General features: G+C 51.3%; 4 protein-coding genes and 1 pseudogene across 8 annotated transcripts in view; 3 read left to right on the forward strand and 2 right to left on the reverse strand.

Moving 5' to 3' along the window:
- Nucleotides 1-10,346: 10,346 nt before the first annotated feature.
- On the reverse strand, nt 10,347-60,726 carry ZDHHC3 (zinc finger DHHC-type palmitoyltransferase 3). 5 transcript variants are annotated; one of them, XM_058678802.1, is made up of 7 exons: nt 60,496-60,726; nt 43,449-43,778; nt 33,434-33,558; nt 26,631-26,727; nt 25,965-26,046; nt 20,935-21,065; nt 10,347-10,685 (listed from the first exon to the last, which is right to left on the reverse strand). In XM_058678802.1, exons 2-7 carry the CDS (start codon nt 43,752-43,754, stop codon nt 10,422-10,424), a joined length of 1,005 nt encoding a protein of 334 aa, XP_058534785.1. In that variant the 5' UTR covers nt 43,755-43,778; nt 60,496-60,726; the 3' UTR covers nt 10,347-10,421. The 5 variants fall into 5 exon arrangements, with proteins under 5 accessions (XP_058534785.1, XP_012781351.1, XP_058534787.1 ...); XM_012925897.2 differs by lacking the exon at nt 60,496-60,726 and adding an exon at nt 54,498-54,764; XM_004581402.2 differs by lacking the exon at nt 10,347-10,685 and adding an exon at nt 18,711-19,107 and having other exon boundaries at nt 60,496-60,724.
- On the forward strand, nt 27,528-27,938 carry LOC105941601 (dynein light chain 1, cytoplasmic-like; annotated as a pseudogene).
- A 42-nt stretch (nt 60,727-60,768) lies between the features above and the next one.
- EXOSC7 (exosome component 7) lies at nt 60,769-79,153 on the forward strand. Its single transcript, XM_004581401.3, has 8 exons — nt 60,769-60,867; nt 65,214-65,315; nt 65,593-65,687; nt 71,637-71,799; nt 72,858-72,928; nt 76,629-76,752; nt 77,669-77,824; nt 78,931-79,153. The coding sequence occupies exons 1-8, from the start codon at nt 60,811-60,813 to the stop codon at nt 79,033-79,035; spliced, it is 873 nt and encodes a 290-aa protein (XP_004581458.1). The 5' UTR covers nt 60,769-60,810; the 3' UTR covers nt 79,036-79,153.
- A 7,291-nt stretch (nt 79,154-86,444) lies between these two features.
- On the forward strand, nt 86,445-88,902 carry CLEC3B (C-type lectin domain family 3 member B). The gene is made up of 3 exons (XM_004581400.2): nt 86,445-86,686; nt 87,966-88,064; nt 88,354-88,902. Exons 1-3 carry the CDS (start codon nt 86,560-86,562, stop codon nt 88,752-88,754), a joined length of 627 nt encoding a protein of 208 aa, XP_004581457.2. The 5' UTR covers nt 86,445-86,559; the 3' UTR covers nt 88,755-88,902.
- A 17,954-nt stretch (nt 88,903-106,856) lies between these two features.
- CDCP1 (CUB domain containing protein 1) overlaps nt 106,857-141,241 on the reverse strand; it is a 50,185-nt gene continuing 15,800 nt past the window's right edge. The window contains exons 2-9 of the mRNA XM_004581723.2: nt 126,257-126,466; nt 123,007-123,369; nt 121,444-121,812; nt 113,743-113,958; nt 113,186-113,566; nt 111,230-111,595; nt 109,033-109,120; nt 106,857-107,611 (exon numbers count right to left, since the gene is read on the reverse strand). Of these exons, the coding sequence (XP_004581780.2) occupies nt 107,167-107,611; nt 109,033-109,120; nt 111,230-111,595; nt 113,186-113,566; nt 113,743-113,958; nt 121,444-121,812; nt 123,007-123,369; nt 126,257-126,466 (2,438 nt within the window). The 3' untranslated portion in view covers nt 106,857-107,166. The remainder of the gene's footprint in view (nt 107,612-109,032; nt 109,121-111,229; nt 111,596-113,185; nt 113,567-113,742; nt 113,959-121,443; nt 121,813-123,006; nt 123,370-126,256; nt 126,467-141,241) is intronic.

Consider the following 141,241-nt stretch of genomic DNA (forward strand, 5'->3'; position numbering starts at 1 on the left):
TGTGCTGCAGCCCTGGACTGGGCCCTGGGTCGGAATGAGGACAGAAGTCGGGAGAGGCTCAGTGAGACAGCCTGGCGCAGCAGGTCCCAGTTCTGCCTGCGCAGGCACCCTTGGAGCCCACGCTGCTCCTCTGCTCCCAAGCCCTGTGGCTCTGGACAAGCCTGGGGGCCCTTCTGGGCGCCTGTCGGCAGTCCTTTGGGTTCTGCGGAGAACTCCATAGCACAAGACGACTGCCCAGCACACATGTTACATGCTCGTTTGTTGCATGTTTCCCTGGCATCCCTATGAGTTCAAGTTAAGGAGGCAGTGAGCCAAGGGGTGGTGCAGAGAAGGGGCGGTCAGCTTGACCCAGCTTTCAACCAGTAGGTTGAGCGTCTGGCAGAGGTTGACAGACACAGGCTCGCCGCAGGTGAGGAAGTGCGAGGTGGAGGTGATCAGGCACTTGGGGTCTCTGGCTGAGTGGCTGGTACCAGGGAGTGGCACCTGTGTGTCAGTGATGCAACCGTGCTTGGGCTGGGTCTTCTGGCTTTATACTCCCTGAGACTGTGGGCATCTGGGGCCTCCCTGGGGGAGGAGCCAGTGTGAGGTTCAGCGGTCAGTGTGGGCACCTCAGGGCCGCTCCACGTGGGGCCTCACTGCAGGGCACCTGGCAGCCTGGCCTCTACCACGGTCACACCTGGCGCCTGGCGAGAGAGACATGCTTCATTCCACGGCAGGACAGAGCCCGGTGCGATTTTGAGTTCCTTGGAGCTCAGCGCTGCTCAACCACCTGCTGGAGGTGGCCTAGGTACCGCTGGCACTGACAGGCTGCAGCCACTAGAGGGAGCAGGAGGCAACGTGCGGCTTCCAGCAGAGCCGGACTTTGCCGTGCCGTGTGTGCACCTGCATAGGCCACGCCCCTTTCCCTGTCTCCCATCTGCCTCCCAGCCACTTGGCGGGGGGTGGGCTGGCTTTTACTCCTTCTGACTCAGTGAAAAGGCTCAGGCAGCCACTTGGCTGGCAGGATACTTAGATGCCTGGGTCGCCTGACTTTGGGGGGAGGAGGTGCCCTGTAAATTGGACTCAACTGAAAGCAGGATTTAAAAAATGTTGCATCACGTGACAGTTTCAGTTCAGCTGTTGAATGCCCTAGGAAACAAATGCCTTTTTACAAGGCACAGGGAATCTGCAAAGAACACGCAAGGAATGTGCAGGCTGGACAGGGTGGGAGGACCAGGCCACCTCAAAGATCTGACTGTGTCATCATCTCTGGGGATTTCAGAGGAGTCCTCGGCACTTGCTGGTTAGGAGTGTGGATTTTGAAGATCTGGTTTAAAGGGTTACAGAGAGGGAGAGACAGATTTGTCTACTGATTCATTCCCCAAATGCCCACAGTGTTTGGGACTGAGCCAGGCTGAACCCAGGAGCCTGGAAATAAATATGGGGCTTTGGGTCCAGTGGTGCCGTGGTATAGTAGGCTGTGCTTCTACCTGCAGTGCTGGTATTCCATATGAGCACCAGTTCATGTCCCGCTGCTCCACTTCCCATTCAGCTGCCTACTTATGGCCTAGGAAAGCAGCAGAAGACGACCCAAGTCCTGAGGCCTTTGAACAGACTTTAGAAGTCAGGTAGGGAGCCCGGCGTGGTAGGCCAGTGGCTGAAGTCCTCGCTTTGCATGCACCAGGATCCCATATGGTGCCAGGCATGCATGTGGTGCAGGTTCCCAAACACTTGGGCCATCCTTCACTGCTTTATTCGGCCACAAGCAGAGAGCTGGAAGGGAAGTGGGGTAGCTGGGACACTAGCCAGCACCCATACGGGATGCTGGCGCTTGCAGGCAGAGGATTAGCTAATTGAGCCAGTGTACTAGCCCTAAGGGTTAGGAATCTGCTATTTTAGCTCTGCTTCAAGAACTGAGTTCCATCCTGCTGCTTGGAGAAATCTGTCAGTTCGTCCCCATGGCAGCACAACGTATGCGCTCTCCTCTGCCATCCACTCCGGAGTGTATAGGCCACGTACAAGCCCAGGAGGGAAAGGGGAGGAGTAGAAGTTATGGGGGTGTGGGAGAGCAAAAGGCAGGGTGTGGCTGTCCACAGCTGGGCATCCAGGCAGCAGGGCTGACGCTTAGAGCTTTACCTTCAAACCTGACTCTGGTTCTAGCACAGTGAAGGTGTGGGTGGATTCCAACCTGTCGGGAAGGAAGCCCTGGGACTGTGAGGTTTACAGTGATGAAATTCTAGAAAGCCAAGAGAAGCAACTGAGGAAGGGTTAACATCAGAGTTCAGTGGCTGTGACATCCCTAATCAACAGTCCAGTCGCAGGGTGGCCGTCTGCAGCCCAGCAGTGGGCTGTGATGAGTCATTTGGCAGCAGTAAGTGTGCGCTATTCTTCCTGCTCCCCGCAGCCAGCAAGTCACAGACCCGCCTCACCTCGAGGGCACCGCGTGCAGGCATGGTCAGGGGCTCCCCACCTCCCACTCACTCACACCTCATGCCCCGTGTGACTTTCCAGGCAGGGCAGCTAGGACTAGGGACAGCCACTCCCTTGCCAGCACTGACAAAGGTTCCACTGTGGACGGAGGCCAGGATGGCACGAGGAGATGGCTTGCCATCAGGAGCTGAGCCAGGGTGAGTGGAGCTGGCGGGCAGGCAGGTGCATTGCATCTGGGCTGCACTCTTGGCCTGGCCCTGTGCATTTTTCAGCCAAGCAGGCATGAACGGTTTTAATAAATGTTTCCCCAAACCAAAAGGCAGGCCCTTGCGTTCCCACCATCTCTGGACTGATCCGAAGCCAGGAGCCCAGAGCCTCTTCCAGATCTCCCACGTGGGTGCAGGGTCCCAAGGCTTTGGGCTGTTCTCCACTGCTTTCCTAGGATACTGGCAGGGAGCTGGATGGGAAGTGGTGCTGCTGGGATTAGAACCGGCGCCCATATGGGATCCTGGCATATGCAAGGCAAGGACTTTAGCCGCTAGGCTACCGTGCCGGGCCCTATTACTGTGCTCTTAACTCTGAGATTTGGCTTGGCCGTCCTCAACTGCTTTCCGAGGCCAAACGCAGGGAGCTGGGTGGGAACCAGTGCCCACGTGGGATCCCAGCGTGTGCAGGGGGACTGTGCCGGGTTCCTGTTTGACTCTATCAAGGATGAACTGTCCTCTCTTTGTTTCCTCAGGGAGCCGTAGCCCGCCCTCTAACACACTCAGAGCCGCTCGCTGCAGGCCTGTCCGCTGTGGCCAAGCCCCAGGCCTCGCCAGGGACGGGTGTCTGCAGGCTGCTCTCTCCTCTCTAGGGGACACAGTTCGTCTTTTGTTGTTGAAAATTGGACTATTGAGCCAATGTCACGTGGTGGCTGTGGCGGCTGGATCCTGACCCTACCCAGATGAGTTGGTGTGGTTGTCTGTGACTTCTGAGGGGCCATGGACAGTCAGTACTGCCCATGCATGGCTGCAGCATATGGTCAGCTAGCAGTTAAGGTTTCTTATGCCTCAGACCACCAAGTCTCAGAGCTGCTGAGGGGGGCTATGTGAACTGGGGTGCACCTCCCGCTCTCTGGCTGCCAGCTGACGTCATGGCCTGAGTCTTCACTCCGAGGTCTCGAGGATGCGCTCAGAGCCTTCTAGGTACCCAGAGACTGCGCCTCTCACTCCTCAGATTGCTTTTACTCAACTAATAGCATTCAATGACTGCTGCTTCAAAAAAAAAAAAAAAAAAAAAAAAAAAAAGAGTTTCTGTATTTGAAAGACAGTGCGGACTGTCCTCCTGGTCCTCGGGTCTTCTCCCGTTGCCTTCCCAGGTGCCGTGGCAGGGAGCTGGAGGGGAAGTGAACCAGAACTGCCGGGCACGTGGTGCTACTCCATCCCACCCCAGGACAAAGGAGTTTGAGTTCTGTGAATGGGGGTTGTTGCAGAGTGGGGGTGGGTGGTGAAAATGGTGATTTTCTGCTTGTGCTTTGGGGGGGCACCAGGCCTGGTGTGCCCCCTGGGTGGCTGCTGAATTGCACTGTGACTGTGGCATTGTTTTCCCATGACACAAAGCTGTTTTACGTGAACAAACGTTCCTTGGATTACTGTAAGCCTCAGTTGCTTTCAAGAATGCTCAAGTCCTTTTTTAAGATTTATTTTTATTGGAAAGGCGGAGAGACAGAGAGGAAGATCTTCCATCTGATGATTCACTCCCCAAGTGACCGCAAAGGCCAGCGCTGCGTCAATCAGGAGCCAGGAACTTCCTCCTGGAGGCCTGGTCAGACGAGGCCTCTGGCCTTTCCAGTAATACCTGTAGAAACAGCCCCTTTGTCTTCCCCAGGCTCCTTGAGAAGGTGGCCCTGAACCTGGTGGGTCCTCCCTGGATTATGCGCATGGGCCCTGGTTACCAGAGAGGAAGACTCTTCAATCAGTCACCAGGATCCCATCCACCGGACCAGCACCCTGCAGGTTGTCAACATCTCCAAAGCCCGGGAAGGTACCAGAGCCAGGAGTGGGAGAGGCCAGGGTCCCTCTCTTCCTTGCCAGCTACTTCTGTAAATGAGTAGGTTGTGCATTTTCTGATGCGATTTCACTGCAAACAGCCACACCCACAGACAGGCTGTGCATGCCCACAGTGTAGTGCCAAGGGTGAGTGGACAGCCTGGCCGCATTAACTGTTCGGGTCTGTCCTGGACTCAGGGTAGAAGCCTGGAGAGCGTGGCCACTTGTTCAGCAGAAGTTGGCTTTATTTTTGATTTGTAAAGAACACATGGAACATGCCAACATCACCTGGTTGAGCCTGTCCAGCAGAGTTAATGTAACTGCGCTTGGTGACAACGTCTGTTAGAGGCTGTGGTAAGTGGCCACTGCCCTCCCTGCTGGACTTGCTCTCAGTCTTAACATGCCTCAGAAAAATGGCCCCTCACTTCTCCAGACACATCATTATAGAGAAGTGACGGGCCAAGTGTTTCTCTTTAGATTTTGGGCAGCTCAATTGAAAGGCTAGGACAGGTACAAGGTTCCTTCCTCCCTTCCTACCCACACCCTGTGACAGGTGCCTGCCTGCCTGGCTGGCCTGCTGCTTCCAGGTTCCATATGTAAACGAAGGTTTTAGCTCATGAGTCTGTATTTCCAGTGGGATGGCAACACCCAGGACGTGAGTGGTTAGACCTGCCCAGGGAGAGCCATGCATCCAGGTGGAACTTATAACTTGGAATCAGGCCTGAGGTGCAGCCTGGGCAGGTGGCAGGGGTGGGGGTCTCGACAGACCAGTAGTGGAGTTCACTGGGACTGCACTGTGTGGCGGGAGTCAAGTACAGGTGTTGACCTTGTTTCAAGGTTTCCTAGGGGAAGGTCCGTGTGTTCCCACGTCCTGCTGGAGGGGGTCTCAGAGCCACAGGCTCGAGTACAGGAAGGTCCTTATCCTGATCAGAAACTCTGGAACTTAAGGCTGTATGACTGTGTGCCATGGCTGACAGTGCCTGAGGTCCAGAGAGCAGCATGCCTCCCTCTCTCCTTCCAGGCTCCTTGAGAACGTGGCCCCAGCAGTGTGGCCACTGCCTGCCAGCCTGGCGTCCCCTGGACATCCGTCAGCGTCGCTGGAGAGCCTGTGCACTCTCTCTCAGCAGTCTCAGCAAGGTGAGTCGGCCCAAGCTGTTCTGACCAGCCAGAATGTGCAGCCTTCGGCACCCCGTGTTCTGGTCGGGATGAGCCAGGGACAGCCCGCCCTGCCAAGCGGCTTCCAGCGAACTGCCCTCATCAGCGCTCCCCCACAGAGCTCCCGGATCTTGCCACTCTCACGGGGACGCGGCCTTGTTTAAACACACCTCTGTCGCAGCAGTTTTCTGGCCTATTCAGCCCCTGTGAACTGTGCAGTCACACCTCTGGCTTTTCTGCAGTCTTTTTTTTCATACTCACCTCTATACACTCCAGTTTCAAATACCAAGATGTTTTGACCCTTAGTATTGGTCTAGTTTCTTTTGTGGGGGCTGACCTTCAGCTCAGCCCCCAGTCTCCCGAGCTTTTTCATGTGGAAGGCAGTTTTTGGCACAGGGAGTGACAGAGCTGCAACTGTCACTTTCTTGCCACCCTTTGTTACGTAAACAGACACAGTGTTCCGGGGAGTGGATCTGTGTGGCTGCAACATCTCTCTCAAAAACACCAACCTGGCGTTTTAGCCACACAGGACTCCCCACCTGCTCCCCACAGCCAGGGTCAGGCGAGCCTCCGAGTGGGTGGCAGGAACCCAGGGAGGTGGGCCATTGCCTTTGCCTCCAACTACTGGTTTCCTCCCCAAGCTGCTGCAGTAGCCAACAAGGGCCAGGCACTTCTGGATCTCTCACAGTGGTGGTAAGAGACCAAGTAACTGGACCACCAACTGCTGCCTTCCAAGGTACATTAGCAGAGGAGCAGCTCTGGACTTGAGCAGGCATTCTGACATGGGATGCCATAATACACCAGCCCCTAGCTACCTTTGAGAATTAGCTTAATTGAAAACCCTTGGAGGAGCCAGTGCTGGAGAAAGCTTAAGTGTCTGCGTGCAGCACCAGCGTCCTAAATAGGCACTATTCAAGCCCTAGCCACTCCACTCCTGATCTAGCTCTCTAACGGCCTGGGAGAGCAGCAGAGAATGGCTCAAATACTTGGGCCCTTACACCCAAAGTGGGAGGTCTGGAAGAAGCTCCTGGCTCCCAGCTTCAGAGTAGCTCAGGCATCTTGGTGTTTGGAGAGTGAACTTGCAGATGGAAGTTCTCTCTCCCTCTCTGTAACTCTTTCAAATAAATACGTTTAAAAAGAGACGAGTAAGATTTTCCGTCCACTGATTCACTCTCCAAGTGGCCACAATAGCCAGAGCTGAGCCAATCCAAAGCCAGGAGCTTCTCCTGGATCTCCCACGCGGGTGCAGGGTCCCTGCTTTCCCAGGCCATAGCAGGGAGCTGGATGGGAAGTGGGGCTGCTGGGACACAAACTGGTACCCATGTGGGATCCTGGTATGCGCAAGGTAAGGACTTTAGCCATTAGGCAGTCATGCCAGGCCCCTCCCAAAATAAATCTTTTGAAAATCATTGGAGTTTAGTTACTGCGTTCAATCTGTATAACTGTGTCAATGCTATTCTTCCTGTGTAGGCAAAAGGATGATTCCCTACAACCAGACTTCACACATCACCAGTTGGATTCACTCTGTCTACTATAACTTTGGGTTTTCTGTTGGCTGCTCTGCATGGAAACAAATTCGATTTTGCTGTTATTTCTAGCTACCGACTTGCCTGGACTCTCTCCTGTAACCAGTTTCTTGACCCTCAGCTGGCACCCAGGTACCTGGGGCCTGTGGTTGAAGTGCAGACTCTGCTGGCATTGGGGCGGGGCCTCAGACCATGGTTTTTTTTTTTTTTTAAAGATTTGTTTATTACAAAGTCAGATAGACAGAGAGGAGGAGAGACAGAAGGAGGATCCTCCGTCCGATGATTCACTCCCCAAGTGAGCCACAACGGCCGGTGCTGCGCCCATCCGAAGCGGGGAACCAGGAACCAATTCCAGGTCTCCCACGCGGGTGCAGGGTCCCAAAGCATTGGGGCCGTCCTCGACTGCTTTCCCAGGCCACAAGCAGGGAACTGGATGGGAAGTGGAGCTTCTGGGGATTAGAACTGGCACCCATATGGGATCCCGGGGCGTTGAAGGCGAGGACTTTAGCCGCTAGGCCACGCCGCCGGGCCCAGGAGCTGGATGGGAGGGAACCAGCGCCCATAAGGGATCCCAGGAGCTGGATGGGAAGTGGAGCTGCTGGGATTAGAACCCGCGCCCATATGGGATCCCGGGGCATTCAAGGCGAGGACTTTAGCTGCTAGGCCACGCCGCCGGGCCCAGACCGTATGTTTCTAAGGAATTCCCTGGTGCTCAGGAATGGCTGGTCCCAGGACCACACGCTCAGCAGTGAAGCACCAGACACTTCTCCAGGGTGGTTTCTTCCTTAGCTGGATGTTCCTCCTGGCTCCCAGAGAGGAGACAACTGTTGCTGACATTGCAAAGCAAGAACAGCTAGAAACTTGGGGGGCGGGGAATGAAGCCTGGGGCACTGGTGCTGTGCCCTGGGCTGACCAGGCGTCGCCACTCCCTCTGCCCCAGCAGCCCTGGCTGACTCCGTGTCCCTGTGCCTTTTCCAAGGATATTACAGCCCGACAGGACCCCCCAGCTCCACCACGATGACAACTGGACTTTGGAGGGGAACTTCATGATGAGGGTCAGGCAGGTGAGACGCCCAGGGTGAGCCAACTGTCAGCCTTTGCGTGATGATGTGGCTGCAGGCCGGGGCCCCAGCACAGCCGGCACAGTGCCCAGCCTCAAATGCCTGTGTGGCAGCAGGGTTTACTCTGAGGAGTTCCCTTTACAGTAGTGTTCGGGACCTACCTGCTCTTCATTAAACTGATAGCTTCAACACGATCATGTAGTCCAGAGTGGCTTTTCTTTGTGCTGGCAAACTGACAAGGTTGCGTCACATCTCTTGAACGCCCAGGGGTTCCTATCTCTGAGGAGTTGGTTTGTTTCACCCAGGCCCCCTAACTGGCCACATCCGGTACAGGGCACGCGTATGAGTGGAAAGAGGGTTACCTGGTGTTTAAGGCACAGCCGCTGACACTGAGCAGGGCCTTTTATTCAAAGAGAGGGGCTAGGTTTGCAGCTGGCGTCCTCCCTGTATGACCTCGCCGAGGTGTGCTGCGTTGTTTCAGGCTAAGCACAAGCACATACGACCACTAAGGCAAGGTTCCAGACTGGAGGGAAACACCCTCTCTGCCCAGCGGTCCTTCTGAGGGCAGAGCCAGCTTCAGGGCACGGCCCCCCCGAGCCAGGGTTCCAGCCTGTGAGCACAGGCACAGTGCCCTGTGCAGCCCTGACCTCCAGCCTCAAGCCAGCAGTGACCAGTGAGCCCTCTTACCTCGTTCTAACCGCTGCCTCCTCAGGGAGACCCAGGGGCCTGGCCCAGCTTTCCTCCGTGGCCTGAGGTCTCCTCAGCACACATTGCCCCAGACAGGCGGGCCTGGGGATGCTTCCTCTTAGGGCAGCCAGTAGGAACCCCTGTTTCTGAAGCCGGAGTGCTGAGGCCCTACCGGGGCACACGTGCACCAACCTGAGAGCCAACTGAGCCCCTTCCACCACCAATGAGAATTAAAGCTCAGAAGGAGCCCCAGAAACAGGCCTGCAGCCCCGTCCCTGCGCCCCTTGGTAGGGCATGACGGAGCTTAGAGCAGCCTGCCTCCTCACACACCCCAAGACTGGCATATGCTGTGGCCTTGGGGTCTCTGACGGGGCCACTCCCTTCATGAAGCACCCAAGGGTCCCATTCAACAGACTCCTTCCTTGACTGTACTTTTGTATCCTCACCACAGCGTCCCTTGCTCTGGTCCCTGGGGTTGTACCTCCAGCTGACTGCAGGCCCCTCTGGGCTGGGACTCATGTCCTTTGCGTGGAGCTGGGAAGAGACCAAGTGTGAGCAGACCCTATCTGGCATGGGGCCCCCAACCTGCATGGCTGCCAGCTAGGAAACAGGCCAGAGAACAAAGGCCGCCATGAGGGGGCCTCTGTGACCAATGCCTGGGCACAGGAGCAAAAGAGCCTCTGTTCAGACCTTCAGGAAATGCATGGATCTCAAATGGGGTGACCAGCCATAAGCTGGCCAAGTGCGTTCCTGGGCCATTGCCTATCCTTGCAGGAAAATTAAATGGGGGGAGGGTCTTGGCAGAGCAGTCAAGCAGCCTGCTGCCACCCATCTGGGGAGGCAGTCAGTGAGGGCTCAAGTGCTTGGGTCTCTGCCACCCACCGGATGGAGTTGGGGGTACCAGATTAGGTGCTGGGGTCCTGGCTTCAGCCTGGTCCAGCCCTGGCAGCTACAAGTCTTCAGAGGAACTGGCAGGCCGGCTCCAAGCTGTCAGATTAAGGAAGATTCCAGGGTCTCCGGAAGGGTGGTTACTGTCACAACACGGGCTCTCCGCCAATGTGGGGCGTGTCTTGCCCTGCCCCGTGTGCGCCCAGGGATCCCCACTAAGTGGCCTGACCTTTCTAAGCTCAATGTGGCAGCCAGGCATGGGGTGGGGGAGTGGGGAGCCCTTCCCCAGGATGTGTGGGGGTCTCTGCTGCTGTCATGGTCCCACGCTGTCCATCCTTCCTGACCTCACGACTTTGCTTCTTACGGCAGGGAGCCATGACCCCAGCAGCCCTGCGTGACCTCTCTGCCCAGAGGCTTTGAAGCCATCAGGGTGGGGACAGTGGTCCCCAACCACCCTGCTCACATAGGCTCTTCTTAGAGGAACTCTGAGCCTGAGTCTCCTCACTGCCTCTGCTGTCCCCACCTCTCACCCAGGGGACAGTGAAGCCCAGTAGCCAGCCCGAGGAAGGCACCAGAAGGGAACGCGTCACTCCTGTGAACTCCTTTAGCCAGAACCCAGAATGAAGGCTGGGGCCGCCCCAGTGTTTGGCTCACCACGGCCACCTCTATTCATCTATGACCTCAACAGAGTCCTCATCCTTGGTCGTCTCCAACGGCTCCTCCGTCGTCGTCACGTCGGTGATGTCTGTGTCGGACAGTGATGGCACCTGCCGCACCAAGTCCTTGTCACTGGGGGTCTCCGGCTGACACGGTGTGGAGAAGGGGTTGAACCAGTTCAGGGAGAAGTCCTCGCCAAAGGTCTCCTTGCAGTGCTTCCAGCTGCACCTGCGCTCCCGGGGTTGATCCTTCCGTTTGAGGCGCTCGATGCCCTGGAGGGAGAAGAGGAGGACGTGGTCGGCACGGCACAGAGCTCTGCACCTTGCACACCGGTCCTGGCACCGGTGCCGCAGGGGACCATCCCAGGTGCAGATGATGGAGGCTGGGCGGGCATCCAGGGTATGACTGGGGAATGGTATGGAGGGGCAAGCACGGCCTGCACAGGGTGCTGGCCTGTCTCCTGGCTGCTCCCTCCCCTTCCTTCCACAGATGCAAAGCTGGCTGCAGGACAGGGACTAGGCTGTTTGATGGCCTAGAACCCAGCAGTCCTGATCAGGGACCCTAGGGCACAGGTCACTGAAAACCCAAACGTACCCCTTGGCAGGAGCAGCAAGCTTAACACGAACAAGGTCAGCAGGATGAAGGGAGGGCATGATACAACATGCGAGGGGAAGGAGTAGGCCCGATAACCGCTAGCACTAACAGGCATGCAGTGGCCGCAGCAGCAGGTCTGCTCATGCAGTGTGCACCCCTGCGGCCTGCCCAGGCTGCCCACTCACCTGCCTCTGCTGTCGACTGCGGCTTGGCCGTCAGGCCGCAGGAGGAGGGGGTTGGATAGGGAAACCCAAAGGAGTTAATGACACAACCAGGCCAAGTCTTTGCCCACACCACCTTCCACTGAGGCTCTGGAGCCCAACCCCTCCCATGGACCTCTGCTTTTTCCATCTCTCTGGGAGCTGAGAGGGTATGTTGGACAAGAGTGCCACAGATGGACATGACTCAAGACCACTTTGGGGGGGCCCGGCGGCATAGCCTAGCAGCTAAAGTCCTCGCCTTGAATGTGCTGGGATCCCATATGGGCGCAGGTTCTAATCCCGGCAGCTCCACTTCCCATCCAGCTCCCTGCTTTGTGGCCTGGGAAAGCAGTCGAGGACGGCCCCAAGATTTGGGACCCTGCACCCACGTGGGAGACCTGGAAGAGGTTGCTGGTTCCTTGCTCCTGATTGACGCAGCACCGGCCGTTGCGCTCACTTGGGGAGTGAATCATCGGACGGAAGATCTTCCTCTCTGTCTCTCCTCCTCTCTGTATATCTGACTTTGTAATAAAAATAAATAAATCTTTAAAAAAAAAAAAACAACACTTTGTGAAGAATGATGTCTCAGGCCCAGCGCAATAGCCTAGCGGCTAAAGTCTTTGCTTTGAATACACCGGGATCCATATGGGTGCCAATTCTAATCCTGGCAGTCCCGCTTCCCATCCAGCTCCCTGCTTGTGGCCTGGGAAAGCAGCCAAGGATGGCCCAAAGCCAAGGGACCCTGTGCCCGCGTGGGATACTTGGAAGATACTCCTGGCTTTGGATCAGATTGGCTCAGCTTCAGCCATTGCAGCTGCTTGGGGAGTTAATCAATGGATGGAAGAGCTTCCTCTCTGTCTCTCCTCCTCTCTGTACATCTGCCTTTCCAATAAAAATAAGTAAATCTAAAAAAAGATAAGAATGATGTCTCGGAGACCAACAGTCATGGCATAGCAGTGTCAAGCTGCTGCCTACCTGGTTCGGGTCCTGATCACTCCCTCTCTAATCTCACTGCCTGCTAACGGCCTAAGTGCTTGGGGCCCGCACCCAAGTGGGAGACCTGGAAGAAGCTCCTGGCTGTGGCCTAGCCCCAGCCATCTGACCATCTGGGGAGTAAACCTGTGCGCACACACACACATCTGTGATCCCAGGACCACAACTACACCAGTTCCTCCTCTCCGTTCATTCTTCCCATGTCACCTCAGACTTCTGTTTTTTGACCTTTGAAAATAACGGGAAGTTTAATAAAATAATAAAAAAGAAAATAATGGAAGTTGAAAAATCTCAGTTCAAAGACATTGGGTAATGATAAAGGAAAATGTGGTGACGCTGGGACGCGGAGCTTGAGGCGCTAGGCTCCCCGAGGGCTCCAATGCCACTGTAGTGAGTCACTCCCTCCTCCTGTGCCTCCAGCACAGTGCCCAGCTCGCTGCTTCACTTCCCGTGTTCCCACCCCTAATGCAAACCCTTGATTTCACCAGAAAACCTCTAATAAACGCAAACCAAAGGCTCTTCCACAAACCTCCTGGCCACTTGTCGACAAAAACATCCAAGTTTGATGGGAAAAAAAAACCTGTCTTGGAGACGGATCCAAGTGGGGGTCACAGAGCACTGTGAATGCACCAAGTGTCACAGAATCGTACCCTTCAACATGGTGAACAGCACACGAGGCTCAGCTCAACTCTTCAAGAGAGACTAGCCGGGCGTGATAGTGTAGCAGTAAAAGTCCTCGCCCTGAACGCGCCGGGATCCCATATGGGCACCGGTTCTAATCCCGGCAGCTCCACTTCCCATCCAGCTTCCTGCCTGTGGACTGGGAAAGCAGTTGAGGACGGCCCAATGTATTGGGACCCTGCACCCGTGTGGGAGACCCGGAAGAGGCTCCTGGCTTCGGATTGGCTCAGCTCCAGCATGAGGCCACTTGGGGAGTGAACCATCAGACAGAAGATCTTCCTCTCTGTCTCTCCTCTCTGTACATCTGCCTTTCCAATAAAAATAAATAAATCTTGTTTAAAAAAAAAAAGAGACAAGGTCATAAAAGACAAGACAGAGACTGTCACAAACTGGAGAAGACAAGGAGCCATGAGGAACAGTGCGATGCTGGAATGTGGGCCAGCAAAGGGCTTCGGGGCCAGCTGGAGAAGCTGCAGTAATACAGGTGCTTAGTGGTGTTGCACCAGGAAATGTCTAGGTTTTTATATTTGAATTACAGCTGCATTAAGGTTTATCTTAGGTGAGAGTGATCAAGGGCTTATGGGAGAATGCTTTATACTGTGCCACTTCTTGGTAATTCTGAAGTCATTCCACAAGTTAAATATAATAACCTGATACCCCAAGATGTATGTATTATAAAAGCCTTAACACTGAATTAGGATGGTGATGAGCTGAAAACAAGCAGAATCGTCTACACAGCTAGACACACTGGTGTTACGGCGCCATGAAACCTAGAGTTATGAATGGCCGTGAGACTTCAGATGACCTATATTTCTGCAGACTCTCATGTGTTCCACATTTTCACCAATGAGCATTTACTTTTACCATCAGAACAAATGTGCTACTAGGAAATGGACACTGTTCTCACAAGCCCCGAGGGAAGCGCAAATGGGTTGTGAGCACACAGCCCAGCCGCCCCTGTTGGAGCGAAAGGACAGCCTGGGTTGTGAGCACACAGCCCAGCTGCCCCTGCTGGCGCCTGGCCTCCCATGGCAGCAGCAACAAGGGCCAGCAAGGGCAGTGTGCTTTGGGACCCTGTATGCCCCCCCCCCCCCCCAGTGATCATCTGCAGCACATCAAGGAAGACGCTTTAACTTGGTGGCAAAGGAGACACTCAGAAAGGACCACCTGGCTGTGTCCATGCAAGGTTGGATCCATTCAAAGCTGAAGTTTAGGGGTCCATAAACCACTCTGCGAGGAAGTGGCATTGGTCATGACACCGGATGGGTGGGGAAATGGGCATTCTGAGAGGCCATGGCAGTGCCCAAGCTCATGCCTCAGGACTAGGGTTCTGTGCCCAACAGACTCCACCACTACAAGTCCCCACTGTGCCCGTGCGAACCTCCAGGTGTGGAGAACCAAGAGTCCAAGCATGCGAACCCGCAACCTCGTCAACCAGTTCCAAAAAGAATTCTGGCCCGGAGCTGGCTTGTCTGTGATGCCCCCTCCACAGTGACGTGGAGGAACGTTTGTGGAGTGTCAGTCTGAGTTGCTGTGCTGCATTCCAAGGACCGAGGGCAACTTCTCCCTGGTAGGACTCGGTCCTGAAGCTGCCCTGCAGCCAGGCCCCTTAGCTTGCAGCTTACAGAGGAGCACTAACACCCACGTCCTGGGAAAGCGGGCAGTGGCCAACATCATGGTCTCCTGGACCTCTGGACCCAGGTTCATTGGAACCAAAAGGCGACAAGAACTATGTGATCTGTGCAGAAACATCTCAGGATCATGCCTGGCCTAGGCCTTCTACACAGGCTCTGCTGGGGGCGACCTGTCTCCTGGCTGTCTCCATCACCCCAAGAACAAAGCCAGAGCTGCCTTCTGCAGCAGCCCGGGCAGGTGCTCCTCTCAGCAGCTGGCCCACATGTACATCCTCCCTAACATTTCATGAAATGTAACCTACAGGGCCCAGCCGATGGCTCAGCAGCTAAATCCTCGCCTTGCACACACTGGGATCTCATATGGGTGCTGGTTCATATCCCAGCTGTTCCACTTCCCATCCAGCTTCCTGCTTGTGGCCTGGGGAAGCTCCTGGCTCCTGGCTTCAGACTGGCTCAGCTCCAGCCGTGTGGCCATCTGGGGAGTGAACCAGCAGATGGAAGATCTTTCAGTCTCTCCTTTCTGTAAATCTGCCTTTCCAACAACAACAAAAAAATTTTTAAAGGTATCACAATAAGCACTGCATTAGAAAATTTTTTTTAAGGTGTGCTGGTTGCAAACTAATGAATTCATATCCTAAATCATGAACAGCTGTGACCAGGATTTGAAAAGCACTTCACAGTTAACCTTTACTGCTGCCACCCACATGCCAGCCATTGTACCTATCAACACATCACTGAAAGGATCACGCCCATTTTTCAGAGATGCAAACAGAGGCTTACCGAAATTTCTGCTAAGGTCACACCTTGGTGGTATGATGAGGCAGGAAGCTTGGCGATGCTTGGCGACCAGACGACTCACCTCTGGCACAGACGTTCAGGGCAGGGTCGGGTTGGAGAAGGAGAGCAACTTACAACCTGTTAGCCTGATGACACAGTGCACTCCGAACACCACAGGAGGGGCTTCCACAGGTTACCTCCTCACAGGCGTGTAGTGAGCACTGCAGGGCAGGATAAGCAGCCACTTGGGATGCCCTGGTTCCCTATCAGACTGCCAGTTCAAGTCCCAGCTCCTTCACCTCCTTTCTGGTCCTGCATCCTAGGAGGCAGATGATGGGGTCAAGTGCTTGCCCCCTGCGACACATGTAGGAGACTCAGATGGAGTTCCTGGCTCCTGGCCTTGGTATGTGGCTCACCCCTGGCTGTTGCAGGCATTTGGGGAAAGATTCTTTCTTGCTCTGCTTTTTGAGTACATGAAAGTAAACATTTCTTTTTTTCTTTTAAGACTTATTTAATTTGAAAGGCTGAGTTAGATTTTCCATCCACTGATTCATTCCACAATGGCCAACTACCTGCACTGGGCCAATCCAAAGCCAAGAGCTTTCCTTCTAGTCTCTCATATGGGCGCAGGAGTCCAAGCACTTGGGCCATCCTCCTCTGCTTTACCAGGCCATTAGCAGGGAGCTGGATCAGAAGTGCGGCAGACAAGATTTGAACCAATGCCAAGATGGGATGCCAGTGTTGCACACAGAAGTTTAACGTGCTATGCCATAGCACCAGCCCTGAAAATAAACATTAAAATCTATTATCCTGATAATACAGAAACGACCTAAGCAGTCTGGCCTGAATGAATAAAAGTTGGCAAAACTTCAGGCTCCCATACGGAGAAGTCTTATAACAAAGATCACCAGGAGACGTAATGCATGCATTTCTTCCTAAATGTACTCTGGTAGGTAGTGTCACCATGTCCCTGCAAACATGCGTGGATTGGGCCTGAGCCTTTGCATGTTCACTCTGGTGGCTACCAACACAAACCTGAAGCTGGCAGATGGACAGGAACCCAGGGGTCACCAGATCCAACACTCCACGTCTTCCTCACTGCCATCTGCTGGGGACCACACGTTCTCAAGGACGGTGGCTCCTTCTGCTTCACTTCTGGACAGAGGTGCTCCATCTGGTAGGCTTGGGGCATGCTCGTCCTGAGGGGGCCAGGCTGGCAACCTGTCAGGGAGCTGCCAGCGACGGCCGTGTTCCTCAGTCATGGGTCTACTCTCTCCCACAGGCAGCCCTGCCCCGAGGCTTGAGAGCTGGGAGACGTCCTTTCTCTCCAGTCAAGGGGCTCGCACAAACTCCACATGAGCAACCTAAAGGGACCTTCCTCTCTGGCAAAAGCTGCACAGAGCATGCTCCATTTCAAGTGCGTTTCTATTTTCAGGACTTCAAGTCAGAAAAACAAAAAGAAAAATAACACACCTGCGGTAGCATCGATGGCACTCCTCAGAAACTCCACAGGCAAGAGCAGCAACTGGGCCCCTGAGGCCAGAGGCATCGGGAACCTCAACACTTCAAAGATGGACCGGCAGCCTGTCTGTGTCCGTGCTGTGTGCAGGGGCGCCATCCTGGGAGCTCGCCCCAGGGCCAGCTTCCCTGCAGCCGCTCACTTCACACAGTCAGGCTTCCTGCAGGCAGCTAAAGAAACTGCAAAAGTAACTTACATGGCGGCGAAGTGGGGAGAACAAGCTACAAGCAGGAACCCAGATCAGCACTAAAGAGACCTGCCAAGCACGCCTGGGATCGCAGGCAGAGCAGCTGTAGAGGCAGGCTGGTGTGCCCTGTGCCCGTGGGACGTGCTCTGCTGGCGTGAGGCTTGGAGCAACTTTCTTGGGTTGGACCTGGCTTCCTGTGGGAGCAAACAGACCCCCAACTCCAGTAACAAACTTTTTCTACAGCAACCAAGAGGATGCAATTCCAGCTATAGAAGCCAAAGGAGAGAGAATGGGGTGAGAGGGGGCAGGGAAGGGCTGTGCACACGCTGTAAACTGAACACCACACCACCACCACCCCTACGCCAGCACCACCTTCATTTAGGAGAGGGAGCCCAAACGCACACCTGGCCAGGGAATGCTCCGAGCACCCAAGGCACAACTGCCCTCTACGCACAACACGGAGAAACAGGAGGGAGAAATCAGAACAGGTTTTGGAAAAGTTTTATTGCATTTTGTCTCCATGTGGAAGCACTGACAATTGAAAAGAGGCAGCATGTTCCACAGACTTGTCTGAAAAAAAAAAAAAAAAATCTCATGGCTGGATCGTGTTTCCCTACTCAGCGCTGGATTGAATAAACTTCCCCTACCCTCACCCCAAGCAAAAGCTAAAATGGGAGCTCTGTGTGACTGCTTAGACACATGAACATGTCTGTTCACACACGGCCAGTGTTTGGACGCAACTGCTGGGGTGGGGTGCCCGCGGCTTCTGCACTGCCCCTCCTGTCCAGCGCTCACGGCCTCTGAGACGAGACTGACTGGACTGCGCCCTTCTCCAGCAGGAAAGCTGCTCAGCACCACAGGGTCAGGGCATCTGCTGATGACAGATACCAGGACGCTCCTCTCCTCCTGTCCCCATCTTCTTCAGAGGCCAGGGGCTGTAATGTTGGCCCAGCATTACGGCCAGCCTGAGGCAGGACAACAGCCTCCCGGGTCAGGGTACAGGTAAAACATGGCTATGGGCATACTTCCGGTCTGAAGTGCCCAAGTGTGAACCCACTTTAGAGATCTACAGAGCAAAAAGGGGTTGAGGAAAGGATTTCTGTGTGTCTCACTGGGAATTAACACTGCTTAGTTGATACCTGGCTAAGAGGGCTGTGAGGAGGGGGAGGGGGTGAGTGGGAGTGAATGCCACAAAGGAAGCTGTACCTTGACTGAAATCATTTTTTTTTCTGATTGTATAAGGCATTTTGAACTGGAAAACCTTCTTTGCTTCACCCTCTTCCCAATCATCAAAGGGAGTATAAATGCCGACACAGGATAGAATATGACCCATTCGTTGCCTTTCTCTCCCTACCCTCCCCAAAATCATTCTCCCCAGCCCGAGCCCAGAGTACAAGCAGACGAGTGTCACTGCAGAGGCGGCGGCACCGATAGACCCCATAAGCTATGGGAGGGGCCCGCTGCCCTGGGACCCCTCCCAAGACGTCCACCCTGCACCTGTCCTGCTCAGGCCTCCTCAGCTCAGCAGCCGTCCGGGGTAAGGTTCCGAGTCCCACGGGGGCTCCTGCCCCTTACTCTCCAACTGAACCGTTCCATCCACACACAGCGTCACGGGTCGCTCGATTAGTAGAAGTGGGCATGGCCAGGAGACAGCACCCTCCACGTTAGTCACGCCAGACAGAACGCAGAGAGGAAACCAGAGGCCAGAGAAGTGATTTCAAAAGGAAAAAAGAGCAGCTTCAATCACCAAAAAAGAAAAAAAAAAATCAAATGATGTTTTTTCAAAAATAAAAGGTTTTTTTTTTTTCTCTGCAATGCTCAGCCATTTTGAGACATTAAAAAAAAGTTTTAAGTGTAGTTGTTTTGCTTTTCAGTTTTAACATTCATGAGAGCGGGTCGGACGGTAGTGCTGTGATGTGGCTGTCTGGGTGCCAGCCAGCTCGGGGTCCTTCAGACCACATACTGGTACGGGTCTGCCTTCCCGTGGTCTGGCGTGGCAAAGGGGCTGGCCCAGCCTAGGGAGAAGGGGTGGCCGAACACAGCTTTCATGTTCATCCACTTTGTTTTTTTAGCCCATCTTCTCTCTTCCTTTTTCAATTGTTCTATTCCCTGGAAATAAGAACAGACTTTCAGTCACGCTTTACTGCTGTGGCCTCTGGGGAGGCCGCTCCCTCGGCTTGAGGGACTGCAGTCAGTGCTGCTTGGCATGGCAGAAAGCTATCCACCGAGCATGCGTGTCCTCCCTCTCTCCCCTAGGGAGTGTCAGCACAGAGCACTGCACCTGCTTGGCTGGGCATGTGGTTAGGAGCCCACCCAGAAGGGAGGGACGAGCTCCCTCAGTACAGGCCCCGAGCCACTGATCCTGACCGGGCCTGACCGGGCCCTCCTGGGGTCGTGATGTTATGGAGCGAGTCTACAGCACGCTGCTTCTAAGGAGCCATGAGCCAGGCCGCATGTGGGAGTGCCAGGAAGGGCTTGGGTTGGAGGAACACTTGAATGGGCTGGGGGCTCAAAATCATGAGAACCAATGGTGGCTGTGGATTTGCAGTTAGATTTACAGGAATTTGAAGTTGCTATGACCTCTTTGCAGACAAAAAAAAAAAAAAAGAACAAATCAGATGACTGCTCTGGGACTGAGTTGTGCCAGCTTGAGGAGGTCAAGAGGTACCCAGCTTAGCAGGCTAGTGAGACCCAAACTGAGAAGGTCAGACAGTAGTGAGAGACCAGGGTGAGGGCAGAAGCCACCACAGAGGAGGAAGGAGAAAGGATTGGCACAGTTAGGGGGACACGGCCAGGTCAGCCAGCTGTAGTCAGGGCACAGGGAGGACCTCCACCCGGGGAAGCACTGTGCAGCCGCTGTTGTATAGCCTGCACCTTGTCCTCTGCTGGGCCTCCCAAGGAAGGGCAGCGAAGGAGAAAGCGGCATTCTCCCAACCTGTCTGCTTGGCCTGGGATCCCAGCAAGGTCCCACACTGAGGAGGGATGTCACTCAATTCTTTCCTGTCCCTTCAGACACATTCCCTTTAGAGACAGTCTTGACAGAAAAGAACAAATGGGCTGCGGACCAACGATTTCCCCTCTCAGCGCCAGGCCCTGGCCAGACCCATGGCTGCCACATTACAGACACACGGTTGCCGTGACAGTATTTCTCCGACTGGGGAAGACACTGCTGAGAGCTGCTTGAGCTGGTAGATCACGGGGCAACACCCCAGGCAGGCAGCACCAAACCTACCATCCTCCGAATGCCGCTCTGCCAGGCTATAGCCGGGAAGGCCCTCACCTTCCTGTGAGCCTCCTGGGACCGCACACACAGCTGCTGGGCCCAAAGCCCTGAGTCGCTACCCCAGCACCGGCAGCTGCGCCTGGGTAAGCTCAGGAAGCCAGGGACATACCAGGATGGGCTCACAACCTCAGTTCGTTATATCCCAAACCCTCACAGCTGGAAAATCAACCACCTGGGAGCGTTGGGCAGCCTTAAGAAGGTCAAGAGGCGGCAGCAGAGGCACCAGAGAAGAGGGCTCCAATCTGGCATGGCCAGCAGCTTCCAACTCCCAGAAGGGAGGCTAGGCTTGAGGAGAAGGATATGGACAGAGGGCAGAGCTGACTCTCCTCCCTGGAAAGAGGACCAGGCCTATGCCAGCAACAATGTTCCTGCCACACCTGCAGCCTCCAGCTGATCAGGGTGTTTCTGCTGCCTAGAGTAGTGCCAAGCCCGGCACCGTCAAAGCTATGGTGGACTCAGCAAGTGGCAGCACCCAGATGTATTCTGGGGTGTTCTGCTGTTCCCACCCTGGAGTTGAGGGCTGTGTGCATCAGGAAGAGCCAAGTACCACTGCCCACTAAGGACCTGGACCCTGCACAGCCTGGCTCCTGGACACCAGCAGTGTTCCAAGCATGGCTGTGTGCATGGGGGTGGCAGACAGGGCTAGCGCTTACCGTCTCATCCGTACAGATGGAGTGCACCTGGGTTCCAAACATCACTGACGTGAAAATGAGGAAGAGCAGTGCCTCAAAGCACAAGAGGATGAGGAGGATCACCGTGGTGGGCGGCGAAAAGGAACTGCACTCTGCAAGAGAAGCAACTTGTGAGCCTGGACAGACGCCTGCTGCCCAGCTCACACTCTGTCTCCTGGGCTTGGTGGAACATTCTGCCCTAACCCTAGCTGGCTACAGCTCATCCCCCGGAGAAGCCAGGCTCCAGTCCCTTCTTACTCACTGGCCATGGTGCTGAGCACAGGGCCTGGCACCCGAAGGACCCGGAATTCCAGCTCAACCACAGAAGCCTTCCTCTCCTCAGAGCATAATACAAGGATATGGCCGGAGAGGTCTGTCCAGTGCAGGTTTGGCCAGGGCCTTCTAGGTAGCCCTGCACGAGGTGCTGCCCTCTTCTGGGCCTTCAGCAGCTCACAGGTGGGAGGAAAGCGCAAGTCTGGAAGGCTGCTTTTGTGGCTTCGTATGCACAGTTTCTAACAGGGCAGTCTAACTGCGGGGCTCAGCCCCAGGAATGCTCTGCTTGGGAAGTAACACGCCCTGGTTGGCACTCATTACTCAAGGACTCCTGCCCCTGTAGGGCAGACCCCTGTGCAGTCAAGCAAGGGTTGCTCCCCGCTCAGGCCTGCTTCCCTGGCTGCAGAGATCAGATCCCACGGCCAAGCTGGCTCTAGGGACCCAGTAAGTGTTCCTTCAGCCCCAGGCTGCTGGCCGCCTCACAACTACGGTGAAAGGGGCAAGGGAGGGCCAATGTGGCATGGGGCTTGGCACAACAGTAAGCACCACGTGAGCAGAGGGCAAAGGGCATCTCAGCCCAATGCTTTCACCCTTCCCTGGGAGCCGGATGTCCCAAGACAATTCCCTTTTTGGTTCCTTGCTGGGCAAGGCTTGGTCAGACTGGTCCTGGGTGGCTACAAGTAAAGCAGCTGCCTGGCTAGGCCTGGCAGCATAGCTAGGAGGAACTAAGGCTGTCAACCCTGCCCCAAATCCTGATCACCAACTCTTCTGCGATGCCTCACAAACATTCTTTTCTTTCCCATATCTTGCGCTATGGGGTTAACTGTTTCTAAGAGGTCATAAAGTCCAACAGCTCTAGCTAGGGCTGGGCAGCAAGGCCACTAGCTGCCAAGCACGGACTATGCTCATGCTTCCACTTTGGGGACCATTCTGTACCCTCCACTCATCAAGAACCTGAGCCAGGGGCCAGCATGGCGGCTCACAGACTAATCCTCTGCCTGCAAGCACTGGCATCCCATATGGGCACCAGTTCTACAGTCCTAGCTACTCCACTTCTGTTCTAGCTCTTTATGGCCGAAGAAAGAAGCAGAGGATGGCTCAAGCCCTTGGGTCCCTGCACCCACTGTAGGAAACCCAGAAGAACCCCTGTCTTTAGATCGCCTCAGCTCCAGCCGTTGTGGCCATATGAAGGGAGAACCGACAGATGGAAGATCCCTCTGTCTGATGCCGTGAACTCTTTCAAATAAAAATAAATAAATCTTAAAAAAAAAAAAAAAAAAAAAAAAAAAAAAAAAGACCAACCCAAACTGACTGCCAAGATAGGGCTGGGAAGACCCTGGGTGCTGAAGTCAGGCAAATACTGGTGGGAAAACTTGCATCAGGCCTAGAAAGCTCACAAGACCCCTTCACAGCTGAGTGATCTTGGGAACCTGCTCAACCTCTGAGACCAGCTGTTGTCATCTGCACAGGCAGTGGGCACTGTCCTGTTCCCCTGCAGGCTTGTGGTGCTGCTGAAACCAAGTACTCCCTCCAAGCCCTCCCTACCCCACCTGGCTCCTAGCAGAGTCCCCGCCAGCACCATCCCAAACCCATCACCACCCTGCTCCACCAGCAGTCTGTGGGCAGTGGTGGTGAGGAATGCCTTCCCAGACTTGTCATGTCACTGACGCCCACATCTGCAGCTGGTCTGGCCCCTCAGGACCCTGCCGAATGTGTGCACTCACAGCCGAAGGCTGGGATCTGCCACACCCTCCATTCCCTACCCCGCTCTCTGCTCCCTACGGCCCGAGTGTCTAACTTCCCCCTCTTCCCTTCCACACGTGACACTGGCTACCTAAGCCCAAACGGTTCCCCTAGGTACTGATGAGATGTTAGACCAGTTAAAGGTAACAGAAGAGGGCAACTCCAGTACCCAGGAGGCTGCAAACCACTTGAGCCCTGTTCAGGAGTTGAGCTGTTTTCTATGGTTTATGCTAGTACTGTGGTAAAAATCAGCATGCACTACAGATGGTGATGGACAGGGAGACGCATGGCAGCAGGAAAGGGGCGTGCCCTGCTCAGGCTGCTCCCAGGCACCAACTGTGCTGAGGACTTAGCCCTGGGCCCTCCAGATTTCACAATCCTCTGGCTGTGGTTCCTTCGACAACGTGTGCACACTTAGCTGGGGTTCCCTCTCTTCTAAAATTAGGTAAGGTTCCTTTAAAGCACCAAGAATTTGTCTATAACCTAAAGATCAAATTGGTGATTACCAACACCAGCAATTTAAACACAATTATTGGGGGGCCCAGTACAGTAGCCTAGTGGCTAAAGACCTTGCCTTGTATGCCCAGGATCCATATGGGCATGGTTCATGTCCCGGTGGCCCCGTTTCTCATTCAGCTCCCTTCCTGTGACCTGGGAAAGCAGTGTCAGAGAGCCCAAAGCCTTGGAATCCTGTACCATAGTGGGAGACTGAAAGAAGTTCCTGGCTCCTGGCTTCTGACTGGCTCATCTCTGGCCATTGAGGCTACTTGGGGAGTGAACCAGCGGATGGAAGATTTTCCTCTCTGTCTCTTCTATTTTTTTTTTAAGATTTATTTATTTTATTACAAAGTCAGATATACATAGAGGAGGAGAGACAGAGAGGAAGATCTTCCGTCCGATGATTCACTCCCCAAGTGAGCCACAACAGCCGGTGCTGTGCCGATCCGATGCTGGGAACCAGGAACCTCTTCCAGGTCTCCCACGCGGGTGCAGGGTCCCAAAGCATTGGGCCGTCCTCGACTGCTTTCCCAGGCCACAAACTGGGAGCTGGATGGGAAGTGGAGCTTCTGGGGATTAGAACTGGCACCCATATGGGATCCCGGGGCGTTCAAGGCGAGGACTTTAGCCGCTAGGCCACGCCGCCGGGCCCTCTGTCTCTTCTTTACTCTGTAAATTTGTCTTTGCAATAAAAGTAAATAAACCTTAAAAAAATAATTATTAGAAACAAGCAAAAGGCCCCACACAGTAGCTTTTAGCTAAGGTTTTCGCCTCGCATGCAGCAGGATCCCACATGGACCCCGTTTCCCATCCAGCTTTTTTACAAATAAGTATATGTTGTAAAACGTGAACAGCCACAGGTGCTCTTAGCTAAGGGGGTACTTGGGAGTTTAACATCATTTTGTCACTTTTCTGCGAACTTGAATTCATCCAGGTTCCTGGCTTTGGATCAAGCTCAGCTCCAGCCACTGCAGCCACTTGGGGAGTCAATTATTGAATGGAAGATCTTCCTCTCTGTCTCTCCTCCTCTCTGCATATCTGACTTTCCAAAAAGGAAAAAAAAAAATCACTGGGGACGGTGTGGTCGCTCAGTAGGCTAATCCCTCATCTTGCAGCAGGGGCACCCCATATAGACACTGGCTTGAGTCCTGGCTGCTCCATTTCTGATCCAGCTCTTTACTTATGCATAGCCTGGGAAACTAGATGATGGCTTAAAGCCTTGGGGTCTGCACCCATGTGGGAGTCCAGAAAGAAGCTTCTGGCTCCTGGCTTTGGATCAGTTCAGCTCCAGTCATCGTTGTAATTTGGGGGTTGATTCAGTGGATGGAAGATCTTTCTCTCTCTCCTTCTCTCTGTAAAAATCTGCCTTTCAAATAAAAATAATTTGGGATGATAGACTGGTGCAGCCACTATGGAAGTCAGTATGGAGAGTGCTCAGACAAATGAAAACTGACCTGCCATTTGACCCAGCTAACCCAGCTAACTCCTGAGAATATTCCAAACCAATATAGCAGTACCATCCCCACAATAGCCAAGTCATGGAAACAACTCAGATATCCATTCAAAAGGAACAGATAAAGAAACTGCTACGTATCTACTCCACAGAATACTACTCAGCCATTAAAAAGAATGAAATTCTATCATTTGCAACAAAATGGTTCCAATTGGAGACTATTATGCTGAATAAGCCAGTCCCAAAAGGAGAAATATATATTCTCTCTGATAAAAGCAACCTTCACTCAAAACACACAAAAAAATAGATCTACAGGTGAACAGCTATAGTCCCATAGATTCTCACAGATTAACTGTGTAATGGAGACTAGCGTACCAGGGAGTAAAGATACATTGCAGCATCCCTGTCTACTTTCAAATAAACAGCGAATTCTCAATCAAAGTTAAAATGTTCTTGACAATATGATACTAGATTTTCTGCCTTTGCTTATACCTACAACGCCATTACACACTTAAATAGCAGAATGCTAAAATCTTGTAACTGCTACAAAAAGACTATAGCATAACATAGTGTAGCATAAAGGATTTATAAACGTGGAGGGGAAAATGGGGAGGAAAAAAGAAGGGAGAGGGAGCAATCCCTGTACCTACAAAACTATCGTGGGAAATAATATTAACAATACCAAATATTTTTAATGAAATACGTACATTTCATTAAACACACACACACTTTAATCAGCACAAAAAACCCTCCACATCCTAGCCAAACAGTCAGGCATGGGTTCTGCAACACTGGCGTAAACCACTGATTCAAACCCTCATGTGATGATAGACCCTGAAGCTCCCTCCCCTCCAGCTTCCCATCTCTGGAACAGGCTTCTCAGCCTGCCTGGGGCCCACGTCCTCCCTGCGCATGCTCAGTCAGGAGGCCTGACTCACTACTTTGCATGGGTTCACGGCACAGCCAACAGAACCAAGCTGGTCCCCGTTGTCTCTGCTCACACACCCACCCTGGGGCACAGAGGGAAGCACTGGCATATACTCACTTGTCCAGTCGTCTTCAAAGCAATGCAGGAAGTGGAATCCCACCATGATGAGGGCGTGCAAGGAAATGAGAGCTATGTACATCTGAAACAGGAGAGTAGTGCAGATGCCATGTTGTGAAAACCTCCTGAGCACGCAGGCTACAGGGACGGGGCCTCAGCCTGCCCCTCGGGAACACACTTGGTGGGCTTGAGGCCCCGCGGCATTTGGTCATTCCTAAGGAAGAGCCCTGGTCTCCCCCCCAGGTCCGAGGTGAACGTGGAACCAGAACGGAAGTATGGGCCCTGAGTACGATGAGGCTGCTGGGGCTCCCCCGGCATGCTGCTGCTCCTGAGAGAAGTCAGGGTGCTAACTGCCTGTGCCCCTTCCCGGCCTCATGGTAAGTGTGGTATACCTACCTGCAACTCAGATCTGAGGTCCACACCCCCGGCTAGGCCTGTGAGCCCTGGCTGACAGCTACCCACTTGAATCCACTTCCTAAATGCTCCAAAGAAGGTTTCGGGGACAGACTCCTGTGTGAGCAGGGAGATCCCTGGCAGAAGGGCAATCTACGTGGCCAGGCAGTTTGCTGAGCAGCAGTAAAGAGCACTGTGGATGCGGAGAGATTTCACAGGACCGAGGGGCTCTGAGGCTTGGTGGTGGGCGGGCACAGTCGCAAGCTGACTTACTGTAAACAGGACGAAGTACTTCTGGTTGTTCTCTCCGACACAGTTATTGACCCAGGGGCAGTGGTGGTCCATCTTGCGAATGCACCGCTTACAGACACTGAAACAGCCCATGAGTCACACTGTTAAGGGAGTCCTTACTGGGCTGGGGGACCCCATGGCAGCGGGGAGAGCCCAGCACCCACAGCTGCAGCTCCACTGCTTTCAAATAGCCCCTCAGACACTGCCAAGGGCTCTGCTCAGGATGTGTTGCAAGGGACCGGGAAGGCTAGGTCACCACTCCCAGGGTCACCTTCAAAGCCTCTTATCTTGCTCAATCTATAAACAGGCCGGAACTGGCAGGGATGTCATTTGGTAACACAGAGCTTAGAACTTGGCTTGCTGAAAGGATAAGTAGTTCGCAAACTTGGTTTGGTGAACAACTGCTGCTTATTTCCACATAAGACAAAAAAAAAAAAAAAAAAAAAAAAAAAGAAAAAAAAAAAAAAAGAAAGAAAGAAAGCAAAAAAAAATCCCGGCAAGCTTCAGGGGGAAGGTGCAGCAGCAGTGGCACGTGCTACTGCGGAGCACAGCACCTTCGCCATGGAGGGACCAAGGGAGAAGGCACGGCTGTTACAGAGCAGGGCCAGGGACGCAGGAAGCCCAGCCCAAGAACATCTCAGCGGGAAAGCACGCAACTGTTCCACTGCTCACCACAAAGTCTCATTAACTTGCACAGGTCTGTTACTGGGACAGTTTCTGGACAGGGACCGTTTACCACCTCATCTGATAGCAAACACCACCCCTGCTTGACGTGGGACCACACAAGACTCATGGGCCTTGGGAGAACTGCTTTCCAAAGCTGGAGTGGAGAATCATCTGCCAATAGATGTGCTCATCAAAAACTTGTTATTGGCTTAGATGCACCACAGCTTTGGTAGGATGCATCCTCCCGCCTGAGCTGAACGGAGTCAGCGCCTTCCCCCGTCTGTCTAGTCAGCCAGCCCAGCTCCACGGTAACCACACGCGACCGTAAGGCAGTTATCAACAACGCGGACACATACGAAGAGATGCAACAGGATTCGGTGGAGTGCACTACTCGAGCGCTGGAGAAATACAACAGAGAAGGATGCTGTGGCCCACATCAAAGAGGAGTTTGACGAGAAGTACAACCCCACTGGGCACTGCATCGTGGGGAGAAACTTCGGCAGTTATGTGACACATGAAACCAAACACTTCATCTACTTCTACCTGGGCCAGGTGGCCATTCTTCTGTTCAAATCTAGTTAAAAAGCATGGACTCAGCCACAAATCCAATGATCCACCAAAAAAACTGCAGCCTAAATTCCAAATATCAGAGATTGCCTTGGGAAGGGAACACCTCAGTCTTTGAACCTTCATTGTGTTTTGTGCAGGGCATTCTGTGTACTAGTTGTGGTTATAAAACAATTAGCAACAACCGCTTACATCTGTATTTATTTCATATTTGTCTTCCCCATTTTTTTCTCAGTTCATTCCTTTAAGAATAAATGTTGGAGATGCATTTAAAAAAAAACAAACTTATTACTGGGCCTGGCATGGTAGCCTAGTGGCTAACGTCCTTGCCTTGCATGTGCTGGATCCCTGATGGGTGCTGGTTCTAATCCCAGTGGCCCCGCTTCCCATCCAGCTCCCTGCTTGTAGCCTGGGAAGGCAGTAGAGGATGGCCCAAAGCCTTGGGACCCTGCACTGCGTGGGAGACCCAGAAGAAGAGCCTGGCTCCTGGCTTCAGATTGGCTCAGCTACAGCCGTTGCGGCCGCTTGGGGACTGAACCACCAGACGGAAGATCTTCCTCTCTGTCTCTCCTCCTCTACATATATCTGACTTTCCAATAAAAATAAAATAAATCTTTTAAAAAACTTATTATTTTAATTAAAAAAAAATTTTTCCCCAAAGACAGAGAGATCTATCTTGCATCTGCTGGCTTGCTCCCCAAATGCCCATGACAGTCCAGGGTGGGCCAGGTCAAAAATGGAAGCCTGGATCTCCCCGTCTCCTGGGATGGATGGCAGGGACCCAAGGACTTGAGCCATCATGTGCTGCTTCCCACCTCAGGGTAACACATTAGCACGAAACTAGGTCAGAAGCAGGAGGCTGGCACTGCGGCACTGTGGCACTGTGGCACTGCGGCGAGCTCAGCTGCTGCCTGTGAGGCAGACGTCCCATTTAGAAACACGGGTTTGAATCCTGGCTGCTTTGCTTCTGATCTAGCAGCCTGCTAACAAATCAGGAACTCAGTGGAAAAGTGCTTGGGCCTCTGCCACCTGCCTAGGATACCCAGACGGAGTTCTAGGCTCCTGGCTTCTGCCTGGCCCAGCTTCTGTGGCCCTCCGGGGGGTGAACTAACAATTGGAAGATCTCTTTCTTCAGCTTTCAAATAAATAAAAGTTTTAAAAAGTAATAATAAAAAGAAAAGAAGGGGAAAAAAGCAGCAGCAGAGTCAGGACTCAAACCTAGAGACTCCGACAGGCTGGGTGTCCTGGCAGTGCCTTGACTGCCATGACAAAGGCGCACACCCAAAACTTCTGTTTCCCCATTTCATTAAGGCAGGTTCCCTAACCTTTATCTTGTGGGCATTACTGGTTCAAAGTTGCACACCCCAAAATCTGGAATTCCATAAGTGCAAGCTTAACAATAACATGGGTTTGGTAACCCTAATTTGAAGCTTTTTTTCTGCACACAGATGCGATGCTCAAAAAGCACCACGTGTGAAGCATTTCAGGTTCTAGATCGTTAGCTTAGGGATGTTTATCAGGGGAGTCCACAAATACTCTCAAAAAACTCCACCATCAGAAACACTTTTGGCCCCAAGCACTTGAGACTGGTATCCTCAACAGGCTTAATTTTGTGTGTAAAAGTTCCTTGGTTCACATCAGCTTTTGCTCCCTGTGCTTCCATGACTAACTTTAATTCAAGTTTTTGGCCAAGCACACTGGGGTGGGTGTGTAGCTGCTGTGTCACATTCACACTGGCCTGGAGCTGGAGAGGATCTTGCCCACAAGTTGGAAGGGCAGGGAATGTACAAGAGCAGCGCCTTCTGGCTGCAGAGTCCACGCGCCCAGGACCCTGGGCCATAAGCACATGACCTCACAGAAGGAGGGCCCTGTGGCAGGGCACCTTTCTTTCCTGGGAGCAGGTATGTGCTTCTCAAAGCCTGGCATGAATTATGGTGGAAAGTGGTTAAGTCCAAGCCTTAGGTGTGAACAAGGAACATGTTGGGGTTGGGTAGGGAGGGCTGATGTGGTGGCAGAGTGGGCTAATCTTCCATCAGCATCCCATGTGAGCTCCAGTTTGTGTGCTACCTACTTATCTTCCATGCCGGCTCCCTACTGATGGCCTGGAAAGGCAGAGGGGGATGGCTCATGCCATTGGGTCCCTGCCACCCACAAGGAGACCCAGAAGAAGCTTCTGGCTTCTAGCTTTACACCGGCTCAGCTTGGGCCACTGTGGCCATTTAGGGAGTGAACCAGCAGATGGAAGATTTATGTCTCTATAACTTTTACTTTCACGTGAAAATGAATATTAAAAAAAAAAATAGAAACAACAGGAGGCCAGATCCTCAGATCTGTGGTGGGCTTCAGCGCTCTTCACCCGTGCTCTTCTCCATGTCTCCACAGGGCCTCAGGAACACATGCACATTCCAGAGTGTGTAGCCCGGGAGCCAAGGTGGAGAGCAGGAGGCCTGAAATGGGCACAGCTCAAGAGACGAGGACCAGCACCACCATCACCTTACCTCTGTCTCGTTGTTTCTGTTAGGAATCTTAAAATACACTGTGGGCAGGGGAAAGGAGCATCTGGTATAGCAGTTACAATACAACCTGTGACTTCCATATCCCACGCCAGAGTGTGTGGGTTGAGTCTTGGCTATGCTCCCAATTTCAGCCTCCTACTAATGCAAGCCCTGGGAGGTGGTGATGACCACTCAAGTGTACGAGTCTCTGCCACGCACGTGGGGGACCCGAGTTCTGGGCTCGTCTTTGAGCTGGCCAGGATACTCAAGGAATGAGCCAATGAATGCAAGTTCTGCCTTTGCCTTTCCAATACATTTTTAAAAACTTGTATAAATTACACACTATAACTGGTCATGCTCACTCCTGGGCATCCTGAAAATACAGACAAGTGGACAGCAAAGAGCGAAGACGCTCCCTGTGCCTTAGGCTTCAGGCACCAGGCCGTTGCCCTTTCCCGAGAGGGGCTGCCCCAGGGGTCTCAGTTCTTGCTGGTTCTTCCTGAGTCTTAATTCCCTGGGTCTGGGAAGCCAGCTCCCAAGGGTGGCTGACTTCCTGCTCCAGGCTTCTCAGCAGTGTCCCTCCCAAGTACACTCCATTTTAAAAGGGTTTTAAGTGGCGGCTCCGGAGGCAGTGTTGGCTCGGTGGCAGAGAGGCGCCAAGTGACCTGACATCCCCTGAAAGCTGCCGAGAACTTAAACAAAGCCCTCACAGCAAACACTTGCGTGTGCCCTCCTCCCAGGCTCTTACAAGAGATAAGGCGCAGGCACCAGGAAGCTGGGTTTCACACTGGGCAGCAAATCAGAAAATCACACAGCCTTCAGGTGCAAAGTGAATCCAGCTGCCAAGTGCTGCAAAAACTCCTCCAAGACACAAACTCTGTATTTTATTTTTAAAGATATGAAATGCCAAGGCTGTTTTTCTAATCAATTCACTATTAATTTAAAAAGCATAGTTGAGAAAGAGATATTTTCCATCCACCTGGCTCACATCCCATACAACCCCAACAACCAGGTCCAAACTAGGAACCTGGAATTCCATCTCCACCTCCCATGTGGGTGCAAGGGGCCAAATGCTGGGCCGTCGTCTGCTGCTCTCCCAGACGCATTGACAGCGCTAACCAAAGTGGAGGTCAGGTGATGCCCTGAGCCTGGCCCCATGCTAGCTGTGGCACACAAGAGCCACGTCTGAGGGCTTCTCAGGCGAGAGTCCTTTCTTCTTGTACTCCTTCCTTCCTTCTCTCTCTCAATCTCTCTTTCTTTCTTAAGATTTATTTATTTCCACTAGAAAGGCAGATTTATAGACAGAAAGATTTTTCATCACTGGTTCACACTCCCAAATAGCTGCAACGGAGCTGCCCTGATTTGAAACCAGAAGCCAGGAGCTTTTTCTGGGTCTCCCACGTGGCTGCAGGATCCCAAGGCTTTGAGCCATTCTATGCCCCTTTCTCAGGCCACAAGCAGAGAACTGGAAGGGAAGTGGAGCAGCTGGGATACAAACCGGTATTCATATAGGATCTGGCGCTTGCAAGGTAAGGATTTAGCCACTGAGCCATCGTGCTGTGTCCCAAGGTGATACTTCTTGGGGGACTTCCCAACTAGACTGCTAGACTCAAACCCTGTCCTCAGAGAAAATCACACAATATGTAGTCCCAGCCTGGGGCTCCCAACTCCTGCTCTGCTGTTTCAGGCCAAACCTAGTGGCTGAAGTCCACCTGTGTGGGAAACCCAGAAGCAGCTCCTAGCTCTGGATCAGCAATGCCGCTGTTGCAGCCACTTTGGGAGTGAACCAGCGGATAGAAGATCTGAGCTTCGTGAATACTCCAGCTACCCTTTCCTCTTATTCTGTACCTAACGTGTACCAAGATTTACTTATTTGAAAGAATTACAGAGACAGTTACCATCTGCTGGCTCACTCCACTGATGGATACAATGGCCAGGGTTGAGCTGGACAGAAGCCAGTCCTGGAACCCAGGTACTACATCATCATCTACTGTCTCCAGATGCATTAGCAGGAAACTAAATCAGAAATGGAGGAGTTGGGGCTCAAATCATGTCTCCCATATGGGATGTGGGCCCAGCACAGTAGCCTAGTGGTCAATGTCCTCACCTTACATGTGCCAGAATCTCATATGGGCGCCAATTCTAATCCCGATGGCCCTGCTTCCCATCCAGCTCCCTGCCTGTAGCCTGGGAAAGCAGGCAAGGATGGCCCAAAGCCTTGGGACCCTCCACCCATATGGGAGACCCTGAAGAAGCTCCTGGCTCCTAGTTTCAGATTGGCTCAGCTCTGGCCATTGTGGTCACTTGGGGACTGAATTAATGGACAGATCTTCCTCTCTGCTTCTCCTCCCCCTGTATATCTGACTTTCCAATAGAAATAAATAAATCTTAAAAAAAAAAAAAAAGAAAGAAAGAAAAGAAAAGCTATGCAGTCCGACCTTGAAGCATCAGGACTGGGTCTCCTCAGTTGCTGACACCAGTGGAGAACACAGACACACACAGGGGACATGACAAGCAGCTCATCGAAGCCAACAGAAGGTGTGGAATACCTCATCAAAAGATGCAACTCACAACATGTTAAACAGCTCTTTTAGCACAAAAATGTCCTTGAACAGCAAAGTGCAGTGTTCAACCAGATGAACTGTCATGGAGAAGACTCCAAACAACAAAGGAACCTCCAAGCCAAGAGGGGGGAGTGAGCACAGAGAAGTCAGCGGAGCAGCTCTGCTGCTCCGGTTCTACAACCGTCACCCTCTCCACCAAGGCCTATTTTAGAGGAAGGCCTTCAATCAACAGCAACCCCTTCAAGAATCAGACGTCGTCAAACGATCTTCTGAAGCTTGGTTTCCTGGTCCCCTCATTTTCACATACATCTGAACAAAGATGCAGCCAGGGGCTGCCAGATCCGACATCCAGCAGGATCAACTCCTCGCCCCCCGTATTCCAAACCAAACACCCTTTCCAATCTAGTGGGGGCATGGGACCAGGGGACAGCTGACAGCCCTACTGCTGAACTGGCACTGTGGGGGAGGCAGGCGGGAACCCCAGGGCACGTACCTGCAGTGGTGGGCTCGGTCGGGTTTGATGCTGCAGCATTTGGGACACTTGTACACCACCTGCCCAGGCTTCAGCTGCAAACTCTCGATAAATTCTTTAGTAGCATTTCCTTTGGGCACGGCCCCCTGGAAGAAAGAGGAACGGCGTCAGGGTCAGCCTGCTGCTTCCGGCGACCCCAACACCCTCAGCTGGGATAATCACCTTAACGGAACAATTGCACGTGTGTGTGACCTCTATGTTCAGAATGATGCGGCTGCAGGAATAGGCATTGTGATGACAAAATACTATCAGGCCACGTTAACCCCTTGAAGAGTTTCTGTACTAATTACTCCATTTCTGATGGCTCTGGCTTCCTTCTGCTAGAGGCACTTTCTTTCAGCTTCACGCTTCCCAGGAGCTGACTGACTTCTTTTGGTTCACACTAAACTTCCTGGTAGTAGTGCTGCTCTTTGCCACCTGCCACTGGTGAGTATTCTAACAGCCCAGTTTTCCAAATCCAGCTTGCAGATCCAAATTTGCAGCTCTACTTTTGAACAGGTTCTGTTAAAACTGGAATCAAAATACAGGTGTTATGACATAGCATCTGAAGCTGCTGCTTGGGATAACCTGCATCCCATACGGGAGTGCCAAGCTGAGCCCCTGCTAATGTGCTAAGGAAGCAGCAGATGGAGCTCAAGTCTTCGAGTCCCTGCCACCCACACGGGAGACCTGCACGGAGCCTGGTTCAGCCCTGGTGCTGCGGCCATTCGGGGTGTGAACCAGTGAATGCATAATCACCCCCGTCCTACTTTCTGTCACTCTGCTTTCCAAATAAGTATCTCACACACAAAATTCCTGAGTCAACTTCTGTCTCCTTATTTGAAAGCAGATTTGCTGCTGGTTTATTCCCCAAATGGCCACAATGGCTGGATCTAGGCCATTGAGCTGAAACCAGGAGCCAGGAATTTCCTTGGGTCTCCCACTAGGTGCAAGGACCCAAGGACTAGAGCCGTCCTCTGCTGCTTTTCCAGTCCTTCTCCTGGGAGGAGATTAGAAGTGGAGCAGCTAGGACACGAACTGGTGCCCATGTGGGACAGTGGCACTGCAGGTGGAGAATTGGCATGCTATACTACTACACAGACCCATGTCTATTTGATCCCCACTACTGCCAGGAATAAACTTTGTATCCAGTTCTTGGTGAATCCAACTGCCCAGTCCTGGTCACTGCAGCCATTATGAGAGCAAGTCAGCACACAGAAAAACCTGTTTCTCTTCCTCTCTTTAACTCCTTGCAAGTAATTTGGTTTTTCAAAGAAAGTTTATTTATCTGAAAGACAGTCACAGCGAAAGGAGGAGAGACAGAGAAAGAGCTTGTGTCTGCTGGTTCACATTCCAAAAGGCTCCAGCAGGCAGGCCTGAGCCAGGCTGAAGTCAGGGGATGTAAATTCCATCCGAGAGCCCCAAGGTCAGTGGCAGGGCCCTGGCCTGGCACAGTGAACACACAGCCCAAGCTAAGGCATCTGACAGCTTCCCGCTAATGGGTGAAAAGTGTTGTCAGTAGAATAATAAAGGGAGGGCCCGGCGGCGTGACCTAGCGGCTAAAGTCCTCGCCTTGAACACGCCCCGGGATCCCATATGGGCGCCGGTTCTAATCCCGGCAGCTCCACTTCCCATCCAGCTCCCTGCTTGTGGCCTGGGAAAGCAGTTGAGGACGGCCCAAAGCTTTGGGACCCTGTATCCGTGTGGGAGACCTGGAAGAGGTTCCTGGTTCCCGGCATCGGATTGGCACAGCACCAGCCGTTGCGGCTCACTTGGGGAGTGAAACATCGGACGGAAGATCTTCCTCTCTGTCTCTCCTTCTCTCTGTATATCCGGCTTTCCAATAATAATAAGTAAATCTTTAAAAAAAAAAAAAAAAAGAATAATAAAGGGAGACCAAGGAGACCATCCTGGGGAACTCCATGTGTTCTACTAAGCCCCCAACAGAACTGATACCACGTCAAGCCACGGCTGCAGAGTGAGACCGACATGCTCTCTCCACGGCCCCCACTTGCGCTCTATAGCATAACCAGGCTCTACTTCTCAGTGGGTATCCACAAGGCACCATGACCCAGGAAGTCACCGCACTATCACAACAGCAGAGCATGGGACTTCCTCCAAGTCCAAGAAGGCAGGTGAGGGTGGGCAGTGGCAGGTGCGTTGGCCAGACGAGCCCTGGTCTCCCTACAGTACAGTTAAAAACTCAAATAGGATAAGTGAGGGTCTGCTGCAGAAGAAAGGATGAGGAGCAGTCATCTGAGCCATTTCTTGAAGGAGTTCCGGAAGGGGAAGAACCACTGAAGAGACATCGTTAAATGCCAAGAACACAGAGAAGCTGTTTTTATCTTTTGCTAGGAACATGACTCACAGGGGTTGAAGACTGCATCTGTAGAGAGCAATAAAACAACACCTCTCGGCCGAAAACCTCCACCATGCCAAGCACTGGGGAAGCACAAGGAAAGCGGGGAGGCCGCGGGGCTGAGCACCTGGCAGGCACGGTCATCAGTGCTCAGGAGCTAAGGGGGAGGAAGGAGGGCGTGCAGTGGGATGCTGGCCTCTCCATCCCTCACACTCTCACAAGGGCCTCAACTGTGGAGTTGTCCATTCAGTCTGCTGTCACAGTGCAGCATCCCGTCCTGTATCAGAGTCCCAGTGTTGTGCTCCTGGCCAATTCTTGCTAAGGCACCTGGCCAGGTAGCACAAGGTGGCTTGAGTACTTGGGTCCCTGCCACCCACAGGACAACCAGGATGCCATTCTTGGCTCTCAGCTTCAGTCTGGCGCAGGCCAGCAAATGCAACCATTCAGGGAGTGAGCCAGAATTAACAGGGCTGCCAGAATTAGAACCGGTGCCCATATGGGATCCTGGTCATGCAAGGCGAGTACTTTAACCACTATGCTATCATGCCGGGCCCTCCCTCTGCCTTTCAAATAAATAAATCTTAAACTTTGTTTAAAAGTTCAAAACAGGGCCCGGCGGCGTGGCCTAGCAGCTAAAGTCCTCACCTTGAATGCCCCGGGATCCCATATGGGCGCCGGTTCTAATCCCGGCAGCTCCACTTCTCATCCAGCTCCCTGCTTGTGGCCTGGGAAAGCAGTTGAGGACGGCCCAATGCATTGGGACCCTGCACCTGCGTGGGAGACCTGGAATAGGTTCCTGGTTCCCGGCATCGGATTGGCACAGCACCAGCCCGTTGTGGCTCACTTGGGGAGTGAAACATCGGATGGAAGATCTTCCTCTCTGTCTCTCCTCCTCTGTGTATATCCGGCTTTCCAATAATAATAAAAATCTTAAAAAAAAAAAGTTCAAAACAGTACAAAGTTATTCTGTAAAAAGCACTCAGATGTCAGAAAAACACATGACAGAAATTTTACAAGCAAGAAAAACTTGCTGGGCAAGAATCATATGATATGTAAAACACCATTGAGAATATTATTCTACATATGATACTACATATACCATAGAAAGTGAAATAAGGAACACCAATTACAGATTACACACATACACACAAACTTGCATAGGGAAACAGGCAAGCTACATGCTAACAGTAGCATTAGTTATCTAGGAGGACTGAAGACACATTTTATTTTTTGACTATCTGAAATATTCTATTATCAACATATGGCTTTTGCAATATAAAAGACTCATTAAAAACACAGTAAAACCCAATAAATCCCAAGAAGCAATCACCCAAAGTAGGAATATGACCCTCCTCTTTTCCTGAGGTCTGTAAACATCCTCTAAAGAGTTGGGGTTTGGAAGCCCTTAGAGGCAGGCCAAGAAACAGGGCCCCCCAAAAGCCTCATCTTTCCATCACATGTGTGAAAAGGCAACCGAGTTTCCATACTGTGTGACTTTTTGTGGATCCTGAATCCACAGAAACCTGCCCAGACACCACTGCCATGCGTGTAAGAGGAAAGGTGCAAACGGACAACACTGCCCGGAGAGACCTAGTGACGGAGCTCTGCTTTCCTAAGCCAAGACCCAGCGGCTTGCTTCACACAGGAGCTCTCCTGAGGCCCGATCATAAGCAGGTCCCAGACACTGCAGCTTGGGAGATCCCACGGGAGTGACTGCAGAAAGAACGGGCAATCAGAGCTCCTGCTCATACTCTCACTTTTGCCTGTAATTCTTTATTTTTTAAATATTTACTTTTACTTCCTTGAAAGACACACTCACAGAGAGGATAGAGAGAAGAGATCTGTCATCCGCTAGTTCACTCCCTAAATGGCCACAACTGTTGTAGCAGGGCTGGGTCAGCCTGAAGCCAGCAGCCTGGAACACCAACTGGGTCTCTCACGTGAGTGGCAGGGGACAAGTACCTGGGCCGTCTTCCACTGCCTTCTCAGACTCACTAACAGAGACCCAGATCAGAAGTTTGATTTAGGACTCAAGCCTGTGTTCAATATGGCCTGCCAGGAAGGCAAGCAGCAACTTAATCTACCATGCCACAATGGTAACTCCTCATCTGTTCTCCTAGACGAAGACTAGAAACAGTGAGCAGCTTGGGCTTTCTAACAGCCCGACTCCATGTGCATCAATCTCCCACAAGGTTCATCCCCATCCAGGCCGCTGCACCTGCAGGGCTCTCCTGGGGACACTCATTGCTTTCCTCACTTCCTTCTCCCCTTTCCTGGTCTCATCTTTCCCCCCTGCCTCCCTCCACTTTCTGTTTTTAAAGAGTGTGTTCTGGGCCCGGCAGCGTGGCCTAGCGGCTAAAGTCCTCACCTTGAATGCCCTGGGATCCCATATGGGCGCCGGTTCTAATCCCAGCAGCTCCACTTCCCATCCAGCTCCCTGCTTGTGGCCTGGGAAAGCAGACGAGGACGGCCCAAAGCCTTGGGACCTTGCACTCGCATGGGAGACCTGAAGAAGCTCCTGGTTCCTGGCTTCGGATTGGCTCAGCTCCGGTCGTTGCAGCAGATTGGGGAGTGAACCATCGGATAGAAGATCTTCCTCTCTGTCTCTCCTCCTCTCTGTACATTTGACTTGCAATAAAAATAAACAAAACTTAAAAAAAAAAAACCTGGCTTCAGAGCGATTGTTGAAGTTCTCCTGTCCTGGCTGTTGCCCTCTACCTCACTCTGACCTCAGTGGGATGGAGTGCAGCCACGTGCTGTTTGTGCACGTGTGTGCATGTACATCTGTGTGTGAGTGCTGTGGAGGGGGCCTGGAGTGCCTGCACTCACCATTCCTCTTAGTGGCTAGCCCAAACTCCTGCTACCTTCTTCTCCTACACATTTCCTTTTTGATTTCAGAGAAAACTGCAACTGTTGGTAAGTTCCTGCGAACCCCTCATCCCTTCCCGGACCAGCAGGCCCCACTGTCTTGGAGGACAAGGGGTCCAGCTAGTCCTGGCTCCCAGGGACTCCACACAAACTCTCCAGGCTCTCTCCTGTTCTCAGCAGACTCTGCACTCTGCCCACCTTCCCTGAAAAGTCACCCGCACACAGAGTCGCCCCCTTACTGTTCACCCTGTTGTGCACGGGCACCCATTCCCTCAACACCAAGAACTCTGACCATGTCACTGCACAACTTCCGGTGGCCAAACCCACAGATCAATTCTTGGCCCTCAGCATCCTCAGGGTCTCCTCATTGCCCACTAACTTTTCTTCCCAGAGTGTGGGCCATACCTCTCCCTGGCTCTCATGATCCTACTTGTCCTGGACACTGGGGTTCCTCAGGGACCTTCTTCCTGCCCACTCTGCACGCTCCCCTGGACATTTTGCCTGCAATCCCCAACTTCTGTTACAGAGTTGAATCTTGCTCCAGCATCAACCTCTTTTGCATCTGCAGGGGTCTCTATTCACTTGAACAAAGGCATTGAAACAAAATAAAATCAAACTCCAGAATTCCCTGTGCACAGCCAAACCTCCACCCACTACTCTGTCCTCCTGGAGTCTCCCTTCCCTGGCCCATGGCACATCCATTTGGTTTGTTATTCAGGTGAGAATCTTCGATCCTTCTAACCCTGTATCCCCCAGCCCTGCCCGACTACTCCATGGGGCTGATTCTGCTAGAAGCTATGCTTTGCATGCCACGCCCTCCACACCACCGACAAGGCCTACTTCCAGGCCTACAGGCTCTCCCTCACATTTGCAGCCTCACCTCTGTCCTTCCTCTTGACTCCTCTCCAGCGTAAACTTTCTCTCAGTGTGAGTCTGATCACAGTATTCCTAAAAGTCTGTAATGCTCCCTAGGCACGATGGCTACCCAACCTGCCCTGGGACCAATCAATCAACCCATGTACCCGCCTGCCTCCTTCCCTCCCTCCTTTCCTCCCTCCCTCCCAGTTTCACCCTGCGGACTCCGTGCAGTTCCCCAAAGGCATCGTGCCCTCTGACTTCTCCTTTTCTGCACTCCAACTCCTTACTGGCAGCACCCAAATCCTTCACCCCTTCAGCTGGCCAGGCACCTCCTTGCTTCTTTTTTTCTTTAACATTTGTTTATTTTTATTGGAAAGGCAGAATACACGGAGAGGAGGGGAGAGAGAGAGAGAGGAAGAACTTCCGTTTGCTGATTCACTCCCCAAGAGGCCTCAAGGGCCAGAGCTGTCTGATCTGAAGCCAGGAGCTAGGAACTTCTTCCAGGTCTCCCACGTGGGTACAGGGTCTCAAAGCCTTGGGCTGTGCTCGACTGCTTTCCCAGGCCACAAATAGGGAGCTGGATGGAAAGTGAGGTTGTTGGGACATGAACTGGTGCCATATGGGATCCTGGTGCAAGGCGAGGACCTTAGGCACTAGGCTACCATGCCAGGCCTTGCTTCTTGCACCTACGCCAGCCCCTCCTCTGACCCAGGGATCACCTTCTCTGCCCCTTTTGTGATGCCCCAATCCAAGCCAGACAAATTCCTAATCAGTTCGCAGGCTAACACGCAGGGAACCACACCCCACCCACCCAGAGGAGAAAGACAGCATCTCTCAATTCCAGGCCCAGCAAACCGCCCAGGGTCTGGCAAGCAGCCAGACAGTGGGACAGACGTTTATACAGTGCTTCTATGCTAGCAGGGTTTCAAATGCTGATAGAACCCTATTCTGTCAGCTATTTCTGACCATGAACCCATGAGGTAGACACTATGCTGTCCTCCCTTCTTATCTCAAGTAAACAATGCAGAGCTGTCCCACAACTTCCCAAGGTGATGCTGCCAAGAGGCAGCAGAACGACATTTAGATCTGGGCGATCTGACTCAACAACCCGTAACTTTACACAGAGACATATTTACCAGGTATTACTGGTGTGTGACTTGGGAAAAGGTGTTTTTTAAGATTTACTTTTATTGGAAAGTCAGAATTATAGAGTGAAGAGAGGAAGATTTCCCATCTGCTGGTTCAATCCCCAAGTAGCCAGAATGGCTAGAGCTGAGCGATCCGAAGCCAGGAACTTCTTCCAGGTCTCCCATGCGGGTGCAGGATCCCAAGACTTTGGGCCGTCCTCGGCTGCTTTCCCAGGCCACAAGCAGGGAGCTGGATGGGAAGTGGAGCAGCTGGGACATGGATTGGCGCCCGTATGGGATCCAGCGTGTGCAGGGTGAGGATTTAGCCAATAGGCTACTACACCAGGCCCTGGAAAGGCTTTTTTTTAACAGTTGCCTCAAAGTAACACCACTCTCTTGCCAACGCCATCATCCACTAACACTGAAACACATCCAGGATCACAGTACTTGCTCTAATCAGTACCTAGGATACCGTAACTGTGTGAGAAAGACACCAAGGAAAACAGTGGGGACGGGGCTGAAGAAACCAGCGATTTTCAAGGGCCATCTCAAACAACAATAATCAAGCATGCTGGGGCTGGCAACCAAATGGGTGCCAGTTCACATCTCACTTCAAATCCAGATTGCTGCTTATGCCTGGGAAAGCAGTGAGGACGGTTCTAGGCCTTGAGTTCGTCGACCCACATTCGAGACCTGAAGAAGTTTCTTGCTTCTAGCTTTGGACCAGTCCAGTTTTGGTGATTACAGTCATTTGGGGAGTAAATCAGTGGATGGAAAATCTCTTTCAAGTAAAACAAATCTCCTTTTTAAAAAATATTTATGGTTCTGGCGGCGTGGCCTAGCGGCTAAAGTCCTCGCCTTCAACACCCCGGGATCCCATATGGGTGCTGGTTCTAATCCTGGCTGCTCCACTTCTCATCCAGCTCCCTGCTTGTGGCTTGGGAAAGCAGTCGAGGACCGCCCAAAGCCTTGGGTCCCTGCACTCGTGTGGGAGACCCTGAAGAAGCGCCTGGCTCCTTGCTTCGGATTGGCTCAGCTCTGGCCATTGTGGCTGCTTGGGGAATGAACCATTGGACAGAAGATCTTCCTTTCTGTTTCTCTTCCTCTCTGTATAACTGCCTTTCCAATATGAAAAAAATAAATCTTTTTTTAAGATTTATTTATTTTATTACAAAGTCAGATATACACAGAGGAGGAGAGACAGAGAGGAAGATCCTCCGTCCTATGATTCACTCCCCAAGTGAGCTGCAACGGCTGGTGCTGTGCCAATCCGAAGCGGGGAACCAGGAACCCCTTTCAGGTCTCCCACACAGATGCAGGGTCCCAAAGCTTTGGGCCGTTCTCGACTGCTTTCCCAGACCACAGGCAGGGAGCTGGATGGGAAGCGTGGCTGCCGGGACTAAAACCAGCAACCATGTGGGATTCCAGTGTGTACAATGCAAGGACTTTAGCCACCAGGCTCTAGTGCTAGGCCCAATAAATCTCTTTTAAGAGAAAAATAATATTAAGACGAAATCACGCCAGGATCCATCCTTTCTTCTGCTACAGCCTTTATCACAGGAGGCTACCCTGTCTCCTTGACAAAGAGGCTCCCTGCTGGGTTTAGAAGACATGGGGCCACAAGTAAAAGCTGAACAAAAGGGCATCTTTTATTACTGTATCCCAGCGCAAAGAACATCATAAAAACTTATGAATAAATACTTAACTTGCTTTCAGTATGACCAAGTTGATGCAACTGTAAACTCTAGCCACCAGGCTACCACACTGGGCCCAACATTAAACTCTTTCGGCCTTTCATGTGTGGAAGTACTTACAATCAGACCCACGTACTTGTTTTCCTCAGGCGGGGACTGCTGGGTGAGCCTGTCGGCCAGCAGGCCCCTGCCTGTCCACATGCGCCATCTCAGTGAGACACGCTTATGAACAGGCAGTGGCTCCGTCACATCTAATGGGCCTGGGAAAGCTGCCTCCCTGGAGATGGAGTCACCATCCACCACCTGAGACAGCAGGAAATGAGAAGGGAGCTAGTCCCAGAAGCCTGTGTGGCCAGGGCCAGGGCCAGAGCCACCAGCAGTGCTTTCCTTTGCCTGATTTAAACACACACACTTCCCAGGAGCTGAAATGTGAAGCCACGAAAGGCATTTTTCAAACACCGCAGCCTCTTGCCTTTTGGCACACAAGATGGTGATGAATAGGATGGGGTGTTTTAATACCAGGGGACAAAACCTCCAAGAGCCACCATGTGGCCTGGTATATTCAGCTGGTCATCACATAGAACACTACCACTTCGCCACAGGTACTCATCAAGAGGCTGCTGCTGCGGCCCATGCGGGCTGGCCCAGTGTCTGAGGCAAAAATGAACCTCATCTAAGCCATTTTTGTGTCAGTTCCTGGAACTTAATGTGGCTTTCCTCTCAGATCTGCCTGGCTCTGGTCCTGGAAGCATCATCCTTATCCCACTCTCAGTACAGCTCAGCTGTTGTGACCTTGTTCCAGAGTACAAGGCCAATTCAACTACATCTTTCCGGCCAAGACCCTTCCATGGTACTGACAGTATATTCACCCAAGACAGGCAGGTGTGGTGCTCATGTTGGGCTCTTCCCTAGCTGGATTTCTACAGAACTGTGAACATGGGGGACGGTCCCACCCTCTTCCACCCATTCCCACCCAGCCCTGACCCTCCTGATTTCCACATTCCCATGGTCCAAGGGGTACATGCAGGGTATGCCTACACCAGGGCCAGAGGAGAGTGTGGGCTAGTCAAAACGAGCCCAGACATACTCACGGGGTCCGTCAGCATGGCCCGGCAGTGGGAAGCCAGGGCCAAGAAGGCCAGCACGTTGAAAAGGATCCCATTGATGATGCTGTACACGTAGTCTCTGGATGGAAGCAGCATGACAAAGAGGACCACGAACTCCGCATAGAGGACCAGAAACCAGGTGACAATGGCACAGGCAATGCCACAGCCGTCGCGGATAAACCACATGGTTCCCACAGGACCAGGGTAGGGAGGTGGGATGCACTTCTCTGGCTGGAGGTATACAGGTTTTCGTTCAATGTCTCGGAAGTGGTGGGCGGGGTTGAGCATCATAAGTTATTCTGTCCATACTGGCATCTGAAACACAAGAAAGAATGCAGGAACTTGGAATTGTCTCATCAGCTAGAGGACAGACAAAACCACCTTTCCAAAGTGAACCACAAGTATCCAGTGCAAACTCCTTGCTGAAGGCTGCCTGCACGCCTTTTTTACTCAAAATGTGAGTTGTCTGACAGTTCGCATATTGGCTGCAATTGACTAATCCTCTACTCCAAGTGCCAGCATCCCAAATGGGGGCTGGTTCCTGTCCTGGCTATTTCACTTCCTATCCAGCTCCCAGCCTGTGGCCTGGGAAAACAGCGGAGGATGGCCAAATGCCTTGGGATCCTGCACCTATGCAGGAGACCCAGAAGAAGCTCCTGGCTTCAGATCAGCTCAGATGGCAGCCAGGTGCTTGCTCTATCACGTATAGTAACAGCAGAGCTCAAAGCTATCTTATCCCCAAAAATGAACCATATTGGCCAGGTGGATTTGCAGCTCGGGAGTAAACCAGCAGATGGAAGATCTTTGTCTCTCTGAAAATGTGCCTTTCCTATAAAAATAAATCTTAAAAAAAAAAAAAAAAAAAAAAAAAAAAAAAAGGTGTCTTCTCTGTTCCTTAGTGCCAACAGGACCATCTGGCCCCAAAGATTCACTCACACGCCTGGGCAGGCTGGAGCAGAAGCAGTAGACACAGCTCATCACAGGTGCATAACTAGAATTCGGGCCTCTGGGTTACTGGTGATCTAGGCCGACTGGGCTTTCACAGTCAAGCTTTCACTTGAAGAATCAAGGAAAGGGGAGACACATGTGTACCAACTTCTCTGGGAAATCTGTCACCAGTAACACCCCTGCCTCCACACCAAGGTCAAACCCACAGGTTGCTGTTGAGGCTGCTCGGGGTTAACAGGGAAGTATAGCAGAAAAAAATAGTGATGGCTGAGGACTAGTGTGAAGCTGTAACCATTCCACATTCCAAGTGCACTAGCAACCAATAAAGGCAACACAGTCACTAGGACAGGTACAGTTCTTGAAACAAACCAAATGTTTTAGCCCGAGTGGTCAATATGATTCTTTTCTGGGGACAAGACAACTTTGAGCTGTGCTGTCCCTATCGGTGACGGAACAGGAGTAGAATGTATTGGACAATTAGTGTCAAGTATTCCCAGCACCTGGCCATGCAATTTCACCAGTCTTTGTTTTCTCACTTGTAGAACACCCATATTCCAGCTCTGGCCACCTCCTCCCAGGGAGGAGGTGTCCAAGTCAAGAGAGCTGGTGGAAGCGCTTGTGCAAACACAGCAGACCTCAACAGTTACACATGGACTCTCCAGGAAAGACACCCACTGTTCCCGACAGCTGTCCCCCAGTCTCTGGAGACATCAGTAACACAACTAAGCAGCAACGACCAAAGTCTATCCACATGTATGACAGACATAGGGAGCACATCTGCCCTGCTCTGTTTTCATCTTAACATCTCTGGTTGACTGCATCACCAACCAGGTTTCTCAGAAAATGAGGTGGCTAGGGCTGGCACAATGGCTCAACTGGCTAATCATCTGCCTGCAAGTGCTAGCATCCCATACTGGCACCAGTTTGTGTCCCAACTGTTCCACTTCCGATCAGCTCCCTGCTTGTGGCCTGGGGGGAGAAAAGTGGGGGATGGCCCAAAGCCTTGAGACTCTGCGCCTGCATAGGAGATCTGGCAAAGGCTTCTGGCTTCAGATCAGCTCAGCCCAGCTGTTGTAGCCATTTGGGAAGTGAACCATCAGATGGAAGATCTTTGTCTCTCTGTACATCTATTTCTCCAATAAAAAAACAATGACATCTTAAAAAAAAAAAGAAAAGGAGAAAAAGAAGAGAGGAGAGGAGGGAAGGGAAGAGGGAAGGGAAGAGGGAAAGGAGAGGAGAGCAGGGAAAAGGAGAAGAGGGAAGGATAGGCAGAGAGGAGAGGCTACAAGTGATTCCCTGAATGGCATGGCTCTGAAGGCAAGGTCAGGCTTCCATGGTTGTGCTGGGCTACCCTTATCCCTTCTTCCTGTACTGCCCTCACCCCCAAACAAAAGCATCTGGATTGAAGACAGCATAGTTATGAAAAGTTAGAATGAGTCCAGAAAGGTCCAGACATTCTAGAGCCAAAGGTTGTGTGTTTTCCACCTAGATTCCCACAATCACTAAGCTCTAAACCAATCATGTGTCAATGGCCCACAGCCACAACATTCAATTACACACCGTCTCTGGCTGCTTTTGAACTACAAAGCAAGAAGCAAGCAGCCGTGATGGATTCCACATGACCCACAAGCCAAAGGTATTTACTCTAGAAAAGTCTGATACTTGATCCCAAGCAGCGGTAACCCATCAAATAAATAATACATTCACCACAACTCCTGCCTTTCCAGAACAGCTTGGTGTGGTGGATGGTCAGTTACATTCATAGTCCGAGGGCCAATGTAAAAAAAAAAAATCTTATTCCTTAATCTGCGAGGCCGAGAGATGAAGGGAGAGCTTCTGAGCGCTGGTCTACAGTACTCAGGGCTGAGAACATTCCTGTGCGGGTGGGCAGGACCCCAACCACCCAAGTCCTCACCTGCTGCCCCTGCCTCAACCCACATCAGGAAACTGAATAGAATCTCTCTATATGGGACAAAGGTAGCTTAACTGCGAGGCTAAACCTGCTCCCTGAGGGCCATTCAAATGGTGGAGGTGAATCCTAAAACTGATGCCAACTTTGGAAAAGAAAAAAAGACCTAATGAAGAAAAGAGAACCACTTACTGCTATTCCTGCATTAAGTGACAGCAGCCATCCGTTTCCTCTGGGACGACTGGGGACCATGGCCAGAACAGCCATTACTGGCCTGTGCTAGGTAATGACATCCCCAGGGGCTACCCAGATTCAATGGGTCTCGGTCTTGCAGCAAGCGGCAGTTCAGATTATAATTATAACTCTGGCATCTCCTCTGTGTGGTTCTTTGTCTTCCTCTTCCACTCCTGGCTACTGTCATTTCTGTATCTATAGTCACCAGTTTTCCCAACATACCCTCTATTTACTACTGCTAATTGCCTGTGGGCTAGAAAAGTAAATACAACTAAGTTGTATTAGACCTCTTTATGAAACAGGCAGTCCTGTATAACAAGCCTGCAGGAAAAGCCCGCAGCTCTCCCACCACACACATCCTTGACAGCTTGAAGTCCTGCCTTACATTAACCTGGTGCCTGGCCCTTAGTAGCCATTGCATGTACACATTCATGAGACAAATGCCCGAGCCTTGGGAGCCCAGGGCTCGCTCTCTCAGAGGCTTACTCAGAGGCCTGCGTACTTTCAGGGCTGTGCCCTAACCTGGTTGAAGGAGGGTACACCAAGCAGATATGTGAAACAGGTGAACTGACCCTTAATTCAAGTAAACAGTGTCCCCTCCTTGAACAATGTGGGGTCAAGAAGTGTGCAAAGAAACTACGTTTTCCCAACACCCCCACTAGTGAGTGACAGCCTGTGAGCTGGGAAAAGGTGCAGCCATATTACTTCTCCAGTAAAGATCTGTCCCATAGTCCCAACTCAAAACCTGAGAAATAAGGGGGGGGGGCGGCTCTCCCCGAAACAAACTGCTCATGTTCCCTTCACCTTGCCCCCAACAAGAAAAAGAGAGACTCCTTTCCCTTCTCTGTTTCAGCTGGAGAAACTGCAGTTCTTAGAGTTAAGCAGGAGCTCTCACCAAGGACCCATCTCCCCACACGAGTCCTTGCTGCTGAGGGGCTGGGTCCACAAAGAGAATGGCGGAGCCCAAACCCCAATACGCCTGACACCAGCCAGCTCCTGCCTCCTCCACTCACCCCTACCCGGCCCCAAACCCCATCACCTTGCCCTGCTTGCTCTCGACTGCTTTCCCAGGCCACAAACAGGGAGCTGGATGGGAAGTGGAGCTGCTGGGATTAGAACCGGCGCCCATATGGGATCCCGGGGCTTTCAAGGCGAGGACTTTAGTCGCTAGGCCACGCCGCCGGGCCCCACACTTCCTTGTTTTGAGTGGCAGCTCCCCAGTGTCTGAGTTCAGTGAAGGAGCCTTTAGAGAGCAAGCAGGGGCCCGGTGGCGTGACCTAGTGGCTAAAGTCCTCGCCTTGAAAGCCCCGGGATCCCATATGGGTGCCGGTTCTAATCCCGGAAGCTCCACTTCCCATCCAGCTCCCTGCTTGTGGCCTGGGTAAGCAGTGGAGGACGGCCCAAGGCTTTGGGACCCTGCACCCGCGTGGGAGACCCGGAGGAGGTTCCAGGTTCCCGGCTTCGGATCGGCGCGCACCGGCCCATTGCGGCTCACTTGGGGAGTGAAACAACAGATGCAAGATCTTCCTCTCTGTCTCTCCTCCTCTCTGTATATCCGGCTTTCCAATAATAATAAAAATCTTTAAAAAAAAAAAAACAAGGAAGTGTGCAGGGCCCATGCCTCAGGGACGATGAGGACAACACATGTGCTACCCTGTTCAGGTTCTGCCACTCCCACCTGCCCTTCCCAACCTGGGAAACTCTAGTCATATTTGCTTTTCTCTGCCAACCTGGAGGCCTCATGTTTTTATCTCTGTAACTGGGTATCTGTCCAGACACCCGTACGAGACTGCTGACACTGTGACTGGCAGAACAGCACATCAAAAAAGGCAGACAGTGCTAATACAACCACCAGGAAGTGAGAGGGACTCTTCCCCAGAGAAGACTTGGGAAGCATGGCATCTGGGTGGCTCAGATAAAGGCCAAGGGGCCACCCACGCAGTGGTATGGCGAGGATGCCTGCACGTCCAGCGATGGCTGCACGACTTTGCTGGGAAGTTAGGAGTGGGACCAGGAAGAAGTTTTAAGGGTAGGTTGGTAAGTTTTAGAATCTTGGAACTCCAGAGTTGGGATTTCACCCTGGAGGATTTGGCAAGCCCCTGAAGTTTCTGAGGAAAAGTTGTGCGGGTATCATATCACCACGGTAAACAAGCCACTCTGGTGGTGACTCAGGTGAGGGCTCAGCGTGGAGGCCCACGAGCCCAGGGGTTGATCCTAAGCTTTCTGTTCCTCTAAAGCAGGAGTGGGGAATCTTTTTTGTTAAGGAACAGTTAAATATTTACACCATCATCTGTGGATCACACAAATTTACCAACTTAAAACAGTCTGCTATAGTTTATTGGATCTTGAGTCCCACCTGTGGTTGCTGTGGCAGAGCCAGAACAAATGACTTGTGGGCCCTATGGGACCATTAGACCAGACGTTCTCCACCCCAGTTTTCCAAGCAAAGACCAAGAACCATGATCATTCTGTCATTCATTTTGGTAATCTACACTATACTTTCAGCTAAGAGTTTTTAGCAGTAATAAGAACGAGCTTCTCCATGCTGGTAACCCATGTCTGATGCAATTCTCTAACCTGACAAGAGGCTCAGAAGGGCAAAGGGACCGAACCTTGGTGGGAAGGAAGGATTCTGCAACAGAAGGGTTCTGGAGCTTTCTAGAGCTGGGGAAGATGGGAAGATGCAGGTCAGAGTGACGGCCTGAGCTTGGGGAGGGGACAATGTGCTAAGTCTAAAGTAAAACCTGTAAGTCTTCCTCCCTAGAGTTTCAGAAGCCACAAATCAAGAAATGACTCCGTTAGTACTAATTTACTAAACAGTAACAGCAACAACAAAAAATTGTGGTTCTAGTCCAGTGTATTATCTCTATATCTATATAAAACATGCTATGCTACATCTAAGCATAAATATGTCTTCCCACTAATCCAGACAAATGTCAATGTATTCAGCCTGGGGCCCCATGAGCCTCAAGGGCTACTAGGCAGCTGGGTCAGCTGCAGGCATATCACTTCTCATTCTATTCCCAAGTGGCCTGCCCGTGGCGGGGCAGCTAGTCTGAGAACACTGCTGGCTGCACCATCTCAGCAGGCTCATCCCACTGTGGCCCATCGGCAAGTCAGCTAGCCCAGACTTCTGGCTTGGATGACAGCCAACTGTTAGCAATGGGCAGAATCCAGCTACAGTGTCTAGAGCTAATCATCATTTGGTGAGTGAAGGTGAATCCCTAAAGTCTGTCATATTCTAACAACAACTCACAGGCGATGCCTTGGGGACTGACTCACACATCGAAGTTCTGTACTACATGTATTAAAACCATCAAACACCAGTTTTCAATTGGGTAGGTGCCCCAAGAACCCCTGGTCCTCTGATGGAGAATACTCCATACTTCATCTGCCTTCATGAGACAAGATCCAAAGCTGGTCTTGGAGCAGTTTAGCCAGCTCTAATATAAAATCCATTGAACCATCTCAAAGCACTTAGTAAGGGCTATTTCTCTCTCTTTTTTTAAAGATTTATTTTACTTGAAAGGCACAGAAAGGAAGAGAGCTTCACTCCCCCAAAACAGCCTTAAAGACTGGTCTGAAGCTAGGAGCCAGGATCTTCTTATGGGTCTCCATTGTGTGTGCAGGGAACCCAAGGCTTTAGGCCATCCTACACTACTTTCCCAGCCCATTAGCAGAGAGCTGCAGTCAAAGTGGAACAGCTGGGACATGAACCAGCGCCCATAAAGGATGCAGGCATCATAGGCAAAGGCTTAACCATGGCACCAGCCCTTTAATTGCCTTTTTAAAGATTTATTTAGGGAACTGGCACCATGGTGTATTAGGTGCCTCTTCTTGTGGAACCAGCATCCCTCCAGATCACTGGATGATGGCTCAAGTCCTTAGGCCCTTGCACATATGTGGGAGATCCAGGCTCCAGATTGGCTTAACTCAACTCCAGACCATTGCGGCCATTTAGAGTGGGAGATTTCTCTTTGGTCTCTTCCCTCTGTCAGTCTTTCAAGTAAATAAAACATAAATTTATCCATTCATTTTGAAAGGCAAGAATGAGGGCCAATGCTATGACATAACAGTTTAAGCTGCTGTCTGCAATACTGGGATCCCCTGTAGGTACAGGTTCAAGTTGTGGCTGCTCCACTTTCACTCCAGCTCCCAGCTAATGCACCTACAAAGGCAGTGAAGGATGGCCCAAATACCCACATGGGAGGCCTGGATGGAATTCCAGGCTTCTAGTTTTGGGCTGGAAGATCTGTCTCATCGTAATCAGCTTTCAAATAAATAAAATCTAAAAAATTAAAAAAAAAAAAGGCAAAGTGACAAAGATCTTCCATTAGTTCTTTCACTCCTCTAATGGGAGCTGGTTCAGGCAGAAGCCAGAAGTCAAGAAGTCCATCTAGTCCTCCCATGTGATGGCAGAGGCCCAAATGTATGGACCATCACCTGCTTCCTTCCCAGGAGCATGACTTGACGTGAAGTGAAGCAGCCTGCAGCCAGTACTGTGGCTCAACAGGCTAATCCTACACACAGAGTCACCAGCACCACCATATGGGTGCTGGTTCGTGTCCCAGTTGCTCCACTTTCAATCCAGTTCCCTGTTTAGAGCCTGAGAAAGCAGCAGAAGATAGCCCAAGTCCTTGGGACTCATACTCATAAAGTCAACCCGGGAGAAGCTCCTGTCTCCTGGCTTTGGATGGCTCAGCTCCAGCCCTTGTGAATAGAAGATCTTCTTTCTACCTCTCATTTCTCTGTAAATATACCTTTCATATAAAAATAAATCTTTAAAAAAAAAAAAAAAAGCCAAGCAGCCAAAACTCAAACCGTCCTTCTGATACAGGATCCTGGCTTCACAAGTGGTAACTTAACTCACTGCACCACAGCAGCAGCTCCCAAAATTCAACCTAATCATCTCCTTACCAGATGTCACGGACACCAGCATGCTTGGCAGAAATTCTTAAAGGCTTCAACTGCACATGTAACATTTTAAGAAATTCAGTATTACTGAGCCCGGCACAATGGCTCAGTAGCTGAATCCTTGCCTTGCACACACCAGGATCCCATATGGGTGCTGGTTCATGTCCTGGCTGCTCCACTTCCCATCCAGCCCCCTGCCTGTGGCCTGGGAAGGCAGTCGAGGATGGCCCAAAGCCTTGGGATCCTACACCCACATGGGAGATCCTGAAGAAGCTCTAGATTCCTGGTTTCAGACCAGCTCAGCTCCAGCTGTTGCAGCCACTTGGGGGAATGAACCAGGGGACAGAAGATCTTTCTATCTCTCCTTCTCTCTGTAAATCTGCCTTTCCAATAAAAATAAAATAAATGTTAAAAAAAAAAAAAAGAAAAGAAATTCAGCATTATTTTGAACTGCTCCTGGGGTCTGATATCCTCTTAAACTTGCACTAAGCATTGAATGCCACCATTAAACTAATTCGTACCACTGCTAAATAACTTAGTCTACCTTTAAACAATCATTTAAGACATCAACTTAAAGAGGGGAGCGCATAACTCTCAACTGAGATCCACTCTAATGAATACACAAGCCTGCTATGGTGGAAACTGTTCTGTCCTAATATGGCACTTGCTGCTTTCTGGACTTCTTACCTAGCAGAATGACAGGCTCAAAATGCACGATATTCACAAGCAACCCTGCACTTCAAAAATGGCTCTAGAAGCTTTAGAGATGAATTGGGTCAAACCGAAAATCAATTTTTCTGAGTTACAATTATTTTACTTTGTATAAGGAACCAAAAGGATTGCAAAACTTATGCCCACTTTTAGAGGGTTTCCACAAATACAAAGAATGAACCATGAATCACTATGTTTGAGATACTTCAAGAGAAAACTTGGTGAGTCACCACACTTCTGCAAGGTAAGGGTGTGGTTCAAAGTGTGCTGGAGGGAAGGCCCTTATCATGTGAGTCACAGGTGCCAGCCAGGCAGGCGCTCAGGCAGGCAGCACCCGCCCGCCTCCCAGGCTCTTCCCACTGTCTGCGCCGGTCTCCCTCTTCCGGCCTACACAGCTTGTTTCTGTCACACTCGAGCTTCAACACAAAGTGGGGAGGATAAGAAGCCTATGCAGATTCAAGAAATAGGAAGTAGTTAGGAAGCTAGATTTCCTTCTTGCCCAGGACCAGTCACTTTCTCATAAACCCCACTCATGGACATACTCACACTCCCAACACTGACCTTTCAGAAACAAAAGCTGGGATGGAGCTCATGGAGACTAACAGTTTCTCGGCTTACTAACTACAGACTATTTCACTACAACTGGCTATTTTAACCCTCGTGGTATTATAGATCTATTTAAAAATATACCCAGTTGGGGGTAATATTGTTGCACTACCTACAAAGTGAGCGTCTCATATGAGCACCAGTTCACACCTCGACTTCTTCACTTCCAATCCCCTTTCTGCTAACGGCCTGGGAAAGCAGCAGGCAACACAGGTGCTTGGCCTCCCACCGCCCATGTGCGATCTAGAAGAAGCTCCTGACTCCTGGCTTCTGCTTGGCCAGTCCTGGTTGCTGTGGCCATCTGCAGTGAACCAGTGGATGAAGATCTCTCTCTATAACCCTGATTTCCAAATGAAAAATATTAAATAAAATATATATACACACACCCACAAACATGTTGAAAAGGTTGGGAGATCAGCAGGCCACAAATATGCATAACATGCTCTACTAGCATATATTACAATGACAAAGTTTTAGATAAGATAGAGCTGGGCACCAACTGGTTCCCCATTAAGCTTAAGCCCAGCACAGCACTTCTATCCTCTGCTGCCCAGGTGGAAAGAGGACACTCAGAGGCTTGGGGTAAGAATTTCAAGGTCAGGCACAGCCAGGCCATGGTGGAGCCAGGATTCACACACAACTCTACTAGCCATCAGGGACTGCCCCGAGACCGCAGTGCTGACAGGGGTAGGGAAAACACAAGTTCCACTTCTTCCTCCCTCACCGGCTTTCAGCAGAAATCACTCCAATTACGCTTTGGCATTTTCATGTCCAAAGCAAGGGGACAAAACTAGACATAATTTCTATGACTCTTTGTTAAAACTTTAGAAGTGAAATCTAAGCAAGTTTTCCTTCCACCAGCTCCTAGGAGGGAAAAAAATGGAGCACTCCTTCTTCCAGTAGTCATATCACCTCTGATGCCTTGCTCATAGAGTGCGACACCAGGCTTCCTCACACACATAAACTACAGCTCTCTGCAAAGAGCCTGTGAGGACCAGCTGATGTCTTCCCAACTCCAGACCAGCTTGTTCGACAAAGTAAAGAAATTAAGTTCAAGGAGTCACCAGGTCTTTCACAACATGTTTAGAGGGGCTAGCTTGCTCTAAGTAAATGACACCTCCTGCACAGTTTAATTAGCTGAAATCCTGCCATCACCCAGCATGCACGCCTTTCAAGAAGCTAATAACCCAGGAGCAAACTCTTCATAAAGGCAACAATTAATTATTGTTTCAGCTCTACTAAATAATTGTCAATGAGTGTGTCCCGCTCACAGCTCATGAAACCCTATGTAACCGAGAGCATGATCTCATGCGACACTGAACTGGCATACTGCCTTCTGGCTCTCAGCGAAGGTCCCAAGCTGGACACTTTGCTCGACTGGTGCTCCCATCCCAAGCATGCGTGGTGTTGGGTGGGGCCCTGACTCTTAGAATGTCTACCATCCCAACCCCCCCGCCCTGGCCTACACTGCAGACAAGCTTCATCCTGTTTCCTCTGCACATCTACTCTATCTTGCACAATTGGAGCATGGATTTGCCTAAATTAATCTTTCCAGGAAGTGGTGCAGACAGGACATATCACCAGAGCCTGCTCCTACCACCGGAGCCTTCTGTTAACTATTTATTACTACAACCATTCCATTTTTTTCTATTAGCTAGAAAACAAAGAGGAAGGGATGCTGAGGTTTCCACCAGTGACCCTGGGGTACTTACAGTTTAGCTATCTTGCTCACACATGGCTATGCAGAGATGGTGCTACTGGGCGGCATTCAGAGGTCACAGGCCTGAATGTCCGCATTTTGGACTCTTAGGGTGGAGGAGCCCTGGCTGATCCTCCTAACTTAGCAGGCTGGAAAACTAGGAAGCCTCCGCCAGGAGAGTCACCTTAAGATTGGTTTCCTAAAATCTCCTTCTGCTGTTGAAAGACTTCCTGTGGGGCCAAGTACCCAACTGCAAGACGCTGCTTTTCCTTAAAGAAAGCCCACCCATGCTAGGCAGAGACCGACCACCAGAGGTTCCCACCTGAGGGTGTTGCAAATGGCATTTGCCCCACATTGTGCCATGGGCAGACCTGTAGCCACTACTGTGACATCACCCAGGCCAGAGCCTGGCTTTTCCTAGGGGCTAATGGCAGAAGTGCTTAGAGGGCTGTGAAAGAACAGTGGAGGGAGAGAGAACGCTATCAGGCGCCGAGAAAGGGAGCCATGCGGCATTCAGGTCTCTGCTGCTCCCCCAGGTTGCACATACTGCTAAGTGGCGACACAAGGTTACAGCCTGGAATGCTAAGATTTAGGTGGTAGCATATGCTACAAGAACACAGCCTCTACCTACAAGGTGAGGGGTGTCTGGCACCTGCAGGAGGCCTTCAGCAATAGATGAGAAACTGATGCTAAATGAAACACTTGGCAATGGAGCCGAAAGGCCAGAACCCTGAAACTCACTAGCCTCACCATCAACAGGCAGTTCTCTTCCCTGCGCCTTGGTTCCCTCATTATATAAAACAAAGGGAAACACCAAGTTCATTGTTAAGGTCCTTTGATGGGCTGTTCTCAAGAGCTAATCCAAATTTCTTAATTTCTGTTTAGATTTTAGACCTATACTGACAGCTCTTAGTTTCTCTGACTCTGTCCTTGCTAATGTACTCAGAAGCAAACCGTCAGTCGCCATCCCTGTTAGCAGCTGTCCTGAATACGTTCACCATGTTCATTCCCGCCTCCTCTAAGTCAAGGATGGCATGGAGCTGCAATTTCCTTTTGCCCACTCATTGAAGCTTTTCTTCAGAAGAGAACAAGCTCTGTCGGGACCAACGCTGAGCTATAACAAGCTGAGGCTCCACCCGAGGGGCCAGTAGCCTAGATGGGCACTCGTTTGTGTCCCAGCTGCTCCACTTCCAATCCACCTCGCTGCTTATAGCCTGGGACAGCAGCAGAGGATAGCTCAAGCCCTCGGGACTTTGTTCATGGGAACAAACTACTGGCTTTGGGTTGGCTCAGCTCTGGCAGTTGTGGTTATTGGGGAGTGAACCAGTGGATAGAAGAGCTGTGTTTCTCTCTGCAAACCTGCCTTCCCAATAAAAATATTTTTTTTTCTAAAAGAAAAAGCATGGTCAAAATATGTCAAACATTACGGAGTGGTGAATGAAAATCTAAAGATAAATATTGCTGTTTCTCAATATGTAAATATATTCATAGCCAAGATCTATTCTGAGTTTTACAACCTGGCCAGGTTCTCATTTTTGCAAGAGATGAGGCTTGGAGAGGTTAACTGACTGGCTCAGTCACAAAGCAAGGAAGTGGCAAAGCCTGCCTCTTCGGCCCAGCAGCTCAGTCCTTCCTGCACTATTGATCATTATCTTCCTAACCAACCTGTCTTTCTGGACTTTCTGCTACTATGGCTTGGTTCAGAAACTTACACTTTTTACAAACCAAGACCAAGATGTGCTGCCACACATTGTGGTCAGAAGCATTTGTGGCCCATGAGGCTCACCTGGCTTGGGCAAGAAGCTGATCTCTGGGAAGGCATTCCATTCCAACTGACCCTGAACAGGAGATGGTCAGGTCTCTGGCAGAGTTCCATTGCCAAGTCTCTCCAGCTGCGGAAGCTGCGGAGGCAGCGGAGGGGAGGAGACCACACAGAGGGAATTCCACTAGCACTTCAGGTGTGCTGGGGTGCATGACTGAGTTAAGACACACACTCACAACTGACAGCTGGGAATGATCCGGCCACTTGTCTCTGGAAATCTGATTCCAAATAGGAAAGCTAACGATTAAAATACGCTGAAAGGAACTAAAGGCAACCTGGCATTAGCTCCGCCTCCTATGAAACAGGTCACTATTGAGGCATCACCCTTTCCTTTCTACTTCCTACTCTTCTGCTTTTCATAGGTAACAGGATGTGTACGTGTTTAGATATTTCTGGATTTGGTAATCAGGATAATGTGACCCCTTTTGTTTCATACATACATTGCCTAATTAGATACCCTGTCACCCTCTCATAATGCAACACCAGAAGACCCTTCACCCAGGGGACTGCACTGTTTCTCTGTCACTTCAATCCCCGGTAGACTGTCTCCAGCAAGACAGACATGTTGGCCAAGTCACAGCCATTTACTTCTATCTAGTTTTAAGACAAGGTACAGGGAGGACATTCAAAGTGTTTAAAGGAAACAGACCTACAGGGAAAACGGTAGCTCACTTTGTGCTTTTCTAGGGCACTGGGCCAACAGTAAAAACGCAGAGAAAAGGCTCAAAACTTGCTACAGACTGGGAGTAAAATATCCCCTGCTGGATTTTGAAGACCTCTCTGCCACTTCAGCACCACACACTCAGAGCACTGCCTGGAAGCACACGCTTCCCTAACTGCTTTTATTGCTTTAATTAACCAAAGCTAGGTGGAACAGATTTACTCCACCTCCATAACGCTACTGTTGCCAGCTCCAGGCTAACACTTGCCCTCCACCTCTTAACACTGGCTCCCTGGGCCTGTACAATTAGCACCTTATTATATGCTGTTGGCCTCTCTTCTAATCATCACATTTCAACTAAGCATTTTATTGCACTTTATTGTCTTGTTCATGCATTAGGTCAAGAGCCTGGGATCCCAATAATAAATCCTAAACTCCTGTTAGACAGGTGCTGTTTGGCTTTCCTATCTCTTTAGGCTCAGGGTAGACTTAGGGACTCACAGGCATGCAAATACTTTTGAACTGTCTGGAGAGCTTACAGAAACCAGCTCTGGGCGTACGGCACATGACTGGAACCTGGCTCGCCACACATGCCAACCAACGGTCCACACTGGATCTAGCGGCTCTCTTTGCCGTTTAGGGACCTTTCCTTGGCTACCTGAAGTTAAGCTCTATTCTGCTTTCCTGTCTATTAAGTTTCTGCTGAACCAGACACATGTACTTTCCACCAGCATCGCATCCCGTGTTCCTCTAGAGAAAGGATTCAAGGGATGTAGGCCCAATGTTTAAATTGACTCGTCACTTTTGGAGTTAAAACCATAGTTCATAGGGCAGTTGTCAATCCCGCAACATGGGCCTCCTTCCTTAAATACTCTGGTACACAAAATGGAGCCTGGGAGGAGACTGTACAAGGTTCTTTTAGGACTAAGCTTTGTAAAGGGCTACATAGCAAAACTCGGCAAATAAGCACTATACAAAGAAAATTAAGAGTACAGACCTACAAAATAGCATGCCCCCCCCCCCCAAGAAACTCTGACGGGACAATAATTTAATGGAATAATGCACCATCTTCGGCTTCTTGATGTTTCTGGCAATCACAGAGAACTCCAAACTTGTGAGTTTTAAAAATATCGTGGACACAGCATGGTAGCCTAGTGGCTAAAGTCCTTGTTTTGCATGTGCTGTGATCCTACATGAGCACCATGGGCAACAGTTTGTGTTCCAGCTGCCCCATTTCACACCCAGCTTCCTGCCTATGACGTGGGAAAGCAGTGGAGGACAGCCCAGGGTCTTGGTACCCTGTACCCATGGGGGAAATCTAGAAGCTCCTGGCTCCAGATCCGCTCAGCTGTGGCCGTTGCAGCCAGTTAGGGAGTAAATCAGCGGACAGAAGATCTTTATTTCCTCTCTGTAAATCTGACTTTCCAAGAAAAATAAATCTTAAATATATATATTCACACACATATGTATCTTGATATTATACCGCAACATAGGTGATAAAAAATGGTCAGTCAATATTTCAACAGAAAAGATTAAGTGAAGGCATCACTGTTTTTACAGAGAATTTAAAACAAACATTCCACTATTTACACTTTTCCTACCATCTGGCCTAATACAACACACATCACACTTGGAAAATCCTGTTGACCCTTGTTCAGCCAGGGAATCTTTTGCCCATTCACAGAGGAACAATTCAAATACATGTTCTTCATTTTAAAACACACATCAAACGGTTTTTAGATAAAGAGGCCTCCAGTGTATCCAAAGTCAGGCTTCCCTGTGTCCATTCTGAGGTGCCAACTTGCTGTCTCATTTAAAATCAGGGGTGAACAAGCTTTCTGTTGCCAAGAGCCATTTGGATATTTATAAGATTTGTGGGCTGTATAAAATTATCAATTTAAAAATTGCCTGCTAGAGTTATTGACTCTCTAGTCCTACTTGTGGTTGCCTCAGTAGGGACGAACTCAGTGCTTTTACAAGCCTTCTGCAGTCTTTCATGCGCCAGGCATACCCTATCCATTTTAAAGCCTCAATCCCTAAACCTGCCAGCCACTACGCTCCCATGTCCAGGGTCTCTCGAAGTGCCACTTCTAACACATGCCGTCTCTTGTTCTCCTGAAGTGTGCAGTCGCCCAGCCACACACACAGGTGTTGCTGGGCCACCACAGGTGGGGTTCTGTGTCTTCATTAGGGAGGGAGCCCTTGCGGCTTCACCTCTCCCAGTTGAACTGGAAGGCAAAGCCCAACCCCACAAAAAGTCTTTTTTCCCCAGGAGCATCTGCAGGGAACCACGTGGAGGCACCAGGAGGGAACCGAGTCCAGTCTAGTAAGGATCGTGACCCATCCACTTTGGAGATGAACACTTTGGGACAAACACAAGAACCAAAAAACGCAACGTGGGCAGGCACTTCCTCTTAGAACCCTTTCTCATAGCGCCTCCCAATGCCTCACTTCCCCCCAGATATTCCCGCCACAGCTCTGGGGTACTGTTCACCCTGGAGCCTTCCCCTTTGCCCAGGACTGTGGCCTGTGTGGGTAGCAGGTGGCGTTTCACGTGCCTAAGTCCTCCAACACTAGCACAAAGCTCATTCCTAGTAGGTTCCCAAGAGAGTCAGTACTTGAAGCTATCATCTGAAAAACATTAACCATAATTTGTTGCCTCAAAGTCACTTTCGCTTTTGAGAAGCGGGAGGCCCCTCCGAGGTAGGACTGACGCAAAGGGCGCCAGACTGCCCTCTAACTTCAGTCAGCTTGGGCTTGCTCGCTTGCTCCCCGTTTTTATACCCGCGTGACTGCTTGATAACCTGCAGGGGGACCCTGCGTGCCCCTGCCTGGATGAATTCCTCTGTGACCCGCAACTTCACCTTGCCGGTATCCTCTGGAGACAGACAAAGCCCACTACCTCTCGTCCCACTCGGCTACTGCAGGGGCCGGCTTTAAGGAAAAAAAAAATTTTCTTTCCCCTCCCTTCTTCCAGGCAGCCGGCTACAGCTCCCAGCGCTCACCCCCCATTTAGGCAAGGAGTCCCCGCTGGGAAGCGCAGGGGGAGGGGGGAGAAGGACCAACAACCCTTCCCTTACACGGTCTTTAGGAGTAGGCTCTGGCGGCCGCCCCAGGTGGAAAGAGACCGTGCAAGGTCCTAGGTCAGCGCGCTCCTTCAGGAGGAAGGAGAGAACAAAAGTCCTCCTGGGGTGGAGACGCCCCGGGACCCCCTCCTCCCCGCCACAGACCCTTCCTCTTGAGAATGACCTAGAAACAGAGCTTCCAAGCCTTTTTCCCCCTCTCTCCTCCAACCATTCCTAGGACCGGGGAAGCGGGAGGGGGAGCGAGCAGAAGCCCCCCCCACACCCCGCCAATCACGACACCCGCCTCCCCTCGCTCGGGGCGCGCTCTCCTCTCTCTTTCGACTTCCAACTCTGAGAAAACTGCACCGCGCGCCTCTCCCACCGCCCAGTCCCCTCAGCCCCGGGCCCCTCGCCTCACCCCAGCTTCCTCAAGCCAAACCCCAGTTTCCACTCCCAAACTGACCGTGAAGCCGGAGGCAGTTCCCCAGTCCCAGGCCCCCGGTGGGGCTCCCGCCGCCTCCTCCCTCTGCAGTCCCCGACCCGGGATCCCGCCTCGGGCTGCAGCGATGACTCCCCGGCACCCGGCGCCGCGGTTCCCTGGACGCGGCCAGACACGGGGCGGCGCGCAGGAGAAGCCCATGGAGCTCCCGGCGGTGGCGGCGGCCGCGGCAGCTTCAGGAGAGCGGCCGCCGCGCAGGCTGATGACGCGTGCACGCGAGGAGGGGGGGAGAGTTTGCGACGCGGGCGGATGACATAGGTGCGCGGGCAGCTCGACAGCATGGCGTCCGTGTCGCTGAGCGAGGCGGAGAAGGTGTACATCGTGCACGGCGTGCAGGTAGTCACCGCAGCGGCGTCGGCTGCTGGGTTCTCCCTTTGCGGCGGGCCAGAACCGCCGGGCGGGCATTGATCGGGCCGAGCGTCCCTTTAGAGGCGTAGTTAGCGTCTTTGGCAGCTTCCCGAGCTGATGCGAGAGAGGAATGCCAGCCAGGCCTGAGGGTCATCCGCTAACTCGGCCTTGGCACCCTGGACCGGACCGAGCCCCAGTGTTGTAGGACGTGGAGGAATGGGTCTGGGGGTGTGGGAGGCTTCTGGCTTTGCTTGTTCTCAGCCGGTGACTGGGAGGCCGTTCTACTCCCCCGGAGCGAGCTGCCCCCCAGTACCTGTGTCCCCCGGCCTCCCCGACCTCAGCCTACTCTGGCGGAGTTCTGGTCGCAGCTTCTCCCCCTGCGTGCGCTAGCTGAAGCGTCCAGGGGCTGTGATGGAGCCTTCCAGCGGCTCCATCACACGTTATAGCTCCACAGCTGAGAGCTGTTCACACTTGGAGCCCTGCCGCTGGTTCCTGTGCTTCTTGGAGACAGGTGAGCCTGCAACTGGAAGACGGTGTTCACGGTCCCGAGAGCACTGTATCAGTCAGGATCAGCAATAGCGGGAGTGCCCGACTGGGTAAAGCTCTTTGAGAAAAGTAATTAGGATTGCCTTTCCCTCTGTTCTTTCTTTGCCTCCACCTTGTAACGGTGATTTTAATCCGCCAAGGATACTCCTTGGGGAGCCATTAAAGGATATTTGGTCTCTAAATCAAAAACTTTTTTATTTTTTTCTGGCCACGGCCATGAACTATTGATTCTGTCAGTTTGCCAGTTTTCTCTTACATTCCGTCTCTGAAATGGTGCCAAGGGATAGATGACAAGAGAGCCGGGTGTGCCTGGCTTTGCAGAGTTGGGCATGGTATCCGGAGTCTCCTTAGCGCCTGAATCAGCCATCTGCTCCCATCCGGCTAAGGTGCTGTGGCCTCCTGCTTTTGTTAACTGTCTGGAGTCAGACCGAATCCAGCCAGCTTGCTTTTGCAAGCAACAGTTTCACCTGAATGACAGCCCGATGTCCCTGTTGAAATGAGGGCACTTCCACCTGGGGGCAGAATGAGGGAGATTTGCAATAATAAGTTGTCAAGTGCCTGGCCTTCGACACAGGCAGCCTTAAGAGGAGGTCTGTGCTGCCGGTGTTGGAGAAGAGCACTTTTAGGACAGACTGTGAATCTTAGAAAAAAATTTTTTTAAAGATTGATTTCTTGTGAAAGTCAGTTATAGGGAGGGGATTGACGGGGGAAGATTAATCCTCCATCCTCTGGCTCACTCCCCAGAAGGTCACCACTACTGGAGCTGGGTCAGGCCAAAGCCAGGCACCAGGAGCCTTATCCAGGTCTCCACAGGGAGGCAGAGGCCCTGCTGCTCTGGCCTCTTCTGCTGCTTTCACAGATGGCACGTGCAGGGAGGTGGAGCAGCTAGCATGGGCACCCGTGGTCCAGATGAAAGTGTTACTCCCTAGGATGTTAGAATTTGTGCATCAGCTGCTTTGAATAACTTACAAAACTAAAGATTGTTTTCATGAAGAAGGAAAATAGCTTTCAAAAAGTTATCTAGAATGAGGAAGCTCTCTGATGTGATGGGATGTAAAACAATGTCCTGCAAATTTGTTTTTCAGTTTTTATTTATTTAAGAAATAGTGTGAGCTCCCATTGGCTGGTTCACTCCTCACATGCTCACAGTGGCCACAACTGGCTCAGAACAAGTTTGGAACTAGGAACAGGATGAGAGTCTCCTATTGAGTGGCAGGAAGCCTGTGGCTTGAGCCATCACCACTACCTCCCAGGCTGCACAAGCAGGAGTGGAAGATGGTGCCCCAGTGCTGGCGCTCCATCACAGCAGGTGGACATGGCAGGTACAAGGCTGAGTACCTGCCCCTGGTACATTTGTTTAAAAGTGAAGTGTAAAAGAGGATTGGTAGTGTGCCACCCTTTGTAAAAGAAAGGAGGAAGGGCTGATGCTGTTGGCATATCAGGTTAAGCTGCCGCCTGCAATGCTGGCATCCCACACAGGTGCCAGTTTGTGTCCCAGTTGCACTACTTTTGATCCTGCTTTCTGTTAATGGTCAGAGAAAACAAAGAAGCTGGCCCAAATGGTTGGGCCTCACCACCCATGTGGGAAATCTGCAGGAAGCCCCAACTCAACCATCTGGGGAGTCACTTAGTAGGTGGAAGAGTTCTTTGTGTGTGTTTGTCTCCCCCAATAACTCTGACTTTCAAATAAATAAATAAATTAAATAATAATAATAGGACCCGGTGCGGTAGCCTTCCCATATGAGCACCAGTTAGTGTCCCAGCAGCCCCGTTTCCTATCCAGCTTCCTGTTTGTGGCCTGGGAAAGTAGCCAATGACAGTCCAAAGCCTTGGGACCCTGCACCTGCATGGAAGACCAAGAGGAGGCTCCTGGCTCCTGGTTTTGGATTGGCCCTTGAGGCTACTTAGGAAGTGAATCAGCAGATAGAACATCTGCCTCTTCTCCTCTCTATATGTGACTTTCCAATAAGAATAAATAAATCTTAAGAAAAAATAATGATAAAGACATATAAAGTATGTTTATTCAATTGTGCAAAGAAAATAGAAGAAACGAAGGCTAGAAATGAACCTGGACCAGACCAGCACAGGATAGGTAAAGAGTGAGATTTCTCTGAGTACATCTTTTTTTTTTTTACAGCTTTGCGTTAGAACTGTAGTAATCTCTCATTTATTTATTTACAATTTATTGTTTTAATTTGAAAGGGTTACAGAGAGAGACCAAAAAATTGAGAGAGAGAGATATCTTCTATCTACTGATTCACTTCACCAATGGTGCCAGCGGCCAGAGCTGGAAGCCAGGAGCTTCTTCCTGATCTCCCATGTGGGTTCAGTGACCCAAGGATTTGACTCATTATCTGCTATTTTCCCAGGCCATTAACAGGGAACTAGATCGGGAAGCGGAGCAGCCCAGACTAGAATCAGCATTCTTATGGGATGCCAGAGCTGCAGGCAAAGGATCAGCCTACTAAGGCACTTTGCTGGCTGTGGTAAAGGAAAATTGGAAACAAAGTTACACACGAGCCTGATACACATGAATCCTGTAACCATGCAGAATTCAGTGCATGATAAAGAACAACTAACTTAAAGTACTGGAAACCAAATTCTAGTTGGGCACAATGAGGTTGTAGGTAATAAGAACTCTGTGCAAATACTGTAGTGTTAGTTAATTTGTTTCTTCCCTAGGTGTGGATTAGCAGTAACTGTGTATCTAATAAGGTTCAACAAATATGAAGATAACTTTGTAAATAACCAGAGGCAACTTTCTCCCTAAGAAAGAAGTTACAGAGTAGAAAGGGAAAGTGGGTATGAGCAGAGGAGTAGATAGAGTCAATGTGGCTATGTGTGTATGAGTTGGTAACCATGCCCCTGTTCTCCAGCTCTGTGGGCTGAGGTCTAGAAGTGGTGCAACCCCCGGATCCTCCTCGTTTTTAATGAAAAGAACCAAAGCTCCTTGCAGAGGGGGCTGACCCACAGGGGGCAGCTGGGAAAATACAAGAGACTGAGGTGTCTTGTTAGTCAATAAACTAAAAAAAAAAAAAAAGGAAAGGCAGAGTTGTGTTGGAAGGGCCCAAGCGCAACCCCCAATGAGCTGCCCCATGGCCCAGACTGGAATGCTTTGAGCGACAACACGAGTGATGCTAAGGTGCAGTATGGCCTGCAACGTGCTTGCGTGTTACCGTCACAAGTATTGCAGTTGAAGAGGCAGACAAGAGGGCAGAAGGGACAGCAGCACACAGAGCCCCCTAAAGGTCATCTTCTACGTAAGAGTCAGCTGGTTTTTCCCCTAAGAGGCTTAATAGTCAAACTTTGTGACTCTGCAGGTCCTGCGGTCCCTGGCACCTATTGCACAGCTCTGTGGCTATGGCGCAAAGGCAGTGGGAAGTGCTGACCCCGGGGGGTCTGGTTGCATTTGGGTCAGAGGGCCATGGTCGAGCCGGTGCTACCCTGTACTTCTGACAGCCCAACTCTGCATGATTTTCAGCACTGCAGATTTGAAGAGGGGTGGCTTACTTTTCTCCTGTATGGGTGTTGCTTGGTTTCTGGTGCATATTCTGAGTGATGATTTATGCTTTGGGGTCTGATGCGCCAACTGTAAGGCCTTGGGTGAATCTCTTAACATCTCCATGACTTCATTTCCTGTACAGTAATGTTAGGTCAGAGGTCAAAGCTCTGACTGTCCTGCTAAGAAAAGAGAAGCTATACTGTCTGTTTCTGGGAAGGAAGAGAGAAGTGGGCAGGGCATGGTCAGCTTGAGAGTGCAGCCTGGAGGTTGTGCTTGTTGTCCTCAGGAAGACCTCCGCGTGGATGGCCGCGGCTGTGAGGACTACCGATGCGTCCAAGTGGAAACAGACGTGGTGTCCAACACCAGCGGGTCTGCCAGGGTCAAGCTGGTGAGTGCTGGGACCACAGTGCCTGCCCAGGCGAAGCAAGTGCATACCCACTGTGGCTTTTGGAACACAAGTTTCCCTTGGGGGAACCCAAAACCCAAGCCCAGCTCAGGGGGGTGGAGGGGTCTTATCCAGAGCAGAAGGTCCCAACACCTCCTTGGAAGTCACCTACCAAGTCCCAGCACTGCTCCAAGGGGTACTTGTCCAGAAGGGGCAGGTGGTGGTGGTTGGGTGCTTGGCTGCTACCTGGAGTGAGGACCCTTCTTGTACATGCCTGTAGGGTCACACAGACATCTTGGTGGGAGTGAAAGCGGAGATGGGGACGCCGAAGCTGGAGAAACCAAATGAAGGCTACGTGGAGTTCTTTGTTGACTGGTGAGTGCTATTGCAGGTACTTTCATTGGGAAATGGTTTGACGGATTCAGAATGTAAACCTGTACATTCCCAGTGAACACACTCTTAGTTTGTGTTATTTGTTGTTCAGTCGTTGCCTGCCAGGCGTTGACTGACCGCACCTCCTCCTACACTCCAGGTACAGGTCTTGGCTCCAGACCTGCCCTTGTCTTTATCATCCAGCCCTCTCTGGATCTGTTTCTGGTTTCAGCTCCTGGCCTCAGCTCCTGACAACAGCTTCCCACTAATTGGGACTCTGGGAGGTGGTGGTGATGGCTCAAGGTGGCTGCCACTCACATGGGAGACCTGGCTCCCAGCTTCAGCCTTGGCTGTGCATTGGCTGATGGAGGCATTTGAGGAATGAACTAGCTGGTGCGTTAGTGTGTTCTCTTTTTCACTCTTGTTTTGCCTCTTAAGTAAATAAATACATTTTTTTAAAGTTCTTTCTTTCTCCGTTGTTATCTCCCCCTCTAGGGGTAGGGGCTGTGTTTGGATTGCTGGTCTGGTCCCATCTTCTGTCTGTACCCTTGTTTCTAGAAGCAGGTGCTGACAGCAGGCCTCCTGAAGCAGGTAAGGACCTGTGTTGGCTCCTGCTTGTTGCGGGTGTGCAGGGTGATGCTGCAGGGCATCCCCAGGACCACCTCCGTGTTTGGAGACTGACTTCCCAAGAAAGGCAGTTACCACGAGGGAGAAACAGAGGTCTTCCATTTGCTGCTTTCTTCCCCAAATGCCTGTGACAGCCAGAGCTGGGCCAGTCCGAAGACAGGAGCTTCTTCCAGGTCTCCCACATGGTTGTAGGGATCCAAAGGCTTAGACTTATCTTCCACTGCTTTCTCAGCATTAACAGGGAGCTGGATGGGAATTAATAAGCACCTTTATGGGATGCCAGCATTGCAGGCAGTGGCTAATCCATTGCTTCACAATACCAGCCCCTCAAAATCTGTTAACATCATTTTCCTATGGCTTTTTTTAAAGGACACTGTACACCAGCTTGACTTGTGACATTTGTTGGGCTTTTGCTGGGGGCTGGTCACATAGACAGCCTCTACTTAACACGTGGGGAAATTCCTGATCCTGGGAGAGCAGGTGTTCAGCATAGCCCATATGATTTGCATAACCAAGGCACAGTAAATTGCCCCATCAGTTTCGTGTTCACAGCGAGCACTCTGAAAGCCAAGTCAGATGCCAGCCATGGGCCAGCCCCACCATCAGGCCCTTCTGAAGCCGACAGCCCCTGGCCACCATGTCTGCCCCTTGCTGCAGTTGCTAATCCAGGTTTGTCCCCTCTCATGCAGCCTACAGAGGCCAGCTCTGGAGGACACTGTGCCTGGACATCAAGAACTGTCCACATCTATCTTCCTGACCAATTAGCTTCCTGGCCCATGCCTGCCATTCCTGCCCCTGCATTGCCTGTTCTCCCTGAGTCTCCACCTGTCTTTTCTCCTGGTTCTTCCCAGCTGTTGTCAGCAGTCTGAGTTGGTAGTGACTGCCCCACTCTGAGTTACTGTGGATGCTCCTGGAGGAAGCAGAGAGCCTCTCCTGGCCTTGCTCTGCGCGACTCGGAGCAGGAGGCAGTCCCCTTGCAGCAGAAAGGAACTGTGGTTTGCCTTCCTCTTCCTCCCTACCACTGTCTTCTCCCCTGCCCCCTATTTGTCTTGGACAGACCAAAGGCAGTTCGGTGCCACCAAAGGGAGGGCACCGCTGGGCACAGGGATGCCTCTCCTTGTGACTGTCTGACCTCTGGTGAGCCCACTACTCTCATGTCTCCTTCTTAGCAACGGGAGACTGGCTCCAGTGGGGAAAGAGCCTCGGAGCTGTCCTCGCCACCATCTCGCCTTGCTGCCTGAGCATGCCTGCTGGCTCTTATCCTCCACTCTGAGTCTTAAAAGGACCCCAACTGTTTCCCTCCATCTGTCTCTTGTGGTCAGCTGGGCGGGTGGATGGTAGAGATGGGCGGGTACCAAGCATGGCTGACTGCTCCTGCTTTGGGATTTCACTTGTGTCTTTCAAGAGGGATGTATGCATTTTTTAATTCCCTGTAAACCAGCAAAGCCTTTCATCCTGGCCCAGTGACTAGGAATGGCTTCTGGACACCTGTGGATAGGCACACAGAAACCGTGGCCCTCTGCGACTCGCACCTGCACCCTGGTACCTGGGGCCCAGCCTCTGCTCTGGAGCACCAGGCACTCGTCTATCCAGGGGCTCGGGTGCCGTCGCCTAACGCACGGGAGGCAAGGGATTGCCATCCTTAGCAGCAGCTTCCATGTGCTAATGACGTCAATCCCCAGTGATGGAAGGGTTTCTGGAAAGCTAAGTGCTTTTCTGCCAGTTCACCTTGGTCTTGCCCGCTTGATATCAAGAGACAAGGCTGCTATTCCCCTCCCATCCCACCCCTTAACACACACAGTTTACCCCATTTCTTGGAATTGATGAGAACTTAGCTCTTAGCCCTTTGGAAAGGTTCCTGGGTGTGCTGTCCCCAGGCCGTGCTTAGATCTGCCTAAATTGGAAGCTTCCCCATTACATGCCTTTGGCTTGCTGCTTGTATCCTCAGAATGAACTATTTAACAAGAGAAACCAAACTCCGCAGCCCAGAAAGAATTCAGTGACTTTTGAGGCCACATTCTGGCTACCACTAGGTGGCAGGCCACCAAGTACTCTCACCATTGTGTTGATGGCCTCAGAACTGTCTAATGTCCACCTTGGAGAAAAAGTTAAGGAGAAAGTATTTCACTCATAGATGTGTTGGTGTGCCTGGACTTGTCCATTGCCCTGGGGATCCACCTGTTTTCTAAATAATGATTAAAATTGAAGCAGAATCTTTTGGAGCCCTGAGTGTAGGTGTGGCCATTATATCTGCTTGGTGCTGGTTGAAAAGGCACTGTTCTGGGTTTTGTTTTGTTTTTTCTTCTTCTTCCTTTTAGGATTTATTTATTCTTATTGGAAAACAGTTACGGAGAGAAGGAGACAGAGAGAGATCTTCCATCCACTGGTTCACTCCCCAAATGGCCACAATGACTCAACTGAAGCCAGGAGCCAGGAGCTCTCTTTGGGTCTCTCATAAAATTTCAGGAACCCAGGGCCTTGGGCCATCCTCCACTGCTTTTCCAGGCCATTAGCAGAGAGCTAGGTGAGAAGTGGAACAGCAGCATATAAACCAGCACCCATATGGGATGCCAGTGTCGCAGGTGGAGGTTTAGCCGGCTGTCGTGGCGCTGGCCTTGAAGGGACACTGTTCTTGAGTGAAGGGCTCTGGACTGAGGACAAAGCAGAGGGGAACCTGTAGAAGATGTTTGAGGTGGTTGTTGATGAGTTAGGACTCCCAGGCTCGTGAAGTCATTTTCCCTGAAGCTCCAAGTGAAGCTCCCTGTGAAGAGCTCAGAGCGTGCCAGTGTTCTCATAGTCACCAGTGGGGAAGCACTGTGATTTCAGAAGCATTGGGTGTGCACCCAGGGGGATCAGCTCTGGGACCTGCCTCGGGGCTCGAGGACCATCACCTGCTCCGAGTGCCTGCTAACCCACTTTTCCTGCCCAGGGTCTGGCCTCGCTTGACTTGAGGCTTGCAGACGAGGTTGATTGCAGGTGAAGCAACAATGAACCTAGTGTCCGGGGTTCCTTTCCAGGTTGTCATGGCCTTGATCTCAGCCAACCCCATTTAAAGCAGAAATGGTGCCACGCAGGAGCAGTGATGGAGGTGATATGTCAGGAGGGGCGAGGATGGGGAGGGATTGTCTTAGTTGTCCAGCTTTGGAAATGCTTTCCCACAGTTCTGGGAAGAGGCTCTGGGCTATGCTTTCTGCAGGGTCTCAATTGGTTCTGGTAGCTATAAATGCAGGAGGCACATGATTGTATGCCAAAACACCCCAGTGTATTCTTCCCTACCTGTGAGCAGGGCTGGGATTCCCAGCCTGTATTTCCTACCTGGCTGGCTCTGTGTTTGACAGAGAAGCCTTTTCCTTAGGGCTGTCTGGCCCTGTATTCTTGGACTCATCTGGGATCTAATAGCAAATTCAGAGACCAGAACATTTGTGGCAAAAGGTAAACCCAAGGAAAAGTTAATCTGACTGATGTCAGAGTGCAGGCCAAGTGTGTGGCGTTAACATTGAGGAGGGCACAGGGACACCTAGCAGATAAGGGCCAAGGTTAGCTCCCCGACATTGGTTTGACCTTGTGACTCAGCTTTCTAATTTCCAGGGCAAGATTAATTGCTTCTGGGTTACGGTGAGAACTGAGTTAGTACATCAATGGGTTTAGAGCCATGCTGTTTTGTAGTAACAGTAGCATTGTACTTCCCTCCATGCAAAATGACCTAGTGGAACTGTCTGGGGTCTCCTAATGTCATCCTGCAGATCAGATCCCCAGGCTGGAAGATTTTTGGTTTTGAAGTTAGCCACATTCGCCAGCACTCTCCCCCTCTACCTTGCAGACTATGGCCACTGGCTGGGATCTGCAGAGTTCCCTAGGCGAGGTCTCCAAGGCCCCCTCTGGACCCGCATTTCTGCCAACTCCATCAGAAGTCCTCAGCTTGGGGAATGAACCAGCAGTGACATCTGCTTCTCTGTCTGCCAAATAAATAAAAGCAGTTTAGCCCAGTGTCAGGAAACAAAACAAAGCAAAACAAAACAGTGGGACCCAGTTCTGTAGGTAGAAGTAGACAGTGAGACCAGGGAGGTTCTGTGAACGATGTTATCCTAGGGATGAGTCCATGCATTAATCCTGAAGTCATTAGTCACACCCAGGCAGATGTCCTCACTGTATTTAGGAAGAGGAACGTTTCAAGCGTTGGTATCTTGGACTGGATTTGTCTACGCAGACATCTTCGGATGGGTGTGTTTTTTGAGCACTCTAAACATGGCACTTAATATTGATTGCTTAACATTCAGATTAGACACAAGTTGAGTTTTGTTGGCTGTGTGGAATGAAAACTTGATTCCTGGTGATTTGATTATTTCACCACAAATGGGCTGCTTTTCATGGCCTGATGCCTGAGTCCAGGGAGGCCCCCATGAGGTTGACATGCAGTAATGAACTTTCTATGGGGACTTTAAATTGGGCTTCTGCTGCCTGACAATGTGAAGGGAAGACTACAGAATTAAGTAGAGTACTACAGTGATGTCATCTCATGGCTGCGAGTTCATCCCTAACAGCAGTGCGAGTGTGATTAAGTGGCTGTGTTATTGGGGTGGGCATAACCTTGGACCTTCACACAGGTTTTGCTTTGCTGGAATCCAGCTACCTCCCTGTGGCCTGACCTTGGGAGCTGAGTCTCCTATGTTCACCCCTGCTCCCACCACTCTGCGTCCATTGTGAAATCCCCCCCTTTCTTGCTGGCTTTGGATCTGTATCCACCCGGGCCCTGGTCACTGGTGCAAGAGGAGGAGAGGCTAGAGAGTTACATTGTGTGATTGGTATTTAATCAGCCAATAGTCTGTCTTGCATTCATCTTTCTTTTTTGTATAACGATGATCTAAAAAGTGCTTGCTATAACGCTGACATTCTAAGTCATTCCAGAAAAGTTAGAGAACTTATATTGTGATATTTGTGTAGAGAATCGGCCTTGAAAACAGCTGGGGTGTCTATCAGGCAGCCCCTGCATGGGCACCAAGTGTTTACTGTTCAGCTCCGCAGCTTCCTGGGCCTACTTGAGAGGAGTATTTATGGTGCTCTGAAGATAAGAGAGTTAATTATTGCCAGCTGAGGTCTACAGAACCATTGCCCCTGTTTTCCTTTGGCCACATGTGGTCTCTGTGAGAAGTCCTGGGAAGTCCCGTCGCCTGCGCAACCCAGGGCATGGTGCTAGTTGGCCCCGCAGCCAGGCAGGTGCCTCCCTTGTCTTGTCAGTGTTGCACCTGGAAAGGAGAACAAAGCCTGGTGCAGATGCCTCTTAATCTGCAGAGGCTCACCCAGCTTCTCTGGTGCTGTTCCACGCAGCTCAGCCAATGCCACTCCGGAGTTTGAAGGTCGAGGAGGTGATGACCTTGGCACCGAGATCGCCAACACCCTGTACCGGACATTTAACCAGGGCAGCCTGGACCTGAAGTCGCTGTGCATTAGTCCTCGGGAGCACTGCTGGATCCTCTATGTGGATGTGCTGGTGGGTGCACAGGACGCGCCGGCGACGCTCTCCTCGGTGTGGGCAGGGGTGGCGGGCTGCTCTCTGCCTGCTGCTTTTCCCCTCATTCAGCATGGTTGCTTCTAACATCCATCCAGGATGAGAAATGAGGAGTCACAATCTCCTACAATCTTTCATTACTACAGCGTATATGTGAAGAACATGCATATAATGCCAGTCAATAATAGAATTATATTCATATCATGAAGCCCCTAAAATTATCCACACAAGTTGTTAGGGAAACAGTAGAGCTGCTCTCTGGATGGTGTCCGAGTTGTTGGGGAAATTTTAGATGTAGTGACAGTCTGTGTGGAGTGCTGAGGAGCTCTTAGAGGCGTTTTCATGCAAACCTTACATATTTTTTGGACACTGTTACAGTTCTCATTGATAAATAGAAACAAAGTCCCTGACTAACCCAGGCCTTCCCTGCCAGGTACATGTGCACAGCTGCAGTCAGCATCTTTGCCCACGGGTAAAGGCTTGTGGGCAAGACCTCAGTCTTCACTGTGATTGGTGTAGAACCTGCAGGTGCTTCTCAACAATCACATGCAAGAAGTAGCTCCAGTGGGCCCAGTGCAGTAGCCTAGTGGCTAAATCCTTGCCTTGCATCCAGTGGGATCCCATATGGGCTTCACTTCCCATCCAGTTCCCTGCTGGTAGCCTGGGAAAGCAGCAGAGGACAGCCCAATTCCTTGGGACCCTATACTTGCAAGGGAGATGCGGAAGAAGCTCCTGGCCTCTGAGAGGAGCTGCTCAGCATGCCCGGCCATGGGTGGTACCACAGCCCGAGCCAGCCGAGACCTTGCTACAGGGCCTACATGAGCACCGCCCCAAGGCTGTACTTGAAATGAGACTGAGTGTATGCGCCAGCCAGTGTGCTATGGTCACTGACAGCTCGCCAGGAAAGCAGGCCCATGTCCTGGTCTTTAGCTAGCAGGTACACTGCTGTGCTCCTTAGGAATCAGGGTCCTTCCTCCAGGGTCATACAGCAATGAGTGACGCCTGCTTTCTCTTCCCTCCTCAATTCCTGTCTCCTGTAGCTGTTGGAGTGCGGTGGCAATCTGTTTGATGCTATTTCTATTGCTGTAAAGGCTGCTCTCTTCAATACAAGGTGAGTCTTCCCAGGCAGACACTTAGAACACAGAACACCAAGGAATTCCCTGCTGTAGCTCATCAGTACAGAGAACAGGGCTGTTTAGCCTTGAACATGGCGCTATCTGATGCTCAGCTGCAGCAAGGAGAGATTTCCCAAGCCTAACCATATATAGACACTTGTATGTTTATTGCTATTTTCCTTAGTGAGCATGTACCATGTAGGAAGGTAGTAGAGAATTACAGAAAAGCGCAGAAAAGAAGATACCAGCTGCAGGCCAACCACGCCAAGGCTCTCAGCTGGCAGGTGAGCTCCGTGGGCAGGGCTGGCCCATGTTGTAGCTCCTGCATCCCCAGGGCACACCTGGCACGTAGTATGTGCCCACGTTTCTTGGCTGTACACATGAGGGTTTTAAAAGCAGAGTAGCAGCTTGCCACTGAGATTCAGGTAGGAACAGGCTGCGTTGATGCAGCTCTGGCCTGGCTTCCCAGAGAGGCTGTGGAAGAGATGAGGCGTGAAGCTTCACTGGAAGGCCTTTTTGAAAACTGACCTTTCTTCTGACTGATGAGAAGTCTTTCTGCGTTCTGTGCACCAGGCACTTCACAGTGTCTCTGAGTAAACGCGTGGGTGGGGCGATTGAACGCGTGAGGGTTTCTATTATGGTAACAGGGATCCTGACAATTTAGAAATGAGGATTAGCAACACTCAGGGACATTGCCAAAGAAAATAGTTGAAGAAGTGAGCAAAGATGCCTCTTCCAGGATGTGCATCACAACTTGTGTGTGATGGTGAGAAGTTGGGTGCGGGCCTGTGGCCCAGCCCTGGGTTGGAGTCTGCACGTCAGCGGATCCCGAGGCTGTGCCCCTGCAAAACCGTCACCACAGGCGGCCCTCGCAGCCTGCTCGCTGTGTGCTGCACTTTTGGTCGTTCTGTTTGATATAATATTTCATAATTCTGAAATTTCGTATTTATATTGCTAGATAAATGTGGGTGTCTCACAGTTTTCATTGTAATTGGGTTCCCCTAGAATGTGGACAGCCTTTTACGCAGGCAGGGTCTGAGGGTATTCCTAAGCCTTCTGCCCAACCATGCTATGGCCAAAGGGTTAGGAATGTGTGTGTGTCCGTGTGTCCATGCTTAGTGTGGAACATGCCAACCAAAAACAGATCACATGACTTGTGAGATCATTTGGTACTTACGCCTGGGGCTGTTCCTGTGGGGCTGCAGCCAGGGCAGACCGTGGCAGGACTCCTTGGCCCCGTGGATGTTCCTGACTGCAGCCCTCCTGACTGGATATCACCTGTGTAGGGGCGCCAGGAGGACTGACTCCTGGGAGTTTACATTAGAAGGACTGGTAAAGCCCTGATACTGTTTCCATTATGATGGCTGGGTGGACCTCCTCTGCCTACCCGCCTCCCCGGACTGGAATGGGTGGGTTAAACATGGCTCCAAGCACCAGCTCCGCAGGGGCCCTGAGCCCCAGCCTCCCTGCAAACAGTTGATAGCTCCCATTCTGAAGCAGTAGATGAGCTTTTGACTTAGTACCAATGGAAGCACGCAGTATGTTGTCCCTGGGGTCTGCCTCATTCTGAGTACTGCGTTTGGATGATTCTGTGCTGTTGCCTGTGGTCATAGCTCCTTTGATCTGTGTGAGGTTCCAATTGTGTCTGTCATAGTTCGTCCATTCTGTAGTTGATAGACATCCCGGTGGTTTCCAATTTTTAGCTGTTACAAATTGTGTTAGATGCGAACATGGACTTAAATCTCCTTTTTTTTTTTTTTTTTGCTAAGAAAGAATCAAAATTCTGGGTCATAGAATCTGGCTGTATTTGGTTTTTCTTTAACAGACAAGACAGTTTTCCAAGTGCTTTTGCCAGTTGATATTCGCTCTAGCAGTGGGTGAGTTCTAGCTTGCTCCATATCTTGGCCAGTTTTGAGTGTTTGTTTTTGTTAACAGCAGCCATTCTCTTGAGTGGGTCTTTTTTTTCCCTTTTTTTGGTTTTTGTTGTTGTTGTTTTGTGTTTTATTTTTTTCTTTTCTTGAGTGGGTCTTGAAGTCACTTTGTAATTTTAACTTATATTTCCCTGGGGCATATTTAATCTGAGCACATTTTCATGTTTTTCTTGGTGACTTGCCTAACCTCTAAAAAAGGGTTCCCCCCCTTTTTTTAAATTATTAAATAAATGGGTCTCATAAATATTTGTGACAGGCGCATAGTTCAACATTTTTTTAAAAAATTTTTTTTCTTCTATTTTATTTTTAATTTTATGATGCCATTCCATAGGCTCTGGGATTTCCCGTTCCCCCTCCCCAAATTCCCTCTCCCCAACTTATTTCCCCAATATTACTGCAATAGTATAATACTTCATAAGCAGTCATAAGTCCATGATTCTGTTGTTTAAGTGTGTCCTGACATTGCTGGTACAGGCAGTGGCAGACAGTCCAGAATCCTATTGTCAAGATACACCTGTTGGGTCTTTTTGCATATTTCTGTGTTCAGTTACTTTTTGTTATGTTTTGAGGGAATATATTCTATTTTTTTTAAGATTTATTTATATTTATTGGAAAGGCAAATCAGACTTATGGAGAGAAGAGATGGAAAGCTCTTCATCTGCTGGTTCACTCCCCAAATGAGCCAAGCCAGGAGCTTCTTCCAGGTCTTACACACAGGTGCAGAGTCCCAAGGCCCTGGGCCATCCTCTACTGCTGTCCCAGGCCATAAGCAGAGAGCTGGGTGGGAAGTGGAGCAGCTGGGACATGAGCCAGTGCCCATTTGGGATTGATCCCGGCACTTGCAAGGTGAAGATTTAGTCAATTGTGCCATAACGCTGGGCCCAGGAATATGGAATATATTCTTCAATATACCAGATATATGTTTATAAACATTGTCTTCACTCTGGATTATCCTTAAAAAGGACACTTAAAAAGTGTCACCTGGCAAGCAGAAATTTATAATGTTAAACATAATTGAATCTATACTTTAACTTTTTTTTTTAAAGATTTATTCATTTTTAAAAATTTTGTACATCTTATTCATTTTATTATATACACAGAGGAGGAGAGACAGGAAGATCCTCCGTCTGATGATTCACTCCCCAAGTGAGCCGCAACGGGCCGGTGCGCGCCGATCCGAAGCCGGGAACCAGGAACCTCCTCCGGGTCTCCCACGCGGGTGCAGGGTCCCAATGCATTGGGCCGTCCTCAACTGCTTTCCCAGGCCACAAGCAGGGAGCTGGATGGGAAGTGGAGCTGCTGGGATAAGAACCGGCGCCCATATGGGATCCCGGGGCTTTCAAGGCGAGGACTTTAGCCACTAGGCCACGCCACTGGGCCCTCTACTTTAACTCTTTATGTCAGACATTTCCCGTGTCCTTCCCAGAATCTTCATGTTTTCCAGGAGCATGAAGATGCTCAGTTTTCCTCTGTGGACCTTGTTGTCTTATTTTCACATTGATGCACAACAGTCTGTTTGGTGTGGGTCTTTGTGAATGTTTTGTCTTCTCATGTGGATATGTGACTGACCCAGTATAATTTTCTCACGGAGCCCCTTTCCCGCTGCACTTGCCTCTCTGCTTTTGACAGGGATGTCAGCATGGCTGTGATGAAGTGCAAGGGAGACCTAACTGTCTTGTCAGATCTCTGTTCTGGATCCCAAGCAGAAGAAGTTCTTTTTCCTTCTCCTGGTAAGTGAGAGTTAGAGCTGTGCCTCTGTTTCCAGGATACCAAGAGTTTCTGTTGTAGAAGATGAAGAGGGGTCGAAGGAGATTGAACTGTCTGATGACCCCTATGACTGTATCCAGCTCAGCGTGGAGAATGTTCCCTGCATCGTCACCCTGTGCAAGGTGGGAGCTTTTTTTAAGGTGCCTGTGGGTCTCCTCTAACCCCAACCTATTGAATAGATTGAGAAGTTAACAGTTTCATGAACCTTACAGGAGTCCTCTTAGCACAGTGATTTGGTTGTGCTAGAAATGGCTGCCGTGATCAGCTCTTTCTTTCTTTTCATTGTAATGAGCAGATAGGGGGCGGGGTCCTGGGAGGGTCCCAGTGACGACAGCGGTCTGGGGTCTTTGGCGGTTGAGTAGTGACAGGTGGCAGACACTGATGTCTCTGTGCACCCCAACAGTCGTGTCTGTGATGTGAGTGTCTTGTGTGCCAGGTGTGATTTTTGCAGTAAAAGAGCAGAGGCGGGCTCAGCCTGGTACTTGGGCGGATGCTGTTGTACGCTGCGTGCTGCCCCCAAGCTATGCACAGAGGGCCCGGGTCTGGCTGCTTTCACATGGGATGCATAAAAATCGGCCTGAATGACTTAAGTTTCATTCCATTAAAGCCACATCATGAACTTGGAGTGTGGTGAAGCACTCAGATGGGAGGGTATTGGGACCAAAGCCCACTTGCACTTGACTCCTGCTTGAGCTTCTCCCTCAGCACCAACCCTCTTGGTACACCTGTGCCACCCATGAAATGCATGGCTTTGTGTGAATTTTTTCCTGGTGTCCTAGGTTGGAAGGCCTTGGTGGTCTCTGACTTGGATGGTCTTTGGCCCCTCTGCACCCCAGATCGCCAGTTCACGGTTCAGTTACCCCATTTGTACATTAGCCCATTGTAGAACTGTTGCACATCTCTTGAAATACTTTCCATAGGAGCACCTCTGAAACGACCTTGAGTACGGGTGCGAGTCCTCTTGGGGTGGATCTGCCCATCCCTGGACCATGGCGGGCTGTACGTGACACGTGAGCCACGCTGCCTGGACTTTTGCAGATCGGCTACCGGCACGTGGTGGATGCCACTCTCCAGGAGGAGGCCTGCTCCTTGGCCAGCCTGCTGGTGTCGGTGACCAGCAAGGGAGTCGTGACGTGCATGAGGAAAGTGGGCAAGGGCAGCCTGGACCCCGAGAGCATCTTCGAGATGATGGAGGTAAGACTGGGCCTGGTGGGAGTGCTTCCTGCAGTCTCCTTCCCGGGCTCAGAGCTTGGCGGGAAGCTGGTGTGTGTTGCATTTCTGTTGACCTGGCCATACGGGGTTCAAGGGGGGGGCCCTGCCCTGCCAGGAAAGGGACCTGCCAGTTACCATTGCTTGTCCCCTGATGCCAGGCTCATCCGTTGCTAAATGGAAACACTGGGCTTTGATAACATGGTCACCCGCAGCTCCCCCGTAGCAAACTTTTGTGATTTGATGAAGAGGGGGACCACTGAATTCCTGGGACCAGGGCCTGGAAGGTGGCTGCCTGCCCACTTCTTCACAGGTGTCAAAGTTCCTGAGGCTTGTCCAGGGATGAGGGCCACAAGCTGCTCTGACCTCTGACTGCTTGTTCCATTGATCTTCGTGGGCTTAGAACCTAGAGCTGAGGAGGTTGAGTTTTAATAGACTTCAGTGGGGTTTTTTTGTTGTTGTTTTGGGGGTTTTAGTATGTTTTGTTTTGTTTTGTTTTTGGATGACAGCCCATGTGTTTGCTTGCTGCCAATGGCTTCTGGCATCTCCCTGGGTGACATTAACACCGAAAGACCTGGCCAGGTTTTGACCTTGGCCGTGCAGAGGCCTGGGGGCGGGTGACCTAGAATCCTCTCATTAGGCTGTCCTCAGCTCAGTCTGTCCTCCACGCGGCCAGGGGTGCCTCCCCGGGCTCCCTGTGCCTTCCCACAGCAGTACCATGTGGCCTGGCCAAGCACTCTGCCACTGAACCATGGTGACAACAGGAATGCCAGGCATGTGCCCATGGGCCAGGAAGCTTGGTGCCTCCTCCTGCTTGCCAGGGGTTGGGCTGTCTGGCTCGGGTTTTGTTTTGTTTGTCTTGTTTGTTTTTTTGTATGTTGTTTCAGTAGGAAGGATTTCCTAAAATGCAACTGTGATGTTGATGTTGTTGGGGTTTCAGGTTTGTTTTGTTTTCATTAAAGTCCCTTAAGACAGAGGAGTCTGTGCAACACAGGCACGGGTGTGGCTCGTCGGCAAAAAGGGAGACTTGTGGTGTGAGTGGGAGCCTCACGCGTGGGCCCGTGCTCTCTCCCACCCCCTGTCCTCTACAGACTGGCGAGCGTGTGGGCAAGGCGCTGCATGCCTCCCTGCAGAGCATCCTGCACAAGGAAGAGAGCCTGGGGCCCAAGAGGCAGAAGGTCGGATTCCTGGGATGACTCGCACAGCACCCACTCTGCAGTGCGGCCTGCTCCCGCCTCCTCTCGAGCTGGAGCTTGTACATATTTGTGTTCGCTGTCATGAATGGCAGGCAACGTTTGTACTAAAGTCTCTATTCTGGTAAGGTCTGCTGTGGCTGAGTTCTTCCACTCCAAGCCAGGATGCCGTCAGTTCAGAGACCTGCTGCCAGGGACAGGGTCATGGGCTCCCCAGAAAGACTCGGCCCAGGAGCCCACCAGAGCCAGGCCCACACACGGGAAGATGGGCCCATGATAGTGCATTCCCTAAACACTTAGGGTGAGGCTATTGTGATTTATTTAAAATAAATAAATAAAATAAATGCAGAGCTTCCGAAGTAAGAATCACAAAGCAAAGTTCATTTTGTGTCATTTCGGGAGGAGAGGAGGCAGTTCTTAACAGCCAAGAGGCCCTTCCTATAATCCTGTATTTGGGTGATTCCAGGGACGTGCTGTGCACAGGGTAGGCTCCAGGGCTGCAAGTCACCCCAAATCCCGAGGAGGCCTGGCTCTGGCTTCCTGCCGTCAGGAGAGCCAGGCAGGAAATCCAGGGCCAGGGTTCAGGAGTCCCTTCTGCCTACCCAGCCTTTCTCATCACTCTGATTTAGAAATGGTTTTGGGGTTTGTAACCACGCCCCAGTGTTTCATAATATTCCAGAGTGTTCTCAGCACTGGGAAGCCTGCCTGACAGATGTTGTCATGCGATTACTCAGCCCACCTTCTGGGGGTAGCAGGCAAGGCCATCGCTAATGGCCCCAAAGACTCTACCCTAAGGCCGCGTTCTTCTCCTGGCACAGCATGCTGAAATGCAGCCTCCCCAGGGGGAGAGCTAGAGCAAGCCCTGTCTATCTCCAGGGGAGCCACAGCTCCTGCCTGCAACTTCCAGAGCTCCAGGGATGGGAGGGAAGCCAGAGCTCAGCCCGCTGTGTCCTCACTCTGCATCTCAGCCAGACGTGGGCTAGGCAGGCAGGAATTCCTTAGGTAACGGAAAGAACACAAGAGCTGAAATCCTGGTGGCCCTCCCAGGGTACTGGCCCAGACCCCCTTCCCAGCACGGCTGCCTGTGCCAACGAGCCTGGGTCTGCCCTTGTACCTGGTAACCCCACCTCTAGGTATTTTCCCAAAGCGACTCTGGACTCGATGCAAGGACAGTGAACACAGAGAATTGCTTCCGGTGGTGCTTTGGCTACCCAGTGGCCATGGGTGCGTGTGGGCAGGAGAAGCTGCTCTACCGTGTGCCATGTCTCAGTCCTCTGCAGCTGACCCCCGCCCCATGGCCACTCGGACTGCCCTTTCCTGCCTGCAGCAGTCTTGTTCCAGTGTGCCTCCTGTAGACCTCTGGGTTTACGTTCTCCGGCTCCTCTGAGACTTTTGGATGTGGGTGCTGACTAGGCATTCTTACTGAGTTGGGGAACCTAAAATACCATCATGGTTTTTGGGGTCAAGAGGGTAGGGATGGAAGTCAGGTAGTGGATTCTGGCACAAGGCTGGCTCCCAACACGACCCGTAGCTCCTGGGATCTGTGCCCAGGTGCCTGGGTGGGATGATAGGATAGAACTGGGGTAGAAGAAAAACAACGGTGGTAGGAAGGATTGCAGTGGGAAGATGCTTCGCCCACCCTGGCCCAGATAGTAAACCAGAAACAACACTCAGCTCTTATTGCTGAGGAGAGCCCAAAAAGGGACTTTGTCCACAATGGCTGCTCCACCCACCCTCCCAGAGCTGGCAGCAGAGAAGACACTGAGAGCAGCAGTTTGAATGAAGGGACGGGGAAGCACACGGGTGCCTGGTAACACAGGAAGTTGCTTGGTTAACTGGAACAGAGGCCAGACGGAGTAGGAAGGGATGAGCAGAGAGAAGGAGCTAGAACCAGGTGGCAGGGGCCCAAAGAGGACGCGTGGTTACCAACTCCAGTGGAGGTGCTTCCACTCTTTGGGGTCAGGATGCATAGGTCATGATCAAGGTTCCTTCTACCATAGCCAGAGAACCTGGCTACATTTCAGAAACATCAGCTTTGCAGGTTTGGAGGAAGAGCACTGCATGGCTTGAATTCCTGGAGAAGGGAGACGTTCTGTCGTGAGCCAGCTGTCCCTGACCACTTTCTCCACCGGGTGCCTTTGCAGATCCCACACATGGGATGGAGGACAGGAGCAGTGCACAAGCAGGGGAGATCCTATGGGAAAATGGATGCAGCCAAACTCCTGGCCAGGCTGTGCAGGGTTGGTAGGAGCACTCAGCTGGGTCTACGTTTGCCCAGGGCCTAAGGCTGAACGAGTATCCACTGAGGTAGATGGAAATCTGTAGTATCCTCTAGGACAAATTAGCTTCTCTCCTTGGGCAAGCTGTCCCAGCCAGAAGCCTCAGCAAAGTGCACAGCCGCCCCAAGCATGGCCAGTTTATTCCCAAAGCTCCCAACCAGGTGATTTCCTCTGGCTCCTGCCTCTGCGCTGTCCCCACACCACATGTGACCCCAGCATGGACTCCCGAGCATAGGCATGGTAGGGACAACCCTCTCGTTTCGCAGAGAGGTGCTGGGCTTAAGGAGCATGAGCAGAAGGACAACAGGTGTCAGGTGTCTCTGCAAGGTATGCAACTCAGAACTCCCAGTTGTCCTTCCCTGCCACCGGGCCACCCCCAAAGGACAAACCGACAGGATCCCCGTGAAAGCCAGGGTGTGCCTCGCCCACGGCCTCCTGTGACATGGAAGTGGAGTGGACACTAAATGGGTCATAGTCCCAGGCACCCTGAGTTCAGATGCCTGGCTTGGCAGGTGGCCGTCACTGAAGCTAGGGGTCTCAGGACCCTCATGTCTGGGTTTGATGTGAAAGGCTGAGGTTGCTCTAGCAATATTCTTGGAGATTTGCCCTTTGGATGTCTGATCTCTGACTGGAAGTGGAAAGTTCTCAGATTTGCATGGGCCGGGCCACAGTTCTGTTGACCAGCAGCCAGGGGCGCTAAAAGGAAACATCTGTGCAGGGCGAGGGCCAGAGGGGTGGGAGGGTGGAGTGGGGTGGATCCTTGTTGGGTCAGAATTTTCCGTGTGGTTTGCACTGAAGAGGGTGGAGTGCCCCGAGCTTGTTTTGTATAACTGAGACTTCCAGCAGTGTGGGAGGGAAAACAAAACACTTGAGAACTGAGTGGTGCCTGCAGAGCCTGCTTCCTCGTATTTTTTTCTGCCTTTGGGCTTTGTGCTCAAGACAGGTCTGTGTGCATCAGGGAACTGGGGAGGAAAACGCAGGCCCTTGAGGGTCCTGTGTGAACAGACAGACATTCCCTGGAGGGCAGGTCCCATGCCAGGCCACCATTCCTCTCCTGCTGACCCCCTCCCCTGGCAGGTCAGCAGCAGATTGTCCGGACAAGGAGGGGACCCACAGAGCACTGCCTGAGGGTTAGCTACCATGGTGGTCCACGCCTGGCTAGTGCCTGGTGGGATGATGTGAAGGTTGGATAGTTGAAAGATGTTAAGTTCGGCACAGGCAACCCATGAGGCAAGGGAGCCACCAAGAGTCCATGAGTCTGCGGCTTCCCAAACATCCTGAACCCAGGAGGTGCAAGCCTCACCTACAGGCAGGCCATGGCCAGCGTGGCTTGTTATAGGGTCCACACTGTAATGGGGACAGTAACAAGTGGAGCTCCATGAAAGGGGATATAGGGGAGTGAATGGGAGAAGGGACCAAGGAGGACACCATGGGGCCTAGTGCAATGGCAAAGTTCGTTAATCCTTCCCCTTCAAGTGCTGGGATCCCGTGTGGGTGCCAGCTTGTATCACGGCTGCTCCACTTCCCACCCAGCTCCCTGCTTGTGGCCTGGGAAAGCAGTAGAGGACAGCCCAAAGCCTTGGGACCCTGCACCCATGTGGGAGACCTGGGAGAAGCTCCTGGCTCATGGCTTTGGATTGGCTTGGCTCAGCTCGGCTCTGGCTGATTTGCAGCCATTTGGGGAGTGAACCAGCAGATGGAAGATCTTTGTCTCGCCTTCTCTCTGTAAATCTGCCTTTCCAATAAAATTAAATAAAGCTTAAAAAAAAAAAAAAGACACCATGGCCAATTCCTAGCCTCTTACCTAATGGCTCCAGGAACCAACACTGGGGACCCTCAGTTGGTGGCCCACCAGACAGTAACCTTTATATAACAAACCAAGGTTTAATTCTTTGCAAATAATGAGCTACCATCCCAGGTAGGGTGTAGGTAATTATGTGGTGCCATCTGACCGGGTCATGGATAGGGGCATCCCGTATCGGGGCGGAGATGGGGGTTAGACCAGGTGAACTCATGCAACCTGCTTCCTAACACAGCTCGAGAGTGGCCTACGGCGTGGTTTGAGACCCATGGGAGCAATGAAATGTGAGGAAACGCTGGGCGGCATGTGGTGCAGCAGCTCTGGTGCTGCCGGCGACACTGCGTCCCATTTTGCAGCGCCAGGTTCAAGGCCTGGTTCAGCTTCCAGTCCTGCTCCCTTCTAAAACACACCATGGGAGTCAGCAGCGGAGGGCTCAGGTACTTGGATCCCTGTCAATTACAGGGTAGACCCAGACTAAGTTCCAGCCTGTTGGCTTCAGGCTGGCCAGTGCCAACTGTTATAGGCATTTGGGGAATAATCTAGCAGGTGGAAGCTTCTCTCTGTGTTGCTCTGCTTTTCAAATAATTGTGGGCGTTTTGTTTGTTTTTAAGGCCTGACAAGGAGCAGGCTTTGGGGCACGGTGGATTAAATGGTCACTCGGGATGCCCACATCTCTTAATGGGGTGCCTGGGATGCAGTTCCACCTCCTCTACCAATCCAGCTTCCTGCTTATGCGCCTGTGAGGCAGAAGATGAAGGCCTAAGTCCTGGGTCCCTGCCACTCACGTGTCTGGGAGACTCAGACAGAATTCCTGGTCCCGGGCTTCAGCCTGGCTCAGCCTCTGGCGTTACGTGCATCCCAGGGAGCATCAACTGCATCCCCCTCTAACAGAGACACATACCCCTGCACACACACACCTGCCTTTCATCCTGTTTGTAGAGTATTCCTAGGGCTCCACAGCTAACAGTGATGGGTACACATCATACAATGAGCTTGTCATTTCTCAGAACTGCCGCTGACCCTGCAGGCTGTCTAAGACCCTTCTGGGGACAAACCAAACTGACTCCATACTTGAGAAGACCCAAGACCTGAAGCACTGGCCTCTGACATCATTGTATACACCAGCCACTTCTTCCACACAGGCGAACTTCCTGGCACCTGCACAGCAGCACCCTCTGCAGACACCCGTGGGTGAAGACCAAAGACCAGCTCTCTACAGATTGTGCATCCAGCCCCTAAGCCTTGTCCTTCCTGCCATGTCTGAAGATCACTCACCAAGTAGGGGAGAGACACACACACACACGTACCACCACCACTCCCCAACAAGTGATGGCGTGACCCTACCTTGCCTGGGGGATAATGGCAAACAGGTGCTTCCTCTCTTGTTCCCCTAGTGTGCCCCACCCCCACTCCCTCTCTGCCCTCCCAAGTCTGGCTCTGCATCCTCCCAGTGCCTCCACTCCCACTGCTAGATGTAGAATGGGGAACACTTTTGCTGGGTTCCCTGCCTGGAGCACTGCTCACATTCATTCATTCTTTCATTCATTCTGCAATCGCCCAGCCAAACCCTGTGTGTCACTCCTTCAGCAAGGGGGCCACCTCCCTACCCTGCCACACCCTGCCCTGCCCTGGGTGTGTCAGATGCCCTGCGAGACCCCAGCACTGTCCACCATGAGTCCCTAGGGGAGGGGAGTTTTTTAAATCCCTGCAGCAGTGTTGTTCTAGAACCTTCCCTGTCCTACACCTCCACCCCCAGGGCAAGGCTTCAACACCCAGGCCCATCCTGAACAGCCAGGGACTTCTGGCAACCTCAGTTTTAGAAAGCACACTTCTCCTTCCATGTCCTAGCCACCAGTGGCCCCATGGCGTGAAAAAAACCAAGACTGCCCGTCAGTGGAGAACAAGTGGAACAGGAACACTGGTTTTCTCTTGCCCTCAGCCGCCCGCCTCTAACTTAAGTTACATAACTCTCAGGCAACCCAAACTGTCCTGCCAAGGGCCCCAGCTGCTTAACACTCCAGAAGTGTGCGGGGCAGCGCCCAGCGCCACTGAAGGACCACACCAGCCCCTGCTCCCCACCCAGAGCTCTGACCCTCGGCTCCACCCCAGCGCTCTGGTTCTCCGGGGCAGACCATTCCCTAACCACACGGGATGCCTCGCATCCCTGGGAGGGTAAGAAAAGCCTGAGTTATTTCAGACCTGGATTTTCTTTCCCAAACAATCTCCAACGCAGACTAGAAAATAAAGGACACCCTGCCCCTCCCCCATTTGCCAGGCAGCTGTCACCAGGATGGACATTGCAGGACCCCCTCCCCACCCCCATCACCACCGGACAGCAGCCAGGGACCATCACCGCCCCATACTCCAGCAGCCCAGCTGGTGTCCTTGCCTGGGATCTCAGCCTGCCTCCCCCATTCCCCAGCCAGTGGCTGCCAGCTCTGACAGTGGCTGTGGTGGAGTAAGGCCACCTTCTCCCTGCAGCCCCATGCTGTTTCATGGCCTTGACTTGGTGCACCTGCTTGCTTGTTGTCTCTCTGTAGATCCTTGGAGCCCCCATAAGCATCCTCTGGAGGCCCTTGACTTTCCATGTGTTCCTTTCTTTATCACGTCTGCATGTATTGGGCTGTCTGTCCATTCTGTTGCTCAGCTGGTCCCTGATGTTAGCTGCAGGCAGCTCCTTCAAGCCGGCACCGAGTCCCACACACGTGCTCCTGCTATCCTTTAAGCAATTCCTTGCTTTCTGGCAAAGCAACCTGTTCAGGGACCACCAGCCACTTCTCCCAGACTTGAAGGTCCTGGTGTCTACGGGCTTTGCAGAGCTTGCTGGCTTACAAGGCGTGCCCAAGGCCAGCTGGGGAGTGGACCCGCCCACGTTCAAGTCCACGGGGGCCATGCACGACTAAATAGTCATTCTGAGTTTAAATATACCAGCTTTTCTCTTTGCACTCATGTGATTCTCTCATGTGACTGAGAAACCTGACTGCACTGTCTGAAGGGGCTCCACCTGCTTCCTCTGTGCACCTGCATGTGACCAGGCTTGCTGCTGACCCTGCGGGGCCACCCTCCAACCTGCTGGGCCCTGACCTTGCTGCTGTGATATCGGGGCCCAGCAAGTGGCTCCACCCAGCCCCACCCCCACCCCAGTGACCACTCCATAAACATGAGCCCTGACAATTGTCGTGAATTTCTCAGAATTTTAGAAAAACAGGGCCAGGCTGCTGCTGGGCGGGTGTTCCTTGGCCTCCAGGGCCTTCCTCTTTTGGCAGGCATTCGTTTTTATTATTTAATTTTTTTTATTTGAGTTTTTTTTCATGTTGGCCTGCCTGCTGCCAAAGGCTGGGAGGGTTTCCTGGACAGAGGTTCCGGCGGCCACCGCCTTAAGACGAGAGCCCGCGCCAGGCACGGCTCCACTGCTCTCCGACCCAGGCACGCTCCGCAGGCAGCAGCATGGAGCTCTGGGCCGCCTCCCTGCTCCTCTGCCTCTTCTCCCTGCTGACCCAGGTCATCGCCGAGTCACCGACACTCAGGCCACCAAACCCCAAAGTCAAGAAGGCTGCTGCCAATGTCAAGAAAGGTAAGGAGGGGGACAGGGAACTTTCTAGATCTGAACCCTTGCCTGCTTTCTTCTCTCCTGCCCTCCCCAACTCAGTCCCACCATACTGTAAAGAAACCAGACCTCTGGCCTGGCAGCATGGGCTTGGTTCTGTGACCCCCCCGCCAAGCCTCAGTTTTTCCAGCTTGCCTTCGGCCCTCTCTAGGCCTCCCCTGCAAGTGGAGGGTGGTATCCACATGGCTGCCATGCAGAACAGGGTGGAGGTAGCTGGAAACAGACTCAGAGAAGGTCTGCAAAGACAGAACGGGTGCCGCACTGACATTTGTCTTGGAAAAGGGATTTGTGGGATGACATCGATCAACAGGGTCTGCATAGCACTTTTCTGGAAGTATCTACAAGATCTGGGAAGAAAGGTGGGCCACGGGCAGCCTCTGTTGGGGCAAGGAGGGGGTTTTCCCTTGCTTGACCATTATTTGGACTTGCCACTGAGGGGTGCTCTTTGTCAAGGACACAGCCTCAAAGGCAGAGGTTAGGCGATTGGAAGGTGGGAGTGTGGGCTTGTGTCACCAGAGGGGATCAGGGATGCGCCGAACCTCTCCTTGTGGCACGTCAAGTCCTACCCCAGGTGGGTATGCTCCTGAGAGGGGGTCGCGTGGAGGCCAGGGTCCTGTGCAGGCCAGTGGCCTGGGCCTGGACTGAAGCACACTTCTGTGTTATTCCCTCCACCTGCCCATGCTGCCGGGCCTCTCTGCCTGCAGGGACCAACACCAAATGAGAAGACAAGCGGATTGCAGTGCACCAGGGTTTGAAATCCATGCCTGGGTGTTTCACAAGAGCCATTTTTGAGGGCTCCTCGTTGCAGGCCTGGATTTCAGAATGCTCTGGACTATAGCAAACACGCTTTCCTGTGCACTTTGCAAAGTGTCTTCCTATCTCTGCTGGGTGCCCGGTCCCTGCTCTTAAGAGGCCAGCCACAGTGGCTCCCATTCAGACATCAGTCAGCAGCTGACATGGGGGATAGGGTCGGGGGAGCGCCTAAAACCCAGGTGCCTGGGCCCCACCTCTGCAGGTGCTGGGTCAGGGGTCAGGAGTGGGCCTGAGTGACTGCCTTTTCCATGCATGCCCAGGTGTGCAGTATCGGCCTCGTTTCAGTGGGAGCCAGGGGCATGGGCCCCTGGGCTGCAGGAAAGCCAGGAGCAATGGATGAGACCACCCCTGGCATGGACTGCGAGGCTGTGGAGGAACAAGCCCCACCCTTCTGGCCTTGCCAACTTCTCATTCCCTCTGCACTTCCTCCCAGATATTGTGAGTCCCAAGATGGTGGAGGAGCTCAAGAACCAGCTGGACAGCCTGGCCCAGGAGGTGGCCCTTCTGAAGGAGCAGCAGGCCCTGCAGACAGGTGAGTGTGCGGAGCCAAACACCCCAAGGCCCCGGATTCATCCTCTCCTTCCCTCCTGCACCCATCCACCCACCCAGGGGAGCCTCAGCTGACCGCAGAGGGAGGTCTGGTGATGGCGTGACCCCCAGGGCTGTCCTGAGAGAGGATTCACTGGCCAGCCCCTGGGGAGAGCAGCTCTGGGAAGGTAGGGGGACTCACCCCAGGGATGGTAGGACCTCCTGGGGGACGGGGAGAGCTAACGGAGTTGGAGCTGAAGAGTCCCCTGACAGCAGCGTCTCCCCTCTCTTAGTCTGCCTGAAGGGCACCAAGGTGCACATGAAGTGTTTCCTGGCCTTCGCCCAGGCCAAGACCTTCCACCAGGCCAGCGAGGACTGCATCTCGCGCGGCGGCACCCTGGGCACCCCGCAGTCGGGCTCAGAGAACGATGCCCTGTACGAGTACCTGCGCCAGAGCCTGGGCGCCGAGGCCGAGATCTGGCTGGGCCTCAACGACATGGCAGCAGAGGGCGCCTGGGTGGACATGACCGGAGGCAGCATCACCTACAAGAACTGGGAGACAGAGATCACGGCGCAGCCAGACGGCGGCAAGGCGGAGAACTGCGCTGCGCTGGCTGGCGCCGCCAACGGCAAGTGGTTCGACAAGCGCTGCCGCGACGCGCTGCCCTACATCTGCCAGTTTGCCATCGTGTAGGGCCTGGAGGGGAGACGCCAGAGCGGGCAGGGCCTGGGCTGGAAGCCGGGGGTGGGAGCGCGGAGGGAACCCGTTTTCCTTTTCCCTCTTCGGCCAGAAAAGTGGCCCAGATCCCTGAATGCTTGGGATTAGCCTCTGCCTTCACTTGTTTGAGCCTCTGCGTGTGTTATTTGTGAGCGATGCGCCACACACACCACAAACACCGCACACACCACAGTCCTCCTCCATCCCCAAATACTCGGGTGCTTTCCCAGGAGCGGAGAACCAGCCGGATGGGGTGATTCTCCAAGCTCATTTGGGGAGCCCCAGGCAGCCACGGACTCCTTCCCTCGGTTTTAGGATTGCCCTTTGGGAGATGCATGGGACATCCCGGGCCCTACTGTGGGGGTGGGCAGGGGCTGAGGAGCTGTGCACCTCAACCCACTGGTCCCAGAAAGTAAGTGTTTGTGTGTGTGTGTGTGTGTGTGTGTGTGTGTGTGTAGGGGGGGTTGGAGTGGCTCGCTGTCAGTCACAGCTGTCACTCTCACAGAGCTCCGGCCCTTCCCCCTGCCCCACTCAGGAACTTTACACCTGTTCCACCTCTAACTCGGTCTCAGCCACTCAGGACACGATGTCCGTGCTGTCTCCCTTTTCCAGAACAGAAAGCCTACGCCCAAGGGAGCTCAGGAACTTGGGTTGGCCACAGAGCTGGGACTACCCCCACTCACCCCACCCCCATCCCTGGCTTGATTTCCAAGGCCTTGACCGCTGGCTGGCTTCTTGTGACTAGAAACAAAACACCAGCCAAGGGTCCAGTGCACCCAGTGAGGCATCTTCCTTGTCCACAGTCTGGCAAACACCTTTTCCTCCCTGCTCGTCCTTGAGCTTGTGTGGTGAGTGGTTGGTTGAGAAGCTGATAAGGGATGGGGTGGATGGGGTGGGTGGGGAGGCAGTCTGCAGGGCTCCCACGCTCACACTTGGTGCAGGTCCGGCTGCACGGAAGCGGCCCATGGGGCCAGCCTTTAGGGCAGGGAGCTGATGTCTCCAGTGCTGAGGGTGCCCACAGACACTGGGACGCCCCAGAGCAGAGCCGAGCCACATACACACAAACACACACGTTCTACTCGGCTTCCTCACGGGATGGGGGTGGCCAGGGGTGTGAAACCCCTCAACGGTCTGGCTGTCTGCTGGAGGGGGCCATGCCCCTAGTGTGGCACATGCGTCCAGGAGAGGGAACTGCTGGACGCCTTGGACAGGGAGCACGCACTGCCAGCTTCTGGCAGCAGGTGGCAGTGTGGACAACAGAATCTTCACCGCTCATCTCCAGCACAGACGCCCTTAGCTTTAGGAAGACTTCGACCAGCACATTTTCTAATTAAAAACATTTGATTGACACACAGGATGCATACCAAGAAATGCATGCAAGTGTATAGATCAGTGAGTTCTTCGTCCTCTGATCATACAAAATGAGACCGTTTTGCTAAGTGAATTAAGCCACATCCCCAAAAAACAAATAGCACACATTTTCCCTAATTGGCGGTAGTTAATATGCAGAAAAAGTATAGATTGTGTAGCTGTCTTCTAGCTATTTGGCATCATCTAGGCATAACTAGTGTTTCAGTGAATCATACCACATACATGCCAATATACTTTTTTACTTCAAGATTTATTTTTTATTGGAAAGGTAGATTTACAGAGAGGAGGATCTTCCATCCACTGGTTCACTCCCCAAGTGGCTGCAATGGTCAGAGCTGCACTGATCTGAAGCCAGGAGCCAGCAGCTGCTTCAGGGATCCAGGTGCTTGGGCCATCTTCCCTTACATCCCAGGTGCATGAGCTGGGAGCTGGATGGGAAGTGGGACAGATGGGCCTCAAGCTGACATTTCGATATGGGATGTCAGCCTTGCGGGCTATGCTGCAACATCAGTCCCTTCACCAATGACAAGTAAGATTGCTTTCTTGCATGGTCTTTTTTTTTTTTTTTTCTTTAAATTTATTCAAAAGGCGTGAATGAAGAGCAAGAGTGAGAGACAGAGAGGATAAAAGAGAAGTAAGATTCAGAGCTACTACTCACTCCTCCAACACCTACACCAGACAGAACGGAGTCAGACCAGGGCTGGGAGTGAAGACCTGTATCCCGCTCTACCAGCTGGTCACAGTTATGGTCCCACCACACCAAGGAAGGCACTTCTTGGCAAAGCAAGTAGTGAGCCTGTCCCCTGCGGAGGACCTGTGACCTTTGACACGCCCCACATGTGTGAGGGCCGTCACAGAGTGAATGTTTTCCTGTCTCAGCATCTGAAATGAAAGTTATCAAGGAATAACACTGGGGAATCCGTGCCCACAGGCTTGACTTAGCTTACTGCTTGCTGATGTTAGTCATGGCAGTGCGGTCCATTGCTTCAGGACAGAGCTAAAAACAAAAGCTCAGGGATGGGAGAATGGAATAAACACGGGCGGAGGATCCCCACCCCAGTTTATCACTGGTCCTCCAGCTGGAGCCTTGTGCTCATTCCTCTTCTACTTTAGGGCTGACTTAGCCCACAAAAGCATCGCCTGCAGCCCCTGGCTTGGGGCCACACTAGAGCACAGTGTCTTGCTCACGGGAGAGGTTCAATAAGAGCGAATTGAAATGATTGGATACCCAGCAGAACCCACATCACATGGCTAAAATTCTCTAGCTTTGACATCCCATATAAGCACCAGTTCACATCCCGGAGGCCTCACTTCCCCTCCAGCTCCCTGCTTGTGGCCTGGGAATGCAGCACAGGATGGCACAAAGCCTTGGGACCCTGCACCTGTGTGGGAGACCAGGAAGAGGCTCCTGACTCCTGGCTTTGGATTGGCTCAGTTTTGGCCATGGTGGCCATTTGGGGAGTGAACCAGCACATAAAGGATCTTCTCTACTTCTCCTTCTCTCTGTAAATCTGCCTTTCCAATAAAAAGAAATCTTAAAAAAAAAAATCAAAGACAAAGGCTTTGCTATCTCCAAAGGATCGTGTTATCCATGTCATTTAAGGCAAGTGTCATTGAAAATACAGCTTCCTCCTGGATGTGTTGGGGTGGTTCGACCCCAACCCTTTTATAAAGACAAACGTGTGGTTCACATTAGCGCTGGAAGCATCCATGTCACCAGGGCCTCTCGAAGAGACGGTGCTTGGCAGAAATGCCACCGGGTTGCCTTACAAGAGGAAGTGCAGAACTTTTAAAGAGCTGCCCCCTGGCCGGGAGAGGACCACTTTGGAAGAACGCCATCCCCCAATCACCCTTCCTTCCACGGGGCCTCAGTTTACTCATCTGTAAAATACTCACCAACATGCCTTCCAATTTTAGTTTTCCACAGTTATGTGCTTTTCTACCACACAAAATGAAAGCTAACAGAAAATCATGACCTGCTGTTTCAGTCTAAAAGGTGACTAGGCCAGTGTTGGGGTGGAAAAATGATGACTTCTAAACCATAGGTGCTCCTAATTTGAATGGCCTCTGGCTAACAAAAGACAGATCAATGAGAAAAACAAGCAAGCTTACCAGGTTTGAAAGGACTGCGAAGAGTCTGCAAAGAAATGGAATTAAAAAGTAAGGTTTTTTTTGTTGCAAACTTTTTTGAAAGTCATTCATGGGTTTCTCATATTACACATTTCCCATGAATTTTTTTAAAGATCTCTTCAATAAATCTTTATCTCTTTTATAAATCTTTTTAAAAGATTTATTTATTTTTATTGCAAAGTCAAATATATAGAGAGGAGAAAAGACAGAAAGAAAGATCTTCCATCCAAATGGATTAAAATAAAAAAAAAATAGATAGTAAGAGCCCATACATTTGGGTCATTGTCTGTTGCTTTCGCTGGCCATTAGTGGGGAGCTGGATGGAAAGTGGAACACCCAGGACTCGAAGTGGCACCCACATGGAAAGCCATCACACCAAGTGGTGGCTGTACTTGCTATATCACAATGCCAGCCCCAAGTTTTTCATTTTAAATCAATTTTATTGAGCTATAATTTATATATGTTAAGTTATACCCATTATGGATATATACCTGACCATCTCGATACACAACAACATATATGGCAGTAACACCATAACCTTTAAGGTTATCTTTTCTATTGGCCAGAGTCATGTCCACGTCGGTCACCTGCTAGTCAAGACCCACCTGAGCAGCAGAACACACTGTCCAGCATATCTTCCACAGTCTACTGGGCTGCTGCCTCAGACGACACCACTGTCACCACAAGTTCTCTGTGCCCTTGGATTTCTCAGTAACCATGGGGGCAGGACATGGGCCATGTCCCAACACGGTCTGCCAAGCCAGTATTTGGATGAATGAGTTGTTTATGCAGCTTCCTTCTCGGTGTCTTTCTGGAATGGAGAGGCACATAGCTTAGGAATGTTTGACTTTCTTAGGAATTGAGGCTCTCGGACTGCAGACGTCACGGACTAATGCCCTGAGCAGCTCCAAAGTCCTTAAGTGTCACCCATTTCTAGTCCAAGACAATAAACTCTCCTGTCATTCTTCTAAGTTGTCTTCCTGGTTTCCTGTCACATTCCAGGGAGAGGTGCCATCCCTTGCCATCCTAGGCAGGTCCAGACCTACTGCCGGAGCAAGGCCTGCCAGGGGGACAGTCAGGCTGGGATCCAAAGGCCACCCTTAGCTCCATTTTAATACTGAGGTCTCTGGGCAGCCTAGCAGATAAAGCCGCTACCTGCAATGCCAGCATCCCATAGGGGCACTGGTTTGAGTCCTGGCTGCTCCACTTCCCATCCAGCTCCCTCCTTGTAGCCTGGGAAAGCAGTAGAGGATGGCTAGTTCTTGGGACCCTGCACCCACATGGGAGACCAGGATAAAGCTCTTGGCGCCTGACTTCAGACTGGCTCAGCTCCAGCTATTGCGGCTATTTGGAGAGTGAACCAGCAGATGGAAGACTTTCTCTGATTCTCCCGCTCTAACTCAGTCTGTCAAATAAAATAAATAAATCTTGGAAAAAAATCAACCTGAGGTCTTGGCACAGTGACACTTGCCTGACACTTATCACCACCATCATCAGCCTGTGCTGGTCCATGCTTCTGATCTGCACCTGTGGCGCCTTGTGCTCACCCAGAGCCAGTGGACAAGGACACCCCCCTCCCAGGCTCAGGTTCCCTGACAGATTTCCTGACAGCTCTAGCGACTATCCCCCGTGACTCGTCATGTCACATGAATCCCACCGAGTGACAACTCCTTCTGAGGCAGTTCTGAGGTAGCAAAAGTACCTGCTTGCTCTTCTTCCTCATCTTTCAGTCCTGCTGTTTGACCCAGTGGCAGCGTAACTTGCGACCTAGGTCACCGAGTCCCAAAGGCCTACATCTGCCTGTGCCACCAAGTCTGGGAGGGCCATGTCCCCGGGGGCACCACATAAAAGGCATGCAGTGCTCCGCTACCCTCCACCTCCGGGTCTCCAGCCTGGATGGGATGCCGAGAAAGCCCACACATTGGTAGAAACTGCACTTGGAATCCAGGCTTCTTCCAGAGCTGTCTCCTGTGGCCGGACTGTCAACCGGGCTGCCTTGGGGAATGGACAGCTGACACTGTAGGGCACTGGGTCACTGAGCTGGGACAGGTCAGGCATACTCGATACATTTAAAAAAAAAGATTTATTTTCGTTGGAAAGATTTATAGAGAGAAGGAGACAGAGAAAAAGATCTTTCATGTGCTGGTTCACTCCCCAAATGGCCAGAATGGCTGCAGTTGAACCAATCCAAAGCCAGGAGCCTCTTCTGGATCTCCCATCAGATGCAGGGTCCTAAGGCTTTGGGCCGTACTCCACTGCTTTCCTAGGCCACAAGCAGGGAGCTGGACGGGAAGTGGAGCAGCCAGGACATGAACCAGCACCCGTAAGGGATGCCAGCACTTGATGGTAGAGAATTAGCCTACTGCACTGGCCATGTAAAATTAGGGTAGTTTTAAGCAATAATAAGGATTAATTAGGGATCTTAATAAGTTAGTGTGAAGTAGATGAGGAAAGATCATGAATCATAAAGAGGTGTTTGAACACCAGGCAACCTTAGAGCGGTAGTCATTTGCTTCTGTACTGATTGCTTTTGCTTTTTGTGTAAGAGACAAGACTAATGCCATGATAGGCATTAAGTCAGAGAGTAGGCCTAAGCTTCATTTCCCAAAAGTGACGGTGCAGGCTCTAGGAGACCACCCCAGAGAAATGTAACTCACAGAAAAAGAGATAAAAAGCCCCTATCCTTGGGTGAGGACAACAGACCAATCATTGCTGACTCTCATATTCCTTGTATAATTTGATCTGTGCTATGTGAACATGCAATATGTGACTAAGAACAATGTGCGTGGTGTACGTGACTAGGAGGAAATGAAAGCTGCCTGGAAGAGAGGAGCAGGGCCCTTGTCCAGACTCCACTGTGTTGGATGGGACTCCGACCCTAGCTCAAGCTAGCAATAAAGCTTCTTTGCTTTTACATTGTTACCTGTGGAACTCATCTGTCAGCAGTCCGGGGATCTTTTGGACCTAACATTCAGCCACAAGCAGGAAAGTGGAGCAGCCGGGACACAAACCAGGACCCATAAGGGATGCCAAGCGCTTGAAGGCAGAGAATGAGCCTACCGCACACACTTCCAATTGAGTGCTTTTCTCCTTCCCCCAGGTTTACCAGCACCCGCATTGAATCAGGAGACCAGCAGACCCCCAGCCCACATTCTCTAAATATGCTGGGGAGTAGCATGTGTTAAGGCAGACAAGACCCTTCCTCTTCCCCACAGGGCTGCAGGAGGGCTAGCTGCCATCAGCCTGCATTTTTGTATTGTGCGTGACCTTAGGGAAAATCACACACTCTTTGGATTTTCTCATAACATACACTTTTTTTTCTTTTTCTTTTATTTTTAAAGGAAGGAATCTAAGGGGCTGTCTAGTTGGGCAATACTTAACCAAGCTGTGTGGCGATCAGGACAGATTCGATTCCAGATCGAGTTGCTGTGTGTCAGTGTACATAGTCAGAACCATGGGATCAAAGGAAATCATGTTGGTGAAAATGCTTAGCAGATCCAGAGCGGAAGGACACAGTGCATCCAAGGCCGAAGCTGGGTGGCACCTCAAAGCTGAGAACTTGGATGTTGGCTAAAATAGTACGTGGCAACCACACGCAATGGTGTGAGTGGCCCCCTCCCAAGCCTGATCTCCTAGGAGGCATCCCACCCCTCACAAGCCCAGGCCCAGGCAGAAGCTGAGCGAACTTCCCAGCCCCTGCATCCTGATTTGGCAGTCTGAATGCAAATATCACAGGCCAGGTAAGGCAGTGTGGAATGGACTGGACGCATTTCACCCACTGAGCTCCTCCCTTTTCCAGGCAGAGGCAAATGAGTGACAGCCCCTGAAAACCTGTGGCCTGGGGTCTGGAGGTTTGCCTGTTGGATACAGGCTGTCTTAGGGTCACCCAGAAGTGGTTGTGGAGGAAGTCTCCTGTAAATGCTTTTGTATTCCACTCCTTCCAGTCTGTTCCAGCAATTGGCCTTTCAGGAAATCATCGGGGCTCTGGCTAGAGTGAGCTGAAACGTTAACCACACAGGTTTCACCATGGTCAGACGGGGTGGCTCAAGTGGGGGCCAGGGGAAGGGGACTTTGGCTGAGGCCAGCAAGACAGCAGCACCTGCAGGGGGCATGGAGCAGCCACATAGATCCAAGCCTGACAGCAAAAGGGTCTGCAATGGGAATCCTGCCTGTCAGCGGCGTAGTTTCCTTCCTGGAAGGCATTGTTTGCAGCTCCTAGTTGTTAACAAGATGCTTTCTTAAACTTTCTAAACAATGTGCCAAGTGTTGCCAGGCTATTATTCAGTGACACTAACTTGGCTGGGACTTTCTGGTGAAGAAGTGATGCATTTCTTGAAGGTTCTTGAACTTCCGGTGCTGTCTATCCAGCCTCTGGCCTCAAAGGAGGTCCATTTACTGGAAGCAAGCAGGTGGAGCTGGAGAAAGAGATGTGGGGAGGTTGCTATGGCAACTTCAAGCCACTGGCCTGTGAATGCCACTTGCCTCCTCTGTCCTCTGTTGCAGGCTCTTGGCTCTAGTTGGGGTCATTTTCGGTCTGGCTGTCCTGGTCAGAAGGGTCTGTTACCCAGGATGTGAGCAGCTCAACAGTTTTTCAGCACGAGGTGTGGCCCTGCCCTTCCCGGTTCCCTCTCAGCTCCCACTGTGATTTTATTTCTTGCAGGTACATTGAGAGTTGCACAAACACTGAGGAGCGATCTCATGCCGGCTGCTGGAGCTGACAGTTCAGTGAGCTGGGGAGGAGAGGAACAGAGTTGTCCAAGCAGACATAGCTCTAGAACTGCTGGCTCCCAGGGAAGGACAGGCAGCTTGGCGAAGACCAAGAGACCAAGCCCCAAAGAAGCACACTGTTGTAATGCTTCTCCTCTTTGGCGCAGAGTTAATGGAGCATGGCTGCTGCAGCCAGGCGGTATCATACACACAGTCACCTCTCCCTAGTCTTGCGTCGCCTCTTTAGCTGCTAACCTTCAGGGTCTACAGGGGTGGGAATTTTGGGTGCCGTGTAATGTCCTGGCTGCTCTACTTCTGATCCAGCTCCCTGCTCATGTGCCCAGAAAAGCAGTGCAGGATGGCCCAAGTGGCTGCTATCCATGTGGAGGGTTTCTGCTACGCACGTGGAAGACCTGGCTGAAGCTCCTGATTTTGGCCTGGCCCAGCCATTTTCAGATATTTAGGGAGCAAACCGGCTGATGAAAAATATTTCCCCCTCTCTCTGTAACTCTTGACTTTCAGACGTATACATTTTTCTTTTAAAGGAGCAGGTGTACAAGAAGTAAATCCCTCCCACAAGAGACACGTGACTCCTTCTTATGACCTAGCCACCTCTTTAAGGGCTTGCCTCAACACTTCCACAAGGACAATCAAATTTCCACGTGACTTTTAGGAGTGGAGGACAATGGTATTCAAACCACGGGAACACACATGCGTGCAAACGTTACAGAGTCCCTCCTCCCTGCCATTGTCAACCTCCTCGACACATACCATGGCATCTTCTGACCTCCTCTGTGGGTTTCCTTCTGGAAGGCTCTTGGGATGAGGCAGTAAGCCAGTCAATAGCCATGATTCCCTCCAAAACCAGCCCTGCCCCAACTGGTCCTCCAAGGCTTCCAGAAGCAGCAAACTGGTGGCTGTGACCCAGCTGGAATGGGAAGGGACTCCCTCCCAGCACTATCCTCTAGAACCAGGAGTGTGGCATTGGTGGGCCTGCTGGCTGGTGTTACTTGATATTGTTCCATATCCACTCCCGTTTCCCAGTTCTTGTTTGCTCAGGTGGTGGGGTGGGGTTGGGGGTAGAGGGAAGCAATTATATAGCCCCTGCCTGCCACTGTGGGTGCAAGGAGTTGGGGGACCTTATTTTTCCCAGCCTGGAGTGACCAGCAGTGGACTTTGTGGGTTGCATTTCTGTCGGGGACATCCTCTCGTGGGACTTGGGCTTTCGGGAGTGTGGGTTGGGGACTAAGCTTATTCACTACCATGAGAGCAGGCTCAGTGAGTGGACAGTGTTTGCGTCACAGTGTAAGGTTAAAAACCTGACTCTTAGACAAAATGGAATGAACATGAGTCACAGACTTCATTCAACTTATTCATTAATTGCCATACATGGTAGGCCGACTCTAAAAGCATGCAGAAAACTAGGACAGGAAGATTTAAATACATGTATCTATTTTTAGAAATTGGACAGAAAAATTTGTTAATATTCCTCAAGTTAATAACCCTAAAGGTGGTTTTCTATCCAATTGGTATCGTGTATAGAATCCCAAGAGTGAAATTCCTCACCTTCCTCCCTGTATTAAAGGTGTAAGGTTTAGGTGACTGCGACATTTCCTTTCTCTTTCGCTGCTGTCACATACGCCTCTGAGTAATATCTTTGTTGCCAGGAGTCACTTTCACTTGGATCTGTCACGACTTTTCTGTGCCTTTGGATTGATACTGGTTGGAGGTCACAAGATGAAGAACCCTGAAGATAAAGATGGGATCACCCTTGGAGACCATTGGTTTTATAATCAAAGACTCCAGTTTCTGTTGCTTTCCCATGTCTCGAGATAACTGGGTGCTTATTATAGGCTGTTTGTTGTCATGGCGATGAGGCAGCAAGGAAACCAGTAGGGCTGTGTGCTAGGAGTGTGTGTGTGTGAACTATGCCCCCTTTGTCATGGAACCCGTCGCCTTCAAATGAAGTGTTGCATCCCTTGAATGCACAATGCTGCCACCAGCGCCAGATGAGTACCTGCTTCCAGGACCCAGAGAACATGTCGGTCTTGGTCTTCCCTGTGTTTTCCTGACGCAGTGGCTGCTGAGCTGTGTATCAGGATAATCATGAACAGCACTGCAGAGTGGTCAGAGAGAAAGCTGAACTTCTTGCGCGAGCCTGGGAGGCTGGTTTCCACATATGGGTGGCTATCCACAAACACTATGTTGAGTATTGGACATAAAACTTTGATTGTTTGCATTTTCTTAATACCCCACAAGCACTGGCACTGCAGGCACCACAGGTGGAGCCACTGCTTAGTGCCAGTCTGAGCCCCCGGCTTCTTGGTCAGCTTTCTACTAATGTGCCTGGGGATGGCAGCAGCTGAGGGCCCTTGCCTCCCCATGTGGGAGACCTGAACGGAGTTCCAGCTCCCTGCCTTGGGCCTGGGCCTGCCCTGGTTATTGCAGGCTTTTGGGAAGTGAACCAGTGGATGAAAGAGCGATCTCTCAGTGTTGCTCTGCCTTTCAACTAAAACTCATAAGTAAACGTTTTCCCCCCAAAAAATCACTTATACAAACCGAAACACCTTAACTTCAGTTCAGTCCGGGCCCCTGGGTTCCGTAGCCTCCTCCCGACTCCCCATCTGGGCAGCAGCCCTTCTTCTTGGGGATGACCATCCTATCCTGCCCCCGTTTCCCACAGCCACTGTGGGCTCAGCACGGAGAACCGAGCCTACAGGCCTCCCTGATGAACCTTCTCTGGCTTCTTGGCCCTGGTAAACACCTCTCTAGCTGCTCCCAGCCTTGCTATGGGCATTTGGCCCCAGACTGGTCCTTTCCTCTGGCTAGTGTCACCAGACAAAATGATGCGGCTTGTGCTGCTGGCCGTTGGGCAGCCAACTGGCCAGGGATGAGTGAGTGCTGGTAAGAGGACAGAGTTTGCTTCAAGGAGCAGGCAGTCTTGGTCAGAGTGCTCTCTGGATCCCAAGCGTGCTCTCTCCTCCAAGCCAGCAGGTTTTGTTTGTTCGCTTGTTTTAAGGTTTACTTATTTTTATTGGAAAGGCAGACTTTCAGAGAGGAGAGACAAGAGAGAAAGATCTTCCATCCATGAGTCACTCCCCAAATGACTACAGTGGCCAGAGTTAAGCTGACCCAAAGCCAGGAGCCAGGAGCTTCTTCTGGGTCTCCCACATGGGTACAGGTTCCCAAAGCTTTGGGCTATTCTTGACTGCTTTCCCAGTCCACAAGCAAGGAGCTGGATGGGAAGTGGGACTGCTGGGACACAAACCAGTGCCCATAAAGGATCCTGGCACATGCAAGACAAGGACTTTAGCCACTAGGCTACTGCACCAGACCCAGAAGGTCATTTTCAAAGGGGAGGGGTGGTTGCTAGTAGATGTTGCAAAGACCATTTGAATCCAACCGATAATCAAGCAGGCCTTCAGGCTGTTCTGATGTTGGTCTGCCCAGAAGATCCTGCTTGTCAGCCAGGTGGAGGTGACCGTGGCTCAGCTGCCCACAGTTGATGGCTGAACACATTCTCCTTTGCTTTTCTGCCTTTCCAGGCCGTCTTTTCACAACAGACTCCTGACACTCATGCCAACACCATCATTCACAGGAGTAGCTTCAGGTACCCCCACAGTATCAAACTATGAAAATGCCTTTAATCACAGTTTCACAAGTGCATGGTGGCCATCTTCTCCTGCCTCCCAAGCACATTAGCAAGAAACTGGCTTGGAAGCAGGGCAGCCTGCATCTTGCATATGGGATGCCAGTACCAAGTGCAGCTTAATTCACAGTATCACATCTGCCATCCAAGTTAAGACTGTAATGCACATTCAAGAATGTAAAAGCCGTTTGTTCTTTTCAGTCTATAGCTTATTACTGGTAAAATTTTCCTCATTTTTCCTTCCCACCCGCCCACAAAAATAAACCTAGGACATCTCAGAAACTCTTATCTGGATTCAGACTCCCAAGTCCTTGCCTGACTTCTGCAAGCCCAGCTGTGAGCTGAGCTTCTAGCTGACTGGCTGTAAGGCAGGGTTCCCATGACCTCTTCCTGACTCCTTCCAGAGTGACTCAGAATCCAAGGAGAGCTCTCTGCATCACCTGTGCACTCTGAGGGATGTTAGGAGGATGTGGGTGAACAGCCAGGTGCAGACGATGTTTAGGGCAAGGTGAATCAGAAGGGATGAGCTCCCACGTCCTCGCTGGGCACGCCACCGTAGGGATGCCACATGCTCAGCAATCCAGAAGCTTCCTTGCAGTTTCCATGGAGGATAAATTGCATTATGCATAATTGGCAGTCTGGGATCAACTCAACTTCAGCTTCTCACCCCTCCCCCAAAGTTTTGGGGTGGGGGTGCTGCTGAAAGTTCCAGGTCTTTGATCACAGGGTTGGTTCCCCTGGCAACCAGCCCCATCCTGAAGAGTCTGGAGTCACCAGTCATCCCGTTTGAGTATCTGAAGACGAGTCTTCGTGCAAAGCTTTTAGGAGCTCTGTGTCTGGAACTAGAGGCCAAAATTTACATTTCTTTCTTTCTTTGTTCCTGGGTTAAATAGGTGTTTATTCATTTAACAGGCAGAGTGACAGAGGCAGATTGATCTTTCATCTACTGCCTCACTCCCCAAATGCCCATGGTGGCTAGGGCTGGTCCAGGTGGGAGCCAGGAGCCTGGGGCTCCATCAGAGTTTCCCAATAGGTGGCAGCACATTACTAGGATTGGATCAGACTAGCTGAGACTTTAACTGTAGCTCTACTAATGGCTGCTGGCACCCGAAGGTGGGGCTTAACTCACTGAGCCACATGCTGGCCCTATACCTTTTTATAGTGACAGGTGAGTGACACTGAGCCCCTGCCGAGTCCCCAGGTGGCTTTGCACCTTCTGTCTTGTCCTCGGAGCCCTACCCCTTGCAGCATTTCTGAACTTGAGGTAAGGAAGGAGATCCCGGAGGTACCCTACACAGGAACATGCATCTATTTCAGAAGAAAGGCCTAAGTCAATGTCAGGGAAGCTTGCGGGCAACAGCTGGTCTCCAGTCCAGAGACCCTGCCAGTGTCGTCCTGAATGTCCATTTAACTGCCACATGGGTCCCAGAAACCACACTGAGATTTCTGAACTATGGAAGCGGACAGCAACAGCTAGTGGATAGAAAAATCCAGAAGCTGTTCTTCTCCGTGGTGGTCGCAGAACTTGAGCAGTGCCTGAAGAGGTGTTGAGTCTTAACCTGTGCTCAAAGTCAGTGAAAATGAAGATGAACCCAGTAACTTGATGAGAGCTCCCACGTGGCAGGTAGTTCCAATTACCTAGTTCACTGTCCAAATGAGTTCCCTCAGGCCTCACCGGTGGCCACTGCCTTTGTGACATCCATGGACTTCAAGGGACAAATTGTACTTTGGATGGGAGTATTGAGTACGTATAGTGCAACAAAATGAAGCAAAGTGTTACATTTACGCCTAGGATTGGGATATCTTTCTGGTGCTGTGATGAGCTGCGTTGGCATGCAATGGTGACAGTGTTCAGGTCAAGGCTGCTGAAAACATGCTTGTTTTTTTCTATTTGAAAAAAAGTTAAATGCCAGGCCTGGCGCGGTAGCCTAGTGAATAAAGTCCTCACCTTGCATACTCCAGGAACCCATATGGGCACCAGTTCATGTCCCAGCACCATTGCTTCCCATCCAGCTCCCTGCTTGTGACCTGGGAAAGCAGTTGAGGACAGCCCAAGTCCTTGGGACCTGGAGGAGGCTCTTGGCTTCAGATTGGCTCAGTTCTGGTCATTGCAGACACTTGGGGAGTGAATCATCGGAAGAAAGATCTTCCTCTCTATCTCTTCTCCTCTCTGTATGTCTGCCTTTCCAATCAAAATAAATAAATCTTAAAACAAAAAAAGAGGGCCCGGCGGCGTGGCCTAGCAGCTAAAGTCCTCGCCTTGAATGCCCCGGGATCCCATATGGGCGCCAGTTCTAATCCCGGCAGCTCCACTTCCCATCCAGCTCCCTGCTTGTGGCCTGGGAAAGCAGTTGAGGACGGCCCAATGCATTGGGACCCTGCACCCGTGTGGGAGACCTGGAAGAGGTTCCTGGTTTCCAGCTTCGGATCGGCGCGCACTGGCCATTGCGGTCACTTGGGGAGTGAAACATCAGATGGAAGATCTTCCTCTCTGTCTCTCCTCCTCTCTGTATATCTGACTTTGTAGTAAAATAAATAAATCTTAAAAAAAAAAAAAGAGGGCTTGGCAGCATGGCCTAGTGGCTAAGGTCCTCGCCTTGATCCCATATGGCCACTGGTTCTAATCCCGGCGGCTCCACTTCCTCTCTATCTCTCCTCCTCTCAGTATATCTGACTTTGTAATGAAAATAAAAATAAATCTTTAAAAAAAAAAAAAAGAAACAAACTCTAACCTAAAAAAAGATGAGTCAAATGCCAAATGACACAATAGTCGTTTATGGAGACATCGCACCAATGCACAGGATAAAATTGTGGTGAATGCATAGTGACTTCTAGGTTCTACCTAATCAGCTTCAGTTAAGTGATGACGGGATGCGTGTGTGTGTGTGGGGGGGGGGGGTATAAAATCTCTTTAGAGGCAAGTGAGAAAGGAACCGGACGCAAACTTATCTGGAGAGAATTTAGCCTTCTAATTAAATACCTGCTGCATTACACTGGAAGCAAAGAACTTTAGTCATATTTAAACATCAACCAAAATAGAAACACACGAGACCAGGACTGAATCCAAGGTGTCAAGTCACTTGTCCATTTTCTCATCTTTCCCCTACTCCCTTGACCCTCACCTTGTCAGCCATCAATGTGCCCAGCTGATTCTCCAGGTTTGTGAAGCCATGGGTGGCATCAGAGCTGCTGTGTGGGGGTCTCCAGAAAAAGCCCTTTCATGGGAACTGTCTCAGCCAAGAGGTAGCTACTCTTTATTCCCACTTGTCTTCGTATGCAGGGTTTATGCATGATGATGGCTGCAACTTTAGTTGTCATGAGGGACACATGAGGCAACGTTAATGCAGAAGCCACAGCCAGGATTAAAAAAGATACAGACAGGGTTGTAGGTCCCATCCTCTTAAACACACGGGTGTGAGAAGATAGGTCTCTATGTTGCTTTAGCCACATTGGCTTGTGTTACCAGATTGGTTAAAGAAGCAAGTCTGGAGCCACGGCAGCCAAGCGAAGGAAGCATCTTATGGAGGAGACAGTGTTCAGTGCTGGGACTGGTAAAATAAAGTCTGAAAGTTAAATCTGAAGATTGCCTGAAGCTGTTTCTTGTTGCAGCAACAAAGGCCTCAGTCACGAAGCTGAATGATTCTTTCAGTCTTGAAGTCCAAGGGCATGGGGTCTGCACCTGCTTGGCTTCTGGTGAGGGCCCTGTGCTGCTTCACCCCATGGTTGACAGTCGAAAGGTTGCAGGTGCATGAGGTTGGAGGGAACAGGGTAAGAGAGGGATCAGAAAACTGGGGAAGCTGCCACAATCTGCTCTGGAGGGACTAGTCGGAGCCCAAGAAAGTGTGACCTCTTACTCTTACCAGGCAGTGTTAGCCTATCCATGAGGGTGCTACCCCCAGGATTGAAACAGCTCCCACTAGGGCTCTGCTCCCAGCCCTGTCCTGTTGAGGAATTCAGCTTCCGGGTGAGCTTTGGTGGGTGGGTACAAGTCATATTCAAACCATGGCAAGGATTCACTCAAACTGTCCATCTAAACATTCTGGAAGAGTTCTCAGTATACAGTAAGCACTTAATACATAGGAGATGGTACATAATACATAAGTACTATACAAAAATACTACCAGCGGCATTTTCTGTGATGATGAAAATGCTGTATTATCTGTGCTGGCCAGCAGGGCAGCCACTTGGCCCTAGGCAGCTGCTGAGCACTTGGGCATGTGTCTAGCCTGTCCCAGCCAATGCTTGCGAAACTGGAGCCTCAGCTGAAGCAGGGGACGAGTAGCTGGAGCATTCAAAACGCCCGATACTCTTTTTTTTTTTTTGTAAATTTATTTTAAAAACTATATGAATAAAATGCTGAAACTTATCTACAACAAATAAATTATTTCCTGTTGAGCATTGCAGAACCACACACACACATACACAAGTGTTTGAATCTTTACCAAGGTTTTATCTGATGCACTTGGGCTTGTCCCTGCTGACTCAAGAACTTCCCCTTTGGTGCAACAGCCTTGGCCTATGAGGTCAGTCCTGCAGGAGCAGGCCTTCCTCACAGGCAGAGCAGATGGCATCAGGGCTGGCTGGACACCAGCTGGCCCACTGTGGCTAGGTGCTATGCTGGCTTGCAGGAGGAATTGATGCCAGTGACCCTAAAGTATTTTACATACAAGAAGAAATGGGAGGGTGGGGAAAGAGCATTAGGTGGAGCCCTTCTATGGAACATTAAATGTACCTGGGGCCTGGGGAGCTGACCACCTGGCCATGTCTAAGTGCCAGGGGTGTGTGCGATGGGTGGTGAGCCCCAAGCGGCCAACCATGCCTTGGGAGGGATGGAAAGCATCAAGATGTGCTCAGAGAGGCAGGTTGGGGAAAGTAGAGAACAGAGCCGGGGCTCAGCACACACCTTTTAATGAGGTTCCTTCTGCTGACAGAAGGAAGCCACAGTCCTCCTCTGGCTCTTTTGAAGGGGGCTGGTCAGCAGCCTGGATCAAGGTGCCAAGGGGAACTGGGCAGGAGAGCCAGCCTTTCAGAAGGGAACGGTGCCATTGGCAGCGCCGAGACATGAAAAGGCCTTCTGCTTTCCTCAGGAGACCTTGGAAGACACGCCACCAGAGTGTGCGGCTCCCTTCTGGGAAGGCCGTCTCTGCTGGACACTCTGAACTTGGGATAGCAACAAGAACCCACAACGGTGAGGAGACGCAGGAAAACACTTTCTAGGAAAGATCAGTTTCCAGGCCTGCCTGCTCACCTAAAAGAGCCCCGAGTCTCAAAAGCAAAGCAATCCTGCAGGGTGTTGAGCAGTTGTAGCAAATACTCAGCCTCCCTGTAGGAGGCAATAGGGAGTGGAGGGACCTGTGGTAAACTGATGCCCCCTGTAAGGGCAGAGCTGTGGGCTGTGCCACCTGAGGTCAGAGTGGGAGCACCAACATGCTTTGATCTCCCGATCTCGATTTATATGTATAATTTTTACAACTTCCTGCAATTTTTTTAATGCTTCAAAAGGACTCAATAGGCAAAATAAAACAGCCCTGTGGGTCAGATCTTTCTGTGGTCTTGCCACTGGGTTATCAGTGGCAGAAAGATGTGTGAGGCAAAATCATGGCATCCCAAAGCTCCCAACCTGGGCAGAAGAGGGTCTTCCCGGTGTTAGGATCCTGCTTGCCAGAACTGTTAGATGGCAACGCTGTTTTTTAACTCACTGACTCAAATTTTGTGGTAGCAACAGGCTACTCACATGGGTGGCCCCCTGTGGGGGTACACTGAGCATGTGTTGATTATGAAAATACTCTCTTTTTGTTTAGATGTCGAATGACTACTATAGCTACGACAGTCAAGGACATTTCTCTGATTTCCAGGACTAAAATGGGATGTAAATTTGAGAGATTTTGGCAGTGGTGGATGACCACTTGCAGAAGGGAACCAGCAAGGCTTGGATCAAAGCAGACACATAATGGTACTACACACACACACACACACACACACACACACACACACACACACTTCTGTGGCTGAAGACCATTCAAATTTGTCCCCGTCCGCAAGGGGGAAAAGAACTTGTTTATCCAGGGATGTGCAGAAGTCAACAACCAGCCATCTGAACCAGGGAATGTAAGCTGTCAAGCGAAGAGAGCCAACGGGTGGCGTATTTGACCTCTTAATCACGCAGGCCCACCAAAGACATCCTCAGCACACACAAAGACACAGGCTTAAGTTCATCTCAGGGCCGCAGCGGGCTCTCTGGGGAGAACTGCTGTCCCACCAAGGACAAGTCCCTGCCGTCCATTGCTGCAACTCCAGGGCTCCCGGCAGTCCTGTGCTGATGACCTCACTGTAGGCCAGTCACTGAAGGACATGAACTGTGATGACAGGAAGCAGATCAGAGTCCATCATTTTCAGCATCTCTTCTCTGCAGTGAGAAATCTGCAGGGGATGGCATCCCTCTGCTGCTCCCCCAGTCCCCGAATTCCTCTTCTTCTCCAGGGCTTCGGGTTAGGAACACCAAAGTGAGTGTCAGGGCCATGCTTTATACAACTATGCTAAGCCTTCAGATGGGGCTGGCTCTGTGGGTTCCTGGGTGACCAGCAAGGGCATGGCAGTGTCCTCACTGTCCACACCCTCCTTCGTGGGGTGGGAGAAGGTGTAGGCTTCCCCCTCAGACTCAGAAATCCTGAGGGGAGGTGGATCCTCTGAGGTCAGCTTTGCCGTCGGGGCCCTGGAGCACACTGGGGGTGGGGAGGGAGGGCAGTCCCCCATGGGCCCCTGGAAGGGCCGGTATGTGTCCACCTCTGGCTGGAGGAACGACCCATTGGCATCTTGGAGCAGATGTCCATACACCATGGTGTCATCAATGACCGCGTACACGTGGGAGTCATTGTCCTTGCGGCCCTTCGGAAACTTCCGGGGCTGCCTTGGCATCTGAGTGTTGGCATTGCCGTTGTAGATGCCCACGGCGGGGCCCTTGTTTATTTTCTTTCTCCTGTTTGCAGACAGTGAAGGAGACAGAGGTCAGAGGGAGAAGAGCTCTGGACACGTCCTATGAGATGTCCGCATTTCCATGGCTCGGATCGTTTCACCCTCAAGCCGCTCATGGAAGCTGCTGTCCTACATGAACACCCAGGAGGGACCAGCAGCCTTTGTCTCAAGTTGGCAGGGTGGAAATGGAGACATCACAGGTGTTAGAGTGGGGCTCAGTGAGAGCCTTCAACATTACCTGTGCTTTGGCGTGGTCACGTAGTATCCCACAGTGGCGACACCTAAACTTCCCTTCCCTGCTTTCCTGCTGGACCATGGTTGATATATCTAGGCCAATCTTCTAGGACTCTGAGTTCTTTCCTGTAGCTAATACTCCGTCACTCTCTGTTCAAGGGTAAAAGCTCTGACCATCTAGATCTAAATGGTGACAGGAGGGGTCTCCAAAAAGCTCATGGGAAAACGCTGATTACGATAAAACTAGGCCTAGCTCTCAAACATCATTTTGGCAATAGATAAACTTATCTTTGACTCTTTTTTTGTGAACTTTGTGGGTTACCTTTGTCTCAGTTTTTGGCAGGAGTTAGGGACAGCAGAACTCAGCACCAGTGGAGGGAGGGAACTGCCCAGTCCCTTCCCCAGCGTTGGGCCCCTCCACCTGCCCAATTCCCTCCTCCCAGGGTTCACGTCATGCTTTCCCATCTACACTGGGCGTCCAGCGCATCCCAGGCCAACATGTTTCCTGGGACACATGGCAGGATGATGTTTCACTCTGTAAGGCCTTTCGCCTACGTGGTACATAGGAGAGCATTTTGGTGGGGAAGAGGCCACTGCCTGGTCTGCTGTGAGCTAGGCATTCCTTGACAGGATAAACATTTCTAGACTGCCTCGTTGTCCACTGGGAAGCTCAGCTGTTTGCTAACAGTCATGGCTTTCGAGGAAGGTCAAGTCATAAGAAGGAACGCAGATTTTACAACTCCACCGTGGCCTTAATGAGAAATAGGACCAGAAGGCATGAAACGGACTGGTAGTGGGAGGAAGGGAGGCAAGACCACAGCAGTTAACTGGGCCCAGCATCCACTCCTCCCCACTGGGCTGGGCCTGGCCCCTGGTGCCCTGATGAGCTGAATCAGCAATCACGTAGCAGATGGTGTGCTCCAGAAACCACAGGAGAACAAGCCCCATCATCACACTGCGCCTTGCTCGTGGCTTGGGGGGCCTGGCCTGGTGGGACCATCACACTGTCTATCCCCAGTGAGTAAGCAGTGAGTGTGACTCACAGAACAAAAATGCCACTACCTGTGCTCTTGCCCTCCTCTGCTCTGAAGCATTACTTAACCTGGTGGTCAGTAACCCACAGTACTCACTGCGGCTGTGTGGCATAGCCAGGCCTCCTGCCACCCAGAGGTGGCCCAGGGAGTCACCTACCTCTTCTTCACGAAGCAGATGATGAGTCCGAGGGCCAACAGCAGGACGGCGATGCCTGCTACCACAGTGCCGATGACAGCAGTCAGGTCTGTGAGTAGAACACAAGGAGATGAGCGGTCAGCCCCACTAGGAACCTGAGCTGTCCCCAGAGCTGGTCCTCTCCTTCCCACCTGGACATATTCCATGGTCTCAGTCCCTTCCCCTGGAATCTGTGTCGGGCCCACAGGAAGGCAGCCATGGCCGTTCTGGGCCTGGCCTCCGAGACAACTGCCAGCCTGCGCTTTCTCTTTTCTTCTGTGTAAGAAACTGGACTATGCTGAGACCACCATGTTAGCAAGAAGTGCAAGCTAGCTGTGCAGACTTATGGGGAGAGAAGTCTGGTTGGTTGAAAGTGAGAACCAAAAACCCCCACGGGGCGTCCTCTCATACCATCCCAGCCATACTACAGCCGACTCCAGACATCTGACTGGGGTCCCAACAATCCTGGAGCACAGATGACCCACCCAGTTAAGCCCTGTCCTGACTACTGACAAGCAAACAAGACGTCTAAGCCACTACATTTTTTGGGGAACCTTGTATGTAGCAACTAACAACTGAGACAAATGGTGGGGACCTACCAGATGCACTCCCAAGGCCACTGCTGATTCCCCAGGTGTGTCCCCAATCTCTCCAGCCTGGGACAGGGAAGAACAGAGCAGAGGGAGGGAGCAGCGGAAAGCAGGGAGTCCAGAGGCAGACAGGAGGGAGTGAAGGAGAGCACAGTCTCGTCTCTGCTGCCTTTTCCCTGCAGCTGCACAAAGGGAACAGAAGACAGATCAGAGAGCGAACCCTGCCCCAAACAGGCATTTAGAACTTGTGCACCAAGAAAACGGAAAGCAAGGTTCCAAGGCAGCAGGAAGTGAAATGAATAATAGGACATGCAGGCAAGACAGAAAGAAAGCCCAGGAGGTAACCCGAGCGTGGGCAGTTTTCCACTTGAGGCTTTCGGTTCCATCAGTTGTGCTAACAGGTTCTGTGGGTCTGGGGTTGCGAAGTGGAAGGGACATCTGGTCCACGTGCTGGTCATAGGAAGAAACAGCCTGTCCGATCCTTCTGGTTCTAATACTGTGGGATGCCCTACGGGCCTCGCTGAACCAAGGGCAGCCAAGGTCCCTGGCGCTGCCTGCTTCACACGTGCCTCTTGGCCAGGACTCATCAGCATATCCTGGAACTTGGCAGATAAAAGGCCAACTCCCCAACCTGGCTCCATGGCTTGACAGTGAGCATCCTATGGATCCCAGTGTGTCACCCACATCTGTCTTGTTTTTAAACAAGAGACTAAATTAATAATTTGAGAGGCAGAGAGAGAGAGAGAAAGAGAGCAAGAGATCTTCCATTCACTGATTTACTCCTCAAAGGCCTACCATGGCAGGCTGGGCAGGCAGAAGCTGGGAGCCAAGAACGCAGTTCAGGTTTCCCACCCACATGGGTGGCAGGAACCCAACTACTTAAAGCCTCTAGCATCTGCTGCCTCCCAGGGTCAGCATGAGAGCAGGAAGCCAGAATTGGGAAAGCAGCTAAAACCTGAAGAAGGAACACGGATGGGCAGGTGGCTATTCCACGTAGCGTCTTAATTGCAAGGCCAGGTGTCTGCCCCAGGTCCCCATGTTTTCATCCCCAACACGGAACCCCCACAGCCCTTTCACTGTGCAGTTGTTATCGTGTACTCTCCACAGAAAAGGGAGATTAGGAGGGAGATGGATCCCTTGCCTCTCACTTAAAGAATGGTGGCAGAGTCACCGCTACCATCTAGGCTAGTCATGGGAATGTAGTATAAAAGGTGGTGGGCCAGTTCCTAATTCAGGTACGAGAGACCCTGCAGGCTGCGGGCTATAAACCTCTTCCTCTGCTCTGGGCCCAAGCTGCAGGATGTGGTTTGAGGCTGCGGGGAGGAAAGCCAAGTCCCGGAGGCTCTTGGCAGAGAGTCCAGGTGAAGATGGGCAAAGTCCTCCAGCCAACATGCAGCTGACACACAGGTGTATGAGGGAGTGAGGCTGCCAAGCCCTGCCCTGCCCATGCGCAAGTGCTAGTTACCAGCGGTTCTGCTACCACTCCATGATTCCCAAGGCAGCCCTGTCTATGTTTTCTGATCTGACTTCCACTCTTGCTTCCTCATCCCTGGGATGCCCAGCCCCCAAACACCCTCAGAGGCTCTTACCCATCGTCCTGGGGCTGAGTGAGACCCCAAAGAGCAGGTCCAGCTGCTTGCCGCTGGCCGGACTACAGTTGGAGACATTGACCCAGAAGCTGTGGCGGTGGACACGCGGTTTGGGCAGCACCTCCTCCTCCAGGCTGAAGATCTCCTCCACCCGGCTTCGCTGCTCCTGGATGATCATGAATGCGCGACCTGTCTGGCAGACCACGCCGGTCCGCTCTTGCAGAAAAGTCAGGCAGGCCTCCTGGCTGCTGGGCACGCTGATATTCCAGGACACGGAGGACAGGGCTGGCAGGCCTCGGTCCCAGTTGGGAGTCCTCAGGTAGACCTTGCTTTTCGTGTCTGGGGTCACGGTGAAAATGCCTTCCTCTGTGGGATAAGAAGCTGCTGTTTGACTCGGCCAAGACAGGATGTGAATGGCGAGGCGACGACATTGAACTGTTTAGACGACAGCTATACCCGCACTTCGCAACAGAGCAGCCACTGGTCATGTGCATCTGTCATGCACTTGACATGTGCCTTGTGGATTGGAAGAACTTCAGCCATGCCAAGGTGTGCTAATAGCGCCTGAGCAGGCTAGTGCGGCCAACTGCACAGCTGCAGCCATAGTAGGCCTTCAGGCTGCTATCCAAACAATCTATCAATCAATATAAAACCCAGACCAGTTTGTCAAACTGGTGATTATCTCAGCTTTCTTCAAGAAACACTCTCAACAGTATAAGCTTCCATCTGCTGAGACTGATCTCGCCCAATTCCTATCTCAGGTATTAAAACAAATTGGAATTCTGGGAAAAACATTCTAGAGCTGCAAACTAGGAAGAGCTCCTGCCAGATCAGCAAACCCAGCCACTCCCTTCAGGGGGAAATCTCTCTCAGGCTGGTGAGAATGCTGTCTTCTTTTTGGAGACTTCCCCAGAAGCAGTTTCTCTGCTCACTCTGGAGTTATCAGGCAGACTGGACTGGACTTAATCCCAAGGCCAACAATTCCCCCTTTCCCACTCATGCCCCAGAGAACTAAAGTACAAAGTGGACCTCAGGTAAACAAACGTCTTCGCCCTTTGTCTGAAACAATCTCTGATTCTGCATAACTTCTCTCTTGGAGTGACTTGTAACGGTGACAGTGGCTTTGAAGGTCAGCCACGGGGAGCTCAGCCTGCTGGGCACATGAGCTCGCCTGGCACCTGTTGCTCCCAGGAGGCTATGCTCCACCTGCTGGAGGCAGACACCCTACCTTCCCCATGTAGAGCAGTTCGCTGCTCTACATGCTGTGCTCAGAAATGTAAACAACATCAAAGTGTCAGCACCAGCCTAAAGAATCCAGAATCAGGTCATACTTGGTCATTCTCTTCTTGCTCCCAAAAATCACTGAGGTCCATTTTTTTTTTGAGGGGGAAGGGGGAAGAGTGGTGCCTAATAGCCCTTGTCTCCCACTGGCAGATTTTATGTTCCTTTTAAAAAAGACAATTTATTTGAAAGGAAATATGAGAGAGAGAGAGAGAGAGAGAAAGAGAGAGAGACTGAGCGTGCAAGATCTTCCACCCAGTGGTTTACTCCCCCAAATGGCTGCAATGGCCAGGGCTGGGCCACATGGATGACAGGGGCCCAAGCACTTGGGCCATCTTCTGCTGCTTTGCCCATGCCGTTAGCAGTGAGCTGGACTAGAAATGGAGCAGCCAAGACTTGAACAGGTATTCATGTGGGCTGCCAGACAGCAGCTTAACTTACTCACTACAACACTAGCCCCAGATTTTTCTTATTTCTAACCTCTGGCATTTTCTATGCTAGGTTAAGGGCAACAGCTCAGGAGCAGATCTTCCCATCTACCCAATTCCTTGTGGGGATCAGCCCATTGTACTACCCTTTCTTTCCAAACTGGCAACTTCATAAAGAGGGTCCATAAAATGATCCCCTCAACCCAGAAGGGCTGAGAGAGTGTGATGATGGAGACAGACCCCTTACCTTTAAAGAAGGGTATGAAGGAGACGGTCAGGCCCTGCCTGTAGGCGTCCTGCCGAAATTTGGGTGAGAAGGTGCGGAGTGTCACGGACAGGTTCTGCTTCACCTGGATGTGCTCAATGGAACCACCGGGGCAGAAGGAGCCAAAGTACAGGTCCTGGCCGGGCACGGCACTGGCCAGCTGGTAGCTGAAGCTGGTGCTGCAGGCCCCTTCGTGCGTGTGCTGCTGCAGCTTCTGTGCTGGCACCAGAGCCAGGCTGAGTCTGTCCTTGGGCACCAGCAGCTTCCAGGAGAAGTCATGCAGCTGCACGGGCAGCTGGAGGATGTCATCGGGCACCTGGAGTGGGTAGGACTTCCTCTGGCAATACCGGGGTTCCAAGCAGCCTGCAAGGGAGAGATTCATGAGACGCACACATAGAGTGAGGGCTGCACATACCAGCCAGCTGGTCACTTCGCTGCAGCCCTTGCTCCCTTGCCTTGGGTGGATGGCTCCTTCCTTACATAGCCTACTGGGTGGACCCCGGCCAGGAGGGGAGAGCTATCCAGGGTGAAGACCTTACTTAAGGTTTTCTCAGCATTCATCCACAGGCGGCTCAGGTCGTCGCACAGGAAAGAGATCTTGTGTCTGGATCCAGGTGTCAGGGTGATGTTGGCACTGCAGGTTCGAGACTCCAGGCACACGAAGCAACCAGGGACAAATCTGCGGCCATGTTTGACGGGCTCGATGGTGACCGACATGGTTCTCTCCTTACTCAAGTCAACCACGTAGGTCATATCTGAAAGCCAGAGTAAGCAGGCATGAAGCACGGGTCAGTAGCAGCAACAACATGAGTGACAAAAATTTGGAGAAAGCCTCTCTGGGGAGATTGGCAAGTTAAGATACTGCTTGTGAAGTCAGCATGCCTGAAGAGTTGCCAGTTCGAGTCCTGGCTGCTTCATTTCAGATCCAACTCCCTGCGAGTGCACCTGGGAAAGCAGTGGAAGATGACCCAGGCCCGTGCACTCACATGGGAGACTCACAGGGAGTTCCATGTTCCTGGCTTGTGCCTGCCCTAGCCCTGGCTGTTACGGTCATTTGGAGAGTGAACAATGAATGGGAAGATCTCTCTTTGTAACTCTGCCTTTCAAATAAATAATTAACATCTTAATCCAAAAGTTAAAAAGAAAAATAAGGTGATTTTATCTCCATAAAAACAAGATTTCATTGTAAATGTGGTATACACACACATTCTAAAAGGAAAAGAATGGTCATGTGCATTTATTGCACAACCATTCCTGACAACCGACACAGGGGAATCATGCTGGGGTGCAGGGCAGGTGAATGGGTAAGGAAATGGGGGGGTGTGTGCACAGGGGCATCACTCAGCTGCACAAAAGAACCAAATCCAGCCATGTAACAACAGGGATGAATTGGGAGGAGTTAGGGTGAGGTGTTAGATCAGCCATGGAAAGAAAGGGAGACAGACCCCGAGTGCTCTCACAGCAGAAGCTAAATGTCAACCATCAACCTCAAAGAACGGAAAAAGGTGGTCACCAGAGCCTGGGAAGGACAGCAGGGAGGGGCTGGTGGGAGGGGAGGAGGGAAGCGGAAGGTGCTCCAGCAAGCTTGGAAAGCAGCGGCGGGGTGGGGGGGGAGGCCGAGACTGTGAATGTTTGCAACACAAAGAAATGAAGAAATGATCAATGTGTGGGTGACAGTTGGCCAGCTAACCTAACCCGATCCTGACACATTCTATTCAGGTACTGCAAGGTCCCATTGTGCCCCACAAATACGTGCAATCACCACGTGTCAATTAAACATTCAAAAGCAGATTTGCAAGATGAAAATATCTGCCTGACAGCTAGTGCCAGTGGTGGTGTTAAAGGACTAGAGGCAGAAACCATTTGCAGTAGAGACTGCGCAGTTCAAGAGAGACAGAAGTATCCAAATATTCCCAAACATGGTAAGTTCATAGTGCCACCTGGAATCGGCAAAGAGCAAATGAAAACCAAGTGTTAGTATTTCCCCTACTTTGGAGGTTGGAAAAACATCCGCCTCTGGCCAGACAGGACGCTGGGCAGGCCGTGGGCAGTGGAAACCGGCAGCAGCCTCTGACAGCAACCTGGGAATCAGCACAGAAATGAGCTCCTTACCCCAGTGAACGCCACAGTGTGCCCATGTTCCACTTCAGCACAACGACCCAATTCCACTCCCAGTATCACCCCCCAATGACCCACATGGGAAACTGGAGCCCTCCCATCAACAAAGGGTAGTCAAACAAGCTCTGGGGTACTGAAGAGTGGAATGTTATCCAGCAGCTGAACAGAATGTGGGAGCCATCACCATCATCACCGTCTTCACCCCCATTTTATAAGGAAGCTAAGGCTAAGAAGGGGTGGGACTAAGATCGCCATTCTTCCTGGCTGCAAAGCCCATGTTCCTCTGCCTCCTTAGACCAAGTTTTCTCTTTGTTAGCCTGTTGGCAGCCCTGAAGGATAACCAGAAATGCACTGGGCTGCAGGACTGCAGGACACTCCCGTGGAGCACAGCTGCCAGGCGTCTTCCAGCTTCAAGATGACAGTGAGCTTGTTCCTGAGGTGTCTTAGCAGAGAACCAAACTTGGGCAGCCCTGGTTGAATTCAACAAATGTTCATCAAATATTTACAGAGAGGGCTCATTTTTATGTCCAACATGATTATGCCAGGGTCAGGTATACAACCATAAATATATCTTTTCCTTTCTGAAGTTCACTGCTGAAACTCATTCAAAGCAATACTGTTTCTATCCCCATATAATAGAATACACACTTGACACTCCGGAGGTGAAGGAACTTGTCCAAAGTGACTCTGCTAGCTCATAAGTAGGACTCAAAAAGCAGTTTAATATTTGAACGTGACTCACTAAATCATCTTGCTTTTAACCTTCTCTGGATACGGGCAGGACAATTTACACATAATAAAACACCCGGACCTGAAGGGTGGAGTTTGATGAGCTTTGACAATTTTATCTGTTCTTCATCCAAAGTAAGTTCTGAAACATTCTTATTATCCCAGAAGATACACAACTGTCCTTTCTTAACAAAAGGCAATCAATGTCTCCCTATTTCTGCAGCTTTCATCTCTCTGAGAACTTCATACAGCAGAGTTACACAGCAGGCATGTGCTGTTCCTGAATGCTTTCGGTCATTACAGGGTTCAGACATATTCCTGTTGTTGCAGAAGGCCATCATGTCCCCTTTATATTCCACAAACACAACCACATCGGTTTATCCATTCTCCCATCCATTCAGCTTCCAGCTGCTTCCCATTTTTGACTTGTATGAAAAAGACTGCTATCAGTATTCCGTCATATGTTAGTGAGGGGACACAGATACCTAAGCAGAATTTCTGGGTCATTGAGATGTGCAACTGTGTAAGGAAGTGCTAGACAGTTCCCTTGAATGGCTGCAGCATCCTATGTTCCCACTGGCAATCCTCAGAGACCTGTTGTGGCCCCACCTCCTCCCCATCCTTGGATGTTGTCCATCTGACTTGGCTTAGCCCATTCTGGCAGGTGCACAGTGGCATTACCCAGTTTTACAGTTTGTATCTCCTTTAGCAGTAACTGTCTAGCAGTCAAGTAAAGTGTGATGGGACATTCAGCAGCAGGGCCACGGCAGCTTATTGAAAAAGACCCAGCCTGATTTGGGGGCCACGCCAGACCCTGCACCTGGAGGTGGGGTATGTGTCAGGCGGGCCCCAGATCTTTGCACTAACTAACATACGTTCCTTTTTCTTTGCACACACTCCCGACCGCTGAAGTCCTTTGACATGCCTTCTTTGCACACTTCTTTGGGTCAGATCTCAAAGTGTCTTGCAGGCCACCGGCAGCACATCTGCATGCTACCTAAGGAGTGCTTTGCCATGTGTCTCCTGCAGGAAAAGCACATGGCCCCGGCAGCCCTCAGCCCTCAAGGAAGGAGGATTTTCTTATGCAAACCTCACCTATCAATATCCATAAATCTACAAGCAGGCAGCACAGACTCTAGCTCAGTATCCCCCTTGAGTTTTCACAAGCTGCCTACTCCCGCCTTATACGGGGCAGGGGTAGATGTGGCTAGGGCCAGAAAGAGAGGCCAATGTGCTCTGCAAGGTGACTCTGCTAATAAAGGGGAGATCTGTGTTCTGGATGGTTTCTTGCCCTGAAAGAATCCCATATTCTTTCTGCAACCTTGTATACATCTTCCAGTTTAAAAAAAAAAGCCACAAAAAACAAAAAACAAAAACCTCCAAATATCTAAGAGTGAGGTTTAACAAGATTTCTGGGCCCGGTGGCAGTGGCCTAGCGGCTAAAGTCCTCGCCTTGAACGCGCTGGGATCCCATGTGGGCGCCGGTTCTACTCCTGGCTGCTCCACTTCCCATCCAGCTCCCTGCTTGTGGCCTGGGAAAGCAGTCAAGGACAGCCCAAAACCTTGGGACCCTGCACCCGTGTGGGAGACCTGGAAGAAGTTCCTGGATCCTGGCTTTGGATCGGCACAGCACCAGCCATTGTGGTCAGTTGGGGAGTGAATCAATGGACAGAAGATCTTTCTCTCTGTGTCTCTCCTCCTGTCTGTATATCTGACTTTCCAATAAAAATAAAATAAATCTTAAAAAAAATTTTCCTTCTGCCTCCAAAGAAAATCCTTCATGATTGGATGCCTGACATGACTTTAAAAGCCACCCTGGGGACCTGTAGAGGGCCACAAGCTTGAGGAAGGTTCCCCCACCTCCCAATCATCTTGGTGGCATCGGTCGCCAAGGACGGCATTCCTTACTTTAGAAGGAAAACAAGCTCCGTGGGACTAAGTCAGTGACCGCAAAATGAGACAGCAATTCTGATGGACGCGTTTAGGACTCACACAGCATGCGTTACCCAACCACCACCTACACGAAACAAAAGCCAACAATTAGCTAAGGGTTCCAGGAGGCTACTAAAGGAAAACAGAGAAGCAGCAGCACCAGCAGCAGTAACGGAACTGCAGCCACAACCGACATCCGCCCAGAGCGGATCACAGAAGCGCTTTGGATAATGAACACATTTGCAAACTCACATTCATCGATCTTATTTGAATCGTAACCACCTGGAAACTCACACATTTTTAATAGACCACTCTGGTATTTTCCCAGAAAGTACTTTCCAAAAGCGTCATGAGAATGCACAAAGCAATAACAGGAGCCTCTGAATGAGAACAACACAGGCCAGCAGAATATTTGCCAAGCGACACAAAGCAAGCTCTCAGGATATCCCTTGAGCTGCCTGTTTTTGGCAGCACAGGTCAGCAGAGGCCAGCAGAGGTCACACATATAGTCTCAGCTGGGTCACGCCAGTTATTGCCCAGCTCCTGGGCAGCATGTGCACCACTCATCTTCAAACAGTTTGGAGCCAGGCATTTGGCATGAGGGTGAAGACGCAGGTTTGGGCCCCTCTAGCCCATAGGGGAATGCCTGCGTTCCAGTCCTGGCTCCTCCTCCCCGCTCCAGCTTCCTGCTAATGCCAACGTTGTGAAGCAGCAGTGATGGCTCCAGTGACTGCATGCCTGCCACATAAATGCAACTTAAATTGGGTTCCTGGTTCTGGCCTGGCCCAGTTCCAGTTGTTCTGGGTATCTGGAGAATGAACCAGCAAATATGAGCTGTCTGTCTCTGCCTCTATTGCTCTGCTTGTCACATGAAAAACTAACTTAACTTATTAAGACAATCTACCATTTGCTTGTGGTTAAGTCACACAAAGACAAGTCTCTGCAGGGCTCCTCTGGGTTGAGTGTGATTTTGCCTGGTTACTTTTTTAGTCAAAAGGCTTGAAGTGGGGTTTCTTCCCAGACGATCAGGTTTAAATAGCTGTGTGCTGCTCGCTGCATGTGTAGCCTGAACCCATATCCTGCAGTGGAGGGTGATGGGTCTGTGCTGGTTGGGTGCCTCGGATGGCCACCCTCTTTGGCTCTGGTAGGGTCTCCTGGCTTCACCTGTTGTTCTTGTTCCTGAAGCCCCACCACTTTGCCAGACAGCTCACTTGTTGGACTTACCTGGGAGCCCCCTACTCTGTGTTGTCCACTTTGTCCTTATGCACACACATGGATGCTACATCTCGCCATAGCGACACGACAAGATGTCACCTCCTGAGACAGGTGCAACAGAGATCCATGGAGGACCTGGACTGTGCCACCAACTATGGTGGATCCAGAAAGGGGACAAGGACGAGCTTCTTGGCTGAGAGGAAGGGGGTGGGACACAGATGTACAGATGAATCTGTGGGATATAACGTGGCAGATAAGGAGTGCCACCAACCCCTGTGTGTACCTTTGGCCTGCGCTCAGGAGGTACAGCAGTGGCTAAGTCCCCAAGGGGGACTCAGGGGAGAAGGAAGAGCTGTGACTCTGAGTCAAGGGCCTCGGTCACCTCTTCTCCTGGATTCTCCTTGCTCCCCTCCAAGAAAGCAGCGCAGCACATGGATGGAGCAGGAAGAGCGGGAGCCAAGGGCACGGGTAAGCCCTCCCCCAGCAGGTGAGGGAGGGGAGCCCCGTGGTGGTGTTCCTCCCTAGCGGCTTCTCTTCCACCTGTCACGGCTCTGCAGCACCTCTGCAGGATCACCTGTTGCCTCCTACAGGGTGCTTCTTTTCTGGGCACCATGGTCATCCCTACTGTGTCTCTCTGGCCCTTGGCAGCGGCTTCCCTGACCCAGAAAAAGAGCACAGTGACATACCAGGCACCATGCTGACACGCATCATCCTCACCCCACCCTGCAAGGCCAGTCCCGCCATCTCCACTGCACATGGGGAGGATCTGAGTCCCACACACTGGGGCTAAGTGACTTGCTCCTGACAGCACCATTAGTAGGGGGAGGTGTGGGAGGGCCTGGATCCAGATCCACACAGCTCAACTCCAGGGTGACCTGGTACTACCTGGCACTGTGCCTTCTGTCGAACAAGCTGCCTACAAACGTTTGCTGAGTGGAGGACACTCAAGAATGCATCAACCAAAAGCACAGGTAAGTAGCTGCTTTGGTCCAGCACCAGAAACTTATTTAATTTGGTCCCCAAATGTATTCCAGAGGACCACAGTCAATCCCTCCACTGTAGAAAAGTGCAGCCAATGTGGGAGTTTCTGGTCAAGACACTGGTCACTGACTCGGCATTGCAGCCACTCCTGACCCTGGACCAGACCTGGGGCCTTCTGGAGGCCCTTGTGGTCAGGTGCAAGAAGCAACCTGGTTGCTGTGAAGTAGCCAGAGGGCCCCAGTAGCCATTCTCCATGGCTGAGCAGATCAACAACTCACCCTGCTTTCAAAGCCCATCCCCATCCCCATGCCATTTTGAAATCTTCTCACAGGTGCTTTCCACATCCTGCTTACACAGTGGCAGCAATGGAATCATACAAATGTCACGATGCACACACACACACAGAGATATACCAGTACACATGTTAAGTATACACACAAAGTGGGCACCAGAAGGACATGACCAGGGCAGCACCAGATGGGCACTCTCTTGAACAGGTTCAGCAAGTCAAGAGTCTGCCTGGCTCTGCCAACTTTCCAACGGTTCACTCTCCGCCAAGGGGAAATAGTCACACGGTGAAAGTGACAGTCAGCCAAGACTAAGGACACACAAGCCAGCCATCCCAGCAACATTGCTTGAAGAACAACTCTGAGAGTGGTGCTTCCTTAAATTTTGCCCAATCTGGTTCTCATCAGTCCACCAGGTGTTCAACAGTGTTCAGGGCACAGGCTCTGCATCCTGAGATGCCTCTACTCCTGACAAGCTGTGTGACATTGTGTGTTGCCTAGTTCCCTAACCTCTCTGATCCTTCTGGCTTCCCATCAAAAAGGAAGGCAAGTCCCACCTTCCTTGCAAGGTTGCACTAAGGATGAGCTGGGATTACATCAATGGTATGCCAAAGGGCTAGGCTTGCAATACAGGTGTGCCCAGGGTAGGTGGGGCTCGGCCAAACCCAGTACCAGTGCCCATCGCCACTGCTGATGGTGCCGCTGATTGCCTGTGGCAAGGCAGAGACATGAGACGAAGAAAAGTGACCTCCCAGTGCCGTCATTCAAAACAACTAAGCACCCACAGACAAGCTAGCATTTATCTCTTGGTGTTAAAATGAAACCTCAGGCCAGGTACACATGTCCGTGGGCCTATCTCACTGCCTGGCACTCCAGAGTCCCAAGAAAGTAAGGAGGAGGAGCAGGAGAAAGGCAGCTTTACTCAGGCAGCTCACCAGCGACCCACAAAGGCTCTGCTGGAGCAGGGGGTACACTTACTGCTCTCGTTCTGTGGATGCTGGACTAAAACTTGGAATTGCAGCCGCAGGACCCCCGGCATCTGGGCGTCCTGGTCACAACCCTGCAGGGAGAGGTTGAAGGTTCCGGCCATGTTCCCGGGCTGCTGGTCTTCCAGCTTGAACACTTCGGGATTGGTGGTGGAGCCAGGGATGTAGTACTCCACACGCTCCTCTTTCTTCACACAGTTGGACACATTGAAGCTGAGGAAGGAGACGCTGGCCCGCAGGTGTGGTGGGACCAGGAACTGCCACGTCATGAGCTCATCTTCGGGGAAGCCTTCTGGGTAGTTGGCTGACAGCAGTGTAGCCGTGCCTTCGCCCTCAAACACGGACTCGATGATGCATAGTCCTACGTGGACAAAGTGAGCCAACATGGGAAAGGGCAAATGGGAGCACGGGACACACCTGGTGTGGCATGCTCATGCCGAATGCAGAAAACAGTGATGGGGGGCACACGTGGGGGGCACAGGTGGAGGGCACAACAGTGGTCAGGTGTCGACCCAGCTGCTAGCACTTGCCACCTCCCGGGCATAAATTTGACTTGGAGCTACCAACATACACCCTGGCATCCCCAGCACATGGACACGGCAGACCACCTTATGGGCACAGAGAATGGCAAGATGTACCAAGATCATTGCAAAGGAATGAGTTTTGAGTTTTAACTTCTGAAACAGCTTATTTAGCCCTAAGTTTATGAAAAAGCTTTATTGTGGGGTTAGTGGTTTGGTGTGGTGTGGCAGGTAAGCCACTGCCTATGAAACCAGCATCCCACCTGAGCACCGGTTAAAATCCAGGCTGCTTCACTTTGCATCCAGCTCTCTGTTAATGAGCCTGGGAAAGCAGCAAAAGATAGCCCAGGAGCTTGGGCTCCTGCACCCACATGGGACACTTGGAAGACGTGCCTGGCTTCAGCCTGGCCCAGCCAGGGATGTAGTGACCATTTGGGGAGTGATCTAGCTGATGGAAATCTCTGTGTCTCCTTCTCTCTGTAACTGCCTTTTGAATAAATAAACAGATCTTTAAAACAACAGCAACAACAATAAACTCTTTCCTTTATTTCAGAGGCAGGGAGTGAGAGATACGGAGAGCCGACTCAATCTGTTGGTCCATTCCCTTATAGCTGCGATACCACAGTCATGAGTTGGGAACTTCATCTGGCCTCATTTGAGGGTGGCAGAGACCCAATCATCCTTAGCATTTTATGTTTAATAACAGTTCACAAAATTCCTGAACGTTGAACAATCCATTCTCTAGTGAGCCAGTGTGAGCAGCTCTGCCAGCATACTATCAGTGCGGCTAGAGGAAGTGTAAGACAGAGAAGATCATGAAGTCAGAAACAGAGCTGCCAAGTGAGTCAGTAGAGCCGATCCCACATCACTTTCTGAGAACCAACATCACAAGCAAAAAGGACAAGGAAAACCACAGAGCGTTTGACAGAGAGACAGTAACTGCACCATGAATGAGGGGCCCTGTGTCCCCTAGAGAACAGCGGAAGGCTGAATCCGTGCAGATGGAATAGCAGGAGGGGGGAGGCCACACTCACGTTTTATAGATGAGTGGTTTGCAATGCTGAAGCCCGAGAAGTTTCTATGCTGGGACGATGGCAGGTGTAAGGCCACCTTCACTCCTTCTTGCATCTTGATGCGGGAAACGGTGCCGTTGCTGCAGAAGGTTCCGATCCTGACCTCGGTGGTACCGACGCGGCCGCTGATGGAGTGGGTGACTCCGTCAGCGCAGGCCTCGCCAGGGCTGATTTGCCTCAGGCGAGGAGAGGGAAAGTGCAGCTCCAGACCCATGCTCTTGGGGGCCTTGACATCCCAGATGAAAGTTCTGTTGAGGTTGGGCAACACTGATGTTGAGGGCTCCAGCTGAACTTCCCCGGAAAGACACGGGCCCATTGTGCAGTCTGAAACAGACACACAAGCCATGCTGATGACAGGGGCTGTGAGGCACCTGCTGCTTGCTCGCACCCCTGCCATCCCACAGCCTTAGCCCCACCATCACAGTCTCTCTGGGATGCTGCCCACGTGCACCGATGCGCACACCCCTTCCCTGCTGCTGCTATGGCCAAAGGATCACAGATACACCTGCTTTGGGGACGTGCCTCTGTTGTGGGTCAGAATAGCCTGAGACACTTTGCTGGCTTCTGGCTTCCTCCAAGGGCAGAGCAGCAGCCAATTAGGGTGATTAGCCAATAAATGTTGAATTCAGGAGTTCAAAATGCCCAGGCTCCTTGCTTCAAGTGACACGATCTAGGATGCAGTCCTACTCTTAATGTCCCTGGCAGGGTCAGGCCCAGACTGGGCTGCAGCTAACACCGCGCCCGCCTCTGGGCTGAGCTTTCTTCTAAGGGTACTCTCTCAAGAAATGACTTCAGAAAAATCCCTGTCTCATGGGGCCAGCCTTGTGGTGCATGGAGTCAAGCTGTTGCCTACAACGCTGGCAGCCCACGGGAACACCAGGTCAGGTCCTCGCTGCCGTGTTTCTTCTGATCAAGCTAGTGCTTCTAGGATAAGTTCCTGGGATTCCAGCTGGGGGTCTGACCAGGCCTCACCAGGAGCCAAGGGACAGGCTGCCTGCAACCAGGTCTTTGCTGTGTGATCCCCTACTCTCCCTATTTTGAGCAGGTCCTGGTTTCATCATTGTTAAGACACAGGGCCCAAATATACATTTTGCTATTTTAAACAAACATTTATTTATTTTTACTGGAAAGTCAGATATACAGAGAGGAAGATTTCTGTGTGTTGGTTCACCCCCAAGTGGGTGCAATGGCCAGAGGCTGATTCGAAGCCAGGAGCCAGGGTCCTCTTCTGGGTCTCCCCATGCGCGGGTGCAGGGTCCCAAGGCTTTGGGCCATCCTCAACTGTTTTCTAAGGCCACAAGCACGAAGCTGGATGGGAAACGGGGAAGCTGGGACTTGATCTGGTGCCCATATGAGATCCAGGTACAAGCAATGCAAGGACTTTAGCCACTAGGCTACCATGCCAGGCCCCAAATCCACCTTTTAAAAATGGTTCTTCTGGGGCCAGCATGGTAGCATAACACCCTAATCTGATTTCTGTGCCAGCTTCCCATATAGGAGCCAGTTCATGTTCCAACTGTTCTACTTCCAATCCAGCTTCCTGCTTATGACCTAGGAAGGTAGCAGAAGATGGCCTCAAGTCCTTGGGATCCTGCATCCGCATGGGAGAACTGGAAAGAAGCTCTAGGCTCCTGGTTTCTGATCCGCTCAGCTTTGGATGTTGCAACCATTTGGGGAATGAACAGCAGGTGCAAGATATTTCTCTCTCTCCTTATCTCTGTAAAAATCTGCCGTTTCAATAAAAACAAATCTTTACAAAATGATTATTTTTTTCCATACAGCCATCACCAATCTGAGTACACCTTGAAGGCCCAGCTCCCCTGGAGGCCTGCTACCTGGACGCAGAGCCGTCTTCCAGTCTCGTGGCTCCCCAGCTGGTGTTTAGTCACCACTGCGGCTGCCCGGATGCACCTCACTTCCTAAGCCTTTCAAAGCAAACCAGAAAACCCACCTCTACCAAGGGGGAGATGGAGAGGGGGACAGGGCGAGGGGACAGTGAGGTCTTTTTTTGTCTGGAGCATGGAGGAATTTAAAAAGTGTGACAGCCTCCACTTGTGACCTCAGATGCTTCTGTCCTCCTGGGACCTGTGGGCTCACAATGGGCTCCTGGGAGAATTTCAGTGCATTTTAGAACTTGAAGTCATCGGTGCCATACTTCCCATCTGTGCAGAGTGGTCCAGGTGACTTGTATCTAGGCCCTTGTCAGTAGACTACAATCCTAGGCCAGAAGCCCAGGCTGTGTTTGGTCAAGCCAAGCTCTTGCCAATGAGCTGTGCCACTGAACCCATAAAACAGGGTTAAATACACAGTGACTAATGCAGCTAAAATTAGACACTGCATGTTAGTAAAGATAGTACCCTATTTTAGGAGCTCATGGAAACTGCATTGCTTATACCAAACTATTTCTTTCCTTTAAAATCTGTCTCCCAGTTGTTCTCTACCCACACCTCTATGGTGCCCAGGGCAATATCAACTGACCTCTGCTGGCTCATTCCCTAAATGGCTGCAACTGGCTGGGGCTGGGCTAGGCTAGAGACAGGAACTAGGAGTTTATTCCAGGTCTCCCATGTGACCACAGGGTCCATCTTCTATTGCTTTCCAAGGCATTATTAGCAGGGAGCTGGATGGGAAGTAAAGTAGTCGGGACTTGAACTAGGGCCCATATGTGATGCCTGTATTGTAGGCAATGTTGTTGTTGTTTTTAAGATTTACTTATTTTTATTACAAAGTCAGATATACAGAGAGGAGGAGAGACAGAGAGAAAGATCTTCCGTCCATTGATTCACTCCTCAAGTGACCGCAATGGCTGGAGCTGCACCGATCCGAAGCCAGGAGCCAGGAGCTCTTCCGGGTCTCTCACATGAGTGCAGGGTCCCAAGGATTTGGGCTGTCCTTGACTGCTTTCCTAGCGAGCTGGATGGGAAGCGGGACTTCCGGGATTAGAACTGGTGCCCACATGGGATCCCGGAACGTGCGAGGCGAGGACTTTAGCAGCTAGGCCACCGCGCTGGTCCCCCACCCTCTGTAGGCAATGTCTTAACCCATAAAGCTGGCCTCTGTTTACCTTTTAATTTCATTTCTTACCCTAACATTAGAGGGTGTCTTAGTGTGGGAAGAGAGGCAGGAAACTTCAGAGATGTGGCCCTGGTGGCTCACCTGGAGGGATGGGGTGTTGTTGGTAGTGGTGGGGGCAGTAGACAGGTATACTCACCAACATTCTTGTGGATCTCCATGACAAAGTAGCTTTCTGGCTTCTGGCAAGTAAAGCCAAAGACAACCCTTTCTCCAGACTTGATGGACAGCGTGGTGTCTTGCTTCTTACCAATGGTTATGTAACAGGACTTCCCTGGCAGGGGTGGGCTCCCCAGCTGGATGCGAATGGTGATGCCACTGCCTGGCAGCAGACTGATGTCAGAAGCACCTGAAACAAGTGAGGGAGGGGGAGTGAGTGGGTGACCAGGGCCTGCTTTGATGCCCCTTTGGCTGGTTCAGGGCGGCCCCTCTGACCCCTCCCGTCCCTCCTTCTGGGCCAGAGAAGGAGGGACTGCCGACATCCCATGTGAGAACAGGATGCTGCTGCTGGTAGGAAGTGGACATCTGTCCCTTATGTGGTCACTTGCTTCTCTAACCTCAACAGCACCCCGCACAGCCTGAGCGGCAGGCTGCAGATCCCACCCTGGGTAGCGCCCACCAGAGGTCATGTGCTGGAATCTCACCTCCAGCTTCCCACGTTAGTGGTGCTCAGGTGAGAGCCCTTTGGGGGTAACTTGGATAAGATGGGGTGTCCATGGCTTAATAAGAGGGAGGGAGATGCAGGTGTGCACACTGGCCACCTGCTCTGGGATGTCCTCTGCTGTGTTTCAGTGCAGCACAGAAGCTTCGCCAGAGGCCAGGCAGGGGCCTGTGTCATGCTTGGGGCCTTCCAGCCTCCAGCACTTCAAGCCAAGGTTTTGGTTTAGCATGAAACGCCTGCACAACTTAGGAGGTGCCAAATAGTACCACAGATCATACACACACATCAGAAACCAATTACAGCAGGCCAACAGCCTTTCCATTTCCTTTACAGCAGAATACAATCACCCTGCTGACCTGTGCAACATCAGCACCCATGTCCTTCACCCTTTTTTGTTTACAAGAAACTTCCTTTTTTTTCTTTTTTTGTAAATTACCCAATCTCAGGCCTTTTGCAGGAGCAAACTGGAGCAATCAGAGAAGCTATCACATTGCTTCTCAAAGCGACTACAGAGAATGCATGCATGGAAGCCATCCTAGTGTAGAGACGCACTAATGTGCAAACAGACAGCGGGCCCTGCCCTGGATACTTCATTCGCCCAGTACACACAGACACACACACACACACATACACACACACACTCATTTAGAAGTAGGGGCTAGGTGGGGCTGGCACCGAAGTGTGGCCTTTGACACCAGCATCCCCTATGGGTGTCAGCTCGTCTCCCAGCTGCTCCGTTTCTGACCCAGCTCCCTGCTGATGCACCTGGGAAAGCAGTGAAGGGCGGTTCACGTGCTTGGGCTGCAGCACGTGAAAGACCAGGATCAGACTCCTGGTTTCTTGTTTCATTTCAGCCCAGCCCTGGTTGTTGCGGCCATTTGAGGAGTGAACCAAGGGACAAAGACTTGAACTCGAAATACATTTTAGGGGAAAAAAGCAAAAGCTAGGAAACGGCTTGCAGAAATTAGATATAACATACTGTGTCAGCGAATTTAGAAAGTTACAGCAGAACAATGTTCCTGCAAAAAAAAATGGCAGAAACAGCCAGGTCAATAATACCCAGCAAGTGAGGTGGGAACTGGTTACAAACCTGACAATCTCCTGGCTCTTCTGCTTTCTGTACTGAATTTCAAATGCTCTGACCTAAGCGACAGGGCCACCTTCCTTCCTAGCAGCCCCTGTCCCTGCCCAGCTTAGGTCTCGGACTATAAGTATCTTAGCAGCTGATGGCCTGGGAGCTGTGAATGATGTGGTGGATCCCAGGAGGGAACCAAGGGCTGGCACAGACAGAGAGGGCCTGAGTTGGTGCCACCGTGGAACTGTGTTCTGGTGCAGAGAGATGGGTTGGTCCCCTGTAACAGCAGGTGCTCCATAAGCAACGAACGAATGGCCAAGTTCACCAGACGCTTTTGTTTCCTTTTGAAATTTGCTCTTTAAATTTATCTTATTGATGCTGGACTCTATGTCTGATATATGCTTGCAATGGGGGAATCTCAACTGAACTTGAGCTGTGGTTATGCAACAAGGTGGAGGAATCCACCATGGTGGGAGGGTTTGGGGAGGGGTGGGGAGAACCCAAGTATCTATGTAATTGTGTCACATAATACAATGTAATTACTGAAGTTAAATAATAAATATATATAAAAAAAAATAAATTTATCTTATTGAGGCAGAACTCACACATATTTAAAAAGGATCCACATATTTTAAGAATCTTGACAAACATATCACCTAGCTAGAGGGCTGTTGCCATTACTCCCCAAAGTTCCTTAGTGTCTTTTCAGTCTTAGACTCAGAAAACTATAAAGCGCCAGTTCCCAGCCCTTTGAGTCAAGGGCTTGTGTCTGGTTTCTTAAGCTCACGTTCACCTGACAACATCTGTCACTACATCAACCAGCAGCTTCTTAAGATTTATTTATTTTCTCTTTTTTGTTTTTTTTAAAGATTTATTTATTTTTATTGGAAAGTCAGATGTTCAGAGAGAAGGAGAGACTTCTACCCGATGATTCACTCCCCAAGTGGCTGCAACAGCCGGTGTTGCGCTGATCTGAAGCCAAAAACCAGGAACCTCTTCCAGGTCTCCCACGCGGGTGCAGGGTCCCAATGCATTGGGCCTGTCCTTAACTGCTTTCCCAGGCCATAAGCAGGGAGATGGATGGGAAGTGGGGCTGCTGGGATTAGAACTGGTACCCATACGGGATCCCAGTGCATTCAAGATGAGGACCTTAACTGCTATGCTACCGTGGCAGGCCCAAGATTTATTTATTTTCTTGGAAAGAGAGGAGACAAAAGAAAGATCCTGGTTCATTCCCCAAGCGGCCACAACAGCCAGAGCTGAGCCAATCCAAAGCCAGGAGTCAAGAGCTTCTTTCAGGTCTCCCACATGGGTACAGGGTTCCAAAGCCCATTCTCTACTACTTGCCCAGGTCACAAGCAGGGAGCTGGATGGGAAGTGGTGCATCCAGGGCACTGACACCCCTATGAGAACCTGGCGCATTCAAGGCAAGGATTTAGCCTGCATCTGAGCCATCACACTGGGTCCAACAGCTTCCTTCTTAAACAGCATTCCAGTTCCAGAACAGAAAACAGCCATGTACACATCCTCACACCTACTGAGTGACAGCTGAGTTCCCCTCCCCACAGTTCCTGGCTGGTCAGGGGCTTTAACTTCACCTGCATGATCACATTGCGTGATAGCCAGGGTCTTTCTGGCCACAGAGCGTACTGCATTCCCACTGTGAGGAGTCAGATGAGATAATAGGAAGTTAGGGTCTCTGCTTCCTGGTAGAGTTACCCTTTAAAATGCAAAATAATGCTTTCCCCCATTTCTTACCCTTCCAGGAACACTTTCCCTCACCCCCCAGGGAGAACAAAGGGACAAAATCAACATATCAATCCGCTCTCAGAGCTGTGGTCATATCAAAATCACGAAGACATGGATTGGGCCTGGCGGCGTGGCCTAGCAGCTAAAGTCCTCGCCTTGAACGCCCCGGGATCCCATGTGGGCGCCGGTTCTAATCCCGGAAGCTCCACTTCCCATCCAGCTCCCCGCCTGTGGCCTGGGAAAGCAGTCGAGAACGGCCCAATGCATTGGGACACTGCACCCGCGTGGGAGACCTGGAAGAGGTTCCTGGTTCCCGGCATCGGATCGGCGCAGCACCGACCCGTTGCGGCTCACTTGGGGAGTGAATCATCGGATGGAAGATCTTCCTCTCTGTCTCTCCTCCTCTCTGTATATCTGACTTTGTAATAAAAATAAAAAATCTTTAAAAAAAAAAAAAAGAAGACGTGACTTACACTAATCTCACCTCTGGATCATGTCAAAGGGATGGCGCCTGAGCTTTCAGATTACCATCAGGATGGGTAGAGGAAGCCAACAGTCTTACCCCTTTGTTCTGGGGGAGGTGGCAGACACTGCTGCCCACTGCGAATGAGTTGTTTTTTTCCTTTCTGCCCTTTGGGTGACTCATATGAACCTCCTCCCTGAAATGATGCATAAAAGACACCTTTTCCACCATTTCCTTGGTTTGTCCTTCCTTGGAGCCCCCTCCTGTCGCTATGGCAGGAGAGCTCCCACTCTCTTCAATAAATCTTGCTTTGCAAACTAGAGTTGTCTGCATGAAAATTCTTCTTTTGTGGGGGACAAGAAACGAGGTTGCAGCCATGTTTCAACACCATTGCTCTTAGCAGCTGTGTGTGGTAAAGCGCTTGGATGCTCTGTGCAACTCTCGGCTGTTCTCCATCCTTGCACATTCTGTCAGCTCCACTGGCTAACAGCTTTAGAAGGTAAGGGGAGAAAAACCCCTGCCTGGAGTGGGAACTGTGCAAATATTTCCCCTACTTTCTCATTCACCTTTTTACCTGGCTTAAGACATTTGTTCCCCAGATAAGAACTGGGTCCTCTCAGGGGCCTCTGCTCCTCTGCTCCTCAAAGGAGGGAGAGGTGTCAGAACAAGCTTGCCTTTTCTGCTGGGACAGGTACCTGAGTCAGCAGGGAAGTGACACGGGTGTCCTAAGCATCCCCAGCTATGGCCGGCAATGACTGCTCTCGGAGCACAACCGGCTCCATGACTCTGCTGAGAGCTTAGGTTTTCATTCTGGGGGACAAAACTTACCTCCTCTACCTCTGCATACAACTCTCTCCACCTCAGCCCCTGTGCTTGGGCCGCCCTTTTACACCAAAATCTTTCTCTTCTCTGGGCCTCTGCTCATGCTGGTCCTGATTCTAGAAATGCTCTCTTCTCTAGGGGGGACTGGGGGTAGGGAGGCCAACCCTGACTCAGCTCAACAGTCACCTCCCCACTGCAGTGCCCTCTGGCCAGGTGGTCCCAGTCATCCTGCTCTGAGTCTTATATTCATCCCCATTGACTCCAACCAAGGACATCATGACTTGTCCGCCCGCTGCCACCTCCCCTGTTCCGAGATGGGCCCCCATGGGAGGGCAGTAGGAGCCTCAGACCCGACAGTGCCTGGTGCCCATGTCTCCAGTTCCCATACACCTAGAAAGAAAACTACAGCTGCCCTGTCCTCGACTCCACCACACTCAACTCCCGCCGTGTGGTCCTTTGGGGGAGTGAACCAGCAGAAGATCTCTGTCTCTCCCGCTCTGTAATTCTGACTTTCAAATAAAAATAAATAACTCTAAAAAAACTAAAAAGTAGATCCAGATCCACACGCAGAAACCCAGCAGTCAGGTATGTGTGGAAGCTGGAGATTACCGCCGTGTTTTCTGGAACCATCATGGCGTCTCAACATGTTACACACAGAAAAACAACTGGAAGCCATCTCTGCAGAGCCAGTGGCACCGGCCTCCCCTCGGACTCCCCAACCCCCACTGCTGGGAGCCACATCGGTCTTGGGGCTGCAGCCTGCATTAGCTCCATCATCAATTCCTGTCTCATTCTCACTTCTCCTTCTGTCCGTCTTTCTGCCCCTAGGGCCCAGGCCTACCTTGACAGTTCCTGACTGGAGCTGCCCAAAGGCTGCAGGTTGAGATTTTCATGCAAATTCATTTTGCAACCAGCCAGGGTTAAATGACTCACTGCTGTGCACGCTCATCATCTTTGCTCTGACTCAAAGTGACCCCACTCATCCATCCCGCACGTTCTGCAGCCAAACATGCACAATGTCTACCTTCAGGGATCCTCCCCCACCCACCCACACCAGAGAGCTGAGCCTTGAACAATCGCCCTGCTGGCTTCTGGCTCAAGGATCAGAAAAAACATCAAGCAAGTCGGAGTAGGGTTCACAGACAAGCATGAAGTACCCACATGACCCGAAATGACAAATAAGTCAGCCACAGCAGGGGAGAGAGAGAGAGAGTTAAGGTGTTAATGTGCAAGCCCCATCACCCCAATAACTTGTGTCCCTGAAACAACAGCAACAACAAAAAATGACAGCGAGGCCCCCCCAGTGCTTGAGGGGAATGACCTGTAAGCCCATCAGATCACTGCACAGCAGGGTTGGAGAACACTTCACTTGCCTGTCTGTCCTCTCTTCCATGTGTCTCTGTTAACCACACCTTGCAACAGCAAACATCTCCACCCAGACTCCCCCTGGCCTGTCCCGTCATTTGATGATAAACGTGATTTCCAGGACACCAATGGGTACCTTCTTCTCTAATCTCTCTGTCTTCAGGCTCCTCATACAGGCATTGGAGAGCTCATCAATTTTCATCTGGGGGAAACTCTACTGCTCCGGGAAACAGAAACCCGTGCTCCAGACCGTGGTGTGAGGTCGGGGTCTGGCAGACTGTGGGGGTGCAGAGGCTCCCAGCTTAGGCCTTTGGCAAAGGCTCCAAGGCTCCAGGCGGGGGGCTCATGACTCACAGCTCCGCTGCCTCCCAATCTTGCCTTATTTGGATGCCTGGGCTGGTTTCCGCCCCACCAGCACCTTGCCAGGCGGGGGACTTCCACCAGTTTTAATCAACATTATTCACCATTCATTAATCACAGTCTGTTTCTTCTCCTTGCTGTCCTACTTATGTGCAAGTCTGGATTACGGCAAAAGAAACAAATGTAAGAAAGGGGATTCCACAAGACAAACCCCCAGACAGGTCAAATACCATTTACAAGACAGCTCATTCCATTCTGGGTGTGGTTTCAGGGTGGGGCAGTGCGGGGCTTGGCTTTTATCTGCTTTCTCTGTCCATAAAAATGAACCAAGCAGCTCCTGCAGCAGCGATGGGGCTGAGGGGGTTGGGGGGCAAGAGGTACCCAACAAGCTCTGGCAGTCTGCCTGGGAGCAGAGGGAGGCACAGGTAGATGTAGAAACTCAGACTGAATCAGTGCTGAATCAATGGGGTGCCTGGGTCACAGCCTGTGTGGGAGGCAGGTTCCTTGGGCAAGCTTGGGGGCCCAAACAGCCCTGTCCTCTTCTGGGACAGGGACTACCTATCCCCGACCAGCCTCTCTCCAGTCACAGCAGGCCTGGCAGCTGGGTATGTCTCTTGCCATGCGTGCATCCCTGCTCCTTGGAACCAGCAAAGATGAAGTTGTAGTTTGCTTTGAGCAGCCAGTTCAACTGTGATGAGACATTTTATGATGTTGTGGTGTGTACTCACTCAGCAAGTGACAGAAATTGCTACCCCGGGGATACTCATTCCAGTCAAATGATCTCTCCCCACCTTCACACACTGCAAACAGGAAGGGCTGAGTTCACTCACATTAAATGCACGTGTGCCAGTCTGTCTGCCACCAGATCTAATCAGGTAGTCAGCAACTTGAGGGTATTGAAGACAAGGGCGAGGTGGGCAGACATCACCAACTGTTGGGGAATAGTGGCCAAGGGAGGCTTCATGAAGGAGGTACAACTTGGAGGGGCTTTGAAAAGTAAACAAGAGATTGCCACTCGTGAGTCCCGAGATGGGTCAGATGGGATAGGTGGCAGGAACGGCAGGTGCAGAGACTCCTTAGGAGCCGTTTTGCAGACTGTGGGGTGGGATGGGGGAAGGACTGGCTGGAGAAGCGGACATGGACTTGGTTGCTGGCCACAGACTCATAGTGACCAGTCCACTAGGGCTCTGTGCAATGGGTAAGAGCACAGATTCTAGAACAAGCTTCTGGGGCAGGCTAAGATGCCACGTCCCATATAGGAAGGCCTGGGTTGGAGCCCTAGCTGCAGCACCAGATTCTAGTTTCTTAATAAGGCAGATCCTAGGAAGCCATCACAATGGCTCAACTTGGTGGTCCCCTGCTACGAGCATGGAAGACAGGACTGGGTTCTGGACTCTTGGTTTCAACCCAGCCCCAGTGATTTCTACCACTAGTGAATGAGAGCTCAGTTTGTCTCTCTGCCTCTCAAATTTAATAATAATAATAATAATAATAATAACAACAACAAACAACAACAACAGAATGAGGCTGGCTCAGGTGTATTCCTGGCTCTACTGCTCCCCTGCGGTACTCCCTGGGCAAATTCCAGAGCCTCCATGGCTCACTTCCTTCAACTGCAATCTGGGATCGTAAAGAATGCCTGTCAGGTCTAAATGACGGACTCCCTATAAAATACATACAAGGGCGCCAGGCAGGCACTCAGTACTAGCTGTTATGGTGCTGACACAGTTAACGACAGCACAGCATGGCTACTAGTACCAGTGATGGGCACTGCTGGACGTTGTCCAGCCAACAGGCTGAGCATCAGCATGGCCCAGCAGGATTGGAGGGAGGGACAGGGAAGGCAGCTATAGTGCAAATGTTTAGGGGCACTCCCTCCCAGGGCTGTGCCAGGGGGAGGGCCTCCTTCATTTCTGCATGCCTCACCCACCTTCCCCCCACCATGGCCTCGCCCTGCTGTTCGCTTACTAAGATTCTTCTCCACCTGCTGACTCATGTCAGCATCCCACGGAGAAGGCATGCAGAAGTGACCTCACTGTCCCAGGTTTGTTGAGCTCAGGAGGCAACAGGGATGTCCTGGCTCTGTCTTGGCACCTGTGAACTCTCCATTCCCCTGGGAAACCTTTAGGGATGCTACCAAGCCTGGTCCTGTCACCCTGAAGGATAGGATATGTTATTGTTCATATCATGTGAAGGGAGCTGTCAGGTGGCCACACGGGGCCTGGGTCACCACGGACCCAGGAGATGACAGTGTTGTCCCAGCACCAGGACCTGTGAGTCTTTCTACTCAGGGGATCCTAGGCAATGTGGCAAAACTGCTTCAGACATCTTACGTCCATCTGTCATGAACTCGGGCTGTGTCCCTTTGTAGACTTCAACCCAAGGTGTAGGTCTCACCACCTACCTGGAAATAATTAACCCCTTACAGTCACCCAAGAAAGAACTGGAATATTCATCTCACAGCCCAATTAATCTCCTCGGGAGAGGAAACAAGTGCAGTTCACCAGTCCAGGGACACAGCATGAGTGCCAGGCAGCACACTCACGTCTCATATATACAAGAAGTCCCATAGTCACCACCTTGCAGAGTGAGCTCAGGCGGGGTAACTAGTATACCCAACCAGCTGGGTACCCAGGGGGACCCTGGATATCAAAAGGGAAAGATGATTCTTTAAAGTGATCCAGCAGGCACACAGTGTCAACACAAGCCTGTCTTAATCTCCATGTTACTTATAAGTGTGGCCTGAACTTTAAATGTCAGTGCCCTGGCACTTGAAGTGTTTGGGATGAGGTTGCTTTTTCGCACATTTTTGGGAAGTGTTCTGGTGTCAGGTTGTCAGAAAGGGAAATGGGCACGGTGCAGAGGTCTGCCTGAGGGGGGAGGTGGACAAGGGAGATAACCATGGCTGAGCTGGCTGCCAAAGAAAAGCAGCTAGAGGCCTGGAGCGGTGGCCTAGCTGCTAAAGTCTTTGCCTTGAACATGCTGGGATCCCATGTGCATGCTGGTCCTAATCCCAGCTGCTCTACTTCCCATCCAGCTCCCTGCTTATGGCCTGGGACAGCAGTCAAGGACGGCCCAAAGCCTTGGGACCCTGCACCCGCGTGGGAGACCTGGAAGAAGTTCCTGGCACCTGGCTTCAGATTGGTGCAGCACCGGCTGTTGCAGCTGCTTGAGGAGTGAATCAATGGACATAAGATCTTTCTGTCTCTCCTCCTCTCTGTATATCTGACTTTGCAATAAAAATACATAAACATTTTTTTTAAAAAGCTCAGCTCACTTGTAAAACAATGGGCCAACACAGACCCATGGGTGAATCAATTTCATGCAGGCCTTCCTGGAACAGAAAAACCTCTCCCCAGCTTCTCCTTCTGGGTATCTGAGCTAGAAGGTAAGCTACATGTTCATCCATCTGGAGGTCAAGATGGATCCAACAAGACCTGCTAACCACCCTACTTCTCACTCTGGCACTCTGATTCCCAGGCTGGCTTGGAGCAGGGTAGCAGCCTATTGAGACACCAGGGCAAATCACTCACTGTCTTCCTTAGAAACCTAGGGCAGTAGGCTGAAGGTCACCTCCCAGGCATCCCTACGGGGAAGATGGGGCGAGTTATGGCCAGGGGAGATTTGGGCTACAGCTGGAGGAGAAGGAAGAGAACAGCCAAAGAGGTGGCCATCTATTCTCCAACATCCCTAGTAGGTGCACTTCCTAACTGAAGATATGGCACTACCAGTGGCTGGCCCGCCATCCCACCACTGCAGCCTCACATACCCTTTACATGGAAAACTCCAGACAAAACATGGCAATGATTTGTGAGCTCCCAGGATGGACTGGGCACAGACTTCAGTTCTACAGAAAGGGCCTGGGGGGTGATCAAGTGGAAACTCTCACTCAGGGTGGCACTGGGACATAGCACTCCAGGGGGAGGGCCAGGTAGGGCAGAAGGCTGAAGGGACTACAACAAGAGTAGGCATGGGGCCCGGCGGCGTGGCCTAGCAGCTGAAGTCCTCGCCTTGAACGCCCCGGGATCCCATATGGGTGCCGGTTCTAATCCCGGAAGCTCCACTTCCCATCCAGCTCCCTGCTTGTGGCCTGGGAAAGCAGTCGAGGACGGCCCAAAGCTTTGGGACACTGCACCCGCGTGGGAGACCTGGAAGAGGTTCCTGGTTCCTGGCTTCGGATTGGCGCAGCACTGGCCCGTTGCGGCTCACTTGGGGAGTGAATCATCGGATGGAAGATCTTCCTCTCTGTCTCTCCTCCTCTCTGTATATCTGACTTTGTAATAAAAACAAATCTTTAAAAAAAAAAAAAAAAGAGTAGGCATGGTACAAAGCCCAGAGGTAGCCTCGTCATGCAAGGCAGTTTTGCTACAAGCTGCCATCCGGGCCTGGCGGCGTGGCCTAGCGGCTAAAGTACTCGCCTTGAAAGCCCCGGGATCCCACATGGGCGCCGGTTCTAATCCCGGAAGCTCCACTTCCCATCCAGCTCCCTGCTTGTGGCCTGGGAAAGCAGTTGAGGACGGCCCAATTCATTGGGACACTGCACCCGTGTGGGAGACCCGGAAGAGGTTCCTGGTTCCTGGCTTTGGATCGGAACGCACCGGCCCGTTGCGGCTCACTTGGGGAGTGAATCATCGGACGGAAGATCTTCCTCTCTGTCTCTCCTCCTCTCTGTATATCTGACTTTGTAATAAAATAAATAAATCTTTAAAAAAAAAAAAAACAATCTGCCACCCGAGTCGGGTACCAAGGAACAAAGATGAACAAGGCCAGTCCAAGTTTTCAGTCACACCCGGGAACCTCAAAGGCTCAAGAGGCATCAAGCTCCCATTGCGCCATGAAAGAGATTCATGGTGCCCTTAAGATGTTTGCTATTCTTCGGAACCATCGAAACCACTTAAGCAGAACCCTTGGAACATGCTCCACATTGGTAACCCTGGGTTGATATTGATCGGGTGGCCGCTCCCCATCCTCGGGGTACTGGGACAGTTGGGAGGCTGGGTGCAACTTTTCCACTTGTTTCACATCTTCCCCGAGACACAGGAGGAAGAAAAACAAAAACTGGAAACAATGATCTCACCCATTTTCCCTTAACCTTCAATCCTTCCCACATTGATCAACTATGTGTTAAAAAAGTCTGCTATTTCCACGGCTCTCACAGTAATTACAGAAGACAGCAGAAAAGCCAAGTCCCAATGGCCAGTTTAAAGGAACCGCCTGCACCCATGCTCGGCCCAACTTGGTAAAGATTTAATGAAAACATTTGGTGTATGCTTGCAATGGGGGAATCTCAACTGAACTTGAGCTGTGGTTATGCAACAAGGTGGAGGAATCCACCATGGTGGGAGGGTTTGGGGAGGGGTGGGAGAACCCAAGTATCTATGTAACTGTGTCACATAATACAATGTAATTAATGAAGTTAAATAATAATAATAATAATAAAAAAAAGATTTAATGAAAACAGGGTGCTGTGGGTGCATCCTGCCACTCTGGACTCCTCAGTGCCAAATTCCTTAGGAAGAAAACACACATGCAACAATGCAAGCCACTTGTTCTTTGCAGTAACAGAACCTTCTTCCCAAGCAATGCCTGGCATCTGCGTCATTGGTCTGTGGGGCTTGTGGTTTCAGTCATTTCCCAAAGTGGTGGCAGACTTGCACGAAGCCACTCATACCCTTCTGTTCTACATCTGATCAGAAGATAAGCCAGGTTTAGAGACCTCCCCCTCCCTGTCCCCATCCTCACCCTACTTCCATCAGCCCTGGCCAGACTGTGGACCTGTCTGGCCTGTCAGGGTCACAGTGTCCAGCACACAGACATACTGATTCATTAACTTCTCGGAGAGTGTGGCCACTGGAAAGCCCCTGGCCATCCCAGCATGAGGATTGGATGTATAGTTGCTAGTGGAGTGGAACTGCACTGGATGGAGAAATGAGCTCTAAGATGACCATGGAGCTAAGAAAGTTGCATAGCAACAGACTTTGGAAATGGGAATGGTGGAATTAAACAAATCTAACTTGGTTTATGACCACTGTAAATAATTCAGGGTTGATATGCCAGCACACTGCGGGGCTCCTTTAAATCACATTAACATGCCAGGAGATGTTACAAAGATATGTTTTGTGTGTGCAACCTTGAAGTGTGAGCCAAGACCACCAAAGTTACAAGGAGGAGGGGGAGGAGTCACAGGAGTGGAGCGAACAGCCCCAACACCCCACGCCGCTGACCCACACAGAAAGACCCACCGCAACTCCCATTCCTGCCCTGCTGCAGTTATTAGATGCTGCTTCCTCCAAGGCTCCCCTCGGCCCAGACTCCATCAGTCCATTTCCCAACTTTGCCACCACAATTCAACAGCTGTTCAAGAACTTCTTACAAAAAGCTGTTGGGGAAGTGTGTGTGTGTGTGTGAGAGAGAGAAAGCGGTGACTTCATGTTGTATGAGTTTATTTGTAGAAGATTCAAAGAGAAACAACAAATCCATACTTGCACAGACACTGGCTGGGAATGGGAAAGAGAAACACTTCTGCAGCCCTGAAAAATTCCAAATCTTGAGCTGGGGATAGCTACAAGACATACATCACTCACTCACACACATATACCATGCCACCACATATTTACTACACACACATCACACACTACTCACATATATGTAGCACCTGTTACATGTATACCATACACACATACCACACCATGTACCATGGTGATCCTGTAAGACTGTGTTCCCAGTGATGATGTATCTGTCCTAGTTTGTGTAAGCACAGTCTATGGTGTTTGCCTGGTGACAAGTCACCCAGTAACACAGTTCTCAGACTATGTCACATCATTAAGGGACTGTATAAATAAGAGGTAATAAGCTGTGCATTTAGGATTTATGTACTTTATAAAAGACTCAGAAAACCCATTCCTAACATCTCAAGTGTCTTTGAACCTACAAAGGAAAATGATGACAGGTGGTTTGGATAGTTCCCACGAAACACAATTCCTGGCTGTGGAAAAGATCTAAGCCATGACTGCTTCAAACTTTCTCCAAGGACTGATAAGTTCAAGTCTTCTCCCTGGCCCTCTGGCATGCACCAGACCCTCCTGAACCCCATCAGTGCCTGTACAGAGCTGGGCATCAGATTCCCTTCTCAGCTGGGCATGGGGTCCCTCCACTGCCCTTGGGCATCTAGGTCCTGCAGAGCTCCCACCACTGGCCATGCAGAATCAATTCTTACACAATTCTGAACATGGAGGAGAAAAACCTGCTGGCTTCTGATGAAGTGCTCCTTCCTTGTGTGCAGGAAGTGAGTTCTGAGAGGGAGGGGAGGATCCTGGGGGCTGTCCCTAACAGCAGGAGTTTGGGGGGGTCATGTCCCTTTGGGTAGAAAGATGGTGTGCCATTAGAATCACACTGGAGGATCTGCATGGCAAGCCTTAGAAGAAGGTATGCTTCATTTTTTAAAAATTGTTTTAAAAAGTCAAAGAGTGGCCAGTGTGTATCTAGGCTGGTCTGGGTGACAGACTGAGCTGAACCGGGCACTAGCCAGTACACACAAGAGTCAGGTCTAGGGTCACCTCTAGTAACATTTCTTTGGGGAACTCCCCTCACCCCGCTCAACTGGACTGCTGGTCTCAAAACTCCAACCATGGAGAAAAACCACAGGATCTGTGATCTGATTGTGAATTGCATGTGTCAGAACTGGGCCTCCTTGTTTGCAGAAGCCTGTGCAGTGTATAGCATGCCCAAATGCACATGGGGGACCTAACAGATCACTGAGGCCTGCAGAGGACATCAAGTACCTTGGATGGCAGAACAAATTGGACAACTCTCCAGGCCACGCTTTGACAGCAAGTACCTGGGTGAGTGGAGACTCCAGGGTAGACTATATCAGCCAAAAGACCTTGGAAGGATTTCCTCAACCTTGGAACAATGAAATTAATAACACCTCAGAACTACCGAAACCACTTAAACTCGGAACATGCTCCCACCCACTAGGAACCCTAGGATGACACTGAATGGCCGTCCCACTTCCCTGGACACTAATGTGGTTAGGGTGCTGGCAGCAGCCCTCTTCCCCTTTCTCCTCCCTTCTCCAGATACAGGAAGGAAAAAAAAAAGGCAACAATTGTCTCATCCACTTTCCCCTATTCCTTGATCCTAATCAATGGTATCATCCAGTCGAGCATGGGGAGGATGTGGCGCAATGGTTAAGCTCTGTTTGGGATGCCCACAGCCCACGCCATGGTGCCTGATTGGAGACCCAGCTTCCTGCACGATTCATGCACGAATATCATAATTTCTCTGACAGTGGGACAGACTCTTCTTCCAACCACAGCGATACCAATAATAGGAAAACTCAAAGATGGCAAAGGTTTTGGAAAACAAGAGGGAGCATTTTGGCTGTGACATGGTGGTCTAGCACCTAAATCCTCACCTTGCAAGTACTGGATCCCATATGGGTGCTGGTTTGTGTCCTGGCTGCTCCACTTCCCATCGAGCTCCCTGCTTGTAGCCTGGGAGGGCAGTAGAGGAAGACCCCAAGCCTTGGCACTCAATATCCATGTGGAATACCTGGAACAAGCACCAGGCTCTGTCGGCTCAACTCCATCTGTTGTGGCTATCTGGGGAGTGGAACAGCAGACAGAAG

Source organism: Ochotona princeps, chromosome 21, assembly GCF_030435755.1.
Source record: "Ochotona princeps isolate mOchPri1 chromosome 21, mOchPri1.hap1, whole genome shotgun sequence".
In the NCBI taxonomy this organism is placed as follows: Eukaryota; Metazoa; Chordata; class Mammalia; order Lagomorpha; family Ochotonidae; genus Ochotona; species Ochotona princeps.

Coding starts and splice junctions, on each gene's coding strand:
- ZDHHC3 (XM_058678802.1), bottom strand. CDS start 43,754: ATGATGCTCAACCCCGCCCACCACTTCCGAGACATTGAACGAAAACCT. Junction 26,728..33,433: donor GACCGAGCCCACCACTGCAG/GTACGTGCCCTG, acceptor GGGCTGTTTCAG/TGTCTGTAAGCGGTGCATTC. Junction 26,047..26,630: donor AGTACTTCGTCCTGTTTACA/GTAAGTCAGCTT, acceptor CTCCTGTTTCAG/ATGTACATAGCTCTCATTTC.
- CLEC3B (XM_004581400.2), top strand. CDS start 86,560: ATGGAGCTCTGGGCCGCCTCCCTGCTCCTCTGCCTCTTCTCCCTGCTG. Junction 86,687..87,965: donor TGCTGCCAATGTCAAGAAAG/GTAAGGAGGGGG, acceptor ACTTCCTCCCAG/ATATTGTGAGTCCCAAGATG. Junction 88,065..88,353: donor GCAGCAGGCCCTGCAGACAG/GTGAGTGTGCGG, acceptor CCCCTCTCTTAG/TCTGCCTGAAGGGCACCAAG.
- EXOSC7 (XM_004581401.3), top strand. CDS start 60,811: ATGGCGTCCGTGTCGCTGAGCGAGGCGGAGAAGGTGTACATCGTGCAC. Junction 60,868..65,213: donor ACATCGTGCACGGCGTGCAG/GTAGTCACCGCA, acceptor TGTTGTCCTCAG/GAAGACCTCCGCGTGGATGG. Junction 77,825..78,930: donor GCATCTTCGAGATGATGGAG/GTAAGACTGGGC, acceptor TGTCCTCTACAG/ACTGGCGAGCGTGTGGGCAA.